This window comes from Xyrauchen texanus, chromosome 48, assembly GCF_025860055.1.
Source record: "Xyrauchen texanus isolate HMW12.3.18 chromosome 48, RBS_HiC_50CHRs, whole genome shotgun sequence".
Classification (NCBI taxonomy): domain Eukaryota; kingdom Metazoa; phylum Chordata; class Actinopteri; order Cypriniformes; family Catostomidae; genus Xyrauchen; species Xyrauchen texanus.
In genome coordinates, this window is record NC_068323.1 from 24,405,268 (window position 1) to 24,524,265 (window position 118,998).

The 118,998-nt window shown below is 40.0% G+C and overlaps 4 protein-coding genes across 5 annotated transcripts; 2 read left to right on the forward strand and 2 right to left on the reverse strand.

The window, feature by feature from the left end:
• The first annotated feature begins 18,834 nt into the window (after window positions 1–18,834).
• Window positions 18,835–34,482, forward strand: si:ch211-284e20.8 (uncharacterized protein LOC563738 homolog). Its single transcript, XM_052122130.1, has 8 exons — window positions 18,835–18,921; window positions 24,448–24,670; window positions 30,287–30,400; window positions 30,538–30,616; window positions 30,881–31,047; window positions 31,128–31,235; window positions 32,806–32,901; window positions 33,895–34,482. The coding sequence occupies exons 1-8, from the start codon at window positions 18,893–18,895 to the stop codon at window positions 34,042–34,044; spliced, it is 966 nt and encodes a 321-aa protein (XP_051978090.1). The 5' UTR covers window positions 18,835–18,892; the 3' UTR covers window positions 34,045–34,482.
• Window positions 34,483–35,529: 1,047 nt separating this feature from the next.
• hps3 (HPS3 biogenesis of lysosomal organelles complex 2 subunit 1) lies at window positions 35,530–71,343 on the forward strand. 2 transcript variants are annotated; one of them, XM_052122111.1, is made up of 19 exons: window positions 35,530–35,883; window positions 36,170–36,391; window positions 46,871–47,158; window positions 51,876–52,053; window positions 52,143–52,225; window positions 54,620–54,806; window positions 57,389–57,470; window positions 57,709–57,863; window positions 59,506–59,607; window positions 61,661–61,769; window positions 61,916–62,103; window positions 62,193–62,367; window positions 65,556–65,789; window positions 66,472–66,657; window positions 66,800–66,994; window positions 67,125–67,232; window positions 69,099–69,305; window positions 70,411–70,501; window positions 70,592–71,343. In XM_052122111.1, exons 1-19 carry the CDS (start codon window positions 35,667–35,669, stop codon window positions 70,717–70,719), a joined length of 3,135 nt encoding a protein of 1,044 aa, XP_051978071.1. In that variant the 5' UTR covers window positions 35,530–35,666; the 3' UTR covers window positions 70,720–71,343. The 2 variants fall into 2 exon arrangements, with proteins under 2 accessions (XP_051978071.1, XP_051978072.1); XM_052122112.1 differs by lacking the exon at window positions 59,506–59,607 and having other exon boundaries at window positions 70,592–71,342.
• A 2,062-nt stretch (window positions 71,344–73,405) lies between these two features.
• Window positions 73,406–91,575, reverse strand: LOC127639836 (ceruloplasmin-like). Its single transcript, XM_052122109.1, has 20 exons — window positions 91,386–91,575; window positions 90,224–90,468; window positions 89,273–89,485; window positions 86,091–86,264; window positions 85,697–85,951; window positions 85,300–85,465; window positions 84,196–84,335; window positions 83,279–83,419; window positions 83,131–83,175; window positions 82,238–82,452; window positions 81,051–81,201; window positions 80,733–80,945; window positions 80,263–80,470; window positions 79,079–79,218; window positions 78,845–78,973; window positions 75,261–75,367; window positions 74,797–75,016; window positions 74,508–74,647; window positions 73,823–73,985; window positions 73,406–73,517 (listed from the first exon to the last, which is right to left on the reverse strand). The coding sequence occupies exons 1-20, from the start codon at window positions 91,541–91,543 to the stop codon at window positions 73,480–73,482; spliced, it is 3,261 nt and encodes a 1,086-aa protein (XP_051978069.1). The 5' UTR covers window positions 91,544–91,575; the 3' UTR covers window positions 73,406–73,479.
• A 2,756-nt stretch (window positions 91,576–94,331) lies between these two features.
• On the reverse strand, window positions 94,332–102,196 carry LOC127639848 (transmembrane 4 L6 family member 1-like). The gene is made up of 4 exons (XM_052122134.1): window positions 101,953–102,196; window positions 98,631–98,702; window positions 98,402–98,544; window positions 94,332–95,634 (listed from the first exon to the last, which is right to left on the reverse strand). Exons 1-4 carry the CDS (start codon window positions 102,127–102,129, stop codon window positions 95,436–95,438), a joined length of 591 nt encoding a protein of 196 aa, XP_051978094.1. The 5' UTR covers window positions 102,130–102,196; the 3' UTR covers window positions 94,332–95,435.
• Window positions 102,197–118,998: the final 16,802 nt, after the last annotated feature.

Sequence of the window (118,998 nt, forward strand, 5' to 3'; positions counted from 1 at the left end):
CAACTTTGTTGTTATGCTTGGGGTCATTGTCCATTTGGAAGACCCATTTGCGACCGAGATTTAACTTCCTGGTTGAAGTCTTCATATGTTGCTTCCTATCCACATAATTTTCCTTCCTCATGATACCATCTATTTTGTGAAGTGCACCAGTCCCTCCTGCTGCAAAGCACCCCACAACATGATGCTACCACCCACATGCTTCATGGTTGGGATGTTGTTCTTCGGCTTGCAAGCCTCACCCTTTTGTCTCCAAACATAACAATGGTCATTATGGTCAAAGTGTTCCATTTTTGTTTCATCAGACCAGAGGAAATTTTCCCAAAAAGTAAGATCTTTGTCCCCATGTGCACTTGCAAACTGTAGTCTGGCTTTTTATGGTGGTTTTGGAGTACTGGCTTCTTCCTTGCTGAGCTGCCTTTCAGGTTATGTCGATATAGGACTCGTTTTACTGTGGATATAGATACTTGTCTACCTTTTTCCTCCAGCATCTTCACAAGATCCTTTGCTGTTGTTCTGGCATTGATTTGATCTTTTCGCGCTAAACTCGTTCATCTCTAGGAGACAGAATGAATCTCCTTCCTGAGCGGTATGATGGCTGCGTGGTCCCATGGTGTTAATACTTGCATGCTATTGTTTGTATAGATGAACGTGGTTCCTTCATGCATTTGGAAATTGCTCCCAAGGATGAACCAGACTTGTTGAGGTCCACAATGTTTTTCCTGAGTCTTGGCTGATTTCTTTTGATTTTCCCATGATGTCAAGCAAAGAGGCACTAAATACAACCACAGGTACACCTCCAATTCAGTACACCGCCTATCAGAAGCTAATTGTCTAATTGTCTAAATGCTTGACATCATTTTCTGGAATTTTCCAAGCTGCTTTAAGGCACAGTTAACTTAGTGTATGTAAACTTCTGATCCACTGGAATTGTGATTATAATCAATTAAAAGTGAAATAATCATGCACAAAGTAGATGTCCTAAACAACTTGCCAAAACTATAGTTTGCTAATATTAAATCTGTGGAGTGGTTAAAAATTAGTTTTAATGACTTTAACCTAAGTGTATGTAAACTTCTAACTTCAATTGTATATGTGATATATATACTGATAAGCCACAACATTAAAATCACCTGCCTAATATTGTGTAGGTCTACCTCGTGCCACCAAAACAGTGCCAACCCGTAAATCCGAATAGCATTCTGAGATGCTATTCTTCTCAACACAATTGTACAGAGCGGTTATCTGAGTTACCGTAGACTTTGTCAGTTTGAACCAGTCTGGCCATTCTCTGTTGACTTCTCATCAACAAGACATTTCCATCTGCAGAAATGCCACTCACTGGATATGTTTTGTTTTTGGCACCATTTGGAGTAAATTCTAGAGACTGTTGTGCATGAAAGTCCCAGGAGATCAGCAGTTACAGAAATACTCAAACCAGACCATGTGTGATTAATGAGAAAGAGTTTTAAAGAAAAGAATAAAAGGAGAGACACAGTGATTTGTGTATTGGGCAAAGTCCAAACTAGGTTAGACAGGGCTTATGAAGAGCATAAACTGTGCCACATTTTCAACCTTTTTCATTAAACCATACATAAAAAAGATGAGAGATTTTCCTCCTACGTTTTACCTTACCTCATTTTTGAAGTTTTCATTAGCCAATTCTTTCTGTAATAAGTTAGTAAACTATTTCAATAGAGGGTGTTCAATATTGTGTTTCTGGTAAAATCCTATTGAGGACATATTCTTCCTCATGGACAAGGTCCACCTAGTAGGCCATTTACAGACATACAAGAAAACAGGTAGTAAAATAACATAGCACTCATATTGACTATGATAAATAATGGTAAGGTGTTGATAATAATGTGAGTCTAACTCTGAAAAAGTTCTGAAGAGCTTTCAGAACTAATTTCCTCTGCAGGTGACCTAAGTTGTTCCCCAGAACTTTCAGGCTGATATATTGGATACTATTGGGCTGATCTGCAGAAGAGGTGCCTGCTCAATAGCAGATGGGTTTGGGGGGCAGCAGTATATTTTGATGAAGGAATATTTGTAACCACATACCCTCTTTTGTGCAGCTCTTCAATCCAAACTATCCAATAATAATTTAAAAATATATTTCAATTAAAACATTTCCCTATTAAAATGAATTGAAAAAGAAAAATGTTGAAAATAATAAGGCATATGGAGGTGCCACATAAATACTAAAAGGGTCATCACTCTACAAAATGGAAGCCAGGAGTTTGTACTCTCATATGTGGCCTCTTCGAAGGTACATCATGCACATTGTTCTGTGAACAGGAGGAGAATACTGGGCCTTCCTGCATACTGCACAGAGAGTGAAAACTTGCTGCGGAATGAACAGCAGCATTTTGTAGTTAAAAGATTGGGCTGATCTCTGATTGATTGTATAGTTTGCCAAACAATTTGTGTTTGTGTGCATAAACATTGCCTGTCCATGGTTGTTGTTATAGAAAAATGGATATCCACTTTCACTGACTTTTACAGACTTGTAACTTTTCAACCTCTCTTCTTGATACATGATTGGTATTTGTACCTCTTCTGTAAAAGGCCTTGTAGGAAGACCCCTTTTCCCTTTCCTGAGGTCAGCTACCACATGTCCTTTCTGCTTCTGTATCCTCACCATCTTCTGGATGACATAAGCATCTAAGGTTAGAATCAGTGGCTTGCTTTGCTAGCGATTGTAAAGGTGCCATTCGTGTGGTCCAGTTAGCAGTGTGGTCTTGTTTGGCTCTTTTCGGACCGGGCTCATCCAGTTTTACTGGACAGTTTTGTTAGCTGGTCAAAGTATGTGACAATTATGGTTTATTTAAACTGCAAAGGTGAAACATGAATTAAAACTGTTGTGTCAGATGTGTAGGAGGAGGAGAATTTATGAGTGCATCAGATGTTTAAACCAAAAAGTTTTTCACATAAGATGGTCTTGTGCTTCCTGGCTCAAGTGTCCTCAGTAAGCTTCCTCTGTCCTCGATCCTCACCTCCTTGTGGTGCATTTAGGGAACTTATATGTACTTAATTATGGTGGACTTTGATTGGTTTCAGTTCACAAACTCAAGGATTAAAGAGCAAGGAAACAAGAATACACAATTTAGGAAATGAGAAGCACCATTTGTGTGCATTGTCCCTGACCACATGTTGCTCGAAGGTCCAGGTCCACACTTTGCTCAGCTAGTTTTGAAGAATTCATTTTTGGCTTTGTGCTCTTCAGGTAACAGGCCTTTTTGCATGTTTTTATGTAAAGATGTTTGGGTATTTTTGATATTGTGATTCTCTCTGTGTGGATTGTCTGTGTGAAAAGCTTTCAAAGCCAACATTTAGGAACTGCCAGCGTCCATAAATCATTGCAAAGGAGACTGCTGCTACAGACAGGAGATGCTGTAATGCATAAAACTGCATGACGTGTGGTTGATGCGATGTCGGTAGTAAAGTTTAGCTGATCATCAAACACCACTACCAGGTTCCGGGCTCTCATGGTTGGCATTAGTGTAGTTCAACCAAGATTAATAGTAAGGCTGTGGTCAACAGATGGTTTGGCTGGGACCACAAGGGGTCTTGTCTTGCCAAGGTCAATCTGAAGATGGTGCTCATCCAGACAGAGATTACTTAAAGGCAGGCAGGGATACCAGTTGTTCTCTGAGAGAAAAACAGACAGGTTAAATACAACCCTTTCAAGAGTTTTTGCTAGGAAACTTAGAAGAGTGACTGGCCTGTAGTTGTTGACTACTATTTATGTGTTGTTTTTTTTAGCAGTGGGTTTACCCACAATCACCCATGATTGTTTAAATGTGTTTGGAAACTTTCCAGTTGTAAGATGTGTTTATGCACAAATGTGGGTAAGATTGATGGAGATACAGCTTTCAGAGGATGTGAGGGGATATGGTCAAGGGGACAGGTGGTAGGATAGTTAGAAGAATTTGGGAAAAAACAGTCTTTGAGAGAGGAGCACTGGCTGCTGATGGTTATAATGGGTAAACTTGGCAGCAGAAATGCTAGAGCAGAAAGAGGAAAGGAGATGTCAAGGCAAGAAGTTAAGGTTGAGCAAAGAACATTTGTGGCTTCATTAGCATCAAGTTAAGATAAGTGTTTAGTGGAAGAAAGGGATGAAGAGACAATAGAAGAGAAGTGAGAGAGAATGGTGGAAAGAGACCAGAGGTGAGCGAAAGGTAGAAATAACAGAGAACTGGATGAAGAAATGATCAGAGATAAGCAGATGAGTAACAAGAAGATTATAGTAATACTGTACAATAATGGGTGAGGATGAGATCTAACTGTTTTCCTGCACGTTGTGTTGCAGAAGTGTGCATTTTTGCAAAGTCAAACAAGGTAAAAAAAAGCTAGGAAGTCAGCCACTTGAGGATTGTCCAGGTGGATGTAGAAGACTTTTCCTATTAGCAGAGAGCCATCCTCTGGAAATAAGGACAGCAAGCATGTCTAGCTATTTAATGAGGTTGCCTACTTGACCTGGAGCATGATAGAAGACAACAAAGTAAATTTGATTAGGAACAGTGGCAGTAATGGCATAATAATCAAAGTATATGTTATTGCTGAGAGATGAGAGACAAGTGCATTTCCAGGAGTTGGATATGAGCACACCAGTTCCCCCACCCACCCAGTCAGACAAGGGGTGTAAGGTGAAAGTGAAGCTGGTAGAGAGGGATAAGGGAGTCAGATTATTGTCTGTGCTGATCCACATCTCAAGAGTCAGAACATTGAGTTTTGACTGACAGGAGAAGGCAGGGATGAGGTCAGCTTTGTTGACAGCAGACTGGCAGTTCCACACTCCAACAGAGAGAGAGAGAGACTGTTGTAAAGCTGTGCTTAGTGACAGTAAGAGTGCATTGTATTCTGTGTGTGTTTGTGTATTTCCAACTACAGTAGAGTGGGTACCGAAAGCTCATTGTACAATTATTACAGGAAAACAGATATGTGTAAGAGAAAAAAAAAAAAACAAGGGAAGCAACAAACATAGAACAGTGGATCATGCCTTGTTGGAATCCTTGCTTTGTTGACTCGCTGGTCTTTACACGAGGGCTACCACTTTAGTGCTAATCAATAATTAAGAACTTGTTTACCAATTGCTGCACAGCTGAGTCCACCCCTTAAATTTACAACTCAAAGTCTAAAAGTGACAAAGCGTGAACTGACCAAAACGGCATCAGAATTGCTCTAGACTAGCCACTAATTAATAAACCTTACCTTTGCATTCAGTGAAGTGCAGTTCAATCTCCTGGCAAACAGCTACTAGTCCAGTACAGCAGAAACACAGCAAGGAAGCTTCTTATTTTATTTATTTGCAACAATTGACTTCAAAGCACCAATAATAACAAAGTTGTGATTGAGGTCAGCTTGGCCAGGGAACACCTAAAGCCAGTCAATCAAATCTACACTTTCTACGGTAAAGAACTTCCTGGTTATGCCATAGTCCAATGTAAAGTCTTCACACAAAGGGTCATTGAAGTTAACAAAGAAAAGTTACTGTATGATGTCTTTTCCATTCAGGGTGTACAATTACCCATACTCCTTTTGCTAGGGTTACACAGTATACCGGTACTACAGTAGTATCGCAATAATAAAGCTTAAAAAAAACTGCCAGTGCCACAGTATTTTTGAAATAGTAATACAAAGTAATGTTGTATGTGTGGTAGTATATACTGTATTATTTTATCTAAAATGTACATTTGAATCTGACCAATGTCTGCAATAGCATAAATATTTTTTAAGTGGTGTCCTCTTTATGCAGTACCCTTTAAGGGTGCAAAATGTTGTTAGAATTTGCCCTTTATATGGTACTGTTTTTTTTTTCTTCTTTCCTATGTATGGTTTTCCCATGCTTCAGACACACGTCTGTGTCCCAACGAGATAATTTGTCTGTTGTCTCTCTTTATGGATAAAATGTAAATAAATAAATCTTTGGAGAGTAAGAATCTTTTTTTAAAAATACAACTCACATAGCGAGATTTGGAATTATTTGAGGTTCTTACCCGATGAGACCGGGAAGCCAATTGACTTTCGCCTATGACGTGAATGCCAACAGCGATTTCAAGCCAAAGGGGGAAACACCTACAACCTTATTAAACACCTTCAGACACATCCCACTGTTTTTGCAGAATACATAAAGGTTAGTTCCACTTAATTTCACCTAATGCTTTATCTTAACCTTTACAAATTACTGTTTCTATGAAAAATCGAACGTTGCACATTCCAATTACAAATTCATGGTGGTGGTAACTTCGCATGTATGATCAGATCGATTTGATCACATCACTGAGGTGAGCGATCAAACTGGTGGTGCACTGAGGAAAATTTATCTTATTTTATGAAAGTCATCTTTGACCAAAATGTTTATTGCAAAGATTATTCTTGGTACCAATGCACAGAATGTGACCACAGAGAAAAGCAGAGCAGAAAGAGAGAGAGAGAGAGATTTATTTATTTACCGCTTTTTATATTATAGTTGTGAATTCATAACCTGAGAGGTTCCTGAAAAGCATCCAATCATATTTCAGGCCATAGTTCTTAGCAGAACTATCGGGGGAAGGGGACTGAGAATTAAACAAAGGAATTTCAATGTTTGGCCTACTGTGGCTACAAAGAGAATAAAATATATCCCCTTCAATATTTATCTATCATATATTATATCTACAGATATTTGGAGACTTTTGAACCTATCGGGTAGGGACTATAATTTTGTTTAATCAGTCCACAAGTTTTACATTTACATTTATGCATTTGGCAGACGCTTTTATCCAAAGCGACTTACAGTGCACTTATTACAGGGACAATCCCCCCGGAGCAACCTGGAGTTAAGTGCCTTGCTCAAGGGCCCAACAGTGGCATCTTGGTGGTGCTGGGGCTTGAATCCCCAACTTTCTGGTCAGTAACCCTGAGCCTCAACCACTGAGCCACCACTGCCCCATATTTTATTCTAGTATCATCTTAGTATCAGATCTTAGTATCAGATCACGCCCTGGTGGGTGTTGCCACATATGGAGAAAAGGAAATCATATAGTTGGCACTTCAATGTATCCCTATTGCAAAATCCTGAATACCAACTAATGTTAAAGCCTGAAATCAATGTTTATGTGGCATCCAACTGGTCCTCAGTATCCTGTGTGGGCGTAGCTTGGGAGGCACTTAAGGTGGTTCTTAGGGGCCGGTGTTCTGACGATTTGTGCTACCCATCGATATGTGCTACTTACTGGTTATGCACATGTGCAGACTCACAGTTTTGTTCTGCGTTACCACGCCCATAAATCTATGCATCCTTGCTGTGGAGACTTGACAGTGAGCATTGCAATATCTTTAATCCTTTTTTTATTACATAATTTGACATGTGAACGTGTAAATGTTAGCACGCACACCTTATTTTCAGCATAATATAGCAATTAGCTATGAATGACCTACGTTCATCGTGTGTTCTACTTCTTTCAGAGTTTTGAAAGTTTGGAAAATTCTTGATTTTTAAGCTGTATGTTTTCAAGGATTGAATGTATGCTCCTTGCTTGAAAAAGATGCAGATCAGAGCATGATTGAAATGGTAAAGTATAACATAAAAATGCGTATATATTGTACCTCAATGAGTTTTATGTATCTAATGCTGATTTTTATTTTTTTGTAGATGCAGTGTGATTTGTGCTGTAGGTGGGCACATTTTCAATGTGCCAAATATGAAAAAGATAGTTGTGCAACATATACGTGCAAAAAGTGCCAGAGTGTGTGAAATGTGTACAAAGTAGGTAGCAGCACTTGACACGTAAGTAATCAGAATGTGCTAATGTTCATGTAGTGTGATATGGCGTGAGGCTTTAAAATAAATAAATAAATGTACTGTTTTGCCAGATTCAGAGTACTTTCATCATTTATTTAGTTTAAAAAACTGGGAGCATTATTTGATAGGGCACATTGGTCTATCAAAATATGCAACTCCTGACATCTTAAAGATGCTATTACAGAATATGCTGCTCCTGACATCTTGAAGGCATAATTACAAAATATCTCAACATACTCTCCATATTCATAAGGTGCATATGGAGTGAGTAGTGATGTAAAATAAAGTGAATTTGCACTGGGAGCATTATTTGATAGGGCACGTTGGTCTATCAAAATATGCAACTCCTTACATCTTGAAGACATTATTATGTAGTATTGTTTTTATCTAATGACAGTGAACATAAGGTAAATATTCATGTGTCAAAAAATGCTAACTACCATATGAATATTTATGCGGTCAGCCAGCTGAACAAGAATAACTGAAAGTTTCAGTTAGGAAAGGTGTGCTTTGACAGGTCAAAGATGAATATTTTATGATAATTTTTACTTTTCACACAGTTTTAAAAATGAAAACAGTACAGTATACAGTACTCATAACTTATAATTTTATTATAATTGTATTTCATATAATATACAATAATGTCATTTTTACTTGTTATATCAAATGTGATAATTGCTGGTTCATTTAAAATATAAAAATATGCTCCCCATACACTTACCCTGTTTTAAATGAAATAACGATGTCTTAATATTGTGAGATTTACATCATTATGGAAACAGTAGCTAGAGAATGAATCGACATTCTCTGTGATCGATTCGCGCTTGGGTAGCATTTTTCGACAAGGCAGCACAAATCGTCAGACTCTGCTATCGATTCGCGCTACGGTAGCATTTTTCAACAAGGCAGCACAAATCGTCAGAACACCGGATCATACAGTATGTCTCATTTACCAAAAAATCAAAAGCACAATAACTCGTGGAGTTGGAAGGGAATATTAAAAGTGCTGAGGCAGAGCTGAAGCGTTGAATGCAGTCTGATGGCCTCAGAGAATTTACCCGATTTAAATACAGATATAATATTATTTTGTAGCGGAAGGTGGAGTTTTGGCTATTCAGGGCAAGACAGTCATACTTTGAGTCAGGAGACAAGGCAGGAAAACTTCTGGCTAGATATATAATACAGAGAGAGTTTTTTTCTACCATTCCCTCAGTGAAATCTGCTGGTGAAATATTTACCTATTTGATATTAATAATGCTTTTAAAGAATTCTGTCTTTATCTCCATAGTTCCACATCTACTGATGAGGATGTTAGAAGCTTTGTGGAACCATTAGAACTTCCTAAACTGATGGTTGAGCAAAACAATTCTCTTGATTCTTAGATAATCTTGGAGGAGCTTGGCAAGGTAATTAAGGCCTTGCCTACAGGACAGTCTCTGGGGCCAGATGGCTTTGCCACTGAGATTTTAAGATCTTATGCTACAGAAATTTGCTCCAATTTTGCTAGATGTCTATACAGAATTATTCGTTGGAAAGAATGGAAAGTATCCACCAACCATGACACATGCCTGGATCAGTCTGATTCTTAAAAATATAGTCAAACATTTTCGCTAACAGATTAAGTAAATTTATGACATCTCTTATACATTTAGATCAGGTGGGGTTTATTTGGGGGCGTAGCTCTTCTGATAACATTAGGCATTACATCATTATCATGCGCTCAGTGGCGAATGATCAGACTCCGGTGGCTGCCATCTCAATTGATGCCGAAAAGGCATTAGATATGGAAAAATTGATTATCTTTAAGATTTTGGAAATGGACGGGTTCGGGAATACTTTTATTGGTTGGACTAAATTACTTTATAGACACCCGGTAGCAGCGTACAAACGAATGGATTAATTTCAGATTATTTTACTCTGGATAGGGGCACCCAGCAGGGTTACCCTCTTTCAGCATTATTCTTCTGTGTTGCCCTGGAACCATTAGCAGCCACGATAAGATATTTTTCCTGGGGTGGTGGCGGGAGGTGTGCCGCATAAACTTTTCCTTTACGCAGATTATATTTTATTATTCGTCTCCAACCCCTCTAGATCTATGCCTTGCCTCGACAGAATTATTCATTTATTTTCTCATTCTCGGGATACAGAGTTAAATTGGTCTAATTCTGAAGCTTTGGCTCTGACAGTGTAACAGCTTTTCAGCTGGACGCCTTTCAGTGGCCCAAACAGGGCATTAAGTATTTGGGTATTTTATTCCCAGCAAATTTGTGTGATTTAGTTAGTTCATTTTGACCCTTTAATAAAAAGGTTCTCTTACGAGAGGTTCTCTCGTATTGCATAAGCTAGCTTACGCTACGGGAAAGATTCATCTTTTCTGAGATATTGAAGCTAAAAAATTATCCTTAATTTTGTATCATTTGTCAACGCAGTGCAGCAACTGCAGACCTTGAGCGGGCTAGCTAGCGAGCTCATTGGTTGCTCTGCGGCAACTGCTGCAGCCTATAGACGAACTTGCGTGAACTTCGCGCCAATGAGAGGCGCCAGCGCTCACTGTCCCAAAGCCCGCCAGAATGGGCATGGCTAGGGTGCATATAAGCGCAGTTCAGTGAGGCTGGAACCCTGATTTCATCTCTTCAGCGAAGCTCTTCGCATCTCTGAAACTGCAAGAAGCGCGTTGCCGTTCGAGGGGCATCAAGCAAGCTTGGACAGCGCTTCGAAGAAGCCGGCGCCGCCACCTTCAGCCATCCTGCGAGCTACGCCATACGGCGACGTATCCTTTTAAAGCAAACTAGTTCCTCAGTGAACTTCACAAAGAGCACGAGCGTCTTTTTAAAGATGCCTCGCACCTGCGGTTCATGCCGCACCCCTCTCAGCACCGGAGACCACCACATCATCTGCGCTCTCTGCCTGGGACTGGGGCATGCAGAGCTCGCCTTGCTGACGGCGGATGCGACCTCTGCGAGGAGCTTCGATGTCGACCCTGCGGGCTCGACTTCGGCGCTCAGGACCGAGCCACCGCGCCGCCTTCTGTTTCGCCGTGCGGAAGAAGCGCCGCTCCCAAAGGCTGCGGAACCGGGTTTAGAAGCGACTGTCTCGCCGAGCCTCTCCCTCGAGCATCGCGTTCGCCCTCCCGCCCCGGGGCCGCGCAGTTGCCGCCGGCGGCCGCACTGCTGCCACCTCGGAGGCGCGGAGGACAAGGGCTGCTGTTCCATCATGGTTTCGGACAGCAGGAGTGGTCACAAGCCTCCTCATCGGCCCAGGTATCCAGCAGGACCCGCGCCGGGTCGAAGGGGAACTGATCGCCTCCTCACACAGGCCGTCGAGCGCCTCGGGCTCGAGTGGTCACCGCCCCTGAGCAGGATCCCAACAGACTCGGCGGCTGCTTTCTTCAAAGCCGTCACCGCTGGCGCCAGCGCCGGACCGCTCCTTCCTGCGGAACTCCACGCCGAGCTCTCTAAATCGTGGAGCAGCGCTCTCTCGGCCAGGATTCGATCCCACGTCTCCACCTCTCTCGCTTCAGTGGGCGGCGCCGCCGAAGAGCTACTCTTCCATCCCCGGTCGAGGATTCGGTAGCAGCACACCTTTGCCCGCCCTCCGCGAGATGGCGGTCTAAGCCAGTGCTCCCGTCTAAGGCCTGCAGAACTACTTCCGCCTGTGTTGGCGCGCCTATTCCGCCGCCCGGCCAAGCCGCATCTGCTCTGCATTCCATGGCCGTCTTGCAGATCTTCCAAGCGGACCTTCTTCGGGAATGGGATGAGAAAGGCAGGCACCCAGATGCTGTTACAGATCTAAGGAGCTCGACGGACCTCGCCCTTCGCGCCACCAAAGCTGCAGCTCAAGCCCTAGGGAAGTGCATGGCCTTGCTGACTGTAACCGAGAGACACCTGTGGCTAACGCTAGCCAACATGGGAGAAGCTGAGCGCTCCACGTTCCTCAACGCGCCGCTCTCTCCGTCCGGTCTCTTTGGTTCCGCGGTAAGTGGCATTGTTGACCTCGGCCTAAGATTGCGCTGAAACCTGAACAACCGAAGTCCTCCTAGCTTTGTTGAAAAAACGACGGCTCAGTCCCGCCGCGGCCGGACCACCGTCAAAGCTTCGCCCCCTGTCAGTCCCCTTCTCTCAGGCTACTACAGTGGTGAATTCAGCAGCCAACAAGCCGGTGTTACTACCCGCTTGCCTGCACTCAAACGCCGTTTTCACGGCGACACAAAAAGATCTTTTAAAGAGCAAACATGTCTTATGTGTAGAAAATGTGCCCACAATCCCACGTGCCCGTGCGCGCGTCCCCTCTCTGCCCGCTCTGTCACACGGCCAGCAAACACCTCTCTATGTGTAAGTCCTGTGCCCGTGACTATGCTCGCGCATCACTTAACAGATGTGACTCTTTCCCCATTCATCTCAATCGGGAAGTCACTCACAGAACAGCATGTCCCTGCTGTCTGCGAGCAGTCATGCATAAGCACAATAAGCACGCTCACACATTCTGTTCAGCCCGCTGTGTACGGCAATCAGGGCGACTTGGCCATTCACCCTCTAGCGTTACGCTTCAAAGCGTGGGAAGCTATCCCAGGGATATGCAAATGGGTGTTAAGCACAATAAAACAGGGCTATTTGCTACAGTTCGATCGCCGCCCTCCCGCTTCAGGGCGGCTCGAAACTACTGTGAACATGGAAGCAGCCTGCATGCTTCGTTCAGAAATAACAAACCTTCTGTGCAAAAGGGCCATAGAGAGTGCCGCCTTCACTGAGCGAGTCGGGGTTTTACAGCCGTTATTTTCTTGTCCCCAAGAAAGGCGGTGGCCTCAGACCAATATTAGATCTCAGGGTTTTGAACAAGGTGCTTGCAAAAGACCGTTCAAAATGCTTACAATCAGGAAACTCCTCGCGCATGTGCGCCAGGGGACTGGTTTATTTCTCTCGATCTGAAAGATGCCTATTTTCAGATTCAGATAAATCCCCGTCACAGGCCATTCTTGAGATCCAGCCTGGCGGTCAGGTTTATCAATACACCGTCCTTCCGTTCGGCCTGTCCTTAGCACCCGTACTTTCACGAAGTGCATGGATGCTGGCGCTTCGCACCCCTGCGGAGTCAGGGCTTGCGAATTCTGAACTATTTGGACGATTGGCTGATTTTGGCACAGTCACATACGGAGCTTCTGTCTCACAGGACAGTTCTCCTCAGTCATCTGAACAGTCTGGGTCTTGCAGTCAATTGGACCAAGAGCTCACTACAGCCCAGTCAGGCAATTTCCTTCCTTGGAATAGAACTAGACTCTGTGGCAATGGCGGCTTGCTTATCTACACGGCGGCGTCTTTTCAGATGAACAGCCTCACGCCTCTGAAAAAATTTCAGAGAGTATTAGGTTACATGGCCTCAGCCGCAGCAGTACTTCAGCTGGGTTTACTGTGCATCGCCCGCTTCAGCATTGGCTAAACACCCGGCGTCTCGCCGGGCGTGGGCCATGAGCCGCCAGCCGATCAGAGTGACTCAGACCTGTATATCAGCTCTGCAGCCTTGGGCGGTGGCGAATGGTATCAGCGGGGAGTGGCGATGGGAGCTGTATCTCGCCGAAAAGTCATCTCGACAGGCAGCGTCCAACACGGGTTGGGGCGCGGTCTCGCGAGGGCTCGCCGGTTTTCGGCCTATGGTCAGTTCAGGAAAAGCTCCTTCACATAAATTGTCTGGAAATGATAGCGGTCGAGTGCGGCGCTCGTGCGCTTCCTCCCGGTCATTCAGGGTCACCACGTCCTGGTCCGTTCGGACAACAGATCTGTGGTATTCTATCTAAACCGTCAGGGCGGTGTCAGATCCAGGAACCTCTTCCATCTGACAAAACGCATACTAAGTTGGTCCCAGGGCCACCTGCGCTCGCTGAGGGTGGCGCTGCGTGCCAGGCCACCTGAGCGACGGCCCAGACAGACTGTCCAGAGACAATGTTCCCCCAGGGGAATGGTCCTGCGCGCTCAAACAGTCCAGAAATTATGGCAAATATTCGGCAGAACAGAGATAGACCTCTTAGCGTCAGAAGAGAACTCTCACTGCCCAGTATTTTTCTCAGCGAGGGCAGCTGGCCCAGGACTGGCCCAACCGCCCGCTTTACGCCTTCCCTCCCGTCTCGCTATTGCCACAGGTAATGCAGAGGATCAGGAAGCAGCGTCACTCGGTGCTCCTCATAGCCCAGCTGGGAGAATCAGACATGGTTCCGGAGCTTACGCAGCTGTCACTGACAGCCCGTGGCCCATCCAGTGAGAGCAGATCTCCTCTCTCAAGCTCGCGGCGCGATCTGGCATCCCCACCCAGAGCTGGAGCTGCGCGCGTGGGTGATCAGCGACTACCCGTCGCTTTGCCAGAAGGAGTAATGAACACTATCATACGCGCTAGAGCCCCTTCCACGAGAAGACTCTATGCGTCCAAATGGTCGGTGTTTTCAAAATGGTGCACCGACAGAGACCTGGACCCGCGGACATGTGGGGTGTCGTCACTGCTTCGTGTTTTTACAAGAGCTGTTGGATAAGGGCAGATCCCCATCCACGCTCAAAGTGTGCGTGGCGGCGTCGCGGCGTTCGCCGAACCCTGCACGGCCAGTCACGGGGAAAAAGCGAGCTGGTCATCCGCTTCCTCAGGGGAGCTAGAAGGATGAACCCCGCGCCCCCATCGGTTCCTATCTGGGATCTTTCTGTAGTTCTCGAAGCTATGAAAGCCCCCTTTCGAACTGCTTGAATCCGTGGATTTGAAATACCTTTCACTCAAAACCGTTTTTCTGACTGCCCTGTCATCAGTTAAGCGTGTGGGAGACCTTCACGCGCTGTCTGTCAGCTGCGTGTATGGAGTTTGGACCAAGTGACTCCAAGGTCATTTTAAAGCCTAGACACGGCTATGTCCCCAAGGTGATCGGTACTCCTTTCAGAGCACAGATTATTTCCCTATCGGCTCTGCCAGCATCCGATAGCGACGCGACACAAATCTCCTTTGCCCAGTCAGAGCACTGAGATTGTATACTGCGCGCTCCGCCTCTTTCAGGCAGCTGAGCAGCTTTTCGTTTCGTTCGAGGGCGCACCAAGGGTCTCGCCACCTCGAAACAGACACTGTCTAGATGGATAGTGGACGCTATTGCTGCAGCGTGCGGCGTCGAAAGACCTGCCATGCCCGTTAGGCATTAGGGCTCACTCCACCAGAGGCATGGCCTCCTCGTGGGCATGGTCCAGCGGGATTTCCATTCAGGACATATGTGTGGCAGCGGGCTGGGCTTCCCCTCCACCTTTGTCAGATTTTACAATCTGGAAGTGCCCGCTCTGCAGGCAAAACTACTAGCGGTTTAATACGCTACAGCTCCCCTGGTGAGCTGCACTAATGGGACACATTCCACACAGACCGGCACCGCGCTCTGTTTCCCTTCCCACTATGTGCTTATGTATCACACACACACTGACCGCACTCTTGCCGGCCAAATATTATTTCCCCACTCACAAGGGCTCCCGGGTCCCCCACCCCCTGGGGCTCATGCAGTGGATGCTTGGCGCTACGGCGTTGACAATGGGTTCCGTAGCGTAAGCTAGCTTACGCATATCTGAGAGAACCTCTCGTAAGAGAGCGTCTCGGTTACCTCGTAACCTCGGTTCTCTCTAGATGAGGGAGCGAGTATTGCGTAGCTGGCCGTGCTTCAGCGCCACGGCGATTTTCAGCTTCATTCAATGAAAACCAGGGTTCCAGCCTCACGAACTGCGCTTATATGCACCCTAGCCACGCCCATTCTGGCGGGCTTTGGGACAGTGAGCGCGGCGCTCTCATTGGCAGCGAGTTCACGCAAGTTTGTCTATAGGCTGCAGCAGTTGCCGCAGAGCAACCAATGAGCTCGCTAGCTAGCCCGCTCAAGGTCTGCAGTTGCTGCACTGCATTGACAAATGATAAAAAATTAAGGATAATTTTTTGGCTTCAATATCTCAGAAAAGATGAATCTTTCCCGTAGCGTAAGCTAGCTTACGCAATACTCGTTCCCTCATCTAGAGAGAACCGAGGTTACGTAGGTAACCGAGACGTTTTCGAGTGATGTGGGCAGGTGGGCTTCATTACATTTATCTATGATTGGGAAGGTTAATGTTATTAAAATGACTTGTATTCCAAAATTCAACTACCTGCTACAATCTCTCCCTATAGAGGTCCCCCTTTCAAGCAATAGCTTAGCAATATACTTCATTTGGAATGGTAAACATCTCAGATTACATTTCAGTAAATTGCATAGGCCGATTGACAAAGGGGAGACAAAGGGAGATTTTGTATGATTATTATGCATTTGGTCACATTGGTTGTTTCCACCTGAGAGAGCCCCTACCTGTTTTTTTGCCATTGCAAAACCTTTCTATCTAACTAATCAGAGAAGTTAAGTTACATCCAGTTATCTTGCATTTGCACTCGTGATGGACAAAAGTGTCCAGAGAGTTTAATTCGGACAATTATTTAAATGTTGCCTCGATCATGGCTGAACCCAAAATTATGTATTAATAAGTCCCCTCTCTGCTGGTCAAAGTGGACTGTGAGGGAGGTTAATACACTCTGTGCCCTGTATGAGAGTGGAGCGCTGAGATCCTTTGAAAATTTGGTTCAACATTTTGGGATTCTCAGATCTCAGTTCTTTAGGTATTTACAGCTGTGCCACCTGCTTTGAACTATTTTTGGGAGTAGCATACTAAAGCGGCAGATACTCTGGGAGTGGTGATTACTGCTTTTGGAAAAGGTCATGAGGCATCAGTGTATTACTCCCTGCTAATTCCGAGTCTGTGGTTCAGAGCTTCAAATTCTCTCAAGAGATTATGGGAGAAAGATTTAAACTTAGTATTGAAGGAGGAACTGTGGGCTAGGATTCTTAAAAAAAAATCAAGCCTGCATCTAGAGATGCAAGGGTGCGCCTTATGCAATTCAAGATTTTACATCAATTGTATTGGACACCCTCTAGATTGTATGGGCTTGGTCTTAAAGACACACCCACCTGCTGGCGATGCCAATCAGAAGATGGAGACACGTCCTATGTTTTTTGGTGGTGTGTTAAGATTCCAAGAATTTTGGTTGAAGGTTCAGAGTTTTATGTGTTATGTGATGAATTGGGCACTGAAATTTCATTTAGCCCCAGACTCTGTATTTTAGGTGATCAATCAATATTGGGGATAAACACAAACAAATTGGGTCCTAACAGGTTTATGATCGGCAGACAAATTGTTTTAAGGGAATGGAAGTCGACTGGAGCACCCTCATTTCAAGAATCGTGCATGGAGATGGGGAGGGTGGTGGCTTTCGAGGAAGTGTCATGTAGAAGGCTGGGGAATTGGGATTCATTTTATGGGAAATAGGGCAGCTATTTGGAATTTATGGAGGACCCTCATGGAGGGGCAGTGGAGAGAGAAGTTACATTTTAAATGTGTGTTTGTGTTTGTGTGTCTATAATCATGTGTGACCACAGGGATGTTGTTGATGTCAGGTTGGGGATTGGGGATTTGGAGGGGGAGGGTAATAGTGGGAGTTAAATGTTTTGCTTTTCTTTGTTATCTATATTAATCAATGAAAAATGTTAATCAGAAATATAATATATTTTATCATATAAATTAGTTTTTCCAATTTCATCACTGGTGTGATGACATTTAAATAATCACAGAAATAATTGTATGAAAGTTTAAAGCTGCTGCCGTTTAAACTGGCTGTTCTTAAGCGCATTGTTTTTTGAGATCAAACAAAGAATGTATTAGATATCAAGTTGGTCCATTTGAGCCTTCTCCCAGTTCATCCATCAGTTATTTCCAACCCTCCTGGAGCAACAAGTGAAATGTCTAATTTCTTAGAACCACCATTGCTATGACAAACTCAGAATCCCATGCAGCATTGCAATGTAAACAATATTTTGATGCACAAACAGGTAATTGCATTCGCTATAGCACCTTATCAATCATAATATAAATTGATTAAAAGCACATTAAATGTTTTCATATACAATCTGTCCTCCTATCCATCTGCTGTGAAGTGTAATGGTATATTTTTATACAATACACTGTGTAATAAATGGATCATGCTGTGGAATTAGTCAGTAAATATTGAACGTTACCAGCAAGTTGCAAATCATTTGATTTGGTGCTGTTCTTTTAAAAGTTTCTCACAGGGGAGCATACTCCCAGACTTCCCTACAAAATAAAGGAACATTATGTGACTATAATCCTACAAAATACAATGTGCATACTTTGTTTTGTTAAGACACAATGCAGTTCTTTCTATGCATTCATATCTTATTTACAGATTACATCATTATCGTAATCTAAATGTAATCCTGCACGCTCAGGTTTTGTTTATTTGGAGTATTAATGCCACCCCTGCAATATACACAGCATGGCTGGAATTATAATTGATAACACTTAAAATAACATAAAGACCTTCTCTGATCATAACTGGATTCCTTGCATTAGGCATAATCTTGATTTGGCATTTCACAAGGGCCTCAATGTTAATCATGTAAGCAATACCTTTTTTCGGCTTAGAACAACTGTCTCTGCTTTTTAAAGTCTGTCCAAGCTGATAAGACAGCTGAAGTCAAAGCAGGCTAAACTTAGTCCACTACAAACTGATTCATGATGAACCTACATGTTGGGGGTCATCATATGACAAGATGGATCGCTTTTTAGAACAGCAGCTAGCTGTTCATGCTGTTTTAACTGGCAACAGAAATAAGTAGCACCCCTTGCCTAAAGAATCAGACATTACTACAATGGAGGCATCCCACAATATCCTCAGTCCTCCCACTGCTATAGAAAACTGAATACATTTTAACAGTATCTGACTCTGACTGCAAACTTATTTCTCACATCAAGGATTGCATAAAATTAGATTTGTAAAACCAATAAAAGCAGGAAGAGTTACAGGCAACTTTGAATTGTGCCACATGTTTTGATCCACGGTTAAAAGACACTTTTTTTGGCTAACGCACAAGAGGTGGAAAAGTGGTTGCAGCAACACGTTGTTGAACACATGGCATCAAGCAGCCTTACTGCAAGTACACATGGTCAGGCATAAGTGGACTTTTGGCAGGGATTATGACTGAGAAGAGAGGAGAAACATCACACACAGCTGAATATGATGTTACAATCTCTGCAGAACCACAGGTAGGATTACAGTGCACTCACCCCATAATAAATGTCTTAGAAAACTGTTTAACATTTTTTTTATACTGTATAATGAAATACGTGAACAGTTATGGATTGACTGTTCATTTATTTTTATTCACAGCAAAAGTTAAGTAGAGAATTAGAAATACACCACGAAGCTCCAAAGACAGATGCAGAATAACTCAAATGTCGGAGACTAAATGACAGAAGCTTTCCAGTTCTGTCATACTTTGCAAGGAATCTATGTATATCTGCCACAAGTTGTGCGTCAGAGTGTATTTTTAGCACGTCAGGTATCATATGTTCACCACTCCGTGCAAGATTGACATCATATCATGTGGATATGCTTTCGGTGGCTAGCCAGGTAATTTTTAGTTTAGTCAGCATCAACCCTGAGTAATAGGTACCATAAAGATGGGTCGGCCTTTACCGGCATTCATCACCATAGTAACTTACACTCCATGGATAACCTGGGACTCATTAAGTAGATCGTAGAATCCATCTTACAATTCATCTTAGTTTTGAGGCCCATTTCCCAAAGCCATCGTAACTTAAGTAGTACTTGAAAATGCTTGTAGATTTATGAGTCCTCTAGAGCAGTCGTAGATCGGAAAGAGCATCTTAAACAAAATGGTCCAGTGGAGAAACCAACAGGACAAACCAAAAACTACAATTAGCTCTTGCACTTCAAGGCAAATATCTTAATGAATATTTACAGCTTTATAGTCTGCGTTTACATATCAGTCTTCTCACTTGTAAAATTGCACTAAATGCGTGAAATTAGACCTATTAGACTTTTTTAAAGGACATCAGTTAAAGATTCAGTTGAGCTGAGGTATTTTTAAGTCAACAGTGTTTGGTGCAGACAAATGTGATGGGGTGGTTGATTTGAAAAACAATATAATTCAAGGCAACATCGAAAACGAATTAAATAATTAACACTTGTGCAGGGATATCAAAAACATTTATTACATCACAGTGTGCCTCTAAACCAGCTAGGCATTCGACATTCCTCATGCGGTCTTTCATCGCCATATAGATAATCATCATCATCCTCATCCTCTTCTTCCTGTAGCCCTCTTCATGAACACCCAGGGGTGCACTAGCTCCGGTTGCAATATTGTGCAGCATTACGGTTACTACAATAACTGTGCAGCATTCTGGAGGAGCAAACAGCAGACCACTGCTTGACTTGTGGATGCATCTGAAGCGCAACTTCCATCGTCCAATTGTTCGCTCCACAACACTCTTTCACACTTATTTCCTCCCACTCATTTTTGGGGTTGGCAACAGAGTAAAAAGATAAGGCCTCAGAGGACATCCGCTGACTCCAAGTAGCTGCCATTCACCTCTGTAAGCATGTGTATCTTGGCCAACAGAGAATTACATTAATTACAGGGAAAAACATTAAGGAGTCATGGATAATTCCAGGCTATCTCGACACAATATCCGCGATGAGCCCTTGATGATCGCTCACCACTTGGCAATTGATGGCAGCATAGACCTTTCTTTTGCTTTGTAAAGAAAAATTCCTGAACTGCAACCTTGTCCTCTCTGGTGGTGGAGAATTCTATGTGTTAAATGGTCAAGGTATGCTCTAAATAAAATTTAAATTCTGGAAAACTAAAGTTTACTATAATACTTAAAGCAAACATGATTTTGAAAAGCCATTGATTATTGTGCTTCAAATTAAAAATGCATAAGGTCTATTTGCTTTGCTATCGTGGCTTGATTCATGGGTCCTTCACAAAGACGAATCTGCCTGATTCCAGCCTTGATGAAGCACCCCCAGATCATCACCGACCCTCCACCTGGTTGTCTAATGGTTAGACGGAGACCTGGAAAGGCCTTCAAGCCACAGTGTCTCGCACCAACTGTGAAATTTGGTGGAGGATCGGTGATGATCTGTGGGTGCTTCAGCAAGGCTGGAATCAGGCAGATTCGTCTTTGTGAAGGACACATAAATCAAGCCATGTACAAGGTTATCTTGGAAGAAAACTTGCTTCCTTCTGCTCTGACAATGTTCCCCAACTCTGAGGATAGTTTTTTCCAGCAGAAAAATTCTCCATGCCACACAAACATGTCAATCAAGGTGTGGATGGAGGATCACCGGATCAAGACCCTGTCATGGCCAGCCCAATCTCCAGACCTGAACCCCATTGAAAACCTCTGGAATTTGATCAAGAGGAAGATGGATGGCAGCAAGACATCAAACAATGCCGAGCAGCTTGAATTTTTGCACCAGGAGTAGCATAAAATCACCCAACAGCAATGTGAAAGATTGGTAGAGAGCATACCAAGACGCATGAAAGCTGTGATTGAAAATCAGGATTATTAGGAGATGCAGCTGTAGCACCGTTTCAAGTTGGAGAACATTTCTGACCGACATGCACTTCTTCAAGTCCAGTGCTGATTGGTCTGCGCAGCGCTGCATGAAGTCGAACACGCCTAGTGTCTTCAGTGTCAAGTGATATGTCAGGTGCATGGAGTTAATAAAACATGGATTTGTGAGATTTCAGTGAAAAAGTTTATAGAATTTGATATTATGTTTGTCATTGTAATATTATGTTTATTCATAAAAAAATGACAAATTATTTAAAATTCTGACTCCTTTATTGAGAATAAATACAGGCTTTTATTGGACTTTCTTCTTGTACACAGTACTGTACTAAGTAGCACATAACTGTTGTAACATGATTTGTGTAAAATTCAAATATCTGAATTCATCTTTGTCTGCAATAAAGAAAGCAAACATTGCACAATTTGTGCCATTACTGATGTAGGTTCAGCACATGACGTGAAGTGCAAAGGGTCTGACTTGATGGCTCTCTTTTTAACTCCTCCCACGATTGCAACCGGCAAATCTCGCAGGTCATTAAATCAAGATGTAGTTCAAGTCGAACACACCTATTAACTGAAATATTTAAATGGAATTAAACCTCCCTGATGGTTGTGGAATGACGCATAGCTATATATAATGAAAATGTATGAATAATACAAGATCCAAAATACAGCCTAAATCCTACCCAATACATACTTACTGTACATCTTTATCTATATCTGAACATTAATATGTAATGTATTGTGTAAGTGAATCTATAACACGTCTTACGGTAGTTTCTCTGTACGGAGAGGGATGGCTCTAGAAGAGATGCAGTGTAACAGGAGAGTGAGTTCTGAACGTACAAAGAGTCTGCAGTGAAATGGATGTCTGTGTCATTCCTCTGAACAGCAAAACTTAACAGTGCGTCGAGATGGCTTTGTAATCCTCTATGCTCAGACAGAGAAAGAAAAACTCAAGAAAGGCGTGTAAGAGGAAAAAGGATTGTTGGCACGACAGACACAGGGAACAGCGGATCGGTTGATAGTCAGTGTGCATAATTAACTGTGAACTGTAAAAACAAAGAAAATAAAAACAAGGAAATGGGAAATGGCCACAATAGGATGAGTACCAATGTTTGACAGTATTAAAGAGGATTTTGATCTCTATTTGAGAGAGAGATTTGAGCGATGGTTTACAGCTAATAGATTGATAGTGAAAAAAGTAGATGTGTTCCTGAGTGTTTTAGGACCTGTGGAATATGGCCTCTTGAAAAGTCAACTTAACATACCAGGAAATTACTCAGACCCTTTCCGATCCTTTCAAGCCCAAGCCACTTCTGATCGCAGAATGCTTCAGTTCTACCAATGCAACCAATGTCCTGGGGAAACAAAACCGGATTACAGTATGGCATTGAAATGACTCGCAAGTTCATGTGAATTTGGAACATTTCTAGATGATTCTCTCAGGGACGGATGTGTCTGTGGACTTGCAGGAGAAGTTTATCATAGAAGGTTACTCTCACAAAAGGACCTTAATTTTAAGGGAGGCTGCGATGTTGCCCTTGCATTAGAATTAGTGCACATTGACACCAAGGAGTTGGGTGCACAGACAACAATTAAAGACATGATTGTATATAAGATGCTGAATGTCTGTGGAGGCAGAGAGAAATACAGAGGACGTGGAGGTTCACAGTACTGTAGCAAAATAGGGGGCCAGTAGCAACCTGTTAACAAGCTTAAAAACAAATGTTACCATTGTGGTGGAGGCAACCACCATCCCTCATAATGCTGTTAACGCAATGAGAAATTCCACAACTGTGGGAAAATTGGACACTTACAGTGTTGCATGTAACACATTTTTAATTCAAAATTCTCTTTTAAATTTTAGTGTTTTTTTTGGGGGGGGGGGCACTCCCCCTGTCCCCTCCCAGATTCAGGAAGGTGGGGATGACCTGCCGGCAGACAGGGCTTAGGGCACGCCCTCCCCCAGGGAAAGGGGTTATTGGGGTGTACGTCATGCCGGGGGCTCCTTCGCTGTCATGTGTGTGCTTGTGTCTTTTGTTTAAGTTTATCATTAAAACTATTATTTATATCGTCAAGCAATATATATATATATATATATATATATATATATATATATATATAAAAACACAATGCTTAAAATCATATTTAAGAGCAAACAAACAGACTGAAATGTACAATAAAACAAATTCGTAGAACTCTATTTTTTATTAAAAAGTCTGAGACCAAAAGGAGTCATAGAATTACAATATAATAAATCTTAAATAAATAATATAATATAAACCAAGTTCTGTCAAAACTAAGCTTCAAAACCTTATTATTGACAATAAAGTGGCGGATTCAGCAGCGGCTCACATGCTCCTATACTCTGCGTCACATTTAATTTGCATCTAATTTCCAGGGGTCCGGGGTTCGGGTCCAGCGACAGACCCTCTGGACAGATTTGCTGGCAGAGATGCCTTGAACATTGACTATTTCACTTGGAATGTTGGGATATAGTATGCTGGGCCCTTCATCTGGTCATGTCTAGAAGCCACGGTAACACTCATACATCAATCTTGCAAGATTCATCCACTGCGAGTCGTGCAACAATGAGGAGCGCTCGCTGCCAATTTTAATTTCCCAAATTATATCACTGTGGCACAGATGCTATTATTTTGTTATTTAATAGGCTTAAAATCACAATTTGCTATTAGCTTGTCTTGTGCAATTGGTGTTGGGGGAGAGGCATTTGATCTGACTTTTTTCCAACCTTTTTTTTAGTGCTAGATGAGCTGTCAATATTTTGGGTTCTTTTTCTCAGAAGCAAAGTACTATATATATTTGAGTATATCTGCTATAAGTGATTTTTATTTTATTTAGGAGCACACCAACATACATATCAACATAGATGGCCTAAAATCAATCAGGCATGGATTAACACGACAAAACATCTATTTAGATTTTACTGGGTCCTCCAAATACTTTTTGGGGCCACTGTAAGGATGCCACAGCAGCTTAGAAATATTCAAGCCTAAAGTTCTGTAGTATTGACCTTCATTGCATCATTGTTTACCTTTAAGCAGACATGAACATACAGATTATAGATAAAGGTGCTGATTGCTCCGGGTGAAAGTTCAGGGTGTTTTGTGTAAGAGTCGAACTGTCATCTGCCATCTCTTTGAATGTTCTCTCCTGTAGCTTAAGGCTGCGAGATATACAGATGAATATGGAGCTCTTCCTCTTGGTCTTCTTCACATATGTGTGCTGGCAGCATGGCAGCACCTCCCCTGTGTCAGTCACATGCCAGGACACTGCAGTGGTGAAGGCAGCTGAGGAGACACTGGAGCAGATAAATGCAGTCAGACAGCAGGGCTATATCTTCTCTCTGTACCATCTTTATGATGTCAAGCAGCATATAAAGGTGAGTTTGTGTTGATATAATTTAGTTGTTGTTTTTATTTTTATCATAATCATTATTAAAGATATTACATGGATGTATGTAATATGTTCTAAAATATACAAATGGGTAACTGACAAATAGGCATCCAAGATCAATTTTAAACGTATGTGCCAAGTCCTTTCATATATTTTGGAAAAACCTTTAACCGCTTTCAACAAAGATTTGATTAAATAAATCAAAAAGTGGTGTATCCATTAAGCAAAAATAATAACAACATATTTCCTGACACTTTGAAGGGTATATATATATATATTAATAATTTCAAACAAAACTGCATGATGACTTTTTTTTTTAAAGAAATAATAATAGATTATGATAAAATGCTTAAATATTTACCTTTTTCTTGATTAAACTGACTAAATTAAATACATCATGAAAATATTTCAATATATATCATGAAATGTTGCAATAAATAAAAAGCTTTTTTTACACAAAACATTATTAATATTCATACAGTATAATGACCTTGGCATGTTATCTATCAATTATTTTATAATTTAGAAGTCAATAATGTTTTCAAAAATATATATATATTTTTTTAAAGAAATAATAATAGACTATGTTAAACTACTTTAGTATTGGCCTTTTTTCCCCCTTCATTATAATATAAATAAATTATGTATTGAAAGGGCTGGACTGGTAATCTAGCATACCGGGCATTTTCCCGGTGGGCCGATGCACTGGAGGCCATCGGGAGAACCGAGCGGGCCCTCCCCTTTGTCTGATATAAACTCAGCAAAAAATGAAACGTCCTCTCACTTTCAGCTGCTTTTATTTTCAGAAAACTTAACATGTGTAAATATTTGTATGAACATAATCTGAACAAGTTTCACAGACATGTGACTAACAGAAATGGAATAATGTGTCCCTGAACAAAGGGTCAAAAGTAGCAGTCAGTATCTGGTGTGGCCACAGCTGCATTAAGTACTGCAGTGCATCTCCTCTTCATGGACTGCACCAGATTTGCCAGTTCTTGCTGTGAGATGTTACTCCACTCTTCCACCAAGACATTTCTTGGGGGGAATGGCCCTAGCACTCACCCTCCAATCCAACAGGTCCCAGACATGCTCAATGGGATTGAGATCTGGGCTCTTCACTGGCCATGGCAGAACACTGACATTCCTGTCTCGCAGGATATCACGCACCGAACGAGCAGTATGACTGGTGGCTTTGTCATGCTGGAGGATCATGTCAGGATGAGTCTGCAGGAAGGGTACCACATGAGGGAGGAGGATGTCTTCCTTGTAACGCACAGCGTTAAGATTGACTGTAATGACAACAAGTTCTGATGCTGTGACATACCGCCCCAGACCATGACAGACCCTCCACCTCCAAACAGGCCTCAGTGTAATGCTCATTCCTTCAATGATAAACACAAGTCTGACCATCACCCCTGGTGAGACAAAACTGTGACTCATCAGTGAAGAGCACTTTTTGCCAGTCCTGTCTGGTCCAGCGAAGGTGGGTTTGTGCCCGTAGGCGACGTTGTTGACGGTAATGTCTGGTAAGGACCTGCATTACAACAGGCCTACAAGCCCTCAGTCCAGCCTCTTTCAGTCTGTTGCAGACAGTCTGAGCAGTGATGTGCGTTCCTGGTGTAACTCGGGCAGTTGTTGTTGCCATCCTGTACCTGTGCCGCAGGTGTGATATTCAGATGTACCGAGCCTGTGCAGTTGTTGTTACACATGGTCTGCCACTGAGAGGAGGATCAGCTGTCCTTCCTGTCTCCCTGTAGAGCTGTCTTAGGTGTCTCACCGTACAGACATTGTGATTTATTGCCCTGGCCACATCTGCAGTCCTCATGCCTCCATGCAGCATGACTAAAGCACGTTCACGCAGATGGGCAGGGACCCTGGGCATCTTTCTTTTGGTGTATTTCAGAGTCAGTAGAAAGGTCTCTTTTGTGTCTTAAGTTTTTATAACCGTGACTTTAATTGCCTACCGTCTGTAAGCTGTTAGAGTCTTAACGGCCGTTCCACAGGCAAATGTTCATTAATTGTTTATGGTTCATTTAACAAGCATGGAAAACAATTGTTTAAACCATTTTTTTATTACTCAAAATGATGATATTTAAAATACAGTGTCCTGAAAAAGGGACTTTATAAGAGTTTATATAACAGAATAGCTCCATTTATATCTGTCACGATCCCCTGTTGTCTGCCCCGTGTTTCTCTTGTCACCGTCATAGACTACAATTCCTATGATTCCCGGCCCTCATCACTGCCAGCACTTTGTTATTGTTCTCACCTGCATGTCATTTTGTCGTTATCTGTCTGTGTATTTAAACCCTGCTGTTCCTCCATTCCTTGTCGATTGTTGTTTGTGGATGTTGGAAGTTGATGTTTTGCCTTGTCTACCCAGTTCGTGTACCCTTGATGTTTTCATGTTTTGGTTTCATTTTCCCATCGTGGATGTTTCCTTTGTTCCTGTCTTTTTTTTTTTACTTTGATCAATAAAAGACCCGCGTTTAGATCCTCACTCCTCGTCTGCCTCCTCCTGCTAAACGTTACAATATCAATACACAATTCAGAATTTAAGACCATGTTCATTAAGAGGTGTATTCATTGTCATTGTCTCTATTAATTGCATTTTTTTTTTACATTAAAAGATTTAGACAAAAAACGAGAACCAAGTCAATGACCCAAACAGGGCAAAATTGATTTTATTTTTCACCAAATAGCACTCGAGATAGCAAAATGATCTTGGCCCATAATCCAATTACCGAATGTATTCCGCATCAACCCCAGATAGAGGCCAAATCTCAGCCACATTTCTTCTGTCCCCCCAGCATGCAGCCAGAATTCCCAGACATCAGCCAGAAAACTGTCAAAACAGCCGCTTCAACATGTTTCTTGAAAGTAGCTAGAGAATCAGCTGCTCGGGTGGATTTAGGAACATTTTTCCACCAGCGAGGACAGTGGAAGTCAGTGATTTTGCACCTTTTACAGATACATTTAATTGTACACCAGATGAAATCTAACTATGAATAAAGAAGGTCTTTAGCACATTCCAAGGACTGGTCGTACATCATAAAAAAGATTAGAACTTTTATTTGAACAAGCTCATGTCAAGAAGGTTCTAGATTTAAGGTTAATTCCAGAAATATTTACAACAAATCACTTACCAATCACACCCCTATTAAGATCCAGGCTTCTTCCTATTCACACCTCTCCAGTTGACCATTTTTGCTAAATCTTTTTTTACGGTCTGCTTCATTATGCTCCAGACTGTGTCCTTTGTCAACGCTAGGCAGCGACCTTAGTCCATGTACCTGAAGTTTTGTAAAAACAGGAAAGCAATATCAAGCCAACAATACTAGCGCGTGACAAGCACTAGCACAAAACTTGCAAGATTTGATTTTCAATTAAAGATTCAAAAGGAAATCACCAACCACCCACAAACTAAGACTGCAGACTTCCTGTAACAGTGTAGTACACCCCCAAAAAACACTGTCAAATTTAAAAGAGAGGGAAAAGGCCAACGTGGAGTGGCAGTGAGAGAGAGAGAGACAGAGAGAGAGGAGAGAGAGATGAAAAAAAAAAACACTTGCTCGCCAGTTCTCCGATACGCTGTAGCTTGGTCCTCGGCCACTCCTCCACCCTCTAACAGACGACAGCCGCGCCTCCCTGGGCAGATCGGAGTCAGTCATCCAGCCCCTGGCATACGGAACGCCCCGCTGCGTTCTCGGAGAACTTCCACAATCAGCCTTTATCCCTCTTGGAGGCTTAATTAGCCTGATAAGGGACCGGGTGTGTATAATCACGACTCGGCCCCGCCCTCCGCCACACAGACTTTCAAGTAACAGAATTATGCAAATGTATGTAATTGACAGTGTTACCCACCACCTTTCTTGTTTCTGGACTGGATCGAAGCAAAGTCCTCAAAGGGAAGACACTTTAATCCAAACAATTTACAGCTGTGATCTCTGTGATGTATTTATATATAGATATATAGATGTATATTTAATTTAAATGTTATTAACTTTTTAAAAGTGCTTCCACCAGCAGTTGACGCATCACATAGCTGTCATGTGACGTAAGTGCATCGGCGAGTTTTTGGAAGCGGCGCTTATATACAACAGAAGAACGAACATCACGTGAGTGTTTGGCCATTTCAAACAGCATAAGAGCCTTGGACGGAGCCCTAGACGGAAGCGCTAAAAACCGCTTTTGGTGCAAAAAACATAAATATATAAGTACTTTTTAAACTCTAAATCATGCTTCCAGTCGGCAGCAGTACATGTGTGTGACACATAATCTCATTGGCATTTGAAACTCGCGAGAAGAATGTGAGTCACAGCCGGAAGATCAGCGCTGTTTACAAGTGAGAAGGAGGAACGCTGTACAGTAGCTTGGTTGGTTTTGGTTTAGATCTGTATTTATCTGTTTCTTTAATGACAATGGTGCATTTGTCAGCTCATCCTGGATGTCTCAACTGAGTGGAGAACGTGATATCGATGGCAACGTGAATACATCCTCTCTTGAAGCATTGGATTATAGTTAAAAGAACTTAAATATTTATATTTTTTTTACCTAAAATGATCGTGTCACTTTAGAAGACATTAATTTAACAGCTGGAGTCAAATCAATGATGTTTATGCTGACTGTTTGTGATTTTTAGAAATCGCCATTCACTTGCATTTTAAAGAACTACTGAGCTATGAAATCTTTCTATTTTTCTTCAAATGTGTTTTTGAGAAGAAAGAAAGTCATACACACCTGGGATATCATGAGGGTGAGAAAATAATAAGAGAATATTCATTTTTGGGTGAACTATCCCTTTAAGTGACATACTCTAAACAGACTCTTTAGGACTTGATTGGCATGCTTGTTAGTGATGCTAATGAGTCTGTACATATTGTATCACTGTTCTAATTGTTGTATTTCTACCCATTCAAAATATAGAAGAATGACAGTTTTGTAGTGAATACTGATATATGATCAGCTATCCATTTTGCAACTTTAACTTTACACTGTGGGATAAAAACAGCGGCCACTGTACATCCAGAATCTGAGTAATATGTCTTAATTGTGGAACCAATTTTCTAGAGAGAGGCATATTTGTTATAAATGTCATCATGTAACTGGAGATCAATTGAGGTCATTGAAAGGTTGATCATGAAGACAGACAGTAAACACAGACTCAAGCCAGCCAAAATTAAGCCGAAAGCATGACTGCTTGTGTTTATCCACAAAAATGCCACAATTAGGCAGACAGTATGTCTTTTATTAATTTGGCAAACCAGACTCAACCCAGATCTCAGCCTGTTTTGGTTGACCAGACTCAAGCCAATGATCAGCCAAATGAATGTCCATCTTTGCTTTGTTTCATTTGGTTGTCCGGACTCACAGCAGACTTCAGCCAAATGATATTTCACACAAAGGTGGTCAAATTTCACTGCCAGAACCAAACCAGAAGTGCCAAAAGAAAGCCAGTTTTGGCCCACATCTTGTTGCTATCTGGGACATCTGAAGAGAGAATATTTTTCCAATTAACTCAACAAACAGAACATTACAATGCTTGGATTTTTGAAGAGTTAATTCATGCTATTTTGGTTAATGTTTGCTTATATTAAAGGAAGAAGAGGTGACTCATTTACACCTGACCATAGATATTCTGGAAACACAGTGTCATGTGATGAGCAGGAAGAAATGGAAATCCTGTGCCATAAAGGGCATTAGTGATGTACCGGTATGAATCTTTGAGTTCCTCTGACAGACATATTAAAATGTATGGATAATGATTAATTTTAATTGATGTTCTTTTACTGAGATTACTGTAAATCCTGTTTGAATAAATAGTTCTTTTAATTGTCCTGTCCACTATAGGTGTTTGGGACGTGTGAGGCGTCTGTATCCATTCAGAGCAGCGCCAAAGTTCACAATTACAACTGCACCATTCAACAAGGTGTGCTGAGCCTGAGACTAAACCACCATTAGCTTGAAGGAAAGTTCTGGTTTCAGTACAACTCAAGATCATCTGTGACATCTTATTGATTACCTCAGAATATGATTTTGACTCATATCTTAGTTCGTTAAAACAAAGAAATGTTTTCTTTACAGTTATGCACTTAAAACGGAAGTCTTTGTCAGAGTTGTATTGAGCCCAAAACAAGCTCTTTAAAACTTTAAAAGACTGACCTCATACCTACTTTGCATCACTGTTTTACAGTGGCAGCGACAACTGTAGTAGATACTTGCCCGGACTGTCCAACCGCAGAGCAATTAGATGATCCGGTTATAACTGAGACTACAAAACTGGCACTGCAGAAATTCAACAACAAACAAACTTTTCCATATTACTTTACTCTGCTGAATATAACAGCGGCCAGAATGCAGGTACGTAAAATCCATCAATCAATCGATCGATGAGTAATGCCCCGCACACATGGGTAATGAGTAAAGCATGTGTTTTGCAGTGGAATGAGGGTCCAGATTACTTTGTGGAGTTCACCATTCAAGAGATGGACTGCCTGAAAAACTTGACTGATACTGATTTCACGCAATGCAAGATAAAGGACTCCGCTGTAAGCACTCAATTTCAAATCAATAAATACAGTTATAAAAGACTAAAGCCAGATGCACATTATGATTTTGGCAACAATTCTGCTGTCTGAGACCAATTCTACAAATAAAACAATCTGCAGTCTTTGATTGCTTAGTGTGACATGCTCAATGATTACCGATTAATTGTTGTCACAGCCTGTAATTGATGCAATTTTCTGTTTATGAATGTATAAATTCTTGATTATGTTTGCATAAATATGAGATGATTTATTAATATGATTTATCATAATTTGTTTTGATCGTTGCTGCAGTTCCTGCTTTACCTGGTGTACAGAGTTACACATCACATCATTAGGTTAAAAATAAGATGCAGGTGTATGTAAGTTTGGTTGGTGTTGGTAGTAGGCACACAGTTTTCAACCACACACACACACACACTTTGTTTAAATATGTTTTATTTATTTTGGATTGTGTTGGATTATGGACAACTTAACAACACAATAAAGATATAGAAAAGAGTGAGATGCGTTAGAACGAGCTTTTAAAAACTACAAATGCAGACCTGGCATCCCAGGAAGAGGACGCTTTTCAATTGTGTTTACAATGAATCTTACCATCTGAAATTTTGGGTCACAGTCTTGCAGTGTGACTGTTCCTCTGATGGCCGTCTAATCGAAAACCAAAAGGACCACAACTATTGATGACGTGTGTTCAGTTAGAAAGGATTAAACTTTAACACGTTACTTTATACTGTGTGTGTGTGTGTGTGTGTGTATCCGCAACGGCTTGAGGCGAACATTCTAAACCATTTAATTTGTGTAGTAGCGCCAGCGCACGCAGCACAAAATGGAACGGGCACCCGTTTATTGCAACGCATGCGTCCTGTGTAGACAGGGTGTTACAGTGACACTTAGTGGTGTGGAAGCAGCATCGTTAAAATCAATAGTTTTCAGTTACAGATGTCATTGAAGAAATTCACTATTCACAATCAGCCATGATTAATTTAATCCAAGAGTGAAAGTGTCCAATAACAAGACAATTAAGCGAGTATTATTTGGCTGGTTATGTGATTCTAAAATGGCTGCCCCCATGAGGCACGCCACCCCATGTGGAATAAAACAGCTTTTATAAGGTTACTGATATGACTAGAGTCCTCATCTCATTTGAGTGCTCATGATTTTTTATACATATGTTTCAAAATTACAATTCAGTTCACGTTTATGTTTTAGGCATAAAATGATCACACATCCTTCTCCTACGCAGAGTTTAAGGGAATGTTCTACATTCAGTACTAGTTAAGCTTAATTACCAACATTTGTGGTATAATATTGATTACATTTAGTCAAAAAAAGCACAAAATCAAGGTTACAGCATATGTAAGGAATTTAAGGAAATGGGGTCAGTCCAGAAATGCTCAAATATATATTCCTTTAAAAGTATAGCCACAACATAAATGTACACCCAGATTTAATCAATGAAAGAAATTTAGAAACACTTCTTTTCTAATCTAAACTCTTTGAGCACGTTTTGTATTGCAATTGTTTAAAATGTCTGCATGTGTAGTAATCTTTTTTTTTTTTGCTGAAAAAGCGCAAGGGTTTCTGCACTGGTTCACACACCACTGCTGATGACCAACTGGAGATGAAAGTTCCTGTTGAGGTTAAATGTGACATCTATGAACCAGCGGTAGGTGATTTTCACTGTTAGGGAATTAATCTCCAAAAATGTATCTACATGTCACAATGTGAATTATTTACAAGTAATTGCAATATTTGCAAACTACTGTATATTTAGATTTAATTACATTGCATCATTGTGACAGACAATTAAAACATTGATACTAAAAGTAGCTTTAAAGGTGTGCTCAGGAAGTTTTGTTCATGCTGTCAATGACTTACAGTGACACCTAGTGGTGTGGATGTTTTCAGTTAAAGATGCTGTTGTAGAAATTCTCTATTCAAAGTTAGCCATGATTCATTTAATTAATGTGCTAAAGTGTCCAATAACGTGCCGGTTACTGAGATTAAGCAAGTAGTATTTGGCTGGTCATGTGATCACAACATGGCAGCCCCCATGAAAGGACCCTCTACACGTAGAAGAAAATAGCTTCATAAGGTTACTGAGAAGACTGGAATGCCTTCTGCTGACATGGCTTGTAAAAACACAGTGTTACATGTATTTCAAGAATAGCTCAGACAGTAAAAATTGCATACTTTTATTTCATGATTTATGCATGTTAATTAACTTGTTAAATCAATAGCCCTATTAAAAAGATATCTACTGTAGCCCCACATTTTCTCCAAGATTATATGATTTTTATCGGATTATCTGAAGATTTACGCATCATATCACATTGTATTTGGGCTTGTTTTAATCGGGAGAAAATGCTGTTTTTAATATTCTGTTTATGAGAAAAAGCCACATCTGTTTACAACTTATAAACTTTGTGCTTTCACAGGTTTTTACTCGATATGCTATACATTTGGTTTGTGAGTGAAAAAATATGTTTGTTGTATTCTACTCAAAACCTTTCTGATCTGTATGATGGTTTGAACATACGTTTGAGAGCACAGTGAACAGTAAATTATCATATTTCATTTACTACAGAGTTTGTCGAGTAGGTGCTGCTAATCAGCCAACCAAGAAAATACTTTTTTTTTGTCTTTTGGTGTACTCTAGGATATTCAACAAAGAACCTCTGGACCCTTTGGATCAATACATGTTCTCTTCCCTCCACCTGTGCAAATTCCCCCAAGAGCCCTGCCAGTGGCCAGTAACTGTCCTGGGCCAAGACAACACAACCTTGGATTGAAAGATTTTAATCTCTGAATGAAATATCACTTGAAGCCATGCCGTCCACTCACAAGCACTGTAAACGTTTACATGTTCCAATAGTCTTAATGCTCTTTGTGTTCTTATGATTCACATAGGCATTTTTTATGGTACACAGGTTTTTGTCTATGCACTGTAACATAATGGCAATAAAGTTATGTCCTACAGAATGCCAATATGCACTGACATTATTTCCATGAAAATTAAACACGTGCCCCCCCAAAATTCTCAGTACTGCAATGCCAAAATCTTCATACTACGTTTAATTTTGGTAAAAATAATGTCATTACACAAAATCTTAAAGGTCCTAAAAAGTAGACTTAATTTTAAGCAAAATATAAATGCAAAATAGGGGAACTTAAATAATGTCACTGTGCAAATGAGTTGCTAAATGCAGGACGAAACTGGCTGTATAACATTTTGAATTAACTATTTTTTTGTTAAAAGATTATACAAAATTTGTGATTATGTCTTAGATGTGGTGTTGAAGCTAATAAACGGTGCACTAATTTATTGACATCACACCACTAAAATAACAAACAATAAAAGCAACCAATCAAAAGCCATGCTGCTTGATTGACAGGTATTAAAACCAATGTACGATCATACTATCACATTCTTATTTTCAGAAAGTTTCCATTTTCATACCGGTGAATTTTTAGTCAACTGTTTATTTTTTTTCCAGCATGAGTTAATTATACATTTGTTGTTGGGCTAATGAACAGCGTTAATGATTTTGAGATGATGATCGTCACAAGACTTCGAGGCATGTGATATTGATCAGACTGAGATGAAACACCAGCATTGGTTGCCATATACTCGGTGGTGACAGTGTCCTATTGGTTCATACCTTCAGGTGGCGCTATGCGGCTCAAAAAGCTGGATTCGCCTTTGAGCCGCATTGGAATCTCAGTATAGCCGTTTACATCTAACAATTCTAAAGATTGATGCATGATAGACAATGAAAATCTGCCTAATTCATATACAAAATAATTTAGAGAGAAAAAAGATCAAGTATTACAATCGACTGTGATTGATCCGTCCTCAACAGCGCAGTGAAAAACCACAGGTACCGTGTGACACAGCAGTCTGGTGAATAAAAATACACAGTAAAAGTTTAAAAATCTGATATTTTTATTGCATTTAAAATGTACTTTGTAAAAAAAAAAAAAAAAGGCAAATATTATACTGATACATCCCAGTACATACTGAGGAAAATTACACGTGTATAGGTATACAACAAAAATAATAGTAACACAATAATAGGTTACATTACTGTGTATAAAACCATTATGGTAATACATAACAGATAATACGAAGTAATGGCTTGAGGATTTTTATAATTTTAAGGCATCATCATTTTGAGACAGTTTCGTTTTAAAGTACGTAGCTCGTATATGTGTAAAATATGCGCTAAAATCTACATTTGTGATGAATAAAATAGCAGAATTGTTATTTAGACCCATTGTAACTTACCAAAACTTCGGGCCCACCAAGCCACGCCCATTTATACTCCCTGCATGTCACACCAACTGCCATTCCACTGTTTCTCCTCTTCAGCACAGCAGCGCAGTCTTCCGTGCTTTACAAGAATGTAGTGTACATTCCCCGCCGCAGAAATGGTGCACGTCTATAACTGCCACCCGTTCGCGTCGCAGCAGATCGTGGCGGTGGAGCAGGAGCCCGGGCTGGTGTGCTGCGGCGGCGGGGCGCTGTTCGTAGTGTCGGCTGGAGGCTGTAAGATCGAGGTGTACGACCTGCAGCGGGAGGGATGTCCGCTCATCTGCCGCTTCAGCAGCATGGGCTCGGTGCACAGTATCCGTCACAGCGCTGTGGGTTAGTGACAGTATAACTATACACACATTTAAACATGGTGTCACATGCTCAAAATGCATAGCATTGTAATATTTAATGACATGTTTGAAATGCATGGAATTGCAAGGGTGTATGTATAGAAATGCCACAATATTACAATGGTTCCATGTTTCAAAACATAGTATTACCATAGTAAATATCCAAAAACATGGTATTGCTTTAATTAAAAGTAATTTTTACACCAATTCCTACTTGGAAAAGAGACAAATTCTGCTAAATGCTTTTGTATGTTTGTGCTTATTTCTAGGGAACTATCTAGTGACCATTGAGGAGAAGAACAAGGTGACGTATCTCAGAGCATATACTAACTGGAGGTACCAGGCTGCTGAGAAGACCCGTGTCGGGGTACGTCTGCTGGGTCACCTCCTGCGGGGCTCATCTTTCCGCTGTGCTCCTAAAGAACAGATGGAGATCATAGAGATCCCGCTGTTTGAACCACCACTGTGTATGGCGTGCTGCCCTCTTACAGGTGAACGCTGCTTGCAAAGCACTTGCAGATCATTACAGCCCCTGCCTTCAAAGGTGTGTAATTTTGTTTTGCCAAAAATGACATCCAATGCTAGGATGCTCTTGGTTGTTGTTAGGGCATTGCTTGGCTGTTCAGGGTTGTTTCCAGATAATTGCATTACAGTTGCTATGGTGTTCTAAATGGTTGCTATGGAGTTCTTAATGGTTACTAGTAGAGATAAAAAAATGTTTATGACCGATACTAATAATATAATACTGAAAAAAAAAAAAATTTTTATGCAAGCAACACAATAAAATTAAGTTTACCTGTGATCACAGTTGAATCCATAGTGGTGTAATATAATTGTTGGGTGCAATTTTTAGAGACTTATCAGATAGTGCCATCTATCGGTAAACAATATTTAGGAATTTTAACTGATTTAGTGGAAATAAATTATTTTTAGTTTATTCTTTGCAATATTTAAAAATTGATACGTATAAATAACAGAAAAACATTGTCCAAGTTATTGGTCTAGATTAGGGCTGCCCCCGAGGGTCGACGAGAAGAGCCTTGGTTGACCAAGTTTTGATTGGTCGGTTGGTCACAGAAAAAACTCCACAGGAAACCGGTATTACCACTGGTTTGATGCTAGATGGTACTATGGGGTAATTTTCGTTAAGCAGGTTTAGGGTTAAGCCTACACTATAAAGCAAGACACATTGATTTGAAACTACAGGGAAAATTATTTGTAATATTAATTTGATAATACCCTAACAATAATAATTTAATACATGTGCAGTGAGCCAAATATCATCATGACATCAAAGTCATCAGCGATGATCACTCTGACCATCATCAATTACCGAGATAATCATCGATTTGCTCAACCTTAATGTGCATTTCTCTCTATAAATTAATTAAAATGTTCAGACAGTCTCCTTTTTGGTTTTTCCAACACATTCAGGAACATTACTGCTTTTCCCGGTGTCGCTGTGGCTCGCTTCGTGCATGTGCTTGTAAAATTAATATTTGAAAGGCTCATTATTACAGTCTAGTATTTCTCTGTAATGTATAACATTCTTTCTCAGACCTGGAACCATTTTCTGATGCCCCCCAAAAATATATATATTCCGGTAATTAAATAAATTAATATCATAAACGTGCAACAACTAGTCGACTTAAACTAACGACAACTAGTCTACTAGGAAAATCTTTGGTCGGGGCAGCCCTAGTTTAGATAGATACTCCAATAATTTTGACTGAATTTGTTTCCAGTATTTACATAGAGATATATGATAATTTTGACCCTTATTTTTATACCATATATTTTAAAGATATTTAAGAACATGGAAGAGTGGAAAAGTGTAAATATTGGTGTAAAAACTACAAAAGTACAGGTCTATAGAAGTAGAGATAGACCCATAATTATGACAGCCATTTTTTTCTGACATTTAATACTTAAGTATAGTTCACTCAAAAATGATTTCTGTCATCATGTACTCACCCTCATGCCATTCCAGATGTGACATTTTCTTTTTTTTAGATTACTTCAGTTCTGTTTGTCTTCACAATGCAAGTAAATGGTGACCAGAACTCAGAAGGTCCAAAAAGCACAAAGGCAACATAAAAGAAATACATATGACTCCAGTGGTTAAATCAATGTCTTCTGAAGCAATAAAGGTGAGGAACAGATTAAGGATGTTCATTTTCAGACATTTTCATAATTGATCGTCGTGGAAATTAACGATCGATTAATCGTTAACGTTAATATCACAAAACGCATGTGGAGGACTCAAAATAATGAGCATGCACAATACTGTTTAAAAATAAATTAAATTATTACACTTAAGGAATGCAAGTAATGGTATTTTCCTCTTAAAATATTCATATTAATATGTATTTGAATACATTTATGATATATTTGGAACAAATTAGGTAATTTAATTACTGTTAATGAATTAGTCCATTGCTAAAAATAACTTATTTTTAAAAGACTACATATGAGTTCATTAAAATTTTAAGTTGTGGATCGTGGGATATTTAGGACTTTAAGACCTTTGCACTTGAAAAATTAAGTCAAATCATAACATGCTGCGTATACTGTACTTAACATAACGTTTCTAAGATAATGATGTCAGCTGAATGTGCCTTCGAGCTTTCCCTGTGATCGCTGGAGTAATTGTAGGCTGGGATGAAACAAGTAGATCAACAGTGCTTGTTTTCATGTTGTACTTTAACACACTATCAAGGTGTTTGCCGAAAACAATAAAGTTATATTATAGCGAAACGGTCAAACATAGTTTCCGTTGAACCCGCTTAGCCACTTCATCTGAGGCTTTGCGGCTTTTTAAGTGACATGCAGCACTGGGCGCCCTCTAGCTGCGGATTACTATATAGTCAGTATCTGCCTTATCATGCAACTTCTGACTGCACGATTACTTAACACATTTGTCCACATCAGAATGTCGATGTGAAAGGGAAAGTGTGTATTTACAAAGGACTTACTAAGTGTGGATTTTAAAAAAGGACTTACATTTTTATCTGTTTCTCACCCAAACCTGTCATATCTCTTCTGAAAACATCAGAAGGTGGGTTTGCATGATATGAGCTTGAAGGGATCATCTTTGTTCCACTGCTTTCGGGTCCTTGAATAACATATAGCGTGCAAGTACGGGCAGCCGGTGGACTTTCTGGTGCTCCCCTAGGGAGGTGGTGCCCTACACAAACTGCGTAGTCTGCTTATAGGGAGCAGCGGTACTTTATTCATCGTAAATATTATTGGTTTTAAATGTTCTTTAAAGAATAGCTGTTATATTAGATCAGGTCATGAAATATACTCAACTTTTCAGCACATTTGGCTTAGTGTACCTGTTAATTATGTTCAACAATGTCCAGACGGTTTTAATATTAAGTAGGTCTGGGTATCGTTAAAAAAATTTAGATATCGATTACAATTACTTGATTTTGATACCGGTTCCTAAACGATACTTTTTTCGATACCAATTTTATGAAATCTATTTTAACAAGATTACAAACATTACCTCAAAACCTTTTTGCTGTTTGTTGACTTTTTGTTTTTTACAGACACAAAGACTCATCTCCTGAGCCTTCTATTCTGCTCATGCCAAGGACAGAGGCTATAACATTAATGTGAAGAGGAAAAAAAACAAACAAGAAAGCTAAACTGTTAATTCAGTCAACACTATGGATAAATACAGTTTAACAAGATAACTAGTTTAATGTATGTTAAACTTGATCAGTTACCGTCAACCTTAAAGCATTTTTAGCATCGATTTATCTAGCTATCTATAGCCATACATACAAACAATATCTAACGTATATCAGTATACTACTGGCAAATGTTCAGTCTCTGGACAACAAGCTCTGCGAGCTGAGAGCGCGGATTTCTTTCCAAGGAGAGACGAGAGATTGCTGTGTTATCTGCCTTACAGCAACCTGGCTGGCTGCGGAGATTCCAGACTCGGCCATCGAAATCACGGGGTTCTCCGTGCACCGAGCGGACAGAGCGAAAGACCTCTCAGGTAAAAGCAGAGGTGGTGGTGTATGTTTTATGATCAACAAATCATGGTGTGATCAGAGGAACGTACATTTCATCAAGTCTTTCTGCTCTCCTGATCTGGAATATCTCATGCTTCTGTGTCGACCATTCTGGCTACCGAGGGAATTCACAGCGGTCATCATCACAGCTGTGTACATCCCCCCACAAGCCGACACAGACCGGGCACTCAGGGAACTGTATGGGTGTATAAGTGAGCAGGAAACCGTGCACCCTGAGGCTGCGTTCATTGTTACCGGGGACTTTAACAAAGCCAACTTCAAAACAATCGCTCCAAAATACCACCAACACAAAGTTCAACACACGAGGGGACCGGGTTTTAGATCATTGTTACTCTCCCTTCCGGGATGGCTACAAATCCCTCCCCCGCCCCCCATTTGGCAAATCGGACCACGCTTCCATTCTGCTTTTGCCCGCTTACAGGCAGAAACTGAAACGGGAAGCACCCACCCTCAGAACGATCCAGTGCTGGTCAGACCAATCAGACTCTGCGCTACAAGACTGTTTTGATCACGCGGACTGGGAGATGTTCCGGTCCGCCTCTGATGACGACATCGAGGTTTACGCTGACAGCGTAACGTGTTTCATCAGGAAGTGCGTAGAGGACGTTGTTCGACCAAAACAATACGGATATACCCCAACCAGAAACCATGGGTTAACGGCGATGTTCGCGCGGACCTCCGCTTTTAATTCTGCTAAAACAAGCCAGTTATGCCCTCCGTAACACTATCAGTGCAGCCAAACGCCAGTACAGGCACAAACTTGAAGGTCAGTTCAACACCACTGACTCCAGAAGTATGTGGCAGGGAATTAACACCATCACGGACTACAAACGGAATAAAGACTCCGCCATGAACACCGCTGCATCTCTCCCGGACGAACTTAATACATTCTATGCTCGTTTCGAGGACAATAACACCGCCCTTGCGGAGAGAGCACTCGCGGCTGATGCTACAGAGGTTGGTTCACTCTCAGTCTCTGTTGTGGATGTAACCCGATCCTTCCGACGGGTGAACATCCGTAAATCCGAGGGTCCAGACGGCATTCCGGGCCGTGTCATCAGAGCGTGCGCGAATCAACTGGCTGGTGTTTTTACGGACATTTTCAACCTGTCCCTCTCCCTGTCTGTTGTCCCCACATGCTTCAAAACATCAACCATTGTGCCTGTACTGAAGCAAGCTATAATCAATTGCTTAAATGATTGGCGTCCTGTTGCTCTGACCCCCATCATCAGCAAATGCTTCGAGAGGTTAATCAGAGATCACATCTGCTCTGCTCTGCCCACCTCTTTGGACCCATTGCAGTTTGCCTACCGCAACAACCGCTCCACTGATGATGCCATTGCATCTACACTACACACTGCTCTCTCCCATCTGGAAAAAAGGAACACATATGTGAGAATGCTGTTTGTAGACTACAGCTCAGCATTCAACACCATAGTGCCCTCCAAGCTTGATGAGAAACTCCGGGCTCTGGGCTTAAACCGCTCGCTGTGCAGCTGGATCCTGGATTTCCTGTCAGGCAGACGTCAGGTGGTTAGAATGGGCAGCAACACCTCATCACTGACCCTCAACACTGGAGCCCCGCAGGGCTGTGTTCTCAGCCCACTCCTGTATTCCCTATACACACATGACTGTGTGGCAACACATAGCTCCAGTACCATCATTAAGTTTGCTGACGATACGACGGTGGTAGGTCTGATCACTGACAATGATGAAAGAGCCTACAGACAGGAGGTGCACACTCTGGTGTCAGGAGCACCACCTCTCGCTCAATGTCAGTAAGACCAAGGAGCTTGTAGTGGACTTCAGGAAGAAAGACGGAGAACACAGCCCCATCACCATTAACGGAGCACCGGTAGAGAGAGTCAGCAGTTTCAAGTTCCTCGGTGTCCACATTACTGAGGAACTCACATGGTCCGTCCACACTGAGGTCATTGTGAAGAAGGCTCACCAGCGCCTCTTCTTCCTGAGACGGCTGAGGAAGTTTGGAATGAACCAACACATCCTCACACGGTTCTACACTAGTACTGTAGAGAGCATCCTGACTGGCTGCATCACCGCCTGGTACGGCAATAGCACCGCCCACAACTGCAAAGCCCTGCAAAGGGTGGTGCGAACGGCCAGAAACGTCATCGGAGTTGAGCTTCCCTCCCTCCAGGACATATATACAAGGCAGTGTGTGAAAAAAGCTCGGAGGATCATCAGAGACTCCAGCCACCCGAGTCATGGTCTGTTCTTACTGCTACCATCAGGCAGGCGGTATCGCAGCATCAGGACCTACACCAGCCGACAACATGATAGCTTCTTCCTCCAAGCAATCACACTGTTGAACACTTGATCTATCAGGATCAATAATTAGCACTGCACTTTATTCATACATCTATAATCTCACACTGGACTATCAACATATTCTCCTCAATACAACTACTTGTATATATTTCATATACTTACTTGTTGTTTATTGTGTATTCTATATTGTGTGTATTGTCTACTGTACATTGTATATAATTATTGTGTTGTGTAAGTATGTGTACATTTGATATGTAAATTGTGTTGTGTATGTATGTTGTTTACTGTAATTGGTATATGTCTCGTCACTGTCATGACTGCTATGTTGCTCGGAACTGCACACAACACTTTCACCTACTGTTGCACTTGTGTACATGGTAGTGTGACAATAAAGTGATTTGATTTGTTATGTAGGTCCCAGTTTATAGGACTATGTCACCATGCACAGAAACATTAATTGAACAAGTACACAAGCATGTACCACTACAAGTTTGCCTGCTAAACGTTAACCTTACCTGTCGGTGTTCCAGTCATAGCGCCGCTACATTCATCAGTAGTTTTGGAGGAGGACTCGTGTGGCAGAAGGACGCTGAGGGGATGACTGCACCGGTTCGGTCTTCTTGCAGTCGAAGACGGAGCAACTTTCTGCTCTTTAAATTTATTCCATGCACTGTCAAGTGCTTCATCAGATTTGTCGTGTTACCGGTCTTGGCAGCAAATATCTAATCAAATATTGTATCGCACGCTGTTGGCATCGAGCCTGGTGAAATGTAGCCACACTTTTGATCTTTTCCACATCTTTTCACATGTATGGGGGTTGAGACACATACACACTACACGTCTCTGGGCGTAACCTTGTTTTTTTCCTTGATGCCTAATCACCGGCACATCTAGCATGCTACATGCTTATCACAGACGTTGACGAGATTAACCTCTTAGGTATTGAAATTTGGTACCGAACGACAAGACATTTTTAGATACTCGATAGGCAATTCGTCGGTGCCTAAAATATAGCTTACTTGAAACCCAGCCCTAAATGTTAAGTAACTTTTACTTGGTGAAATCAGTTTAGAAAAGGCTGGGTTGATCAACTGGTCCTGCACTATTCATTCAGTTGTTTTCAATAAATATGCCTGTTAAATTTCCACTAATGTTGATTCAGTGTCATGTTCTGCATTTACTGTACAACGATCATATTTAATCGTTCAGCACATCCCTAGGGTGCAATATTCCTTTAAGGTGTAATGGTGGCAGACTCCGAAATAAATGTAGACAACTTAAAATAAATTTGGCACCAGACAGGTTTGGGTCAAAATGAACACATAACTCAAACACCACCGGTTATGGAAATGTGTAAAAGTATTTTCAATGAATTCACAATGAGAAACTTTTTCGGTTTTCAAAATATATTTTTCAAATGAACACAGCAGATCAATATTATTTCAGAACACAACACAAGGAAAAGAATTCCCAAGTATCACAAAAAGAAAACAATGATCAAAAACACCAAGCAGTACATAACGCAATGTGTATGAATGCGTGTGGGTGTAAATGCATGAGGGAGAATATGAGCGGGAGAGTACATGTGCGATGGGGTAGATGAATGATGTACACTGGTTCCAGAGGGTTTGCGTTTACCTTCGTGAGTGGGGCAGTGTTACAGGAGCGCAAATGGAGAATCAATTGAAGGGAACACAGGTATGTTCAAGCGATATCCTGGAGCTTCAGCTTTCGACCTTTGTTCCGTCACACCGTGACTGCTGAGCTCTTCTGCTTGCGGTTCCCTTTGACTTACGCTCCTCCACATGAACTCAGAAGTGTTTTCGACAGCTGTGTGATCCAGGCCTGCAATTTCCATTGATGGGCACTGTTGGTCCCTTTGCCGTTTTCTTCTCTTCACTCAAATCGTGTTCTTTTCCCACATCACCTTTTCCTTTCACAAACCAGCACGGCACACAACTCTGCCTTCAGCACACCTGTCCCAGCTCAAGTTACATTTTTATTTACTGGTGCACTGTTTGTCACTCGTTTTCAAGCACGCCTGCTCTTCTTCTTCTCTTCGATTTTTGGCGGATCGTAAACAACTTTTAAAGCTGCATACCGCCACCTAATGTACAAGAGTGTGTATCACCGTGTCACTTAGCTCATATTCTATTATTCAATACAGTGCATTTAAAAAGGGTAAAAAGTGCCCTCCTGATCTCTCTTACCCATTCTGTTCCCAATACCCCTTTTAGATTCCACGCCCATCCAGTTTCTCTTACTTTGTCATGCAAGTTTCTTCTGTCAGATTCATATGTGGAACAATGCATGATGACATCATCTACATATTTGTATCTCCACATTTAGCACACTTATTACTAATTATGTTCCCTAGAACTGCCAATGTACTGTTTAATCCTGAGTGATCAAGTCTGAGTCTTGTTATTATTATATCCTCTCTTCTGTTCTTTTCTTTATAGATCTTTATTTTAACTGATTTTTTAATTTTAAAATATCTTCTTCCTTTCAGATCTTCATCCCACTTTTCCTGCCAAATCTCCATGCATTTATGGATCAGAGCTTTCCTTAACTAACCCTAAGTATGAGCAATAGTTTGTAGAATTTGAATTGATTGTATGGTGGGTTTTTCCGACTACAGTGGTTCAAGCGTAGGAATGTTGAGTTCACTAAACAATTGAATAAACATGAATAAATAAAATACCTTCTGCTACTTATAAGCGCAGTTCGAATAGCTAAAAATGTGGGAGAACATTGTTTAGAACCAAACTATGACCTTATTGTTAAGCAATATGGAGCTCTTGAATATATATACACTAACCTAAAGGATTATTAGGAACACCTGTTCAATTTCTCATTAATGCAATTATCTAATCAACCAATCACATGGCAGTTGCTTCAATGCATTTAGGGGTGTGGTCCTGGTCAAGACAATCTCCTGAACTCCAAACTGAATGTCAGAATGGGAAAGAAAGGTGATTTAAGCAATTTTGAGCGTGGCATGGTTGTTGGTGCCAGACGGACCGGAATGAGTATTTCACAATCTGCTCAGTTACTGGGATTTTCACGCACAACCATTTGTAGGGTTTACAAAGAATGGTGTGAAAAGGGAAAAACATCCAGTATGCGGCAGTCCTGTGGGCGAAAATGCCTTGTTGATGCTAGAGGTCAGAGGAGAATGGGCGGACTGATTCAAGCTGATAGAAGAGCAACTTTGCCTGAAATAACCACTCGTTACAACCGAGGTATGCAGCAAAGCATTTGTGAAGCCACAACACGCACAACCTTGAGGCGGATGGGCTACAACAGCAGAAGACCCCACCGGGTACCACTCATCTCCACTACAAGTAGGAAAAAGAGGCTACAATTTGCAAGAGCTCACCAAAATTGGACAGTTGAAGACTGGAAAAATGTTGCCTGGTCTGATGAGTCTCGATTTCTGTAGAGGCATTCAGATGGTAGAGTCATAATTTGGCGTAAACAGAATGAGAACATGGATCCATCATGCCTTGTTACCACTGTGCAGGCTGGTGGTGGTGGTGGTGTAATGGTGTGGGGGATGTTTTCTTGGCACACTTTAGGCACCTTAGTGCCAATTGGGCATCGTTTAAATGCCACGGCCTACCTGAGCATTGTTTCTGACCATGTCCATCCCTTTATGGCCACCATGTACCCATCCTCTGATGGCTACTTCCAGCAGGATAATGCACCATGTCACAAAGATCGAATCATTTCAAATTGGTTTCTTGAACATGACAATGAGTTCACTGTACTAAAATGGCCCCCACAGTCACCAGATCTCAACCCAATAGAGCATCTTTGGGATGTGGTGGAACGGGAGCTTCGTGCCCTGGATGTGCATCCCACAAATCTCCATCAACTGCAAGATGCTATCCTATCAATATGGGCCAACATTTCTAAAGAATGCTTTCAGCACCTTGTTGAATCAATGCCACGTAGAATTAAGGCAGTTCTGAAGGTGAAAGGGGGTCAAACACAGTATTAGTATGGTGTTCCTAATAATCCTTTAGGTGGGTGTATATATAGTTTACACAGTGCTAGAAACCAGACATAGATTAAGTTGAAAATGTTTAATAACAGTAATGTCTTAAAAGGTTACATCAGATGTTACAATTTAGATTTTTTAGTTACAAATTAGATATTTGAAATATGAATATGAAACCAGTATGCATACTACCTGAGTGAGAGAGACTGGATGATAGAAAGAGAAAGAAAGGGTAGAGAGAGAGGTCATTGAGAGCTAGGGTCTGGCCTTAAGGCCTGAAACTGTCACCCAAGAGCAGAGCCCAGAGAGGAGAGAAAAGAGCACCCTGAGCATAAGTTCAACTCAACTTTTATCCTTTCCTTGACCATGTGACCACAAGCAGACCTAATACATTTAAACTGACCAATCAACAGACCACTTTTAGCCTCCACTGTGTTCTAATTGTGTCCATTTGCAGAGTCCCAATACACATACACCTCAGCCAACAGGCTGATAGATCACTTTCAGCACCCTCTGTATTTCTTGGAATAAAAGAGGTGGTCAAGATATTAAAATAATTAATTTTGTCATAGTTGAGAGTGTACATGAACATGTATTTGAATGCTCTCTTGATGTTACTGTTGCAGGTGATCTCCTGGTGGGCTGTTCCAAGAGTCTGGTGGTCTTCAGTCTGAAGCGGCAGACACTGAGCGAGCAGCTTTCTGTGCTGGACTTTGAGCGGGTTCTGATTCTTCACCTGCAGGGCTGGAGCCCGTCTCAGGTGGCGTTCTGTTGTGGATACGTGGCCCTGCAGAGCGATATTGAGGTGCTGGTGGTTAAGCTCATGCATCAGCAGAAGAACAGTCAGGCCACAGGGGAACATGCACTTCTTCCAGATGATACCATGAATGAAGCTGGCTTAGATGAAGATGCAGGTATGACTAATACAAACACATTCACTCGCCTCAAACACTGAGATCTTAGTAGATTAGTTCAGGTACTAGTAGATATGTTGCGCCTGTGTCGACTGTTTGTGGTGGATCAGATGATTTACAGGTGAAACTCGAAAAATTTGAATATCGTGCAAAAGTTCATTAATTTCAGTAATTCAACTTAAAAGGTGAAACTAATATATTATATAGACTCATTACAAGCAAAGTAAGATATTTCAAGCCTTTATTTGATATAATTTTGATGATTATGGCTTACAGCTTATGAAAACCTCAAATTCAGAATCTCAGAAAATTAGAATATTACATGAAATCAATAAAAAAAGGATTTTAAATACAGAAATGTCGGTCCTCTGAAAAGTATAATCATGCATATGTACTCAGTACTTGGTTTGGGCCCCTTTTGCATTAATTACTGCCTCAATGCGGCGTGGCATGGATGCTATCAGCCTGTGGCACTGCTGAGGTGTTATGGAAGACCAAGATGCTTCAATAGCGGCCTTCAGCTCTTCTGCATTGTTTGGTCTCATGTCTCTCATCTTTCTCTTGGCAGTGCCCCATAGATTCTCTATGGGGTTCAGGCCAGGCGAGTTTGCTGGCCAATCAAGCACAGTAATACCATGGTCATTGAACCAGGTTTTGGTACTTTTGGCAGTGTAGGCAGGTGCCAAGTCCTGCTGGAAAATGAAGTCAGCATCTCCATAAAGCTTGTCTGCTGAAGGAAGCATGAAGTGCTCTAAAATGTCCCGGTAGACGGCTGCGTTGACTCTGGACTTAATAAAGCACAGTGGACCAACACCAGCCGATGACATGGCTCCCCAAACCAACACAGACTGTGGAAACTTCACACTGGACTTCAAGCATCTTGGATTGTGTGCCTCTCCATTCTTCCTCCAGACTCTGGGACCTTGGTTTCCAAATGAGATGCAAAATTTGCTCTCATCAGAAAAGAGGACTTTGGACCACTGAGCAACAGACCAGTTCTTTTTTTCTTTAGCCCAGGTAAGACGTTTGACATTTGAAGCCCATGTCCAGGACCCGTCTGTGTGTGGTGGCTCTTGATGCAGTAACTCCAGCCTCAGTCCACTCCTTGTGAAGCTCCCCACACATTTGAATGGCCTTTTCCTGACAATCCTCTCCAGGCTACGGTCATCCCTGCTGCTTGTGCACCTTTTTCTTCCACACTTTTCCCTTCCACTTAACTTTCTATTAATGTGCTTTGATACAGCACTTTGAGAACATCCAACTTCTTTTGCAATTACCTTTTGAGGCTTTCCCTCCTTGTGGAGGGTGTCAATGATGGTTTTCTGCACAACTGTCAGGTCAGCAGTCTTCCCCATGATTGTGAATTCAACTGAACCAGACTGAGAGACCATTTAAAGGCTCAGGAACCCTTTGCAGGTGTTTAGCTGATTAGAGTGTGACACTTCGAGCCTACAATACTGAACCTTTTCACAATATTCTAATTTTCTGAGATTCTGAATTTGGGGTTTTCATAAGCTGTAAACCATTATCATCAAAATTATATCAAATAAAGGCTTGAAATATCTTACTTTGTTTGTAATGAGTCTATATAATATATTAGTTTCACCTTTTAAGTTGAATTACTGAAATTAATGTACTTTTGCACGATATTCTAATTTTTCGAGTTTCACCTGTATGTTGTGCTTGTTCTGTATGATGACATCCGGACCAAAATGTTATTGCTGCTGCACAATTACAAATACATATGATCACCATGATGCAGATTTAGACCTTTGGTTCTGGGGAGGAGGTGGGTTTCTGAGAGAAAACTCTTGTAGTGTGCTGCAGAGAAGCCAGCTTCCATACAAACAACTGAGGCAATTAAAATGTTAGACAAAGAGAGAGTATGCTAGTTTATTTGCTAACAGGGTAAATGTCAACTGACATATCAGCTTGTGCCAGGTAGCGTTTTCTGACTGATCTAGGATCATTTATGCAAACATTTTCCCTCTGTTATACACTCTCTGTTAACAGAGCTTTGAACACTAACCGTCACTTAGCTGAGAGCACACTTGCTGAGAGAGACTCGGGAGGTGCATATATATCAAGTAAAGATGGTTAATAAAAATTACATGCTAGGTTTAAATGGCTTTCTTCTTTTGTCAAAAATATTTGTCAAAATCTATTTTGAGGTTAACCATCAATGTTTTCAAATTTTCATAAATAATAAAACTTTTTTGGTATATGTTACCCCTGATTTCTTAAGCTAAAATAAACACTGGCATGCCGACTACTAGTCATCTACTTTTCTGGGCAACTAGTAAAAATGAGCAGCCATACAAGTGCTACCAAGGGGGATACCTCTGAGAGATCCCTTGCTAGCATTCATCCATGAGATCAACATGATATTTGTCTCTGTCTATCAGTAGTACCAGAAGGAAAGGGGAACACATTTCAATTGATACAAATTATCATGTCTGATGGTATAATATAAATCCTCAATATGTAGTTATTAACCATGTAAATACTCTTTATATAATTTATAAATCACAACAAAAAAAAATTATTTGATTAAATATTACTTCGCATAGTTATACTTAAATATTCAGAGCTACATTAATATAGTATATGCAGGATTTCCATGAATAAATTCAACTTTACATTCATGATTTACTATGTATTTTCAGATTGATAAATATATGGCCAGATTTACTGCTTTATTTAGATTGTATGCAATTATTTACATTTATAGCCATCATTACTGTTCATGAATGAATTGCTGAAATAATAGGGCATTTATCTTATACAATATTTACTTCAATTGGCTAAGAATATTTGGGTAAAAAAATAGATTTTTTATTGATTCAAGGGAGATCTGACAATTATTATGATCCCTCCTATAAAGAACAATTATCTCCAGTTAAAAAGCCTGACTGATATTGGTCAATTACTAGTTGCAACTCAAAATATATGGTTTTTCATATTTTTTTGTAATTCATTTAGTTACAACTTTGTGTTAATCTGGCTTTCCACATTTGTAGTCTTTCTTCTAGTTGCAACTTTGTGCCATTCTGGCTTTCCATAGATTTAATCTTTCTTCTAGTTGCAACTGTGTAATATGATTGTCCATATTTTTCATCTTTGTTCCAGTTGCAACTTCTTATTAATCTGGTTTTCAATATTTTTAATCTTTTTTCTAGTTGCATTTAGGTATACCGGTTTCACGGTATACCACTGTTTGAAAATTGACGGTTATCATATCATGTACATTTGCTTATCTACGGATTTGAGAAAAAAATGCAACCGGACGGAGAATCTCACATGCGCGTGCGCATCTCCATTATTCTTTGTCTGCCTATCAGACTCGTCAACTTGTGACACACACACACACACACACACACACACACACACACACACACACACACACACACACACACACACACACACACACACATACACACACACACACACACACACACACACACACACTGGGGTCACACTGTGACTGGGTCACAGACAGCAGGGAAAGAACAACGCCATGGTTCTCCCTTTGAATATATTTCAGCGGCTGCTCAAGTGATAGACTATTTAAGACTGCCGAGGCAGATTTAATGATAATCTCGCAAACAGCTAAAGCAGACATGGGCAATTTACGGCCAGCGGGCTGGATCAGGCCCTCCGCATGGTTTAATAAGAGACACAACACCCCCAGTTTGAGATTTATACTTGCTCAAATTGGAAATATTCCGCCTAATGTTATACTTATTTTGTGCAATCTGGCAACCATCTCGCTTTCCCCTTTGAACAAATTTAGCGATCTGTAGTGTAATATTCTGCTCAATGAAAAGTGGTATACGGCTACTCTGTGTCCATTCTTGAGGCTGCTTGTGATGTTTGGTGCTACTAATTTTGCAGGTAAACCTTCTCAGTGATAAAATTAAATATAAAAGTAGATCTCGGCATCATTAACATGCGAGCAAAAGCAAGCCAGAGATGAATATGTATATGTATATTTTATTTGTGCAATTTAGAATTGTTGAAGTCCCTTTGCATCTGTATGTTAATCTAACTCTTGCAGTAATCATTTATCATAGTCATGTAGCCGGTGTTATTCAGTTGTGCGATGAAAGTCAAACCATCGAGGAGACCCGCATCATGACCCTTTTAGCATGTAAACGGGTGATGTTTTAGAAAAAATAAGTAAATTCACCCGCTTTGCGACAAACATTAAACGTTTTTATAATAATTTTTTTTATTATTAAAACAGACCCCTGATGTAGAGATTGTTATATTGAATAATAAATTAACAGGGAAGTAGAGATGGTAAAAGCTCTGCCTTTATTCTGTTTTTTAATGCCTGATAGAAAACTATCTACCTTTGTAGAGCAGTTCAATACTTTAGGCAATTGCAGAATAGTCCCATTAGTCACAGATACACTTCATAAAATTTAGTACACAACTATTTCTGGGCTTAAAAGATAGAAAAAACAAATCAATGCAGGACATTGTATCTCAAAAGGAATACAATGTGGCCCCCTATGCACTACTTAAAGGCCAATGTGGCCCCTTTATCAAAATAGTTGCCCATCCCTGTTCTAGTTGCAACTGTCAGTCTGATTGTCCATATTTTTAATCTTTGTTCCACTTGCAACTGTGTTAATCTGGCTTTCCATATTTCTTTTGTCTTCTAGTTGCAACTTTGTGTTAATATGGATTTCCATATTTTTCTTTCTTATAGAGATGAAGAAAGATGGCTTCAGCCCCCTCTATGAACAAAAAAACTTCTTTGTGTTCCCGAAGCATCAGGAGATGTTGGGCAGTGAAGCTCAGGATTGTGGAGTCTCTATAGTTCTGGAGTGGACCGGTATAGAGGCAGAGAGCCTAGGGGACATAAGTGTAGTTTATGTCTTATACAGGTATATGAACTCCTAAGAGAACATCAGCTGCTTTCTGAACGTGCCATGTCTGTTTGTCAGGTGTTACTTTACTAGTGTGCCCTTTCTAGGAGGTTTGCACCTGATTTCTTTGAAGGTTGCAGTGTGGAGGAAACACGTTTGCATTCCCTGCAGCTCCACCCCTTATTTACTGGTAAGTGTACTACACTGCATGTACTATGTTCTCTTGACATTCATGATAGTGGGTTATCTGTAGAGATTGACCAATATACAGTAGATTGTGACTGATACAATACAGATTATTGTTTAAAGGAATATTTAATCCAAAAATAAACATTCTTGTCATCATTTACTTACCCTCATGTTATTCTAAACCCATATGACTTTCTTTCTTTCCTTGAACACAAGGTACATTTTTGAAAAAGTAGTCTGACTGCTCTTTTTCCTATAATTATAGACCATATGACTCTTGCATTACTGTATATTCCAAGTATTCTAAAGCCATGTGATTTTTTAGAAACAGATAAAAATGCAAATCATTATTTGCTGATAATCTTCCCCTCCGCTATTAGACTCAAATCAAATATGAAGGCATTAAGATGTTAATGACGTTTGGTCACATGATACACAAGAACAAATAGCAGTTTGTGTCAATGACAACAACCTTGACTTTTAAAGTCCATTTCATAGCTTTACGAGGAAGAACGGCATATGGAAAACCGTGTCCAAGATATTTTTTTTTATTAATTCACCTTTTGTGTTCCACCAAACAAAGCAAATAATACATGTTTCAAACCTGATAAATGATGTAATGTAGTAAATGATGCCAGAATTTTACATTATGGGTAGACTAAGAGATGGATGTGCAATAGGCCAAACTGATTTTAATTATTGTTATATTTCTGCTTTTTGACACGATACATAAATAATCATAACATGGCACCAAAAACTTAATAAGCATTAACAAAATAAATAAGACTTACCAAAGTAGTAATAGCAGTAGCAGCAGCAGTAGTAGCAGTAGCAGCAGCAGTAGCAGCAGCAGCAGTAGCAGTAGCATTAGCAGTAGCAGCAGCAGCAGTAGCAGTAGCATTAGCAGTAGCAGCAGCAGCAGTAGCAGTAGCATTAGCAGTAGCAGCAGCAGCAGTAGTAGCATTAGTAGTAGTATTAGCATTAGCAGTAGTAGTAGCAGTAGTAGTAGTAGCATTAGTAGTAGCAGTAGCAGCAGTATTAGCAGTAGTAGTAGCATTAGTAGTAGCAGTAGCAGCAGTAGTAGCATTAGTAGTAGTAGTAGTAATAGCAGTAGTAGAAGCAGCAGTAGTAGCAGCAGTAGGAATAGTAGCAGTAGCAGCAGTAGTAGCAGTAGTAGCAGCAGTAGCAGCAGTAGGAATAGTAGCAGTAGTAGCAGTAGCAGCAGTAGTAGCAGTAGTAGCAGTAGTAGCAGTAGGAATAGTAGCAGTAGCAGCAGTAGTAGCAGTAGTAGCAGCAGTAGCAGTAGTAGCATTAGCAGTAGCAGCAGTAGCAGTAGCAGCAGTAGCAGTAACAACAGTAGCAGTAGCAGCAGTTGTAGCAATAGCAGCAGTAGCATTATCAACAGTAGCAGTATCAACAGTAGCAGTATCAGCAGTAGCAGTAGCAGCATTAGTTGCAGTAGTAACAATAGCAGTAGCAGTAGTAGCAGTAGCAGTAGTAGCAGCAGTAAATTAGCAGCAGTAGCAGTAGCAGCAGTAGTAGCAGTAGCAGTAGCATCAGCAGTAGCAGTAGCAGCAGTAGCAGTAGCAGCAGCAGTAGCAGTAGTAGTAGCAGTAGCAGCAGTAACAGTAGCAGTAGCAGCAGTATTAGCAGTAGTAGTAGCAGCATTAGTAGTAGCAGTAGTAGCAGTAGCCGCAGCTGTAGCAGCAGTAGCAGTAGCAGCAGTAGCAGTAGCAGCAGTAGCCGCAGCAGCAGCAGCAGTAGCAGTAGCAGCAGTAGCATTAGCAGCAGTAGCCGCAGCAGCAGCAGCAGTAGCAGTAGCAGCAGTAGCCGCAGCAGCAGCAGCAGTAGTAGTAGTAATAATAATTATAATGTTTTTAAAATAATAAATACAAAAATTAGAATTAATATTATTTGTTATTATTGTTTTATATGGCTATTATTATAAATTATTTATAATTATTATTATTATTACTATTATTATTATATAAATATGATTTACATTATTATTATAACTTATTTATAACATTATATTTATTTTTTAGATTGTTATTATTTAAATATTATATTTATGCAAGGTTGTTTTGCGATTCAGTCGGTTGTGAACGTTTGGGTGTATTTTTTGGTCTGTTAATCTTAAAATGATAAACTTAGTTTCTCACTTAAAAATGAATGGGTTAAGTTCAGTAATTTCTGCAAACATTACATTAAATTGTCCTGTTGTTGGGTGCTAATCTTTTAGACATTCACAAAATTGTGCCATTTTTCAGCAGACTTGATATTAAAGGACTAATAACCAATTAAGCACAAAAGTGTGAATATCAGTAAAAAATAATGGTGAAACAGTTATCTGTCTGTCTCTTGGTCTGAATGGTTTCCTCTTACATTTGAACAGATACGGATGAAGAAACCACCATCTCCAAATGCCGGGAACCTACTTGTATGTTTATTTTCTTCTCGTTGCCGAACACCAGCTACATATACAGCTTGAAGAACTCAGTGGAGCTCGTGTCCACATACCAGTACCCAGAGAAGGCCCTTCAGTCTGTGCTAAGTGACCAGTTTCTCTACGTCATCACCAGGTACGATGGGTAGTGTGGTGTAGTGGTGAAGGCTTGGGTCTGGAAACAGAAAGGTTTTTGGCAACAAGTAAGCCATAAGCCATTATGATCATGGAATGGACACTTCTTATGTTGTAATGTTTAGGGTTAAAACGATTACAAACTTTCCGTTGCCGAATAGTCGTTTGATCTCATGTAAGCGTAACATGAGATAACATTAAACTAGTGATGAGAGCAGCACTGCAGTTCGCACCTGACTGATGAGAGGAAGAATTACACAGCTCACAGTCCAGATGCACTGTAAATTTTCCAAATCGCTTCAGGTGATGTAGATCAAAGTATGAGGTAATTATTATGCAAAAATACTAAATAAGTAAATACAGAAGCACTCTTGTTGTGGAATAAGTGGAGCCGGAGCTCTCACTCCACTGAAGCAAAACCTGCGTGTCGAGCATCTTTAAAGGAAACACCCCGACGTTACATCTTTAATGCAGTTATATTTAATGAATTATAGCTTTAATGAAGTTAAAATAATACGGCAGCAGATCACGTAAATAACTACAAACTCAGAAAGTGGCCAGCGCCTCTTCTGTGAGTTGCATAAAGTGTCCCGATCTAAGGGGGAGATATTGAAAGTGCACCCAGCTGAGACACACTCCGTCACAGGAAGCTCATCCCTCGAGTGTGCACGCTTGCTGCAGCTAGATTAAAACGTGATGATTCGCGACTTATTTAATCATAATATATGCCACTGTGCATTTCTTATCATGAAGAAAATTGGCAATATGCTTCTATATTAATAAGAGAGAGTTTGTTTTTTGTGAGTTTAAGATAGATTGAAATGAACAGAAAGGAGAGAGAGGCGTAGTCTTCGCCCCATTATAAACTGAAACAAAATACGTTTATGCTTTGTTTTGTTTTGGCTTGTTTTCCAATATAAATATAAACAATTATTTTAAAATAATGTACATTTTCTTTAGCAGATTTACTGCAGAATATTTTTTTTCATCTGAGAATGTTGAATATTTTATAAAAAATGATAATTCTAAAAATCCTTTAATAAAAGATGCATTCACCTGAGAAGCAGCATATAAGATATATATAGAATAGATCTTGTATATAAGTATATTTTGTATTTACTGCACTCACAGAATTATAACCAAGTAAAAAATACACTTATAGAATCTCCACAAGCTGAGCCGCTGACTTAGCCACCCCGCACCCCAAACCCCGCACTCCAAAGATACCAATGAGCTTTACTTAGACTGACACCAAGCGGTTGTCAAAAACAATGGCAGCAAAATAGCGCCCTCAATTGACAACTGTTATGAGCAGCATGGCATAAAAATGGCATTAAGCCTCAATAGTTCGCAGCATCTACAATACTATGAGAATGCACAAAATGATTGACAGGCAGAAAGCGTCAGAGATTGCGGCGTGCGGACACATTTTTTTTTTTTGCTGTTCACAGAGTCTAGAACTGTTCGTGAGATATCTCAGTACATTTATTTCATTGATATCTTTCAGGGAGTAGGAAACGACTGATATATCAAATATTCATGATATTATTGCAATGATTTTGCTGGCGATATAAAATGTGTATAAAAATGCTATGATTGTAATGTGTTTTTTATTTGACTCCCAGTATATCTCGAACCATCATGGTTGCACAATTAATCAAATTATCATCAGAATTGCAATATGGTCATCAGAGCTAGACCAATATGTCATAGTTGCAGTTCCTCTACCATAGGCTTCTACAGTATAACAGCGGCCACTAGAGGTCAAATAAAACTATCACGTGGTGATTAGCTGTATCGAAATCTTTCATCATTAACAATATTTATCCATATTTTATCCTCACTTCAATACATATTTTTTCATTTTGTTAGTTAAATCAAGTGTTATAAATTGAAGCGAGGGAATGAGAAGAAAAATGTGACTATATGGAAACCAGTGCCCAGTTACCACATACACTGTGTCTCCAACTTCATATCTTGTGAATAGTCATGAAAACCCTCAACTGGTGAAATATATACATATAATGTATACAAAATCCTTAATCTGGTGAATATTACCAAATTAAGCTATAAAAAGTGCCGCTGGTTGTTACTGGGATTTGAATCATTTTGCACTCTTGTAGTCTCTATGTCTGTGCCCGTTATAGTATGGAGAGAAAAATGTGTATATATATATATATATATATATATACATGTTCTATAAATCTTTTGCTTAATCAGTTTTTGGCCTTTTTTCACCACTGTAGTTATCTGTATTTTCAAAATCCACTATTGGTCAACCTCTAATGGTCATATGGGAGTATTAAATGACCGAAGGCTACTAATTATTTCAATTAATAAGTGGTGTGCTTCAGATTGAATGGATACGCTGTTCTGTATGCACACATTGGTGTTCTTAATAAACATTTTCAGTTTTCTGTGACACCGTACCACAGAAATGGATGAAATTGTTTCACTGGATTTATAATGAGGAACATTGTCAAATGTCAAATAAACACTGCTTTCCAAAATAAAAGCTGCAGGTGAAGGGGAGGTTAATATTAAGCCGTCTAGAAGCTGATGTTTTCTCCGTGTTTGTGGTAGGAACGCTCTACAGTGTTTTACTGTGAGGTGCAGTGCAGTAGCAGCTCGGGTGGATGATCCATACGTTGACACCACCGTGAAGGTAACGTCATCATGTGATTTCCTATTGTGTTCTTGTCTGTTTCATTTGAAGTACACCTGTCATGTTCCTTCTTTCTCAGTCTTGTTCAACTGGAGCTCTGCTTCAAAACCTACTTTGCTGCCTACGTAGAACAGAACTTCAATAATGAATAATTTGGCTTTATGTAACTTCTATTTGACTTGAAGGATCAGAGATAATTCAATATTAAACATGACTGTACATTGTGTGTTCACTTCAGGCCTGTCCGCCCTTCACGATGGAGGTGTGTGCTCTTAGGATCCAGCTCTTCATCGGCCTGAAGCTTCTCTGTCATGATGGGAATCAGATTGTTCTCCTCACGGCTGCAGATGTGGACCGCAGAGAGGACATGGACAGATCCAACCGCAAAAACATGTACGTATCTCACCTTATTTATTCACAATCACTTCATTCAATTTTACAAATGTACATCCACCCATCCACATTTCAAATGAACGAGTGCAGGCAAAAAGGTTATACAAAATGGTCATTAAGAAATGGTGACCAATTGCAGGACTTTTCTGCATACATACATAAACATTTAAACAGAAGACTGGGATTACATTATAGGCACATTTAAAGAAATAGTTGACCTTGTTTTGTGTTATAGACTCCTCAACCTAGACTAAACAACCTACCATCTCTTGACGTGTCATGTACTCACCCTTATATCCACTTTCTTTCCTCTGTGGAAGACAAAGTGTATTTTGGAATAACATATCCTCACTGGAGGGGAAGATTATCTGTGAATAACAATGTCAATGTCTGTCTGTTACTCACACAAGGGTAATATAAGACATCAAAATACTTTGAAAATATGGCTAAAGTCATATGACCTTCTTTTATGCTACTTTTGTGGTGATTTTTTTGTCATTTTGGAGCTTGACTGCTCCAGTCCACATTCACTTTCATTATATAGAAAGAATGGATGAGCCAGGATATTCTGCAAATGTTCACCTTTTGTGTTCAAGATGAAAGTCATTCATGTTTGGAGTGACATGAGGGTGAGTAAATCATTTGATAAGCAATTCCTCCATGTTTTCTTAACTTTCTTTTTAGTGTAGCTAGATACAGAGAGAACTGTAAATATTATAACAAGGGCTGGGTATTGGTACAGATTTCCTGTTTGATTCCAATTCACAATTTTATTAAATTCTGATTTCGATTTGATATTGATTCATATGGGTATATTCCAGTTATAATGTGCCTTTTGCTTACACGTGAAAGAAATTCCCAGCTAGTGCTGTTAATTATACAGGGGACCTTCTAACTAGGGACAATACGAACATATTCATTTTACTAAATATTGTATTCATTTTTCATCATTTGGGAATTGGGCATTTGAAATGGGGAAATAAATTAAAAACATGGATCTCGTCTTTGGACACAAATTAAACAGAAAATGTTGTATTCTCAACACGAAGTGAATTGATCTCGCTGCTACATTTGGTTGTAAATGCGAGTGATTTTCCTGTCATTGTTTTAGAGGGTTTCGCATAGAGTTAAAGAAAGATCTTGGAATTTAAATGTAGATTGGGATCGGAATATGTGAGTGGAGCGGAGCGCCAACAGTTTCCCCTCCACACTCACAGCATTCTTTAATCACTCCGCTAAAGCTCCACTCCTGGTTGTTCATTTCCTGCTCCTCGCTCGCTCTGCGCTCCTGGATTAGAGGAACCCCGCTCTGTGAACAAAAAACAAAACAATAAATTAAATTAATAAATTTCCATAAAAAGAGATAAAACATTAGGCCTATGTTATTGCCTATTATTGCACTTCTTTAATTAACTTTGCCCTATAATTTTGTGAGCTAAAAAGTTTCATTCTCAGAATGTTCTGCACATTTTGACGCGGCAATTGTTTAAAAACTCGCTCCTGCAAAATTGTGCCGCTCCACTCCTCACTCCGCTCACATACTCTGATTGTGATGCATCGGAAAATACATATTTTTACCCAGTCCTAAAAGTAACCTTTTGTAAGTATGTGCTGTGTTAATGGCATGTAACTCTTATTGTAGTGAATCGAGGGAACACAGAACCCTGACAGACATTTTAGTAGCTGTAGGTCTAGAGCCATCTTCAACAGCCGCTCTGGAAAACCTTCTGTCCAGATCCTTCCTGTAAGTTAGCCAATAATGTGATTCTAACAGTGGGCCGCTCTAAAACAAACCATAAAACTCCTCCTAACCCAACTGTGTGTGACTGTTACCTGCATGCGGTCGTAACTCATCTTACATCTAAATTCTGTTGATAACATGGGACAAAGTTGATAACATGGGACAAACAAAAGTAAAACGTTCTGAAAACATCAATTCAACTCAACGTGGCTTACATTTTATGTGCCACTGTCATCATATGATGACCATATTGTGATGTATTTACTTTCCTTATACACATTACTGGTTTTATTAGGGATGAAACATCTGTACGTGTTACTCCTAAGAAAAACAATGTTGACTTTGTAATCTTTTATCAAAATGTAGTTACTTGCTCTACTTTTAAAACAACTTTTCTTTTGGCTGACATCACCAAGCCCTCTTATTTTTCAGCCTATCCCCTACAACCACTCATATAGAGACCACTTATTTTACCAGACAATCAATTGCCCATGGATGTCAAGAGAACTCCTTTACAACACATTTGTCAAATACGGCAAATTATCAAATTAAAATGGGCCACATGTCAATCATTGTGAAGAAGCTTTCTGCAGAGGTCACACTGAGAGTCAGGACGTCTTCTCGTTAAGAGAACAGTAACATCTATAACTGAATTAAACTAAACCTGACCTCTCACAGCATGTTAACAAGTAACCCAATGTTCCCTGATCACATTAACTGTTCACTGGAATGTAATCAAGTGACCTTGTTTACTGACACGTTAAACAGAGAATAACTGGGCACCCATCACATTTTTATGCAAATATTTACATAACTGTTGGATTTAAACATGAAGATGCAAATACAAATTCCAAAATGTGCATAAAAATGTATTTGCTCATTTACGGTGGACATTAAACTATTTTTTTAAACTAAAATATTTTTATTATTATATGAATTTTGAGATATTGCATAAATGCTGCATGAAAAGATCAAAATGTGAATCCATTTTCCAAAATGCGGATAACATTTTTTTTTTACATGCTTTTTTATCCAGTTGCTGGGTTTTTGTTAAACAATTTTTATGCAAATTTTGTGATATCGCCTAAATTAAAACATCAAAATATAGATTTTTTTCCCCCAAAATGTGCGTAAACGCTTTGAGGTGGATAGTTTATTATTATTATTATTATTATTATTCAGTTACTGATTTTTCATGAAATAATTTTAAGCAAATTTTGGTTGTTGCCTAAAAATGTTGGAATGAAACATCAAAATTGCAAAAAATGTAATTAAATGAAAAAAGTGCATAAAAGCGTATACGTTCGCTTATACTGGACAGTTTTTTATTTTTAATTACTGGTTTTCCATTAAGCTATTTTTATGCGAATTTATTGATATCGCATAAATGCTGGATAGATACAACAACGTTTACACTCGCTTGAGGTGGATACATTTTGTTTATTCAATTGCTTGTTTTTCATTCACATATTTTATGCAAATATTTGTATATCACATAAAATGTCAGATTAAAGCATCAAGATAAATTTTCCGAAATCCACATAACTAAATGCATGTGCTCGCTTGAGGTAGATCACTTTTTATTTGATAAGAAAACATGCACATAAACTAGGATAAAACACATTTAAAATAAATGACTTAATGTGCATAAGAGTCATGCGACTGAATAATTTGACCTGCTGACCACTTTCTTCACACAACATCTCAGGAGCGTTTTGTTGGTGCGATCTAAACTGTAAGGATTACATTACAACAAAGAACCACATTGGCTTCCCCAGTGTCCACAACTACCATTTCTACCATTTCGATCAAGTGCTGATTTCCCCAGAAGTGAAGATTTAGTTCTCTTCAACACATGGGATGAAAACTTGCTTTATTCGCAAATAGTTTTTGTGATATGATTTTTCGCATAAATTAAATTTGCAACTTGCATGGAAACCTGACTAATGTCAACTAACTCAAGTAGACAGCAAAACTGAAAATGCAACTTTGCAGTGAGAAAACTGAAGAACTGAAAGTATCGATGTCCTGTGACATATTCTTCATTGTGTCTCAGATGCAGAAAGATCTCCATGTCCAAATCTACAGAGCCGGCTGACATCGTTCACGGCTGGAACCTCTATGTCATCAGTTCTGTGTCCACACTGCAGCTCTACAGAGAAATAGTACTGAATCTAAACTGGCAAAAGATAGTTTTTATGAATAGATTTATAGTGCATTTTCAATGTGCCAGACCTTATGATTAACAGTATTAAGCCTGTTTAAACATGCTCATATTAAGCATTTCGTTTATCGTCATTGCTTATGTCAGGTGGAATACAGCAGGAGATATGAGCAGTCGAGTCCTATGTCTCAGAGCTGTGTTCATCTGCTCAGTGAAGCTCATTTGCTGCTGCAGGCGGCACTGCTCACACGACAGACCTATGAGCCTGAGGAGAGAGCTCAGCTGCAGGATGCCTTTCAGGAGAGCTGTGCTCACTTAGGTGACTGCTTCAGCAGGTGAATGCTCCTACTTTTCACCTGGGCCTAATGATAGTTTAATGTGAGATGAGTGATTATTAATATCACAATTTGCTTTTGAAATGCAGGTTTGACCAGAAGGACTGTCATTTGGCCCTGCCGTACTATAAGATGTCTGGTCTGTCTGTGACTGATGTTATTGAGAGGAATATGACCATGTGCAGATTCTCTGGATACGGCAAAGGTTTCATCTTCTTCCTCAAACATTCACTCTTTGAGGAAACTGTGGAGGAGCTCAGTGAGGTACAGAAGGAAACACCAGTGGCACGCTCACAGATTAGAGAGTTATTGATATCTACTGAGAGTTGATATGGCCGATGGTAGAGTTTATGCAGAACAATTTAATAATGGCAAATTAAATACTCAAAATTGCTGAAATAATTCATCTAATTTGGTCAGAATTATTGAGTGAAAATATGTGAAAACAAATCGATAAAACAACACAAGAGGGAGCTATTGTTAAAAATAGGAATGGGCATTTCCAAGTAATTTTGTAGTTGAGTACTCTAACTCAAGATGGTATGATGGGTCAAGTCCTCTCAAATGGTGACCAGACTTATGAGATATCAAATGTCCTGGCACCTGTACTTTTCAACTTGATCTTTACCCGTGCTCTCAAGCATGCCATGCAAAATATGGACGAAGACATTTACATCCGTTACCGCCTTGATGGCTCAGATTTTAACCAGCGCAGACTATCTACAAAGACCAAAACATGCTTGAGCCTCATCCAGGAAGTGTTGTTTGCTGATGACGGCACCTTCATGACCCACGCTGCCACTGACCTGCAGGCAATGCTGAATAGTTTCTCCAAAACTGTTTGGCCTCACCATAAGCCTCGGCAAGACAGAGTTCCTTCTGCAGCCTGTGCCAAACAAAACCATCACACAACCTTCCATCGTCATTGATGGCACATGGTTGAAGACTGTTGAAAGCTTCAAGTACCTTGGCAGCATAATTTCAAACAGACAAAGAACTCTTCTCGAGGATCAGTAAAGCCAGCCAAGCCCTTGGAAGACTTTGCTGCAGGATACTAATTAATCACAACGTATCCCTGGCCACAAAGCTCAAAGTCTTAAGAGCAGTTGTTCTTACACCATTACTGTATGGCGGATATACCAGGACTGTCTTCTGCCGCCACATCAAACAGCTGGAGAAATTCCACATGAGGGCCCTTCGGTCCATCATGGGCATCCGGTGGTAAGACAAAGTCTCAAATCTTCAAGTCCTTGAGCGAGCCAACACATCCTCCATCAAAGCCCTGCTGCTGAAGTCACAACTACGCTGGTCAGGCCACATCATTTGAATGATAGACGATCGGATCCCCAAACAAGTGTTCTAGACGGAGAACTAGAAAAGGGCCACCGCAAACAAGGCCGCCCACGTAAACGCTAGAAGCACAACTTGAAGAACAAGTGGTGTGCGGTATCACCCCATCAGAGCTGGAGGAAGTGGCGACCGATCGACCAAGATTTCGAGCAGTTACCCACACAGCTGTAAAAATGCTAGAGGATCAGCTTCACTCAAAACAGCTAGCCTCCTGTGAGCGACGCCACACACCTGCTGCAAATCCAGTTACAGAAACTGTTTTCCAGTGCCCCACCTGTGCAAAATCTGCCGATCCAGATTGGGAGTGCAGAGCCACTCAATAGTCCACAGACGTTAGCACAGACAAAATGTGTCATTTTCGAAATCGAATGACTACCAACACACTCCAACCAATAACACGCATGGGAGTGGTGGTGGTGTAGTGGTCTAAGCACATAACTGGTAATCTTGTAATCAGTAGGATGCTGGTTCGAGCCCCACAGCCACCACCATTGTGTCCTTGAGCAAGGCACTTAACTCCAGGTTGCTCCAGGGGGATTGTCACTGTAATAATTGCACTGTAAGTCGCTTTGGATAAAAGCGTCTGCCAAATGCATAAATGTTAATGTAAATGTAAACACGCATAATGAAATGTTTATTTTGTTTTATTCACAAATGTTACCAGAATGGTTTCAAAATTAGATAACTTCATCAAACTATGCTCTTCATTGAAATTAAATGAACAATATGCATGAATAAAAACAGTAAAACATTTGCACACAGCCAGAGCTTCCATATAAACCAAAACAAATGTCTTTAGGTTAACGCACATATATGAACTCTGAGTCTACATAAAGGCTGTCACATTATGATCATTTTGTCATTATTCAAAACAAGTGGTGAAAGTTGACTTTCAAAGATTTAACGAACACACATGTACGAGCAGTGATAAGCTTGGTGTTCCTCATATCTTTCCATCAATAAAATATGATTGTCGTCTGTTGGTTTGCATGACTCCAACAAGAAGGGAATATGAATAGAGCAGAATTGAATTGTAACATAAATTAGGCTTTGCTTTAGAAGCACAGACGGCATTCTATTTTCTACTCTTATCCAACACCTTGATGACTCGCGTATCACCAGCGCCCCCCAGTGGACTCAATTATATCTGCAGGATTTGGTGAGAGATTCAGAGGGAGTAATTCGCGCTGCTCGCGGCAGGAAAACGTGGCAATTTAAATTAATTTGCGATATTAGAGTTTTGTTTTTAACATTCGTGTAGCCGGAGCAGAATGAGTACTCGATTATGTGATTACTTGTGCACATCACTTGGTGAAAACACAATTTTTTTTATCATATCAATGACTGTTGTGCAGCTTCTAACAGCCATTTCATCTATGGAAATCATTCCATAACAACTTTATCTAAGAAGCCAAACTTTTATTGTCATAAGTTAACCATTCTTATGATGAACATACATTTAATTTTTTATCCTGTCTTTGATAGTCTTTGATTCAGGCTTTCTTTATGTCCCAATAAAAAGGGTTAGTTCGTACCAAATACATTTTCCTCCATCACTGTCCATCACAATATACAGATCTGAAATGCTGGTGGTGCTCTTAATGCAGCTGAGCATTCACCATATGCGTGTCCATAGACATGCGATCTGTTTTTTTGACCCCTTGCACCTTCCACACTGTTTCGTTGAATATCTCGGCCTCTGAGTGGACTAGAAGCAAATTCACCCGCCATTGGCAGATATGACAAAATGTTAGGCCCACACAAAATCCAAGCTGGTGGATTTACACAGAATTTGAACACCCCTCATTCAGAAAATTGTACATACCCCTCAATCTTTGCATGTGTGTTAATACGACACACTGGATAATTTGATTATGCTGTTGTCCACCAAAAAAGTGTAGCACACTCAACTCAATTTAACACATTTTGTCCCCAAAAAAGAAAAAGCCTGGAGATTCTGTCTGATCCTTAAAAAAGATAATTTTGTAACCTAACTTAAAGGAAATGAAGTAGTTAATACTGTCAATACAATATATAGAAGTCATTTTTCACTGTGTCTTAATTATGCCATTTTCTTCCTCTTGTGCTGTAATGTGTTGTAGGACATGGCTACTAAAGTGCTGGAGATCTTTAGTGTAGCTGAACCTGCGCAGCTTCCTCATGTGGTGAGCAGTCCGTCCATGCTGAGAGCAGATCCTGATATCGCCATGACCCACCTGACACAGCTGGAGGGCTCCGGGGCCCCGTCCATCACCCTGTCCCTCTGTATGGCCTCCCTGGCACTGAGGAAGGGGGACCTGCACAGTTACAGGCAGCAGATGGACTGCCACGCTGAGGTGCAGTGCAACAGTCCAGTTCTGGAAGTAAAAATATCACTCATTTTCTCCATAGAGTAATGGATTTTTACCCATAACATATACATTTTCAAAACAAAAAAGCTCAGGGTTTGTTAAGTGATGATATATGCTTCTGTAGAAGCCACAAGTCAGTGTTATTTCTACATTTAAAAGAAATTGTACTTAATATTAAATTTCCGGTAAAGTACTACACTACCCATAATCCTAAAGAGAGATCCACCAATCAGAGAAGTAGCTGTTACTATGGAGACGAGAACCGTGCCAAAACTCCACACTCAAATTACTTGTATAATTCTTTATATCTAAATATTTAGCAATAAACTAAAACTAGATTTTAAGTTAGTTAAGTATTTTATACTTATGTATGTTTAGAAGCCAGTAGATTTGATTAGATTCCCTCATAAAATAATTACGCAGCCTTGTACTGGTAAATATGTTTATGTTTTAAATCAGAGTTTGTAATGTTGTGATTCATTTGGGAGCTGGTTGGTTTAGAACTCTTTATTTAAGTTAAGTTTTTAAGTCTCTATGGAGAGAATGAATTGGAAAAATACTTCCGGAACCAAGACGGCTCATTATTGTTCTCTATAAGTCACAGTGCACTGTAAGTAATCAATTTGGTGTACCACTGAAAATATAAGGCCATTTGTGCCTGTCTCAGATGATGCAGGTGTACGGCTTCATAGAAGAGCCCAAACTCTTGGTGCACAGCAGAGGAAAAAGCGTGCTGCCCACTGAACTGGCACGACACCTGCGAGACTCACAGGAGGGGCTGCTGGTGGCTGCAGTCATAGCGCTGCACGAGAATAGCAAGATCAGACTGAAGGAGGCCGAACTCTTCTTCCAGGTATATATAAGAGAACAGTAGTAAAGGAGACAGAGGAAAACAATCATTTTTACACAAAAATATAGGCAATAAGCGATAATAGGTAATCCCCATGCATGGCTCTCTGGGAGATAAACACTCTCAAACTTTCTCTCTCTTTCAGGAGTTGTGTAGGGATGGTGCTGAAGTTCACAGCAGTCCTCAGTTGCTGGTGGATTTCTGGGAGGCTCTGTTGGTGGCATCCAGTCATGACTCCATCATACAAGAGCTGCTCTTCCGCCTATCGTCCATCTACATCGACCGCATCACATGCAGAGATCACTCCGCCGTCAAAGCACTCAAAACCGCAGAGGACCTGGTGAGCAACATCATTCTCTACACTAAAAGTATTACAGACACCGTTCAGTCGAATTATTTAATTCAATTGATTAAAAGTTGATTTTCAAAACGTCACATTGCAGTAGTATAAAACATCTCTTCATGTGCAGATAAACTCTTGCTCACATTATGGGATGTTATATCCGTGGGTGAGCATCCTGACACCAGTACAGTCCAACATCACTCATGACCATCAAGAGGACCTACATAAACTGCAGGTGCGTATTGATCTTTGTGTCAAGCGACCTCTAGGAATTGCTGCTGTATCAGCTGAATTAAAGGTGTTTGGCCTGCTGTACACAAACTAAACAAATAAGTCCCTACATGCACTTTGTTACTGAATGAGCGACCAAAGTTTGGTCAGTTTGTCATGATATTTAAGATCTAACAGAGCTAATAAGGCAGTCCTTGTAAACTGACAAACATTTTAACATCCTCTTACGTAGCCGTGGATGGTAATTTTATGTCACGGTAACAGTATGTCATGATATAGTTCATTTTGATGGACATTTAATCCCAAATTATGCACGTGGTATAAGTAACCAAAGGCATTGTCTTTGTGTCTTTGTAACTTACAGCATTTCTTATCATGTCTCACATAACCGATTACATCGTCATATCGCCCAGCCCTATGGCAATGTCTATTTTGGAAAATCCAGTGAAATAAATTCTTAACTAATGAAAGGTTCTTGATTAATTTCTCTTTTGATATGGAACGTAATGGATGCAAATCAAAAGATACGAATATTCATAACAAATGAATGATAAGTCTTGCATCAGTGCAAAAATAGATTAAAGGAATAGTTGACCAAAAAATGAAGATTTTTAGAAGAATATTTCAGCTCTGTTGGTCCATAGACTGCAAGTGAATGGTGATCAGAACTTTGAATCTTCAAAAAACACAAAGGAGGCATAAAAGTAATTAATAAGACTCCAGTGGTTAAATCAATGTCTTCAGAAGTGATATGATCGGTGTGGGTGAGAAACATCAATATTTAAGTAATTTCTTGCTGTAAATCTCCACTTTTACTTTCACTTACACATTCTTCATCTTTTGTTTTTTGCTGCTTATTGCTACCTACTGGTAAAGATTTATAGGTAGAAAGTACTTAAATACTTTATATATATATATAATATAATATAATTGACATGTAATATACATTACTGTGCAAAAGGCACATAAGATGTTTCACAAAAGTATTTGTCTTCAGATGGTTATTTATATCTTCAGCTTTAGTGTGTCAATAGGAAATATAAAGGATTAGAATAGAAGAACAGGGAGTGCTGCAACAGATGTCATGACCCCCACAAAGCCCCCATTGAACATCATGTCAGTCTGAGATTACATGAAGAGACAGAAGCAGCTGAGACAGTCTGAATATATCTAAGAACTGTGGAGAATTCTCCAAGAAGCCTGAACATCATATCTGCCAACAACCAAGAAAAACTGTGTCCAGGTGTATCTAGAAGAATTGGGGCTGTTTTAAAGGCAAAGGTGGTCACACTGAATATTGATTTAGCTTTTTTATATTTACTGGACTATGTATGATGTTAATTTATAAATGAAAACTATTTATGTCATTATTTTTTTTAAGAAATCCTCACTTTGAATGTTTTTCACAAGTGCCTAAAGCTTTTGCACAGTACTGTATATTATAAAAATATTACTTTTTTAAGTGATTACAAATAGAAAACTTTATAAAACATTACTAACATAACATACAGTAGCTCTAAAAAATTGTAAAATATTGGATTTTAAAAATGTTTAATATAGTACAACTCTAGTAAAAACTATAAACCAAATAAGTCAATAAATGGACATGAGATCGGTTTGATTTCAAATCATTTTATTAGCTTACAAATAAATATGTGATACGTTAAGTAGGAAAGATGACTCTCAATACCCTGATGACCGGTGAAATATCACATTATCCCCAGATATTCAGTCATTAGTCATTATATAAATAATATATACACACCTGTGACGTCACATTCTTTATTAATACAATAAGTTGCATGGCTAGATTTCCTTCTAGATTCTCTAGTCTCTTTTGTGATGGGAAATGTTGTTAATTCTCCTGCAGTCTTTGCTGTGCGGCCCATCACTAGAGGTTTCGTCCATCTTGCCTCTGTTGGAGCAGTTGTCGGACACCGATAACAGCGGTCTGAGCGTGCACGTGCTCTGTGCCACCAAACTGGGCCAACACGAGAGCTCCATTGACAGACTATTGGAGCACTGTCCGCAAGCCATCATCTCTTACGCCAACCACGAGCTACAGAACGACAAACTGGTAACAAACTTGACTAGTCTTTACTGATATGCTAATCAAGGTTGTGAACATGGACGCATCTAACTAAAGAGCCGTTTTGTGATAGTGCCATCTACTGGTCATAAAAATGAAAAACAAAAATAAAATGAATAACTTTGGAATAATTTGGCTTAAAATCATTCTTCATGTCTACAAATATTCATGTAGAATACAATGACTAAATTTTCAAGGTAATGTCTTTCCATCTTAGTGACCAAATTAGCATTTTTCTGCTATATCGCTGACCGTTTGTCCAATCTTTACAGAAATTGGTACAGATCATCTTCAGACGAAGCTTCACAAACATGAGCAGTTACATTTTTGTTCTATGACACTGTTATCCAGAAACACCCTAATGAATTTGCTGGCAAAGATGCTAAAAAGGAACTTCGTCATTATTTTTGCAACTTGTTTGTGTAATGAAACCAAACCTTGCACATATGATTGCCAAATTGCTCTTAGAAGACATATTACATGGAAAACATGGCAAAAGAATATCTGCAAGCAGCAATTATGGAGCCAATGCATTAAAGAACCAAGTAATGTAAAGAGACTAGTCCCATGGCAATAGGCTTTTTTGTTATATATTTATAGGTACATCCAGGCCATGGTGCCAATGACACAAACCAAGTTTTGTAATGAAATGGCAATTCTTTAAAAATGAGTGCAAATCTGATGAATGCACAAGGAAGTTTTCCCAAAAATGTAGTCTGGCAGAAGTTGTAGACACGTCTATTTGACTCGGCATAAGGCAAGAAATCAGAAGAAACATTATTTTGTTTCTAGGGCATTCTGATCAAATTAAACATAAGTGTAAATTTGAACTGTTGGTGGTACTAGAGGGTTTGAGTCATTGACTCCAAATTTTCATCAAGGAATGTTCAGACTCTCCCCTGCCACTGTGCCAAATTACACAACTTTAAAAAAAAAGTTGACTCTCTGTCAGAGAAATAATATGTATGTTACTGGAATTAGAATTAAATCACATGATTCATTGGCCTGCAGACCAATTTCTGTTTACAAGAAGACATTTCATTTGAAATGGAGAAGAGATTTTTCACAACATTTGTCTGGTCTTTCTCCCTAGTGTCTGTGGTGGCAGAAGCTTTTCCCTGAACTCTGTGAGAGAACCAGAAAATTAGGAAATGACAACACAATCCTGCTCTCAGCATTCAAAGGTTAAGTTTAAACTTCTGGCTTTTTAAACACAACAGAACAGACTGAAGAGAATTCTTCTGTTAATGAAGCATTGCTTTTGTATCTCACAGAAACTCTGCATGTGGTGTCTGTGGAGTTGAACCCGCTGGAGTTTCTGGACTTGCTGCCAGATGATGGAACAGCTCATTTCTTCCTGCCTCATCTGCTCGAATGCAGCCAGAGGAATCTCATGACATGATGACTAGTCATTCAGACAATCAATAATTATTGCATCATTCAACATTACATCTGTTTAAAGATGAGTGATTTGATCTGAGAAAAAAAGTATTAATCAATATTTTATTTTTAATGTCCTTAAAAAAAGATTTGGCAGTAAGAAAAACAAATCTATAAAAAATATCTATAAAAAGATCTTAATAATCTAATAATCTTGATAATCTTTTAAACAAGTCTTAATATCTAACACACTTTTGTCTTTCAAATCAGTTAATCTTTAGGAAGTTTAGATATAATATGTATTATAATGATTGACAATGTGATGTACAAATAAAGGTGAGATTGTTTATTTTATTTGATTGATATTTAGGTTTGCACTGAATTTGTTCTGTAACTCTCTTTCATTTCTTGATGTCAAATGTCTGTGTACATTACCCATAATGCATGCCATCTCATATTTCAAATTGAATAACAGTATGTTTGTTTTTAAATTATATTGAATTACAGCATCTGGTTTACTGCTCATTTTCTAAATATTATTATTATTATTATTATTTTAAACTAACAACTTTTATTGATTCCATTCAAAATTAAATAAATGTTACAGAAAATACAGAATCAAATGATATAAATTAAACCCCTCCCCCCGAACATATCTTGGATCTTAACACACCACCAAAAGACATGGGTTTTGTCTCCACCTTCTGATTGGCATCGCCAGCAGGTGGGTGTGTCTTTAAGACCAAGCCTATACAATGTAGAGGGTGTCCAATAGAATCTATGTAAAATCTTAAATTGCATAAGACGCACCCTTGCATCTCTAGATGTAGACTTAACGTTTTTTAGAATCCTAGCCCACACTCCCTCCTCCAATACCAAGTTTAAATCTTTCTTCCATAATCTCTTGAGAGAATTTGAAGCTCCATCCCCCAGACTCTGAATTAGCAGGGAGTAATACACTGATGCCTCATGACCTTTTCCAAAAGCTGTAATCACCACTCTCAGTATCTACCGTTCCAAATTTTTCCACTTCCTGTGGAGAGAGGTGCATTTTTTGAAGAAATACTATATCATGTTTCTTACTTTTAAGAAAAGAAATAACCTTCCTTATTTTTATGGGGTGCCCCATCCCATTCACATTCCACATTGAGAGAGACAATCCACTCATATTAACATTTGATATTTTGGCATATATAAAAAAATAGATTATGTCTCAAAAACAAGATTATAAAGACCACATTCCAACATTGGTGCGACCATTAAAACACAAACTTCTCCCAGAACAAAACAAACAGAAAAAAGATAAAACGTGCGCATTAACCCCGCACACATCTCTCCAAACTCAAACTCAAATATGTAAACGTACTAGAGCCCTCACGAAAACCTTGCCGCTCAGATTGTTCAAGTCCAGTGTTTCTATAAAATTTCTGTGAGACAGAATTAAACAGCAAAAGATCATCTATAAACAAACTCCAGCCAATAGGCAGAACAAACTCAAAGAGTATGTAGATTCATCCACAAAACTGTCCTGAAGGTGTGCCACTCTGCAAAATAAACTCCAGATGCTAGGTGGAACCAGTGAATGTCCAGTGTGCCGGTCCACTCGGCTGCAACGTGAGTACCACAAAATGACTTACTCCATTGACTTTATGCAGGACAATGCTTGCTGTGGGCATGTGAAAGTTTTACAGCCCTCCTTAGCATCTATTCTCAATTTGGCCGGGAATATCAGTGCAAAAGCAATCTTCCATTGATGTAAAAGGTTCTTGCATTCCTTCAATCGATCATGTTTCTCGTTGAATTCGCAAAATCTGAGAACAAGAAATAGCTGTGGTTTTTTCAAGAAAGTCTTCCTTTACTCCTTTCCTTACGTAACACAAGATCTTGAATCCAGAATTGATTGTGGCCTGTCTCCCTCCATGGATCTCCGCGCTGGTACCCTGTAAGCTTGCTCGATTTCTAGCTTATAGCCTCTTATGTGGAGCATATTCGGAAGGAGCCCATCCAGGAATTTCACCATATCTTGACCCCCCATTCGGCCTCAGGGATTCTGACAATACGGACGTTATTCCACCGGCTACAGTTCTCCATGTCCTCCAACTTCTCCCAGACATGCTCCAAATCCACCTTGGTTGCTAGCAGATTAGCAGATAATTCCCTCTCTGATGACTACAGATAATTTATGTTTCTCAACATCCCCCACTCTTGTAACATCTCAGAGAAATTCGCCTCCATGTCAGTGATCGATCGATGTATCACAGCAAGATCCTCCAAGAAGAAACAACCTTCGTCAGCACTGCCGTCATGCCCAGCATCTCTCGCTGCATTTCCCACATCTCTCTGACCAAATCAACTCCCTGGCTCGTGCCCCTCTCAAGGGTATCAGATTGAGCACTTAAGTGTCTTTTAATGCCTCCAGAGCCCAAGGATTTTGAATTCTTTGACATATTGTCCTCCTTGAACAGTTATGGGACAGTGTATTGAATCTCTCCAGTTTATATCATTAAAAGTGTTAAAATACTTCATATTTTAATAATGATTTTAGTAAGCCATAATATACATGCAATTACTAGCAACCTAAATTCTAATCTTTCCATAATTTAGTAAAAAAAATGTATGTATGCTTTTGAATAATATTTGTTTTAAGACAAGATAGCAAGTTGTATTTGTTTTTGCACAGTCACACACAATGAAAGCACTATTTAAAATGAGTCTTTAATAAGTCTTTATTTAGAAAAGTCACATTTTACAATGCACACTTCCTCTTACATAAAAGGGAAATTTAACCACTACCAAACAAACCCAGGAAGCCCCTCTTTCCTGAAAAAAATAAAATAAATAAATAAATATATATTTGGTTTGTGTATTTAGACTTACAATGGCTTCAAAAAGTATTGGGCACTTAAATCAAACTTAAGACACAAAATAACGGAATGTCAGTTGCTCGATTATAAATGTAATGACATCATAGATGAGTCTGTCAAAGTTCAGAGTTGGTTAAAATTATGTAAGTGCTAAAATATAATATGCTTTACTTATTAGCATATTAAAACATGTTTTTTCCTAGTATATTCAAATACTTCAATTAATAATTACTGACTTTTATACATATCACCTAAACTCACCATCTTTGTCAAGTACTGTATACGTGGTCTCCATTCCGGCCTGTATGTGGTCGGTCACGTGACAGTGTAGCAGCCATGTGCCAGTATACATTGGACGCATGATCACCGTCTGGAACGTTCCGGGGAACAGATCAAACACATCTGCTCGATGAGTACCACCGATCTGCAAGAAATACACACAGTCATCACACTGCTATGGATGGATGGATGGATAACCCATTGGAGTGGTTTGGGTTGGTTGGATGGATGTATAATCTATCCTTTCTAAATTCTAAAAATGTTTTATCCCATTGAATGAAATAGAGTGGGATGGATTGGTATGGATGTATGGATTGATGGATAACCCTTTGGAGTGGTTTGGGTTGGATGGATGGATTTAATGGATGGATGGATAACTAACCTTTGGAGTGGATTGGGTTGGATGTATGGATAACCTATTGGAGTGGTTTGGGTTGGACGGATGGATGGATAACCTGTGGAGTGGTTTGGGTTGGATGGATGGATTATATACCATGTCGAAATTCTAAATGGCGTTTATCCCATTGGATGAAATAGATTGGATAGATTGGATTGGGTGGATATACGGATTGGTGGATAACCCATTGGATGGATTTATGTATGGATGGATGGATGTATGGATAACCTTTGGAGTGGTTTGGGTTGGATGGATAGATAGATTCTTTACCTTGTAGTCAAAGCTATGTCCATGGAAGTGGGCAGTGTGTATGTCCACCTCATTGCCCATCCCCATCAGATACCAGTACACTTTATCTCCCACCCGCATGTTCAGCCCTTTAAGGTTTCCATAGACTAAACCATTTATGCCTGTAATGGACAAAGGAATGGACACTGGTTTACCACCAACACAGCAGACCTACCATTTAGAGGCCTCAAAAAGACATCTACAGTACATTTCACTAAATATAAGTAGTAATTCATTAAATCTATTGTTTCACAAATGGTTTAACCCTCACCGTGCATCTTGTTGCTTTCGATAAACTCTTCATCCTCTTTCAAAGCGTTAGGAGGGTTTTTTACATGAGCTTTGATGTTGTCATCCAGATACCAGGATTGATTTTCGTCAAACACCATGAAGAGCAAAGCAAACTCTTCAAGCTCTTTCTTAAATCCCAGTTTCCTTGCCAGATTCTTCCTGCATATGACCAGCGGCCCAATCAAACCGCTGTACATGTCCTGCATAGGTTCAGATTTACACACACATTACATTTATAAGAAACATTAGTTGTTTTCACAGATAGTGAGTAGACATTTCTAGATTTTAGCATAAATTTAGATTTAAACTTGGTCCGACATAAACAATAACATCTCTGTGACACAATTTCATTGTCATTGTTTCGTTGATTATAAAAGGAAGTAAATTCTGTGAAAATGATACTTTAGTTAGAAAGTAAGAGAGTCTGAAATTATGTTTAGATACCTTTATAACATCTACAGTGGAGTAATATGCTCCAACACTGCACTCTTCTTGTTCTTCTGTTGGCCCAGCAGTCTTTGGGATGTACCACGTATATGTTTGAGTTTCACCTTTGATGAGCAAAACAACTTTATAATAAACTATTTGTTCACTAAATATTGTCGAACATGAAACAGACTGCAGATATAAAAATATACATCACAGATTCTTGAGATAAGGGACCAAACACATCTTCCATACAAAAGCAATTTTTATTTTAAAAATCAAGAAATTAATAATAATAATAAAAACTGGAACAATTTAATCTTAAGGAAATGTCTACTTATATATTTTGTTAAATAATTTCATTAAATTTTCAAATGAATGCTCTATACACATGTAACATAACCTGTCCTCACCAAGAGGTCACAATGTTAAACTGTAAAACAAATGGTCTGCACTTATATAGCACCTTTTTTAACCTTAGAGGTTACCAAAGCACTTTGTCTCATTCACCCATTCACACACACACACACACACACACACACTCATACACCAATGACGGCAGAGCTGCCATGCAAGGCGCTAGCCTGCCATTGGGAGCAACTTGGGATTCAGTGCCTTCACAAGGACACTTCGGCATGTGGAGTCATGTGGGCCAGGAATCGAACTTCCAACACTGCGATTAGCGGCAGACCCGCTCTACCACCTGAGCCACAACCGCCCCAAACAAAGTGTTTGAAAATGGAACAAATGTATAAATATAAATATCAAATACTTTAAACTTTAAGTTCTATTTTCCATATACGTAAAACTGCCTATAAAGTGTCCTCACTTTACATGAATAAATCAGACAATGTCATGGTCAGCTTTAACTCCGAGTACCCCTTTCCCACTTCCTGCTCATGATGGATGTAACAGCAGGACACGTGGTCTAGTAAGGATTATATTCTGTTCATATTTTAAACAAACAATGTTGAAGTCTCTGCGGTCGCAGCTTCAACATGTCAACACTGTTATTCCCATTATGATCATTTCTGTTAGAATTGTGGAATAATTTTGGCATTTTAGTTTAGATTATAGAGACAGCTTTAACTGAGAAAAAAAATGGCTCCAGTATACAACACATGTTTAAGATGGAAAAATATAACATTTTGTCAACACAGAAGTTTTGAACAGTGTGAAAACAGAAATGATTATAGAATGTTTTTTTTTTATCACTTAACTCCTTTACTGAATACCATTATTAGATAATTCAATACATTACACTGTTGGATGGATCGAATTAAAACAACATGCTTTTTGTGTGTCTGACGGAGTTGACAAAAATGACTCTAAGTTGTAATTTAAATAAAAAAAATAAATGTTAGTTTAGGGAAAAAAAAGTGTTTTTACAAAAACCTGTTCCTTTACATGGTTCATTAGGAACTTTAAGAACTTTGTCTACAAATATATACATTTCATATTAATTTAGTATTAAAAATAAAACTCTTTTAAACAAGTTTTGTCCCTGATCTCAAGTAACAGGAATATACTCAGAGTTCCCATTCTTTTTGACCATTGAATTTCCACTCTTCCAGCTGTTCATTGTAAAGGATTTTAACATTATTTTATAGATCTTGCACTAAAAAAAGAACAATAGTCTTGCTGACAAAATTTGACTTAATTCTTTTATTTTTAATACAAATTAATTTTTTATTGGTTTTCATGACTTTTCCAGATCTGGAAATCACAACCCTGTTTAAACTAATATTCCAAAGCCACACCTACTTTTTCTTTATGACTATTTTCCTCATTTTACAATAATAGTAAAATGGCCATTGTCAGGGTTCAAGCAGATTGAAAAAGTGGAGAAAATGTGCAAAATAGCCACATTTAAAGAACAGATTTGTAGTAATTTCATTACTAAGTACTTTAAGTACTTTAAGCACAAATGTATTTGGTAGATATTCCATCCATCATTGTGAGTTTTCCAAAAAAACTTATTGTTAGTCTGATTTACAGTATACAACATTTTGCATGTATCATCTAGAGACCCTCATGACAAAAATGTATCATTAGAGTTTTGATCGTTTAGAAAATATAAGTCAAAATATAATTCACTTTTTGCACAAGACCCAAGTCACTTATCAGCCTATGGGCCCTATTTTAAGAGTGCAAGCGTTAAGCGCAGTGCTATGCCATAAGTCATAAGCGCAAAGTCAGTGGGCATGGGCATGAAATTTTGGTATTTTCATGCAAGCATGTGTTAAGTCTAGGTGCAAATAGGTTTGGTGAAATCGTACAGGCAACACCAAATGTACTGGATTAAGTGCAATTGAATTCTAAGGTTTTCTCCAGTTATTATTTCACTGTCTGCGTCCTATTATATAATCCATTACCTAAAGCACCAGCAATATAAACCAAGACAGCACATTCATGAGAAGTTGGTAGTGTAAATGGACTGTATGCAATGAATTAGAAAATGATTGTCGGGCACATTTCTATGACAGTGACACTCTCCTTTTATACACATGGAAATGTGATTCTCGGCAGAATTTGGATGCAGGCTCTGTTACACTACAGAGTATTACTCATTAATAATTTTCATCTACTGACACACAAATCATGGCTACAATTAACAATGATTGTATCGGCAGGCACTACGAAACAAAAAAATTATAAAAATAACGAAGTGGTGAAAAAATCATACCATTTCAAAAACATTTGACTCTTATGACAACAGGTGGAAAAATACCTTTAAGCCAACTAATTAGACCATAATAAAATTGTAAATTTAAACATAATAATTATTTTTCTTCTTCTTTCAGCCCGTTAGAGGTTGCCACAGTAGACCATCTGTGATCTGCATATTTGACTTGGTACAGGTTTTACACCAGATACCCTTCCTGATGCAAACCCCAGTGGCTGGGGTACTCTAACTCACAACTATGGGGCAATTTAGAGTCTCAAATTCCCTTAACCTGCATGTTTTTGGACTTGTGGGGAAAACTGGAGCACCCAGAGGAAACCCATATGAACACACAGAGAACAGGACTTGAACTCAGGACCTTCTTGCTGTGAGGTGTCAGTGCTAACCACTGAGCGACCGTGCCACCCAAATATAAGATGGCTTGAACTCTGATTGTCAGGGACATAATTTGATGTTCCACTATATTTTCAGTGTTTGGACATAAACTTTGCTACTACTGCTGGTGGAATCTCCAAACTGCAAATGCAGGAATTGAGTTTAGACTTGGTTTTCAAACATCTTAGCGCAGCGACCTATTTCGCAGAAAAATGGCAAATTGCGTTTTGCGCCAATGCATTAACATATGATGCACCAACGTTTTCCGTGCATACACCCACAGATAGCTCAAAACTCCCACCCACAGCCACTTGCACTTTGCGCTGGCACTGAATTTGCGATTAGAATTAGCGCTCTCATGAAAATTGGATAAGACATTGTGCACGGTCATTGCGTGTAGCGCTGCGCTTTGCACGCTCATGAAAATAGAGCCCTATGTCTTCTATAATGGTCTATAGGGAGTTTGAAAATGTGGGGGTTTCAGAAAACACAAAATAGCAGAGAAATTGTATTGATCCTGTCATATCATCACAACATTTACCTGGACGTGTTGGAGTGACCTGAGGACTGTCAGTTTTAACTCCATGAGCGTGTATAGAGTACGGCCTCATAGCCATGTTTTTAAACACAACTTTCACTTTTTCCCCCACGTCACCGTGGATCATGGGTCCTGAGGTGAACAAAACCACAATTTAGAATATTTCATAGGTTTCAAAACGTTTACAGAGAATTATGAATCAAGCATTGGTGTACAGAATGTGCTGCAGATACTTACCCATAATCCCCAAGTGTTCCATATCAGCAGGTCTTTCTTTGGGTTTGGTGAAGGTTTCATCAGTGTACTCTTGGTACAGAACCTTCTTGTATTTTGAACCGATGAATTTACCCTCTTTCTTGAGGAAATCATTGCCTGGGCTGGAAATGTATTAATATGATTTATACATGAAGTTTACTTTATCATTTTACTAACATTGTCAATAGAGTGCAACAGTCGGATTCTGGAAGTAAAAATGCCATTATTTTATAATTTTTCCATATGGGGATTGATTATTAAGCTTATAAACCTTTAAAGACAGATGTACCATGAGCTCTGAGGTTGTTAATCGATGGTACAGTATATTCTTTCAGTCCATGTTATTTCAACTGTCTTTAAATCATAATCAGACCATAATCAGGAAGGAAAACAATCCATCAATCAGAGAATCACGTCCAAAAAAGCATGCAAAAAGAGCTCTGCAGTGACCGCCCACACCAATGATGCACTGCGAATGACGCAATTAAGTCTTAAACTAATTATATATTTGCAAATGTCTGAATATATTGCAATAAAATGACAAGGTATTGTTTCTATACATAATCAACTATTTTAAATCAATAGATTCACATTTTTCCATCATTTTTAATCAGATTACGTCATTTGCAATGCTTCATGGAATAATAGTTAATTCCCTCAGGACAGATGTTAAGTTCACAGTCTTGTGCCTTTATTTTTGTCCAATTTTCAAACATTCGTTTTTTCTGCTTCAAATCAAATTTTGTAATGTTGTGATTCACCTCAGAACTGGTTGGTATTGTTCATGGCTTAGAGCTCTTTGTGACAGTATAAAAATGGGCAAGGAGGAGGCAGGAACCGGCTGAACATTCAAAATAATGTTTAATGAAAACTTAAAAAGACATAAACATAAACACACACGGCAGCAGCGTGTGGCTCTCTCTCTCCCGAACTGCTGCATCCGGCTCGGCCTTATCCCTCTACTCGGCTGATTAGCCTTATTGGGGGCCGGCCGTGTGCACTCGCGGCCTGACCCCACCCTCCTCCTCATCACACTCTTTTAGGACAAATGGGAAAAATACTTCCATAACACAGATGGCTAAAAAGTAGGCAGGCATGGTTGCACGAGGACACCTACAGAGTGAACTGTTTCCTTAAGACTGAACTGTCAAACTCTCTGTATATACCTGTCCTTCAGATTATGGTGCATCTTCTCCTCCCAAATGCGGGTGGGTGAATAATCCCAGTCCATCTCAACAGCAGCAATATAATACTTCTTCTGATGTATCATCACCTCAGATTGACGGTTCCAGAAGTGACACTTCTGCACAGTGTAGTTGGCTCTCATTCCACCATGGTAATGATCCGTGGTTTTACATCCCACCTCAAAATTGCCTGCAGACGCCATAGACGACAGAATCAGACGAGCAAAATATGTTTACTACTTTATTGATGTTATTTCAAAATGCATGTTTCAGTCCAAAAGATTAAAGTAAGGTAAGGAATATTCTAAAACACATAGTTCTGACTCTAAATTCTGATGGGAAAAGCTGCAAAAAGCCTTGATGCAGTCACGTGTTCTTGTTTGGTATAGAACATAACAGGTCTTAATCACAATGATATCAGAGAGAGAGAAAAGAGAATGATGGGAGGTTACCCATGCTGTCAGGCTCCATGATGACAGTGTGAGAGACATGAGGAAACACATTGATCACATCTTTCCTGGTTCCTTTGTAGAGGAATCTGTTGCCTTCAAAGTAAAGCCCATGAATATCTGCTTCAGATCCCAGACCAGACAGATGCCAGGACACCTTATCACCTTTACACATTTTCAAGCCTTTCAGATTTCCATACATGAATCCATTGAGTGCTGTGGATGATCAGTAAATGTTTAATTGGGTGAAAGAGCAAAAATATGACTTGTGTGCTAAATAAATAAATATATAATTGATCAAGGACTCTGATTAGCACTCACAGTGCATTTTATTGGACTCCTGAAAGTCTTCATCGTCTTTCTTGACAGTTTTGGGCTGTTTTACAAATCTGTTGATATTGTCATCCAAATACCAGCTCAAGTTCTCATCAAACACTGTAGCAAGAAGGTGAAACTCTTTTTCCACATTTTTCTGGATTGCAATAAAATAAGTAGATAAAAAATAAACACATTGACAACATTATTATCATTTGCATAATTAGCATAGCAACTTACTAATCAATTAATAAGGTCAACTAAAGAGTTTTCTTAATTTGATCTAATATATTTTTTTCTAGATTTCCAGTCCTGTAAATAGGAAGAAAATCTTTTAGAGAAGGTTTTTTAGCCTGTCAGACTACGGGTGTAACGGTTCTCGGTAAAAAATCGAAATGTATGGTTCGCCAACCATGGTTTGGTAAGCATTTGCTCCATGGTTCATCTCTAGTTTAATAACGCAAGGCAAAGAAAATAAAGCGGCAAATAGATACGTGCAGTTGTAACCTCCGCTAATGCATCTGTATTGCTCTGTAGACACACTCCACCTGTGTTTCACATGGGTCAACTTTTACAGAGAGAAGCTGTCCTATTAACTGTTAGTATGTTAAATCAGTTCATGACATCACAGTTCTGCACATTGGCAAGTGGAGAAAACAAGCCGCAAGAGAGAAACCCCTTCACCATTCAAGTCTCCTGTCTGGGAACTTTTGAAATATACCAAATGGAATATCTTTACTGAACATACCCCCCTGAACATAACAAATACTGAACCATATCAAAACCGTGACCCTAAAACCGTGATTCAAACTGAACCGTGAGAAATTTGAACCATTGCACCGCTATGTCAGACACAAATTTATTGTTGTTATTGATCTATGTACACAGCGAGATGCAATGCAATGGCTAAAGACATCCATCTGCATGTGTTTTCAGCAGCATGGCCATTGCATTTTTAAGGTGACGTCAAAAATATTTCATGACTCTTGCATTCTGTTGTGCTCTGTCTAGCTGTTAAAAGATGAAGGACGCACCCTGTGTGAACGTCTGTTAAGAAACATGTCAGATTGGTGTCATGTGGAAATGAAACTTCTGTATAACCGATTAGTCTCTTTATTATTTAAATATATAGTTTTTCACAACCCTAGTTGTTGCAAAATAGTATTTGTAATAGTTCAGCGTCCACCTCGCACCTGCTTCCCTGATTTCAGGGTTTTTGGTTTGCAGATCAGAAGGGGTCCAACAAGCCCAGAGTTGGTGTCATGAATGGGATCCACCGCAGAGTAGTACAGGTACGTGATGCAGTCAGGGTCGTCTTTAGTAGGACCTCCACCCTTGGGCACCACCCACTCGTAATGGTAGGTGGTGTCAGGACGGACCATTGCAGCAGGAAGTGGCTTGACCACTCCTGAAAGAGAAGACGACTCAACTTCATTAGAGTGACACAGGATATTCAATGGAAACATTTGGGGCAGGACTTTTTTTTATCATCCATTAGGAATTTAATTGATTATGAAAAATAGACATTCCATATCAGACTGGAGCCAGACCTGAATGTGAGTGTGCATTGGATTGCAGAGGACATTCACATTTAGGATGCTTTTTGACCTGCGCATCAAGGCTATATGTCAAGTTCACCCCAAGAGCGTCTCAATATATCCCAGTGGATATCAAATCTATTGTTATATGCTATAATTTCCATAGCCTCTGTTATATTTAAGTTAACCAGCATTGAATTACAACTCAATTAAGACCAGGAACATGTATTACGAAAGTAAATAAGATCAATTCTAATTTTATATTGACATTAAAGTTGGCAAATTTATTGAAAATAGATCTTAGAACTTCGCACTGTTTACTCTGCAAGTCCAGTCATGCACTCACTAATCACCAGATTATACAGAGAGTGAACTTTGCTACAACATAGATTTGTATTGATTTGTTTGAGTTTAGCCTGGGCTGTAAAGTACACTTTTATGAAATGAGCTCTGACTGTGATGCAACATTAGACTCAAGTAGCCAGTCTGAGATCATATAACCCTTCATTCATAGATGTTTCTGAATATCAATGAGATCCTTCTCTTACTTGCTTCTTTCTTGAGTTCCCGGAGCTTTTTCTCAGTGTATGACTCTACATTGGAACATAAATCAGAATAACGAAATAAGATCAATGTTTTCAGGTGTGTGATGCCTGTATATTTTTATGTATTAATATAATGAGGTTCATTCGTCACCTTCCAGGACATTGTGGTAGAGTGTGCCATCCATTTCAATGCTGTATTGCACTCCATGAGGTTGAATACTGTAAGGCCTGCTCGCTTTATTTCGAAATGTCACTTTAATTGTGTCCTCTTCCTCCGCTCTGATGATTGGACCTGAAATACAAATCGAAGTTCATTTGTGCTTTCAGTGTTCTCAATACGCTCAGCATTGTAAATAGTGACACAACATGTCTTGATTTCTCTTAGAATCTAAGCTAATAAAGTATTGTCTCTGCATTAACAAGCTAATCATAGAGACAATATATTGCTAAATGTGCTAAAATAATTACAGTATATTTCACAGTTAAATAAGTATTCAATACAGCATACATGTAATCTGTTGGCCAATCAACTTGCATACTCTCTTTTTGTCTCAAATTTAAATATCTTAATTGTTTGCAGATAAGCCAGTTTCACTGCAGTACACTGAGAGTTTTCTCTTTGAAACCCTCCTCCTCCTCAGCACCACAGGTCTAGAATTGCTTCACAGTGATTGTATATACAGAATGTCAAATTGTGCAGAAGTATGTCTTACAAGCTCAACGCAGCCTGTCTGTGTCAAGTTTTCAAACTTCCTCTACAGCAGCAGCAACAAAAGCATAAGCAGATTTAGTCCACTAAGACCAAACCTACCAATTTTTATATCTTTCTAACACCTTAAATTTATTCAGAGAGTTGTCATGATTGAACTTTTAGTTGCATATTACTGATGGCTACTCCTGTGGGTAAAGTTTGCCCCATGTAAACATGTCCTCGTGTCACGAATCTCTAGCGGAATTCACCTTAACCCAGCAGCAGATGCAGGTAGCAGCAAATGCACTCTTATGAGAGTTTTCACAGCACGACACTTACCATCTAGACATTACCTATGTTAACTGCAACTTTATTACCTAGAATTCCCAGGTGTTCCTCCTCAGGTGTCCTCTCTTTGCGCTTGGTGAATGTGTCATCAGTGTATTCCACATATTGTGCCTTCTTGTATTTGCCCCCGATGCGGTCATTATGGTTATCAAAGTAGGTGTCAGATACACTGCAGATTTTAGAAACACAAATTCAAGGACCAAAAGGACATGAATCTAAGCTAGGGGTCTTCAAACTTTTTCAGGCCAAGTAATCTTTTCTTATTTTAATCCTGGCCTAAAATAGAATGCATAAAGTACCTAGTTTGTTGTTATGCTTACTCTGCAAATCAATAAAAATGATCTATATTGATGTACAGAGTCACATACTTGTACTTTAAATAAAAATTATACTTAAAAGGTTTTGATGCGTTAAGCCAAAATATACTTCGGTACTGACGTGAACGCTTGGATATGTGTAGAGTCGAACGCTAGCCTTTCAACGTATACTTCGTTTGACTGTGCACGCATACACAGGCGGTTGGCTAATGCACGCTAAGACTGCTACGAGATACTGGACTATTTCTCTTCAAGAGTTTAGACCAATAAAGTTGTCCTTATATTCCTTCAGACCCAAGTTATACAAATGCAGGTGTCTCCTGACCTCCTCACACAAGTGTTCTTTACGTGCACATCCACCTTTTTCTCCTAAAGTTTAGCAGCAATTACATCTTCGTCTAGTGTTTCTTTGTGAAAGCAACGGCTCAATTGTGTGTGTTGCAACTTGACCCACTAATTAATGAAAACATTTCCAGGCCCATGTGGATTCTGCCCATTCAGAGTATGCACAGTTTGAAAAATTGGTCCGCACACGTTCAGTGCTCGAGCACTACAACATTTTCATCACTCGCCCTGTTTGCAGAGGCCTAGCATTCTGGGCTTTTAGAGATAAGAAACATTTAACTGAACTTTAGCTTTGAAGTTATCTTAAAATGTACTTTCTATAAATCTGTTTAATGCATATTTAAATCTTTTCAAAAAGTTAGAGCAAACAATAATTGCCAGACCTATAAGTACAGTAGCAGACCACTTGTGGGCTCTGAGCCCTGTTGAAGACCCCTGCACTAAACAAAGAGGTTGAAACAATATTGTTACCTGTCTTCGATAAGTTTCTTTCTTGAATATTGGTTTATCTCAGTTGGTGCATAATCCCATATGATTTCCTCTGCGGTGATGTAATACTGTCTCACTTCTCCAAATGGTCTGGGTTTATGCACATTTGGGAAACACTTCTTAATCTCAAAAATGGCTTGCATGCCGGCTAAAAGTGGGAAGAAATTTAATTAATTCAACACATTTCAATTGTTATAACTTCAAGGTGCTGTAAGCGATTTCAGATGACTTCAACCACACGCCTTTTCTCGTTGCTATAGACAATGGTCAAATATACAGTTTAGTATCATTATAAAAGTTAACCAATTTGTCATGATTGTGAAATAAAACCCAGTGATTATAATAAGAATTCAGAGATGCTAATCTAACTCTACTGTACCTTCAAGGTGGTCGTTAACTTGACAGCTGAGCAGCCATTGGCCGGGATTATCTGCCTCCATCTCCACATTGACGAATGTAGCTGGAAACAGACTAACAGTGTCAACATGGTGCCGTTTGTTTGTCAACACCTGTCCGTGGAAGTATGCTGAGTGAATGTCCACCTCATTTCCCATACCAAACAGGTGCCAGTGGATCTTATTGCCCATACACATAGAGAGATCCGGCAGATTGCCGTAGACATAACCGTTGATAGCTGCAATAAAGTTGACACAGGAAATGAAGATTTGCACCTTACGACTTACAAACGGGTACAGAGTACTTCTCAGAAGATTATAGAACAGGATTTTACCTACATTGGCCAGAAACATATGTGATATTATTAGTGTACTCACAGTGCATTTTATTGCTCTCCTGAAAACCCTCATCATCTTTGTTGACTTTGGCAGCCGCTGAACAGTACGTCTTGATGTTTTCATCCAGATACCAGCTGAGATTTTCGTCAGACACAGTAAACATAAGGGTGTAAAGATAGTCACCTGACTTATCGCCATGGACATCCAGAGAACCTGAGAATTACACAAAAAATATTCATTCTTTTTTTTCTGGATTCAGAAGTATCAGTACAGAACCTTTATTTAATAGAAAAAATACTTTTGGAATACAACATTGACTTTTGTAATATGTTCATCTAAAATAAAGTGATTGTGACAGTACTAATGTTTTGTTGTTGGACTGTCTGATACTGAATTTAAAAGTAAACTTAAAGAATAGATTAGTTGATAAAACAAATCCATGGATTAACCTAGCATTTAAAATGTGGCACAAGGCTGTAGAATTATGAGGTTTAGAAGATACATCCAGAATTCTAAGATGGTGTGCATTTGATACAGATTGTGTCCCAAACAGAACAGATGATAGATTCCAAACCTGGGCTAGACATGGTATTTCAAATTATCTCACGTTTTTCAATTATCTCACATTTTTAAAGTTTTGACTCTTTGAAGGAGAAGTATGTACTCAGTCAAAGTGATTTCTATAGAGTTCTCCAAGTAAGACATTATATTGACCAAAATATTAAGCCAATATTGGAATCAACCGAGATAGGAATAATAAAGGTCTTCTTACCAGAATGTACATCTCACTCATGTTTAAGGTGATTTCAAAATTATATGACGGGTTTCTCCAAGCTAAACTTGAAAATGCATGATATGTTAAAGAGAAATGGGAAAAAGAAGGGAACCTTACTTTCTTTAGGGAGGATTGGGGTAATATTTGTTAATTACCATGGAAATTCGGCAATGTGGAGAGAATTTAGCTGGACATTTTTTATAAAAGTTTTTACTACTCCCTCTCAGAAAAGACACCAGGGTTAGGTGCAGGCTGCTGGAGATCATGTGGGGAAAGTGAAGCTAATCACCACCATATGTTTTGGGAGTGCCAAAGGCTTCTTCCCTACTGGCAAGTGATTATGATGAATTTGGAAGCTATCTTTGGTGTGGTAATTCCTTTCAAATGTGAAACACTATATTTGGGTAACATATCCTGAACAGAAATCAGGGCATTAAATGAGGAGACAGGCAGTCCAAGGAGGGCGCAAGTGGCAAACAGGCAGTCCAAGGGGGGCACAAAGGGGCAAACGGGCAGTGCAAGGGGGGCACAAGGGGCAAGGGGATGAGGGGAATAGGGCAAAGACAGGGAGGAAGGGCCAAGATGGAGCCGGGGACCAGGGAGACCAGAGCAGGTTAGGCAGATGGCTAGGAGACCAAGGTGACCAGAGCAGATCTGGGGGATGGTCTGGAGACCAAGGGGATGACCTCAAGGTGGGGACCAGGTCTGGAGGCCTGGGCGATTGCCGCAGGACAGGGACTGGGTCAGAAACTCGGGGAGGAGGCCAGAGGACGAGGACTGGGTCAGGAGGCCTGGGAGGCGACCACAGGACGGGGACTGGGTCAGGAGGCCTGGAAGGCGGCCACAGGACGGGGACTGGGTCAGGAGGCCTGGGAGGCGGCCATAGGATGAGGACTTGGTCAGGAGGCCTGGGAGCTGGCCACAGGACGGGGACTGGGTCAGGGGGCCTGGGGGGCGGCCACAATACTAGGACTGGGTCAGGGGGCCTGGGAGGCGGCCACAGGACAGGGACTGGGTCAGGAGGCCTGGGAGGTTGCCACAGGACGGGGACTGGGTCAGGAGGCCTGGGAGGTTGCCACAGGATGGGGACTGAGTCAGGAGGCCTGGGAGACTGTCACAGGATCACAGCCGGAGCCATGTAGGCGGAGCCATGGAGAACTCAGGAGGCAGGGCCATGAAAGGCTCAGGAGACAGGGCCGTGGAAGGCTGAGGAAACAGGGCCGTGGAAAGCTCAGGAGACAGGGCTGTGGAAGGTTCAGGAGACAGGGCCGTGGAAGGCTCAGGAGATGGAGCCGTGGAAGGCGGAGCCATGGAAGGCTCAGGATGCGGAGCCGTAGAAGGCGGAGCCATGGAAGGCTCGGGAGGCGGAGCCCTGGAAGGCTCAGACCGCCAACCGCAAGCGGGGAGTGGCTCGCTGCCAACCTCCTGGAGCCCTTCTGTTCCCCGCCAGGGGACTGGAGGACTGCCTCTGATCCGCCCAGGGAGGCGTGGCTGTCGTCCATTTGAGGGTGGAGGACTGGCCGAGGACCAAGCTACGGTGTATCGGAGAACTGGCGAGTAAGTGTTTTTTGTTTAATCTCTCTCTCCCACTGCAACTCCGTGTTGGCCTTTTCCCTCTCTTTTACTAAAAATAATTTTTGTTTCCCTCCCCCTGTCCTCTCCCAGATTCAGGAAGGTGGGGATCACCTGCCAGAATACGCGGCTTAGGGCATGCCCTCCCCAGGGAAAGAGGGTGGGGGTGGGGGTGTACGTGATGCCGGGGGCTCCCCAGCCTGAGAGAACGAGGGAGGAATGTGGCAGGGTGGAGGGCAGGGCCGGGCCGTGATTATACACACCCCGTCCATTATCAGGATAATTAAGCCTCCGAGAGGGATAAAGGCCGACTGCGGATGGTGGTGCAACGAGAGAGATCGTTTACGAGCAGCTGACCGTCATCTTTGTGTGCTTATGTCGTTTGTTTAAGTTTTTCATTTAACTCTTATTTATATTGTCAAGCCTGTTCTCGCATCCTCCTTGCCCGTTTAAATCCCTTTACACTTGGATAAGAGGCTAGCTAAAATAGTCTATATTCTATATTGTATCGATTTGATAAAGAAGTTATCATATGAGCGAAGGATGTTTTCATATGAGCGAAGTTGTATGTTATTTTACAATTTCACCATCTTGGGTGAATAAGAAACTGTTGTCATGAGACTATGTTACTAAAAAAGACCTACCTATTGTAAAATCTCTGTAATACATGGTCTTGGATGGCTTATTGCTTTAATGTTTATGTCTTGGGACTATACTTTAAAACAGTGTGAATTTTCTGTGTATAGTTCCTTTGTAGCATTACTGTAACTGTTAATAAAACTGATCTTGTATTGAGCCTAAACATCTCTTTAATTAGAGGTGGTCACAAGATCCCCAATGTAATTCCTGATGTAAGTGAAAAAATGACTTGTACCTTTTTTACATATGATGAGAGGTCCAATGAGGCCCGAGGCAATGTCTTTGGGGGCATTAACATGAGAGTGGTATATTCTCATCAGGCAGTTAGTGTCATCTTTAGCAGGACTGTGGGAAGCAGGTAGGGTCCAAATATAAGTGAAGGATTTCCCAGGGGCCACAGAATCATCCATTTTATCAATCTTCTCTGATGAATCGGGATAAAGTGCTCCTGCAGAGATGATTTCAAAGTATTTTCAAGATTATTTCAACCACTTAAAACTGATCAGATTTCTTCAAATCTGGATGTGCAAATACTTTGAGCACTTTTATCCTGGGGGTTTGATTTTTTTTTTGTCTTCCTTAAACTAACTTTCAGCTTTTTCTTTTTGTTATATGAAGATCCCATTAAAACTGTCTTGTACGGAAGCCAGTTCCCATCATGAAACAAAAAATAAAAGCATAAAGTCATTATAAAATCAGAAATCAATTGTGAGTTTATATCTCATATTCAGAAATAAAGTTGTAATTGAGAGATATAGACACGTATTTATGAGTATTAAAGTCACAATTTTGAGTTTATATCATAATAACCAGTAAAAAAGACACAATTATGAGCTATAAACACGTTATTACGAGTATAAAAGTCGCAATTTGGAGTGACCCATAATAACAGATATAAAGTCAAAATTCCAAGATATAAACATGTAATTACGAGTAATAATGTCACAATTTTGAGTTTATATCTTGTAATAATAATAATAAATAAAGTCAGAATTATGAGATAAATATAATTGTCATTTCAAGGTGTCATTTTGTCAAATTAAGTAAAAAGTGTAAAAGTAGTATGTAGTGTTAATTATGAATTTATGCTTATCAAGTATCGAAGATTGCCATTGCAGCAGTGTGAAAAGTAAGTACAGATTTAAGAAAGTTTACTTTCTAGAAACACCCACCAAAGGACACAAACCTTCATGAGTCTTGTTGTAGCTCAGGCCGTGAGCATGAATGGAGTACGCTCGTGTGGCCATATTCTTCAGATGTACAATCACTGTGTCATCTTCCTCTGCACTGATGAGGGGCCCGAGGTAGCCCAGCCACTTGGGTTTTTCTATCTCCTGTCTGTAGGTAGAATCAGTATATTGCTGGTACACTGCCTTCTTATAGACCCGTCCGATCCGCTGCTCACCCCTCTCCAGAAACACCCGTGCATCTCTGTCAGACACCATAACAGCTCTGTCAGCGGAAATGTCCTATAGAACGGTTTACTTCATAATTTACATTATTCAAGCTAGTTGTAATGCAAGTAACACTCTTACCCAGCTGAACAAATCGTTTTTGTGAAAGTTAAGCTGCAATTACAAATACATTACACTTGTTACCTAAACTATTTAAAAATGACTTCTGTTGGTGTAACAACAGATGGAATTAGTCATATTAAAATATGTTTTTACTTAAAGAAAAGCAATAAACGTAGATGTTACCACACAAAGCATCTTTTATAGGCTAACTGAGACTGATTTGTACAGTGTTAAAGACCCCTAGTGGTGATGGCATAGTAAAATGACCCAAAGCTATGAGTAGATTTATTAGTAATTATAATAATTCTATAATATCACTATAAATGTACATGTATTCTCAGAAGGTTTTGGGTTAATATGCAGAAGCATAGATGAGAATATTACGTCTAGTAAGGGACGGCTATTGTCCCATTCTGTATTTAAGCGGCAAAAAACTCCAAGGATCAAAATCCCAAAATAGAGCTGGACAGTTATGAGCCACTGGTTTTTAGAATGGCAGTTTTTGTCTGTGCTTAGCATTTTTTAGTGACTTTCACATTTTGTTCTACCACATAAATTACACACAGTAAATGATTCATATCTCAACCAAGAATTTTGGAAAGGAACTTTTTTTAGGAGGTAATGAAAACTGTTGTGATGAAACACAAACTATTGTGAGGAAATGTAAATCTTATTGTGAGAGAATGCTAATTATTATATATGTAAACATCCATTTAAACATATTTTTCAAAAATATTATTCAATTTATTATGTGTAAAATGTTTTCAAGCGCACACTTAAATCAAATATAGATTTCTTTCTTTCAGAGAGAACTTCAGTGTTTGTACTCACTCGTCCTCCTTTATAGTTTTGTTCTGAATCAGATTTATACCGCTAGGTGCATAATCCCACTGAATCTCCTTAATGGCAAAGAAATATTCCCTTGTGATACAAGATGCAATTCCAGCGCAACACAAAACCACGAGCAGCGTCCACTGCATCCCCTTCATTCTGGTTGTGGGATCTGGATATCAAAAAAGAGCAGGTTGCTTCAATGATTTAAATGTTACACAGTGACAACAATCAGCCAATCATAGCAGACGTACAGAGGGCAAGTGACAGTGGACTAATACACACAAGTGGGCTGTCTGGCAGTACGTGACCCCATGAACTCTGGAAACTCCTTTCTATCACAAAAGCCGGGGTCAGTTCTTTTCAACAAACTGTCTGATCACGCTTCAGGCTGAATTTATGTCAAACAAATAGTTTGTCCAAAATGAAAATGGACTCATCCTGATGTTATTCCACTATTTCTTTATTGAGCAAAAGAAGCTTTGCAGAATGTTCATGCTGCTGTTTTCGATATAATGAAAGATCAGTAGCTGTAAAGCTTCAAAACAATTGGAAGTACTATAAAAGAAGTCAAAATGACTCAATACGATTAAGGCTCGTCCCTCAAAATGTCTCCTGTTGTGTTCCATTGAAGAAAGAAAGTCATATGTGTTTGGAACATCATGAGTGTAAGTAAATAATGACAGCATTTTCTTTTTGGGTTAAATTATTATGATTATTATTATATTTTTTTTTACACTTGCCCATTTGTATCTGAATTTTGTTGATAAAATGTTTGGACAAGTTAAATGGGATACAGACCTAAATACATGAGTAATGTGTGTGTGTGTGTGTGTGTGTGTGTGTGTGTGTGTGTTTTATACTGCACAGTTTAGATACAGAAACACTATTAAGAATAGTTATTCAAGTAATGTTTGAATGTGTTTACAGATGGTGAATGTGCAAAACATTGCTGAGCCGGAAAAAAGTCATCTTGTTTACATTACCTAAGTCTGCCTTTTTTTAATCAATAGGGTTTTGGGAATTTGTGTCATGTTGATTTAACCCTGAATAAAGGTCAGAAACACACTTCTCTAGATAAACTATCACAAGCCATTTCATCATGCAATGCAATTTTCCCTTGTTAAAATGCCAATTCTTGATATCAGGAATGGAGTAACTCCTAGTGAAAGTGCTTATTTTTGATATCAGTATTTACATTTGTACCACTTAAAACATTAACCCTTGATGTGACAAACTACCCTCACAAATCTGTAACTGCAATTTTACTAGTAAATTTCACAATTATCTGTCATTCACTACAGTTCAAAATGCAATTACAGACAATCATTTCATACTAGATGAAAATCAGTTTCACTGCTTGAAATTTCACTAGTAATAATGATCCTTTTCTATATCACTTATCACATAGTTACTAGTGGAAATGTCCTTTTCTAATATCAATAACTGGATTGCACCTAGTAAAAATTCAAATTTTTTAAATCAGTATTTTAGCATACTGACAATGTTGATTTTTTTAGGCCTCAAGTTTAATTAATAAATCATTAACAAACATTATATAATGCTTAACAGATCATTAGTTACCGTATATTCAAAAAGTTAAAAATATGAGATAATGTGCTTCTTAATGTTTACTAATGAATGCAACTAACATTATCTAATGCTCTGTCAGGCATTATGGCAATTCAAAAACGTACTTATGTTACAAAGCTTTCATTTCTATATGACTTTGCACTTTTTAAACATCTACAAACTATTTTAACAAATGTTACATTATGATTAACATATAATTTGTTAATGTACATTTGAACAATTGTCAATCTTTTTCATAAAATTATTCATAAATGTGCTCATATAATTTTTTACATTTACAAATGTTTTTAGAAATTATTTCATATTAATTAATATTTTTCACAATTTTACACACTATTTACTATTTATGAAAAATATTCATTAATGTCCAGCTAATTAAGAAGAAGAAATGCTGTAAACAGTGTTTCACTCAATGCATGCTGTTCTTGTTATTAAGTGTTGATGTCTGAACTCCCCCTTACACAATAATTGTTACAGTAGCTGTATGGGCAAGTCCAGTGCCCATAAATGTACTATATGATTATTAGTAATCCTTTATAAACATTTAAAATGGATGAATAGTTTTAACTTTAGGTTTAGACTACAAAATATGAACAAATAATGAATAAATGTTATACATGTGTAAACCTGTGTAAATAGTCAAATCAATCATACAGACCTCAACAAACAAACAGAAAGTGCGTGACCTTTACAGACCTGGGCTGCAAATTAGCTGAACATTCATAAATCATTTTTTAAATGTGAATAGTGTTTGAAGTGGTGAAAAATGCAAATCATTTCTGAAAGTATTTTGTAAATGTAAAAAGTAAATGAGCTCATTTTTTAACAAGGTGGTGGCGTAGTGGTTAAAGCACAGCGCTGTTAATCAGAAGGTCAGAGGTTCTAACCCCACGGCCACCACCATTGTGTCCTTGAGCAAGGCACTTAACTCCAGGTTGCTCCGGGGGGGATTGTCCCTGTAATAATTGCACTGTAAGTCACTTTGGATAAAAGCGTCTGCCAAATGCATAAATGTAAATGTAAGGGATCTGTTAATCATTATATGCAATTTGTAAAGATTGTTTGTAGATGTTTAAAAAGTGCAAAGCCATACACGAATGAAAGCATCATAACATTTGTAAGTATTTGAATTTACATTTCATAATGCTTAATATGTCATTAATTAATGTTAGTTAATAAACATTAACTAATGATCTATTCATTATATAATGTTTCTTAATGATTTATTAATGTTTTGTACAGATCAAGCGAAACTGCAGATACAGATATGAAAAATTATATTTAAATTTTCTAGTTGAAATTATTTTTTTATTTCAAGAATGTGTATTGCAAGTGATGACAATTTTTTTCTATCAAGAATGAACATTTTACTAATGCAGTCGTAATTACAGATATACATTTTTTTCACTTTTGATAGTTTTCATTTCTGATATGACGGATTGGCATTTTGAATTGATCCTGCACTCGATTAAATGTTGAAATGGCTTGGGACAGATGGCTTGCGTCATGTCAAATAATAAAGCAAACATACTGTATGTTTTAAAGGAAATTTGCAGGTTAAATAAAAGGTAAACTTTTGTTTAAAACACAGAATCATACATTATTATGCACTTATATTGGAAGTCTTTTTGCCAAGTTTACAATGGTTGCTTAATAGACTTCCATTACTACACACAAGTCAAAATGATCTTCTGTGGTAACCAACAGCATACTACAGCTGTCAGTGGCAAGAAGCATATGTATTTACATACTCTATGTACTTTATTATGTACTTACTCTACTTTGTTATGTTCTTTAAGAACTTTTTTTAGGCCTAAGGCTTTCTCATTAGAATTGTGCATGTTCTTAAAGTCCAAATATCAGTCTAGAGGCTTAGCAAAAGTGCTGTGGTGTGATACGGCTTTATATTCTACAGATTATTGCTGTACCAGGATATTGAAGCTTTAGAAAACATTTTCTAAGGATTGCAATGAATTGTCGGCAGTGCTGTATCCTGGTACTCCATTTAATCTGCACATGTTGAAATACCAAAAGCATGAATTAATCAAAAATATTAATAAGGTGCAAAAAAAATAAAAAGTAGTCTAAAACAAGTCAGATTTATTAATCGAACAGAATATTTCAAGCATATTGCAACTTTTATAGGTAAATACAACAACATTGATCAAGGATATTTTTTTATCACTTTCAATAATTAAAAAAATATTTACAAAACAACTTCTCATACAAAAGAAAACAGAGATCATACAAAAATAATTAATATTTGAACAAAATGCATATGTCCCAATAAATTCAGTAAAATGTGTTTAATTTCTCTGTATAAAGTGTTTACATTTGTTCATTTAGCAATCTCTTATATCAAAAGAATCCATGTGTTATGCAGTGTGAGCTGTGCACTATTTAGGCAAGTCTGCTCGGATGGCTTTTTTCTGATTGGCCGAGGCTGGTTGTTGATCCTCAAGCGTTCAGGCTGTACTCTTGTTTGTAGCAGCACGGTCTGCACACTGCGCTCACCAGTCCACTGATAAACTGCAGGAAACAGATGATGAACTCGAGTGTGCTCAGACCCAGCAGTATGGACAGCAGGGTCACGTTCCACTCCACGATGTGTTTCGGCTGAATGCAGTCAGACCACCGCTTCTGAGCGAACAGATACCTGCATAAAGGAAAAGAGGAAGAAAAAGTGTTGGCACTTTCCACGTACAGGACACGAAAAAGGGCCTGCAACTCTTCAAAAATATATATACTGTATATATATTTTCAGAAAATGATCAGAAATGTAATTCTAACTTTTTAAAGTTAAACACATAAACACAGTTTGATTTGTGGTGAACTCGCTCCCTTATAGACTTTTTTGCATTATTTGAAACGTGTTGAGCATTGTTTGTGGTGTGACTGATTGCATTATCAAGCAGATTTATAAACATGGGTTCTGGACCCAAGGAAATCAGGAAGTAATTGTTTTCACATAATCAATGATGAGTGGGTTTCAGAGGTTGCATATTCCCTCTAAGAATACATTTTGACTCCAGTGACGGTTAGGTTTAGGGTTTAGGGTTGGTCTCATTCACAACTAAAAGCAACTTGCTTTAGAACTCGCTTTTGGCGCCACTCTGTGGACAAATCACTCAGAAACTGGAGCTCACAAGTACCCGTATGTTCAACGATGCCTTCTGCTTCGACCACTGGGGGGAGTGCTTCAAATTTCAGTAAGCGCAGACCAATTGAAGCGAGAGAACTTTTGACCAACCAAAAAAAGATTGCAGTTGGCATTATTATCATCATATATTTTGCTAATAGTTATGCCCCTGCACACAAGAACTGATGATCTCTCCCTGATATTTTTAAATAGTCTTGATAATTAAAGATGCATAATAATCTTTCTGATCACCAACAAAGCACTTTCAATCAAATGTCTACAAACTCACATATGTGTAGAGCAAATCCATCCTCCACTGCTTCATTACAGCAAATTTATAGATGACCCACTTTGATTTAGTTTTTCACTTGTTTTAAGATCCTATGGTTAAATTTGACAGTCTTTCTTGTGCCTATTGTCCTGTTCATTGTCAGAAATTTCTTGTACTGTCCTGTACTTTTTGCTCATGTTTGCACATGCACTTTATATAGGTATATATAGGTATTTTATATAGGTTTTTATTTAGTTGTGTAGTGTCATGTGGTCCTGTGTTTGTCCTTTGTTGTTTTTATGTAGCACCATGGTCCTGGAGGAACGTTGTCTCGTTTCGCTGTGTACTGTACTAACTGTATATGGTTGAAACGACAATAAAAACCACTTGACTTGCCTTCACCTGTCACATTACAGCCTGATCTCAGTATAATATGTATTTATTCATGTGTAACATTTCTAGCTATAAGCGGTTTAAGTAGCCGTTTAGGGCCCCCGAGCCACCAGGGCGCCCCACAAAGCAAATTCGTTTGTTTGTTTATTAATTTAAAAGCTGCAAATAAGACTAAAGCATCTGTTAAGGATCAGTTGGTCCGAGTGGGAAGGGAGATTTCACTTTGGGATTTCTCTTAGGGCCCCCATATGCTCAGAAGCGGCCCTGCATACAGGGACGGATTAACGCACGGGTCTACCAGGCATTTGCCCAGGGCCTTCGACCAGAAGGTGGCCCTGATGAGCTGCACATAAAGCACATCATCGGCTAAGAACATTGTTCACTTTACTGAGCTTGTGGTGATGTCAATATGCTGCTTATGTTTAATGTATTGTATGTTAGCATGATCTAGACAGGCTAGAGTATAGTTGATACTGATAGTACATGAAGAGAACACAAGCCGGTTTGTTGTGTTATCAATATAAGGCATGATTTGTTCAGTTGCCACGTCATGTATTTGTGTCATTAAATCCTGTTTGAAGGGTGATATACATGTAAACAGTGCTGTGGAAAATGGGCTGCCACCGGTGATTCATTGACATCCATTCATCTACAGTACACTTGAAGAACTCCTCATTCTGATTATATTAAAATAAACAATTTCTACACTGCATCTGTGCAACAGCATTGAGAAAATGGGAAGTTTTGTCATGACGCAAAATTATTTGAAAGTTACGAAGCAAGGTATCTTGCATTTCGTCAGCGTTAGCGGGCAAGATCAAGTTAGCTAAAATGACACAGATCAATCCTTATGGCACTATATTTCACATGCTTTGCAGTTATGTAAGATTACCTGACCAGTAATAAGAACGCCAATTCAGGGTCGATTTTGATCCCCAAAACTGAATGAAGGTCCCTTCAGGAATCAAATGCCCTGCCGTTGTTCACTCTAGTTTTCGCTTGACCACAATCACGTTCCCGCTTAGTCAGACGGGATTAAGTAGATAAATGTTTTTTTGGGTTTTTTGGCTTACTCTGTGTTTGTGTAGGAGTCGGTGGGAGCCGGACGTTTGCTGGATTCCATCTCTATAAATGTACGTGTGCAATGCAATAATACCTCCGAAAACTCATGAAATTTTGTTGCGACACTATGTAGGCTCGATGACACACTAACTTGATACTAAAAGCTAATTGGCTTGAAAATGTACCTCTGATAATGATTGGTTATTAATGCAGAAAGAAGCATATTTAATTGTGCCTCCATTTTTCCTTTTCTGCCCTAATTTGAATGGAAGCAAATAACCTTGAAAATAAATTTTGATTGGTCAGTTTACTAATGCCTGGAGCCTTTATCCCAGCATTTATGCAGTGATTAAAACTGGCCTGGGCTACTGCACATGAATACATATTTTATGTGATCTGCATCAGGGCTATGCACTTTAGTAGGTACATTTATTAGAACAACCTTTCATTTTATTACTTTAATCGTTACGTTCATTTTGAACACATTTTATGTGTCATCTGACAGACCGCCAATGGTAAACAGTTAAGAATTAACACAATATCGCAAAGAGCTCATACTGTGGCCCATCGTTCTCAAAAGGAGATATCCATCCCAGAGCGGTAAAGCAGTATGGCCCCTTCAAGAGCGCCACCGCAGAGATCAGGAAACAGTATCCAGAGCCGGCGATTCCTACCAGAGCAGCTATCACTGAACCACACATCTACAGACACAACAAAACATCGATCAATAAGGCTGAACTGTAGAGCAGCTCTGTGAATGAGGGCTCAATGAGGGATTAACACTCACCACACAGCTCTCTGTCCCACAGGAATCCACACATTTCCCCATTCCCAGAAACACAGTGACCGGAATCAGCATCTGAACATGGACAGAGAGTTTCATTTAGTAAGTTGTGGCCTACACACTCATTATTAGCATCTAAATGTCAGCATGGAAATATAATTTGAAACTCTTTATATATTCATTTTCTGACATATTTCTAAGTCAAATAGGATATAGGGTGGGTTAGTGGGCATTCACGAGTCTTGAAAAGTGGTGTTTCATACCAGAACAGAACCAGGTAATTGGAGGGGAGGGTTGAAAATGACGTTTTGGTGGCATCAAATTAAAAATGAAAAAAAAATAATAAAGTTTTGTATGTGAAGTTATTACATTTTGTTTAAATATTAAGATTACCAATATCATATATTCATATGGAACTGGTACTGAAGCATTTACAGTAAAACAAGGGAAAATGTGTCATGTTATTTTGCCATAAATGAGTACGTCCTGTTCAGGACGCATATTGTCCTGTATTTTAGCATTGTAAAACTCAAGCCCCCCTCCCTTTCCTAGTTCGTTGGGGAAACGCTTAAGGCAGACCCCCTTCCTGTGTCGAAGTGCTCAGACAGCGAAATTTATATTGTACAACTGGGATCATACGAAAAGGTTTCAACAAGCAGAGTATCAAATTAATACAGTACAGACATAACATTTTAGTGAGCCTCCTATCCAGTCTTGTATTTGAAGGCAACATCAGTGAACAAATTGTGCCACTCATTCCATATTTATTTATGCAATAGAAATGTCTGAGGTATGTCAATAACCAGCAATATGCTTCCTTCATCTCATTCCAAACACTGATGTTTTCTTTCTTCCGTGGTACACAAAAGTTATTTTCCTATTAAAATCATGGTTAGGGTAAGAGGTTACACTTTATTGCTATGTTTAGGTTTGCGTTAAAGAGTAAAATTAGAAAGAATCTTAATAACATTTTGTGGGTTTGTTTATTTTTCTCTTTGAGAGTCAAATACTTTTTAAAGTTTTTGCACAAGTCAACTTGTAAACTTCTTACAATTTTATTTGGACTTTTGATTGCCGACTTTGCAATCTTGGCAAATCTGAGCTCAATTTGAGGCATTGTTGGAATATCATTTGAAATTCTAAAGAAAAGGCATTACTAGATTTTTGTTTTTTTGTTTTTCTCAGGATAAAATCAGATAAGCAGAAGACTTAAGTAACCATTTGCTTTCCATTTAATCTCATTGCAGTCTAGAAGAAACAACTCATATATTAGTGATCTAATTTATGTTTTATTTTAGTTTTCCTTCCTGTGGTTCATTATAATCAAAGACAAACAATGTATTTTTTACCATTTGTTTTATGATCAGTAGTTCAACATAATCTTCTTATTTATTTCTTATGTTGTGTTCCAGTCATTTTAACCTGGATGATTTTTTTTTTTTTCTTAATCCAATTGGAACAAAATTCCTTGACTGTTCACATATGGTATCTGAAAACACACACACACACACACACACACACACACACACACACACACACACACACACACACACACACACACACACACGCACGCACATACACACACGCGCACAAACACACACGCACACAAACATGCACGCACACACACGCACGCACGCGCACACACACACACACACACACACACACACACACACACAAATACACACGCCTTTGTGTGAGCGCCCTTTGGTACATCATCTTTCCATGTACACTCTTTGAGGAGTATTTCAACATACAACAGTGACAAGCCATGGTTTACAGCAAAACTCGGGCAGCTTTGTCAGGCCAAACAGGATGCTTACAGAAGTGGGAGTAAAATATTGTACAATCAGGCCAGAAACACATTGAATGAGGAAATCCGAGTGGATAAAAGAAGCTACTCTGATAAGCTTAAAAACAAGTTTTCAGCTAACAACCCTGCATCAGTGTAGAGAGGCCTACACTTAGTTAGTTACTAACTTCAAGACACCATCCCCCAACACTGTAGGGAATCGACAACTGGCTGATGACCTGAATGTGTTTTACTGTAGATTTGAAAAGCCCAGTCTCACACCCCATACCCACTCTGACTTTCACTTCTCACAAACATCAACACCTCCTGAAAACCACCTTCTTCCCCTCTCCTGCCACTCAACCTTAAGATCTGTGAAGAGGAGGTGTGCTGTGAATTCCAGAAACAAAATACAAGGAAAGCACAGGGCCCAGATGGTGTTTCACCCACTTATCTAAAATCCAGTGCTGACCAGCTGGCACTCATCTTCACAAAGATCTTCAATAGATCACTGGAGTAGTGTGAAGTTCCCTGATGCTTCAAATGCTCCACTATCATCCCTGTCCCAAAGAAACCCAAAATCACTGGACTTAATGACTTATTGACCCATCACTCTGACGTCTGTGGTCATGAAGTCATTTGAGAGACTGTTGTTGGCTCACCTGAAGGACATCACTTGACTCTTTCTAGATCCCCTTCAATTTGCTTATCGAGTAAACAGGACTGTGGACATTGCAGTCAACATGGGATTGCATCATATCCTGCAACATCAGGACAGGCCAGGGACATATGCAAGGATCCTTTTTGTGGACTCTTGTTGTAAATCTCAGTCCAATTACACAACTTAGGGTCAAAAATTAAGGGCTTAGTGCAAACATGCCACAAAAAAGTGCCCCCAAAATTCAAAATGAGGGAATGAAAATGCCCCCATGAATTCCTCAAATATTTGTAACATCTGATGTAGTTCTTAATTTTTTTATTCACGGGTTAGTTCTACATATCATGGCATACAATTTGAGTTCATGTTTATTTAGTTTTATGAGTAAGAGGTAATACATTCACAATCTAATTTTTCAGATGGAGAACTAGGCAAATTAATTTACTTAATTGAACTAATTGAAATGAAAGGATAATACATAGTAAATGTGTCATGTTAAGAACAATATAATATTATTCCCTCAAAAAAGTTAAAAAAATGCCCCTGAAAATCAAATCCAGGGGTAATTGTTGCCTCAAAATGGTTCTAAATTATATTTGCTGCACCCTAACCATACACCCTGAACCTAACCTCTGAACTTTAGCTTACTCTACACAAACCTTTAAGCATTTCTAGATTAAAGATTATTTTGTACCTTTATTCAGCTTTTATCCTTGTGTGGACCATTGGGAGGTCCCATAATGCCATTTCAGGTTTTTGTATCCTTGTGGGGACATTTTGTCACATAGAAAAGTACCAAAATCTCACCCATACACATATACACTCCAACAACTTCCACATATAAAGAACACATTTACAAACACAAATCCAATACTCACAGCCACACCACCTCCTCCGATTCCCATGAAGTACCAGACATACTTGGTCAAATGATCGTCCTGAACATAGGTCACCTGTCCATCAGGGATGAAGAGCAGGACATTTGCCACAATGCAGCAGGTGGCGAGCGGTATGAGTGCAAAACCCAGGGATCTGGCAAAGCCCAGAGAACACATGTTCACACGGAGCAGTGGGAATGAGATCAGACGGCTTTAACTCGGGACATAAAACTGGGGTGGTGAATGGCGGAGTGGAAGGGTTTTAAGAGACCCCCCTCACCCCCTTGAGCTGTAGGGAGGAGACAGGATGTGGGATGACATTATACTGAATGGAAAGAAGCGCTCTGACAGATGATATGACCAGGACACTTTGTGTGTGGGGGAGTTCGGAAAGAGAAAGCGGATGTTTTCCTCACAAAACTGCTATTTCCTTCTGTAAGTGTGGGTATTCAGGGGCATTCTGGGACTTAACTTCAGATAAACAGTTGGCACATTTCATGAATAGGGTATACTTGGTGTACAAATCCCATTTCATTGTAGTGAGAATTATAAGACATGTTAGATAAATTGGCCTGTTCCACTTTAGACGTCTTGACTGTATCCAACAAGTTAATTTGTATAACAATGTCATAATTTTGACATCATTAGGACCTTTTCTACAGCATAGAGGGAAGATCCGTAAATGACCTAATTTCATTTTCTACATTTTTTGAATTGTAGCGCAGACTACATTCATCAAGCGCAACCATTCAACCTTGTTACCAAACTTATTGTAAGAATTATTACATCATTTATTAGGAAATATATGTTTATCAGTCACTACAAAGCAACATTTGGTCCCTAACTCACTAACCCCAACTGAGTGATCACATCATTTAAAAGATACATTTGCAACCCTGTTACTTGCAACTCTTTTACCCATTTTGGCATATTTTCCATTTTATTACTATTATTATTTTTACAGTGTATGTTGTTATCTTCTTAATTATAATGACTATTTAAGCATTATTATTATTATGCATTTAATTTATGGGTTAATTCATTGCATTCTGGCATTTTAAGACAAATTGTTAATCTCAAATAAATGAGATTTTTTTTCCCCATTTCCCCGATTTGATAGTCCACTGTATGAAAAACATTATTCCAATCAGTTAGAAAAGACATTTGCACACTATTCCAGAACAGTCTGTAGGTCTGTGCCAAGTTTGGTGGATGAAGCTTGAAAGTTCTTGGAAAAGTTGGTATTGAAAATTATGATTAGGGATTTTGAAAAAAATTAAAATTAAAAAAACATAAACAAAGTTTTGTAAAATAACACTATGATGGCTTTGTCAAGCCAACAAGTGTTTATCCAAGGCATTGTGCCGTTTTAATCTAAATGAAATAAATCAGTTTGAAATCAGTGATTATTTTTGCAATTCTGTTTGGTGACAGTTTTACAGTTGTATTTGTAGAGGGGTTGTAAAACTAAAAAGAGCTTCTTAGACAGAGAATATTTACCATATTTTCTGAAATACAATATTTCTGATATAATATGCTGATATTTCTAAAAACATCCACTACAATTCTACAATTTTCAATCGCTTACTATGCAAAATCCTGGTAACAGGGTGGACTTTTTACATTTATGCATTTGGCAGATGCTTTTATCCAAAGCAACTTACAGTGCACTTATTACAGGAACAATCCCCCCAGAGCAACCTGGAGTTAAGTGCCTTGCTCAAGGACACAATGGTGGTGGCTGTGGGGATTGAACCAGCAACCTTCTGATTACCAGTTATGTGCTTTAGTACTGCCAAACTTCATGAAACATAAGACATACATTTTACTTGAAGAGTTCACTTTCATGAAAGAATTATAATACCATTATGACAAAGTTTATCGATATATGGAATAGTTCATTATTTAAAAAAAAGGGAAAACTGATGGTAACAGGGTTGACGCAAAACCTCCGGACACATCTTAAAATCTTTTTAATAACACATTGTCACTAATAAGTGATTAAAAGCTAAAAACGTTTTGATAAATGCAAAATGCTGGCTTGTTGATATGGTTGTTTACATCCAAATAAGCATATTTTTCAATACATCATGCTGGGGTTGGAAACACGGCTGAGAACAGACCAAAAAAAGGCAAAAGAAAAAGATATTAACTATATACAAATATATTAAAATAAACTGGATTTTTGTTCATGTGTTTAGAAAATATCTGTAATTACACAAAGTAAAAATAGACAAAAGCTATTCATGGTTAAAGTACATTTATTATACTGTATAGGATATGAGGGACACAAATGGTGTATGTTAGAATGGTCTTCTGTCTTAAAAGACGCATGTGATCCAGATGATCTGCTGATGGTTTCAGCTTGTAACACTTCCAGTCTATAGACTATAGATGGCATCATAAACTTACTCTCAGGCACAAGCACACCTATGAGACCAATATTAACAAAAGCATTTTTAATCATATTCTTTTCAAATCAAATGATCTGAGCTTGGCTATTCACATTTTTTTTTCTCGTCTATTTTTATTTCTGTGTGTACTGTACCATGTGTGTACCGAAAAGCAGACTTACAAAGGTTGAAATTGCCACAGTGCTTGTGTGATCAGGATTAGCTATTAAAGTAATCTGGCTTTATTAAGAAAATGGCTTGTTATGAGGGAATAGCGCATCTGTATTACATAATTCAACAGATTGCCACAAAGCATAAAGCTGGCCACTGTTGTGTTTGCTGAGCTGTGCTGTGAGGAGATTCAAGAACAAAAACTAGTTTTGTGCCCTGGAAAAACGTCTGTAATGTGATAAAAATGTGTATAATGTGTTGCTGCACAACTTCTTTAGTGCACTTCATTTATTGTGCTCATAGTTGCATGTGCATGAACATATTTAAATATACATATGATTTCTCTCTCTCGGTCCTCTGGCAGGGTAAGTGCATTTTTGACCTCATATTTAATAACATTATTGGCTCTTTAAAGTCCTTATGACAGAACATTTTTCAGACTAATGAGCACAAATAACAGCGGAAGTGCTCAAATGACTTCCTGATGGATCTAATGGGGCTTTATTCTTTCAGTCAGCGTTTCCCAAAGACACACACTTCTCCACCCCTGATTTCTTCTCTTGTTAGTGGGAGAGTAAATTCCACTGCAGTGACACATGTAGAGGATATTTCTACTATGAACTCGACAGTAGAAATACATCATTACATGTGACTGTAAATTATTTGACCATGTGTCGTAATATCACACCCAGCAGTCAAGTGCAAGTGTGTGCTCTGTACTACATACTGTCATGCCTAGTAACAAGAGAAATGGAAAAAAGCTCATTTATAAGAATCATCCATTCATCTGTAAGACATTCTTTATTCTTTCATTCTTTATTTGGATCTACACACATGTTGGTGCGTCAATCTTTATTTGGACTCTCCATAGACATAATGATTTTTATACTGTATGAACTATATATTCTATCCCCTAAACCTAACCAGCACAAAAAATATCCTGCCTTTTTACATTTTCAATAAAACATAGTTTAGTATGTTTTTCTTAAGCGACACACACACACACACACACACACACACACACACACACACACTCACGCACACACACACACACACACACGCACACACACACACATACACACACACTCACACACAGACAGACACACTCACGCACACATACACACACACACACACACACACACACACACACAGACACACACACTCACAAACACACACACAAACACTCATATATATATATATATAAAAAGCAAAAAAATCTATTTGCGAGCATAACTTTACTGTATATTGTAACGTTAATGTTTGACTAATAACCAGAATATTTTCTGGTACATATCTGATGTACTTATCAACTGATCAAACAAAAAAGCTATTTCAACCCCAAAACAACCTGTGCTGACCACTCTAATGACCCGACGATGTCCATTACAGGCTCCCCTGTAAAATGTACTCAATTAAACTGCTTACCTGAGTTGAAGAAACCTGTGTCCCTGCTTTATATAAGTTTCAAGAACTGTTAAAGGGTGAATCTTATGAAAACGTCCACTTACAGTAACACTTCACACTAAAATCAAAGGGGGAAAAAATGTGAAAGTACTTTACATCCTGCATGAAGAAATTTAAGCCTATTTTAGGATCATTCATTCAGGGTTTTGCATTGTGAAATTATTTGGGATAGTGACAATTAAAAGGATAGTTCACCAAAAAGGACAATTCACTCTCTCTCATCATTTACTCACCCTTAATGTCGTCTCAAACTTGTATGACTTTCTTTCCTCTTCAGAACACAAAGACATTTCGAAGGATGTCTGAAGTGTTTTTATCCTGTCAATGTAAGTCGCTGGAGACTAAAACTAAAAAAAAATACTCAAAAGGCTTAATCCACGTCCTCTAAAGTGATAAGACAGCTTTGGGTGAGAAACGGACTAAAATGTCTTTAGTCACTATAAATCCTGACATTCGCATTTTCCTTATCACGTTCATGAGAGAAGCTTGTTTACAGACTTCCACACACTTGATGCATGTGCTGAAAACAAACAAGTTGAATTGTTTCCAGGTTTGTGGTCCTCATGCCCAGCTGGGCTATTTCGAAAATGCAGTCGCGGGTTAAATAATAGAGTGTTTAAAATATGTTTAAATGTTTAAAATATAAACTGGTCACCAAAAGGTTGATGGTAAACACTAGAAAATGAAAATGCAGTGTCTTATATATGTGTGATGATACAGCATTGAGTGCTTGGCAACCACGTCCAGCATCAAAGAATCACCATATTGAATCCTGCACTGCACTTGAATCTGGATGACTTACCGGATGTCAAGATTTATAGTGAATAAGGACTTCAATTTTGGTCTGGTTTTCACGTAAAGCTATCGCATTGCTTCAGAAGACATGGCTTAAGCTTCTCGAGATGCATGGATTACTTTGTCTTTCCGATTACTGTCGAGTAATCCCAGATAGCACACATGCATCTCTGAGATGTCTGTTTTAGATATTTTCATAATATTTTCGAATTATGTGGGTGAATTATCCATTTGAACCTATTTCCCTTGCAAATTTTCTTTAAGCAAAATATATGTACATTCTTTACGTTTTTGACTTGTTTTGCGGCCTAATCATTGGAAAACACAGCACTGGATTTATGAGGACTCACAGCAATAAACGTTCAGCTGTAAATCCATATGTTCTACATTGTCTGAATTGTTTCTAAAACACTTGAGTTCACAAAAGTCCTATTGACATGTGCACATGACTAAAATTTTTAAAGACCGTGACACACCCATCAAGTGGTTGGGTCAGAGTGTGTCCACACATTAACAATGACCCACCCTGTCCATACTGTGAACATTCCTCACTGTCCATTGGTTATTTCATAACAGAAATGTACAGCTGACACCAAGGGATCAGTGTTAGTCTGGTTAGTTTTGGGAGATAGCCCCTGCTGGTAGATGCTATAACTACATAAATATATGTATCTTTCTCCACTTGTGGTCATTCAAAAGTAGATGTGTATTTGAAAATATTAATTGCAAATATTTAATAATTTTTATAGTTAATAAGGGGGCCGTAAGGGCCCATGGCCAGTTCATTCGGCCCATGGTGTGTCCATACCCGCAGACATCACATGGAAATAATGCAATATTCCTGTGTTAATATTCGTCCATTGGCAGCAGACTCTTCAAACACTTGTGGGATTCATTCTGAACTATGGCATGTTAGGTAACATCTGACGTGTTCTATCATTAGATACAACAGTTAATATACAGTCATATACTCTCAAGTGTGCACGTTGGGCCTGATAAGATGTTTGACAGTTAATATTTTGCTGTTTATAGCAACTTGTGAAGCAATGATTCAGACAAGACTTGACTTGTTTGGGTAAGAGGTAAGCTATGCACATGCTCATCTAGAGATTTATAAACATGGTCATTTTTAGGCAAGCAGTGTGTTCTGTTGAGGGTAAGCAGAAATGTTCTCTTCTCAAGAGCCTTAAAACTCACATTTTCCCACTTTGAGTTGTTTAATCATATGTGGCTTGTTCCCTCAGTTTGGGGGGTTAATTCAGTTTGAATTTCAGAAATGAGTTCAGTTTAGATTTACATATAGATTTTTTTGTTCATATCTTTAAAAGACAATCATGATCATGGCACACCATCAGTCCTCAACATGAATTAATGAATGAAGGAATGTTTCATTTATATAGCGCTTTACTGACACTACACTAAAACACTTTACATAGTGAACAGGGGACTCTCCTCATCCACCATCAGTGTGCATCATCTACCTGGATGATCAGTCTTTCATTTTTGCAAAGATCTGTTTGCCAGTAGTGGCAGACATTTTATTTTTGCCACAGGTTCCCCAAAGATCTGCTTTCCAGTAGTGGTAGACATTTATTTATGCCAAGGATTCACCAAAGATCTGTTTGCCAGTAGTGGTGGACATTTCTTTTCACCAGAGTTTCCTTAAAGATCAGTTTGTCAGAACTGGTGGTCATTTAGTTTTGCCAAAGTATCTCCAAAGAACAGTTTTCCAGTAGTTGCAGACATTTATTTTTGCCAAAGTTTCTCCAAAAAAACTCTTTGCCAGTAGTGACAGATATGTTCCAAAGGCTCACAAAGAACCATTTGCCAGTAGTGGCAGACATATATTTTTGTCAATGGTTCTCCAAAGATCTGTTTGCTAGTAGTAGCAGATATTTGGCACAGGTTCCCCAAAGAACTGTTTGCCAGTGGTGGTGATTATTTGCCACAGGTTCACCAAAGAACTTTTTACCAGGTGTAGGGGATTTTTGCCATATTTTCTACAAACAACCGATTGCAAGTAGTGGCGGACATTTTTATTTTTGCGAGAGTTTCCATGAAAATATGTTTGCTGGCAGTGGCGGATATTTGCCAAAGGTTCACCAAAGAGCCATTTGCTAGTAGTGGTGGATGTTTATTTTTGCCAAAGGTTCTCCAAAGATCAGTTTTGCCAGTAGTGGCAGATATTTATTTTTAATTAAAGGTTCTACAAAGATCTGTCTGATAGCCAAAGATTAACCAAAGAACAGTTTGCCAGAACAATTTGCCAGTAGGGGCATTCATTTATTTTTGCTAAAGTTTCTCCAAAGATCTGTTCGCCAGTAGTGGTGAATTTTTGCCATAGGTTCTCCAAAGAACCGTTTGCCAGTAGAGACAGAAATGTATTTTTGTCATTGGTTCCCCAAAGAACCATTTGCCAACAGTGATGGATATTTGCCTCAGGTTCACCAAAAATCTGCTTGCCACTAGCAGCAGACAATTATTTTTGCTATAGCTTCCTCAAAGAACTGTTTGCCAAGATTTGCACACATTTATTTTTTAGCCTTCCCCAAAGAACTGTAAATATTAGCAAAATATTTGCTGAATATTCACCACTACCAATCACAGCATTAAATAAGATGTCTTGCCTGGACCTGGGTCAATCACTATGATGACTATACAGAGAGAAATTTGTCTGTTGGGCACGAAAAGACAGATACATACAGGAAGCGAGAGAGAGAGAGTGAGAATAGAGAGAGAGAGAGAGAGAGAGAAAGAAAGAGAGTCAACTTATGTTTTCTGACATTTTTGTCAACTGAAATTTCTTGGAAAGATATTCTTTCAATGTTAATTCCCACGCAAAAATACTTAAAACAACAGTACAACCCATTAAAGAGATGATAAGTCTATACCTTACAGCCTCAATGTCATTCCCGTCAAAAGTCAAAAATGGCACTGCTGTGATAAAGGTCTATTTGAAATCACTCTTTCTGTGACCAGTATTTCACATAAAAAGCCCTTCCTTTGACCTCCTACATTTCGTCCGACACAAAAATAACCCAAAAAATATTTCACAAACGTGTTGATCGCTGCTTAGGAGGTCACTGATAAAAAGAGATGAATTCAACAAAGGATTTATTCAACAGACAAAACCGAACAGGTTAATGAGCAACTAGCATACATTTAAGCAATTGGACATTTGTCTCAAAACAGCCTTCAATTCGAAACTCCTACTGAAAAGGAATGTGTTCAAATGTTTCTTAATAACCATTCTCTATATATAAACTAAACTCCCTTTATTAACACTTTTTGACAAGGTAATGATGTAAACTTTAGGGCGTTTTGAGGGACAAGCCCAGTGAATGCTAATAATAGAGTGCGGGGATTTCCTTCCTGCCACTACAGAGAAATACACCATTTCACTTCCTGGGGAGATCTCCGCTCCTGGCTCTGTAGAGAGTGGGCAACTCAACCGTCCAGGGTCAAAAGGTCACATATTAAGCTAGAAAAACAATCTCTTATTATTGTCAATATCCATTCCTCTAGTCAGTGTAATTCCTTTGAGTGCACAGCCGATTGAGAAATACCTACAGAAATGGCTTGTTTGCTTACGTAATTAAACAAAGCACTGTTTGAAAAGTTGTGGATCATGAAAGTGAATTATCAACAGGGCACATGACAAACAATTTAGAGCATATAACTAGTTCTGGCAAGTTCTGGCAGTTCCTAGGTAAAATGTCCAATGTGTGATGCTAAAAGTCGGTTCAGTTCTCTTACGAGAGGTTCTCTCGTATTGCGTAAGCTAGCTTACGCTACGGGAAAGATTCATCTTTTCTGAGATATTGAAGCCAAAAAATTATCCTTAATTTTTGTATCCATTGTCAATGCAGTGCGGCAGCTGCAGACCTTGAGCCGGCTAGCTAGCGAGCTCATAGGTTGCTCTGCGGCAACTGCTGCAGCCTATAGACGAGCTTGGGCGAACTCGCATCCAATGAGAGGCGTCCGCGCGCTCACTGCATCAAAGCCCGCCAAAATGGGCGTGACTAGAGTGCATATAAGCGTAGTTCGTAGGCTGGAACCCTGATTTTCATCTCTTCAGCGAAGCTCTTCGCATCGCTGACCTGGAAGCCGCGTCGCCGTTCGAGGGGCATCAAGCAAGCGTGGACAGCGCTAGAAGAAGCCGGCCGTCTCAGCCACCTTCAGCCATCCTGCGAGCTACGCCATCTGACGACGTATCTTTTTTATTCAGCAAGCTAGTTCTTACGAACTATTCACAAAAGAGTACGAGCGTCTTTTTCAAGATGCCTCGCTCCACTTGCGCCTCATGCCGCGCTCCTCTCAGCACCGGAGACCGCCACATCATCTGCGCTCTCTGCCTGTGACTGGGACACGCAGAGCTCGCCCTCACTGAGGGCGGATGTGATTTCTGCGAGGAGCTACCGATGTCGACCCTGCGGGCTCGACTCGAAGCGCTCAAAGCAGAAGCCGCCGCGCCGCCTTACATTCCACCGCGCAGAAAGAAGCGCCGCTCCCAAAGGCTGCCGGAAACTGTGGTTGAAGCGACTGCCTCGCCGGAGCCTCTCCCTCGAGCATCGTTTTCACCCTCCCCGCCCCCCCGGGACGCGCAGTTGCCGCTGAGCGGCCGCACTGCTGCCATCTCGGATCACAAGGCGGAGGATAAGGGCTGCTGTTCCATCATGGCTTCGGACAGCGAGGAGTGGTCAGGCTCCCAAGCCTCCTCCTCGGCCCAGGAATCCAGCAGGACCCACGCCGGAGTCGAAGGGGAGTTAACACGCCTCCTCACACAGGCCGTCGACCGCCTCGGGCTCGAGTGGTCACCGCCCCCTGAGCAGGCACCCAACAGACTCGATGGCTGCTTTCTTCAAAGCCATCGCCGCTCTACACCCGCGGCCTGGGCCGCTCCCTTCCTGCCGGAACTACACACGGAGCTTGCAAAGTCGTGGAACGCTCCTTTGTTGGCCAGGTCCCGTTCCCACGTCTCCACCTCTCTCGCGTCGGTGGACGGCGCCACCGAGAGAGGCTACTCCTCCATCCCCCCGGTCGAGGACTCGGTAGCAGCACACCTTTGCCCGCCCTCCGCGAGATGGCGATCTAAGCCTGTGCTCCCGTCTAAGGCCTGCAGAGCGACTTCCGCCTATGTTGGCCGTGCCTATTCCGCCGCCGGCCAAGCCGCATCTGCTCTGCACTTCATGGCCGTTTTACAGATCCTACAAGCGGACTTTCTTCGGGAGTGGGATGAGAAAGGCAGGCACCCAGAAGCTGTTACTGATCTACGAAGCACGACAGACCTCGCCCTTCGCGCTACCAAAGCTGCAGCTCAAGCTCTAGGGAAGTGCATGGCCTCGCTGACTGTGACCGAGAGACACCTGAGGCTAACGCTAGCCGACATGGGAGAAGCAAAGCGCTCCACGTTTCTCAACGCACCGCTCTCTCCGACCGGTCTCTTCGGCTCCGCGGTGAGTGGCATTGTTGACCGCTTCTCAGAAGTCCAGAAAGCCACTCAAGCATGAACCTCTTCCTGCCGCGTCGTGCTAGCTCCTCTGCAGGCCGCTCACGTGATCAGCCTCCTGCACGAGCCTCTTCACAGCGCCCAGCTCAACAAACTCAGACTTCTCAGCGTCGACAGGGTGGCCGCCCTTGATCGCGCTCAGACAGCCGCCGCAGACCGCCGCCCCCCCGCGGGCCTCGATTTAAGGTAACGCTGAAACCAGAGCAACCGAAGTCTTCCTAACTTTGTTGAACAAACGACGGCTCAGTCCCGCTGCGGCCGGACCACCGTCAAAGCTTTGCCCCCTGTCAGTCCCCTTCTCTCAAGCTACTACAGTGGTGAATTTAGCAGCCAACAAGCCGGTGACACTGCCCGCTTGCCTGCACTCAAACGCCGTTTTTACGGCGACCCAAATAAATCTTGTAAAGAGCAAACATGTCTTATGTGTAGAACATGTGCCCACAACCCAGTGTTCACCCCTACACACAAGCATAACACATTCCGTGCCCCTATCAGAGCACGCTCGCATAAAGCGGTTACGAACCGCTCGAGCGTCAGAGTCAATGAAGGCGCCCACGAATGCGTGCGCGCGCCCATTCTCTGGCCGCTCTGTCACACGACCAGCCCTATGTGTAGAAAATGTGCCCACAATCCAGTGTTCACCTCTACACACAAGCACTACATGTCTCGTGTCCCCACCAGAGCACGCTCACATAAAGCGGTTACGAACCGCTCGAGTGTTCGAGTCAATAAATGCGCCCACGAATACGTGCTCACGCCCATTCTCTGCCCGCTCTGTTACACGGCCAGCAAACATTCCTCTGTGTGTAAGTCCCGTGTCCATGACTATGCTTGCGCATCAAGTAACAGATGTGACTCTTTCCCCATTCATTCCAATCGGGAAGTCACTCACAAAACAGCCTGTTCATGCTGTCTGCGAGCAATCATGCATAAACACACTAAACGCGCTCACACATTTTGTTCAGCGCTCTGTGTGCGGCAATCAGAGCGAATTGGCCATTCACCCTCTAGCGTTACGCTTCAAAGCGTGGGAAGCTATTCCAGGGATATCCAAGTGGGTGTTAAGCACAATACAACAGGGCTATTTGCTACAGTTCGATCGCCGCCCTCCTCGCTTCAGAGCGCGGCTCGAAACCACTGTGAACACGGAAGCAGCATGCATGCTTCATTCAGAAATAGCAAGCCTTCTGTGCAAAAGGGCCATAAAGAAAGTGCCACCCTCTCTGAGTGAGTCGGGGCTTTACAGCCATTATTTTCTTGTACCCAAGAAAGACGGCGGCCTCATACCCATATTAGATCTCAGGGTTTTGAACAAGGTGCTTGCAAAAAGACCATTCAAAATGCTTACAATCAGGAAACTCCTCGCGCATGTGCGCCAGGGGGACTGGTTTATTTCTCTCGATCTGAAAGATGCATACTTTCAGATTCAGGTAAATCCCCGTCACAGGCCATTCTTGAGATTCGCCTTCGACGGCCAGGTTTATCAATACACCGTCCTCCCGTTCGGCCTGTCCTTAGCGCCCCGTACTTTCACGAAGTGCATGGATGCGGCGCTCGCACCCCTGCGGAGTCAGGGTTTGCGAATTTTGAACTATTTGGACGACTGGCTGATTATGGCACAGTCACATATGGAGCTTCTGTCTCACAGAGCAGTTCTCCTCAGCCATCTGAACAGTTTGGGTCTTGCAGTCAATTGGACCAAGAGCTCACTACAGCCCAGTCAGACCATTTCCTTCCTGGGAATAGAACTAGACTCCGTGGCAATGACGGCTCGCTTATCTACACAGTGCGCACGCCGTGTTCAGCGACTAGCCGCATCTTTTCAGATGAACAGCCTCACGCCTCTGAAGAAATTCCAGAGAGTGCTAGGTTACATGGCCTCAGCCGCAGCAGTACTTCAGCTGGGTTTACTGCACATCGCCCGCTTCAGCATTGGCTAAACACCGCGCGTCTCGCCGGGCTTGGGCCACAGGCCGCCAGCCCATCAAGGTGACTCAGACCTGTATATCAGCTCTGCAGCCCTGGACAGTGGCCGAATGGTATCAGCGGGGAGTGACAATGGGAGCTGTATCTCGCCGAAAAGTCATCTCGACAGACGCGTCCAACACGGGTTGGGGCGCGGTCTGCGAGGGCTCTCCGGTTTTCGGCCTATGGTCAGTTCAGGAAAAGCTCCTTCACATAAATTGTCTGGAAATGATAGCGGTCGAGTACGCGCTTGTGCGCTTTCTCCCGGTCATTCAGGGTCACCACGTCCTGGTCCGTTCGGACAACAGATCTGTGGTATCCTACCTAAACCGTCAGGGCGGTGTCAGATCCAGGAACCTCTTCCATCTGACGAAACGCATACTGAGTTGGTCCCAGTGCCACCTGCGCTCGCTGAGGGCGACGCACGTGCCAGGCCACCTGAACGACGGCCCGGACAGACTGTCCAGAGACAATATTCCCCCAGGGGAATGGTCCCTGCACGCTCAAACAGTCCAGACGTTATGGCACCTATTCAGCAGAGCAGAGATAGACCTCTTTGCGTCCAAAGAGAACTCTCACTGCCCAATATTTTTCTCGAAAAGCGAGGACGCGCTGGCCCAGGACTGGCCCAGACGCCCGCTTTACGCCTTCCCTCCCGTCTCGCTATTGCCACAGGTAATGCAGAGGATCAGGGAAACGCGTCACTCGGTGCTCCTCATAGCCCCGCGTTGGGAGAATCAGACATGGTTCCCGGAGCTTACGCAGCTGTCACTGACAGTGCCGTGGCCCATCCCAGTGAGAGCAGATCTCCTCTCTCAAGCTTGCGGCACAATCTGGTATCCCCACCCAGAGCGCTGGGCGCTGCATGCGTGGGTGATCAACGACTACCCGTCGCTCTGCCAGAAGGAGTAATAAACACCATCATACACGCTAGAGCCCCTTCCACGAGAAGACTCTATGCGTCAAAATGGTCTGTGTTCTCAAAATGGTGCACCGACAGAGACCTGGACCCGCGGACATGTGGGGTGTCGTCGCTGCTCGTATTTCTACAAGAGCTGCTGGATAAGGGCAGATCCCCATCCACGCTCAAAGTGTATGTGGCTGTTGCGGCGTTCGCTGAACCCCTGCACGGCCAATCATGGGGTAAAAACGAGCTGGTCATCCGCTTCCTCAGGGGAGCTAGAAGGATGAACCCCCCGCGCCCCCCATCGGTTCCTATCTGGGATCTTTCTATAGTTCTCGAAACTATGAAAGCCCCCCCTTTCGAACCACTTCAATCCGTGGATTTGAAATACCTTTCACTCAAAACCGTTTTTCTGACTGCCCTGTCATCAGTCAAACGTGTGGGAGACCTTCACACGCTGTCTGTCAGTGCTGCGTGTCTTGAGTTTGGACCAAGTGACTCCAAGGTCATTTTAAAGCCTAGACACGGCTATGTTCCCAAGGTGATCGGTACTCCTTTCAGAGCACAGGTCATTTCCCTATCGGCGCTGCCAGCACCCGATAGCGAACACGACGCCAATCTCCTTTGCCCGGTCAGAGCACTGAGATTGTATACTGCGCACTCCGCCGCTTTCAGACGCTCTGAGCAGCTTTTCGTTTCGTTCGGAGGGCGCACCAAAGGTCTTGCCGCCTCGAAACAGACACTATCTAGATGGATAGTGGACGCTATTGCTGCTGCATACACGTCAAAAGACCTGCCATGCCCGTTGGGCATTATGGCTCACTCCACTAGAGGCATGGCATCCTCGTGGGCATGGTCCAGCGGGATTTCCATTCACGACATATGTGTGGCAGCGGGATGGACTTCCCCCTCCATCTTTGTCAGATTTTACAATATGGAAGTGCCCGCTCTGCAGGCAAAACTACTAGCGGTTTAATACGCTACAGCTCCCCTGGTGAGCTGCACTGATGGGACGCATTCCACACAGACCGGCACCGCCGCTCTGTCGTTCCCTTCCCACTATGTGCTTATGTATTACACAATCAATGACCCGCATTCTTGCCAGCCAAATATTATTTCCCCACTCATAAGGGCTCCCCCGGGTCCCCCTTAATTCCCTGGGGCTCATACAGTGGATGCTTGGCGCGCACGGCGTTGACAATGGGTTCCCGTAGCGTAAGCTAGCTTACGCAATACGAGAGAACCTCTCGTAAGAGAACGTATCGGTTACCTAACGTAACCTCGGTTCTCTCTAGATGAGGGAACGAGTATTGCGTAGCCGGCCGTGCTTCGCGCCACGAGCGACTTTTCGCTTCAGTCAATGAAAACCAGGGTTCCAGCCTACGAACTATGCTTATATGCACTCTAGTCACGCCCATTTTGGCGGGCTTTGATGCAGTGAGCGCGCGGACGCCTCTCATTGGATGCGAGTTCGCCCAAGCTCGTCTATAGGCTGCAGCAGTTGCCGCAGAGCAACCTATGAGCTCGCTAGCTAGCCCGCTCAAGGTCTGCAGCTGCCGCACTGCGTTGACAATGGATACAAAAATTAAGGATAATTTTTTGGCTTCAATATCTCAGAAAAGATGAATCTTTCCCGTAGCGTAAGCTAGCTTACGCAATACTCGTTCCCTCATCTAGAGAGAACCGAGGTTACGTTAGGTAACCGATACGTTTTATTCCAAACATATGAGATTTTTAAGGTTAATGCTCTATCGAGTTTTAAATCAACAAAACCCCCCTCCCTACCCTTAACCTTAAACCTAATAAAAAGTGTATCACCTTTCAAATCATGCTCTGTATTAAAAGTGTTTTGCATTTTGTGAAGAACAAGGCAAAATATAAGTGTTTCTGACCTGATGATCTGCTGTTTTACTCATGATTTGTGTGAAAGTTAAGAAAAGTAATTGTTCCTGAAGTGCCTCTAGTGTTCATTTCACCAGGAAACTGCCGCGAGACACACAGTGAGCCACGCAAAAATTATTTTGCAAAGATGTAGGTACTGCATATTCACATGACTGCATCTTTCAGTCTAGTTTTAAGATAGATAGTAACCATCACATGATCACAAATCGAGAGTCTAAAGTCTGCAGGTAAAACCCATGATAGCTGCTCCTTGCTCTGCCCTGCCTATAAATAGCATCCTATCACTTTGTCAGCAGATGGAAAAGTGAATGAACACAAGGGTGGAAGAGGGGATAAGCAAACAACACTATCTAATGTAAGCACAGTACCTGGCACTGCACGGTACCTACAGAGAGAGAAACCATTTTACATGGTCACTCAAAGCCACCAAACACGAAAAATAGACTATAGAAACTGAGAGGCACTTGGGAAGGAAAACTTGGTTACAGTCTTGCAAACTACCAATAGATATTTATCATTACTATCCTAAAACGCTACATTATTTAATCTGAGTCACAAAAAGTTTGGAATTTATAGATTACTTATAATTTGAATACATAACTGAGTCAATTCTGAAAGTCTATGTGTGCTTTTTATAAATGACACAATATAACTGGAGGGGGCGGTGCCATGGTGGTTCCCTTTTTAAATGCTTTGTGCCAAACTCTTGTTTTGAGGTTGGATGTTATGGTTAGAGATGTCCCAATACAATTGCTTTGAGAACGAGTACTGATACTTCCTTTTCTGTACTCGCCTATACCGATGGCTGTTTTTTTTTTCATATTCCATATCAACAGTTTATTTAAATATTATCATCTAAATCTTGTCTAAATTAATGGATTTATTAAAACGTTAGTCAAAGGATAATACTTTTAGTTATCGACATAATATTGTATTATTTTAATTGAATGAAACGCTACAGAATCTCACATCATAATCCAACATACAACATTGAAGTTACTTTTGTTCAGCTAAAGCGCTGCATAACAGACCATAACTGGTGTGAGAGATTGCTTAAATATAATAAAAATTTTACTGATTTCTTCTTATTATTAGTAGTAGTGGTAGAACAGTGAATATTACATAGTTATACAGTAGTGACATGTTCTTGTCATCATTTTTTACATTTAAATTGAGCTTTTATTTTGGCAGAAGCTTTTATTTTGAAGTGTTTCAGTGTTGATTTGATGGGAGTTTCTAATGCTTCCTTTAAGTGGACCTGGGAAACTCCTATATCTGGGTTGGGCAATGGGCATTTGTAACTATGAAATGTCACTTATTCAAGAGGGATTCAAAATACTGAAGAAATACACAATGTACAATGCCAAAAGCTCTTTTTCTGTTGTACTGTTGAATAGACATAGTGAATAAATCTGCATCACTTACAGTATACACAACATATATGTTTTATTTATGCATGGTATCTAACATATTATTAATTAATTTACTTAAAGCATACAGTGAAGTGTGAGTCGTTAGTTGACTGTTATATAGTACAATTAATATTATTGATATAATGAATAGAAGTTGAAATCATTTTGCAGAACAATTGGTTTTCATCATGTAGACACACCCCTTCCAACATCCCAACTCATAAACTCAGGTATCATCTAGAATTCTGACTTTACAACTCGTAAATGTGACTTCGCTTGTCATTCATGTGCTCAGAACTCGTAATTACGATATTTCCAACTCCACTTGGAGGGCACGTCACTTCAAGAAAAGCACGTCGCAATGTGCCCCATGTGATTATTAAACCGCAAAAGGTTGCAATTTAAATAAATAAATACATTTATTTAGTAAAATAAATGTAGTCTGTATGTGTTGTGAGCTACAAAGTGAATACAAGAGAAAACAGAGCTTGCAATGCTCATGATGGTGTTTTCTGTGTATGAGCCAAGGAG

What these genes read in the sequence shown, in the direction of transcription:
- LOC127639848 (XM_052122134.1), bottom strand. Translation starts at nt 102,129, where the DNA reads ATGTGTTCTCTGGGCTTTGCCAGATCCCTGGGTTTTGCACTCATACCG. An exon ending in TCGGAGGAGGTGGTGTGGCT is followed by an intron (nt 98,703 to 101,952) that starts GTGAGTATTGGA and finishes GTCCATGTTCAG; the next exon opens with ATGCTGATTCCGGTCACTGT. An exon ending in TTTGAGAACGATGGGCCACA is followed by an intron (nt 95,635 to 98,401) that starts GTATGAGCTCTT and finishes TCCTTTATGCAG; the next exon opens with GTATCTGTTCGCTCAGAAGC.
- si:ch211-284e20.8 (XM_052122130.1), top strand. Translation starts at nt 18,893, where the DNA reads ATGATGTTACAATCTCTGCAGAACCACAG. An exon ending in ATGTCAAGCAGCATATAAAG is followed by an intron (nt 24,671 to 30,286) that starts GTGAGTTTGTGT and finishes CTTATATTAAAG; the next exon opens with GAAGAAGAGGTGACTCATTT. An exon ending in CAACTGCACCATTCAACAAG is followed by an intron (nt 30,617 to 30,880) that starts GTGTGCTGAGCC and finishes ACTGTTTTACAG; the next exon opens with TGGCAGCGACAACTGTAGTA.
- hps3 (XM_052122111.1), top strand. Translation starts at nt 35,667, where the DNA reads ATGGTGCACGTCTATAACTGCCACCCGTTCGCGTCGCAGCAGATCGTG. An exon ending in TATCCGTCACAGCGCTGTGG is followed by an intron (nt 35,884 to 36,169) that starts GTTAGTGACAGT and finishes GCTTATTTCTAG; the next exon opens with GGAACTATCTAGTGACCATT. An exon ending in GGCGTGCTGCCCTCTTACAG is followed by an intron (nt 36,392 to 46,870) that starts GTGAACGCTGCT and finishes TTACTGTTGCAG; the next exon opens with GTGATCTCCTGGTGGGCTGT.
- LOC127639836 (XM_052122109.1), bottom strand. Translation starts at nt 91,543, where the DNA reads ATGAAGGGGATGCAGTGGACGCTGCTCGTGGTTTTGTGTTGCGCTGGA. An exon ending in GGAACTCAAGAAAGAAGCAA is followed by an intron (nt 82,453 to 83,130) that starts GTAAGAGAAGGA and finishes CTTCTCTTTCAG; the next exon opens with GAGTGGTCAAGCCACTTCCT. An exon ending in CCACTGTAGATGTTATAAAG is followed by an intron (nt 75,017 to 75,260) that starts GTATCTAAACAT and finishes GAACCTATGCAG; the next exon opens with GACATGTACAGCGGTTTGAT.